General features: G+C 40.9%; 2 protein-coding genes and 1 pseudogene across 2 annotated transcripts in view; 2 read left to right on the forward strand and 1 right to left on the reverse strand.

Annotated features, from left to right (window-relative positions):
- Nucleotides 1-310, forward strand: part of LOC101712083 (uncharacterized) — a 15231-nt gene extending 14921 nt beyond the window's left edge. Inside the window, exon 4 of the mRNA XM_004875392.4 lies at nucleotides 1-310. This exon is cut by the window's left edge and continues 3426 nt beyond it. The gene's annotated coding sequence lies outside the window, so the exon portion shown is untranslated.
- A 468-nt stretch (nucleotides 311-778) lies between these two features.
- On the reverse strand, nucleotides 779-3178 carry LOC147821172 (cullin-1 pseudogene; annotated as a pseudogene).
- Nucleotides 3179-18624: 15446 nt separating this feature from the next.
- On the forward strand, nucleotides 18625-84118 carry LOC147821173 (uncharacterized). The gene is given in 5 exon segments (XM_087201552.1): nucleotides 18625-18773; nucleotides 72597-72723; nucleotides 72906-72966; nucleotides 80773-82290; nucleotides 82292-84118. Coding segments are annotated over 5 exon segments (1755 nt in total). The 5' UTR covers nucleotides 18625-18770; the 3' UTR covers nucleotides 82338-84118.
- The last annotated feature ends 51185 nt before the right edge of the window (nucleotides 84119-135303 follow it).

Here is a 135303-nt window from a genome sequence, read left to right on the forward strand (position 1 = left end):
CAACAATTACTCATATCTGTTAAAATATAAAAATTCACTTACTCTTCGGCATGCTTATATTACTTTGTCTTTTTTGTGAATTTTGGGAGAACAATATGATATGGTGCATTGTCAGTATGTGAATCTAGAAAGGGAAAAACAGTATCACTACTGCAGTCAAGTTTTTGCTTAAAAACCATTAATTATGGAAGATCTTAACCATGGCCACATTGTAGAGTACAAGCATAGAATTGAAGGACCAGGGATTTAGCTCAGTGGTTCCGGCACCTGCCTTGTAAGGGCAAGGTTCTGAGTTCGATCCCTGGTACCCCCCCCCCCCAAAATGAGCCAAGTAATCCAGGTACTCTGGGGTGAATATGGAACCATGAAAAAACTAATTCTTTTCCTTTAATTTTCTTTATTTTCACACATTAAAAAATGAAACACTATACAAATGGTTTCCATAGCAGATTACACATGGGTCCATTCAGACTTCCTCTCAAAGTGCTGGGACAGCTTCGAACAGGTGGCCAATGTATTGATTTAGATGCAGTAGCATGCAGCCCTCTCAGGAAGGGTCAGCCCCTCTGTTCTTAAATTAGGTTAAATGGCGACAGTGTCCGTATATACTGACTTGAAATGTATCAGTCCTGAGCAGTTCTGCTGGGAGGCCGAGGCCAGGGGTGGGCTCCTGGCCTCAGGGTTAAAAAGGGAGGTCTGCGTGGTGGCAGGTGCCTGCATCATAAGCTGTTCGCTCTCCTGCCAGCCAACCTGCCGAGTCACAGCCCCTCTACAGGGGTTAGGCCAAGTAGGTGTAGGTGTCTTTCTCTCTGTCCACTCACTCCAAATATTCCTTCTTGATCAGAATATTGATGCATTTCTTGATCACTGGAACCCGGGGCTTGAACCTGGAGGACAGCTGGGTGAGGACCTCACCAAGGAGCTGTTGGTGCTTCAAGACCTTGTGAATCTTCATGATGCGCACAATGGCCGCCTGGATCAGGACTTTGTGGTCCTCCTCAATGTTTTTGTGTGTGATTTCCTGCTCCTGCTTCTGCTCGGTTTTCATTGGCACATTGATGTTAACTCTTCTTATTTTTATAACCGAGATATAATTTTATTAAAGTGTCTGGCTTCAATTCCACCTCATCAACATTTGCATTTTCATCTTCCAAGACCAATAATTTTGACTTCAATAAAATCTGTAGGACTTGTGCCAAAATGTCCATTTTGATCTGGGTGCTGTCTGTCAGCTGCTGCATGGTGTAGGCATCCTCTGAATTGTACTGCAGCAGGATCGCCATCTGGAACATGGATGCCTGCAAGAAGTGTCTGTTTTTGAAGCAATTAGTTACCAGTTCTCCCTTGGACAGCTGATATAACCAGGTCAATTTCCTGCCCCTCTGACAACTGGTGTAGAAAGCTGTGAATTGCTGATAACTACGTTCCAACTCAGATGGCAAGGTGAATGTGCATGACTGCTGGAAGGGCCATGACCCGGAGCTCAGGACCTGGATACTAAAATCCAAGTCCAGGGGTTCCAAATTCGTCAGGTGCTTCTTGAACTGCTCGTTCAAGCCTTTGCTTACTCCGATGTCTTGAAACATTCACTGAAGTTTGGAGGTATATTCAAAACCACAAGCTTGCTTCAGCTTAGAGATCATGCTGGCCTCGGCATCAGCACTGGCACTATTCTGATGCACCAGCCTCTTGGCCAGCATCTTTGTGTAGAACTTCTGGAACACATCTTTGTCCTCGATGTACTTGAAGACAACCATCACTTGATTGAGTGTGTCTTCCAGCTCTGCCTCTTCTGGGTTCTTGGAACTTTTCTTCAACAAGGAATCACAGTACCGAGCCAGCAACTCAGGAGATTTACTGGACGACTGAGCCATTTTGGTAACTGCATTGTTGTTGATGAAGCGACCACAAGCTTTATCCAGTGCAGCCACAAAGCCGACATCGTTGTTGAAGGCTGACATCACCAGAGCGTTGTATTTTTTATGAACATCCAGCACTGTCTGCACATACATTTTGGGGTCGTTCAGAGCAGCTTCTCCACACTTCTCAATTGCTGCAAGACCCTGATTATGAATGTGCATCTCCAGCAGCTTTTTCAATTCTCCCAGGCCATCCTGGATTTGAGATACAAGATTATACATGCGCCCCAAATCTTCATTTTTGTCAGCATCCAGTAAGTTCTGGAACTTTGTGTGAAAGATTTCCAGGTGCTTCTCGATGAGGACCTGCTCGCACTTCCAGGCCAGCTCATCCTGTGTGCTCTCATCCAGATAGACCTGGACTTTCCTCTGCTCCTACAGCAGGCGAGCCTCTGCCTTTTTCATATATTCAGTAACTGGGTTCTGCTGCAAGAATTCAGCACTCTCTCTGGTATAAAATCTCTCTGTGTCAGCCAAAAATTGAGATTCAAAGGATTCTTTATACACTGTTAACGTAGGGCCCTTTGCAAATGCATCATCTTCATTCAGCCCCAATTCCATGTAAGACTGTACAACTCCACTAATCAGTCTTGTATTGATGGTCTCACCATTTCTTTCCTTTTCATTCAGTTTTAAAACAGCGTCTGTTACCTGTTTATTCAATGGCCTCAACAGACAATCTCTCCAAGTTACCAATGCAAGCAAAGAGATTTCATATGTTCCTTTTCGTCCTTCATCAGATTCACAGCGAACCCAATGTCTATTGAGGTAGGCACAAATTCCATTAAGCACTTTGCTTGAAAATCAGTAATCTTCCCATTGCTGAGTATAGAACTTCAGTACACTCTCATCCATCAAATCTCCATCCTTAAGAAGATTTGTCAAGTAATTCTTCAAAAATTCCTAAAGTTGTTTGTACAATTCCAAGCCAACAAATGGCTCCTCCAGGTGTCTGTCCCTTTTTTGACTTAGAAGGAGGAACTCCAGCTCCTCGGGCTTGGTTCAACTGGTGTACGCTAGTACAGTAGTTATAAACATGAGTGTAGAGTTCCATGTATTGGGACTTGGCCATATTTTGTCTGGTATAGACTTGCTGGATTCCAGCTCAGAAGTCATCCCAGATCTGGTCGAGGCCAATCTGCTTCAGTCCATGGGGATTCTGACTCCTGCTTGATGACATTGTGAGTAATGTTCTGAAATTGTCCAGTACAGCAATCCTTATTCAAGACACAGCTAATTCCCCATTAGTTGAAAATATACAGTAACATCCCAAATTTATTCACAGCAGCTCAGAAAGGTTATCCTTTAAATGTAGAGAATGAAATCTCATTTCAGGCAAACTCGCATGTCCTGGGTGCCCAGCAGGCTCGGGGGACAAGTCTGCCACTCACTGGGCCCGGGCCGTGCCAACCCCCCTCCCACCGAGGCCTGGCCACATCCCTGCGCCGCCCGGGCTGAAAAAACTAATTCTTGCAATACTGGTGATTCTATTTTTGTGAAAGAATTTACATGAGTAAGAAATAGTAAAATGCATGTGGGAGGCTGAGGCAGGAGGATTGCCAAGAGTTTGAGCCCAGCCTGGGCTACAGAGCTCAAGGGCAGTCTACTACATAATGAGACCTTGTCTCAAAAACCAAAAATAAGTTGAGCATGGAGGCTCATGTGCCACAGACCACCTGCAGTCGATGTAGAGTAGGAAGGGGAGATGTCCTGGGCCGGTGATGAGAAAAGAACCTTCACAAGCAGTGTTCAGGTTCCCTCTGAGAAGTCTCAGGGTCTGATTTATTTTTATATCTTTAAGCAATAGCTAGGAGGCATTGAGCGGAACATGTTTACATTTTAAGTTGCCTTAGCAATTTTCTATTGAAGTAAAGGTTATTTTTTTGCTAAACAAAGTACAATTCCTCTAAGCTGTTTCATCATGAATACATATTTAAAAATTACAATTGTCCCCTTATTTACCCACACCTAAACAGAACAGAAAGTAACTTAATCAAAATCTTTATATCAGCGGGGGTACAAGCAAGATTTAATCAACTAAGTGTCAAACTTGTGGTCACCAGCTGGCCCTTGAGAAACTGCACAATGGTTAATATAGTTTGCTATTAGCTCTCTATTTTACTTTACCTCTATTCATCTTAATTAAATGTCATTTGGGTTCATAGTCCATGAGCAGGAGATATTTACAGCACTTTGAGAAATATTGAATAACTTGTCTCCTTAATGCATTTACCTGTCTTAACTTTCTTTTTCCCATTTTCCACTATTTCTTTCATCCAAAGTCTGTCTTTCCAATCTTTTCATAAGACCCCTTTAGTAACTAGAATGTCAACAATAAGAGGGGGGGTTATAGTAGTGGGGAAACACAGGGGGTTTTAGGAGAGGTTTCTTTAGGAGTGGATGTGGCAATAGAACTAAGAGTAACTGGAATTTGGGACTTGTGAGCCAGATCACATTTCAATATATCATTGCCAATTTGCCTCATGGAGAGTTTGTTGTTAGTCACAAACACAATGACTCCTGTGATCAGAGTAACAATTATAAACATTATGGCAAGAAAAAATAAAACATGAGGGTCCGATGTGTTCCACCCTTTCTCTCCCCCAGCTGGGACTTTGTCAAGCAGCATTGGAGGTCGGTTGGGCTTCGCCACACATGTCTATAAATCCGACCACTCAAGACCGTGAATTGAAGGACAGCCTGAGCTACATAGATCAAGGGCAGCTTGAACTACATAGCAAGATCCTGTCTTTTAAAAAAAAAGGAAATAAATTTTTAAAAATAAGTGAGGGGCCAGGGATTTAGCTCAGTGGTTCTGCTGCCTGCTTCGCAAGCACAAGGTCCTGAGTTCGATCCCCAGTACCAAAAAAGTAAATGTTAAAATGTCTGTTTGACAGATAGATACAAATAAGGGCTGTAGTGGAAAGTAGACAATGAGTCTTGTGAAGAGTCTTGGGATGTGGTGGTAATCCAAACGGCCATTGTGTTTTCTCAGTCATTTGTTTTTACATGTAGTAACTCCCTAAACTTTCAGGAGTTGCTCATGTGTCAAGTGTGTTGACAGTGAAGATGGTCCTGCATTCTTGGGACTTGCCACCATGATTTTGTTTCATGCTAACATTGAGGTATATTTTATGACCGCAATGTTTGTAAGTCTTTTTACTTGTAATACAAGAACTTGAGGTTCGACATGAGACCAATGCTTGGAACAACTCATTACTTTTGTCCAGAGGTGTGTATTAAGCAATGTCTTTCAAGGATTTCAAACTACATTTCCTATTAGGACATTCATTTTGCTGCTATATAGAGCAAGTGATGCAAAGTGTATACTGAAAGCCTATGGATATTTCCAGTTTGAGAAAGGGTTATGATTATCATCCCAGTGCTAACCTGTCACTGGTGTTTTCTGTGGCTGCAGTGATGTGTAAGCCAGTCCCCTAGGAGTTTCCCCTTGAACTTCAAAGGAAGTGTGTTAACTTCAAAGTCGCTTACCTAGTAAATATTTGAGCAGCGGTTTTTTATTTTGAGTAATGTCCCAGTTTTGTGGTAAAGGAAATTAACATCATTGTGGGAAATGTTTATAAGTGGAAGCATTGTATTTCATTGATTCCACAAACTCCCAGTTTTGCTGTTCACAAGTATCACTTCCATTTGTTATGAAAGGGGTAACTGCTTTTTTCCTGAAGGGCACAGCATCGGCACTTTCTGTATTATTTTCACATTATGGGTACTGTATGATTTCAAAGTTCTTCACAACTCACTTGATCCTTTTTCTCCTCCCATCATATAAAGCAAGCAAGTCTAGCACAGACAGCAAAAAGCCTCTCACAAATTTACCTCTGAGTGATCGATTCCCTGAGTACAGTGGGTCAGTTTATTGCCACATGTCTTTGGGCACTCACATGTATCAAACTTAGATGCACGCAACAAGTCTTATGTTCTTATGCATATGTTATGACTTGTGTCTGCATGTCCTCCCAAAGCCTGTAGGAAACAGGAAAAGGGGATGTTACTAGAACCTCTGCAGTTAAGTCCTAGTCTCCTGCAAGCCACGAGAGGACTAGGCAAATTAATATATAGACAAGAGGGCCGGGGATTTAGTTCAGTGGTTTCACTGCTTGCCTGGCAAGCGGAAGGACCCGAGTTCGATCCCCAGTACCTATATATATATATATATATGGACAAGAATGAGACAGAAGAAGCTGAGCTTTGGGTCTGATCGATGATGCTGCTCTGGGTGGCAAAGATGAAAGATCCCAACCCTGACATGACTATGCGGTACATGGGGAGAAACAAAGGTAACAAATGGCTCAGAGGACAGTGGGTTGGGTACATCTGGAGAAACAAATGTAACAAGTGATTCAGGACAGGAGGGCTATAATCCTAGAACAATGAGGTACTATGCAAATGAAGATTTTGTTCCTCCCAGGAGGTCTTCACCTGGTGTAATCTTGCCCTGAAGCATCACAGCATCACCAGACCATTGAGTTAGTTTAGCTATCACCCGGGGCCAAAATGGAGTTATGTCGCCACATACTTTAGCTGGCCTGTAGGCGGGAGAACTGGGCCTTATAATAGTGAAATGATTTTTCCCAAGAATTATGTAGAATTGGTCCCAACAAAAGCCTCCTGTAGTCATAGGTGGGGCTTTTCAGAGGTGGCTGGATCTAGGATGTGATGCTGGGATTTAGGGTGCCCCACCTTGGGTGTGAGTGCTACCTGTCCTAATGGCTGGTAGCCTGGGGGGAATATAAGGGATAGAAAGACAGCTGCTGGTGTTGCAGTTGTTGCTCCTGTTGCTGCTGCTTTGTCTTCTGCCTCCTGTCAGCTCTGTGATGCCGCTCTGCCATGCCACCCGGCCTTGGGGCCAGCTGATTATGGACTGAAACCTATACAAAGTGCGAACCAAAATAAACCTTTTCTCTATCTTCAGGTGTTGGTTACTTTGTCTCAGCAATGAGAAATTTAAGACAGCATGTTTAGCACTTAGTATTTCCTACCTTAATATGCCTCAACATTAGTGGACATAAGTTTTGAATATTGTATTCTCATTAAATAAAAACAACTCAACTTTAGTGATATTAGTAATAGGAAAACTATGTGTGTTTTCTGTTTTACATATAAGGTCAAAAAGGAAAGGAAGATAAGTCATAATTTGTGTTGCTGAGTTCATTTTTATGAGCATCAACTTTCAGTAAAAAGTTCTAAGGCGCCGGGGATTTAGCTCAGTGGTTTCACCGCCTGCTGCACAAGTGCAAGGACCCGAGATCAATCCCCAGTACCAAAAAAAAAAAAAAAAGTTCTAAGGGATTGCAAATGCTCGTGTAGATTTTTCTACTTTTCCCTGTTTCATGATGTCTCCCTGAGTTGTATAATCCTTTTCAACCTTGCATATACTCTATGTAAGAACACAGGCAAATTAATACCGTGTTGATACAGTCAAACCTTGGATTGCAAGTAACTTATTCTGTGAGTGTTCCACAATGAGCAATTTTTCCAAGAAATTTTAACCTGATAAACAAGCACTGTCTTGCAGTACAAGTAGTATGTCATGCCGAATGTCACATGAACACAACTAGATATCTCTGCTTTGATATATAAGTGATTTGTATTACCAGCAAAAATGAATTATTCTCACAAAACGAGGTTTTACTGTATTTGGAAAATCTTTTACTATCAGCATAGAAAGTAATTTTAATTCTTCAGAACCACTGTAACAAAACAGCAGAGAAAGAACAGTGACAACACATAAGGGACTGACTGGATAGCAAAGAAGACTGGGTAATAGCTTTGCTCTGGGACACTATTGGAGAGAAACAAGCTCTCCAAACAGGTCCTTTATGAAATACTAAACTGACACAGATAATGGCCACAGCTGCTTGCTTGGTCAAGACAGTATTTCGTGAAGACAGTGGTTCATTACGCATGTTATTAAGAAGAGTTTTTAATAGCTCCCTCTTGTCTTGAAAACCTGAGCTTCTACAACAAACATGAGTATCCTTGCATATAATCTCAATTTAAATGAAATGTTACGGGCTGGGGATTTAGCTCAGTGGTTTTGCCTCTTGCCTTGCAAGTGCAAGGACCTGAGTTCAATTCCCGGTACCAAAAACAATAAAAAATAAAAATAAATGAAATGTTTCTATGAACAGTTCACTCATCAGGTTTTTATTACAAGCTTTGTCTTATTTATGTAACTACTCACTGAACATATTTCATGAGGTGTAGGAATGTAAACCAACCCAAGACAATTTCTCATGAGGGACCTAGTTTATATATTCCATCGAGATTATTTATTAAAAATCCATCTTTGGCCAGGGATTTAGCTCAGTGGTTCCACTCCCTGCCTTGCAAGCTCAAGGTCCCAAGTTCAATCCCCAGTACCAAAAAAAAAAATCTGCTTCCTCCAAAATAAGAAAAAATAACACTGATAATAAATGCTGTGACTCATTGTATTTTTTAATGAATCAAACACTATGTTCAGTGTTTCACAAGTATTCTATTTCAAGGAGAAGAAATGTGCAAGAGATAGTAAACTATTCATCCCAGAGACAATTACTATTGAAAGGGTTACTATGAGAGGGCTATTTCTCTAGGGAATCCAACACATTCAATAAAAAATATATGTGTGATTATAAAAGGGATTTATGGTGGACATGATGGTGCACCCCTGTAATCCTAGCACTTAGGAGGCTGAGGCAGGAGGATCACTCTGAGATGGAGGCTAGCCTGCATGACACAGGCCAGCCTGAACTACAGAGTGAGACTGTGGGACTGCATAACTCTGTAATCATAAAACTCCCCTAGCCCCAACTGTGATTGAATGTGAGTGAATAGACAAAGATGCTTGTTAGTTCCGGGACACTAGATAAGATCTGTATCAGCCATAAAGTCCCAAAGTAAATTACTCAACTCTTTGTTCGAAACTGATGTTCCGGACACTGCTATCTATAGAACAATCTACAAACATCTGCTGACCATCAGTACGTGTCAGCTGACTACTAATCTTTGTTCCTCTTCTGTAAATTTCGCCTGTTAACTTCCCCTGCAACCCCCTATAAAAAGAGCCTCGGACTCTGGGCTAGTCGCCTCTCTAAGCTACTTTGCTTTGGGAGTGCCGTCTGGCCAGACTAAGGTCTGTTTTACTTTCCAACTTGTCCGATGTGTTCCTTCCCAAGTGTTCTTCACTACAGTCAGCTCCTCGGAGTGTTTGGTAAGGCCCTCGACGAACAAACAACAAGAAAGAGATTTAGTTAGGCTTACAGAATCAGATGTGGAAACTCCTGTGGCTGTCTGCTGGTTCAGAGGTGGAAGAATCCAAAAGAGCTGTCTGCACACTGGAAAGCTGAAAGATTCAGTAGCAGTCAAAGACTGGGGACAAGAAGATCACTGAAAAGTCACCAGCATGAGTTGGTGTCAGAAGTCCAAGGAATCTGCACTGGAAGGCTGAAAGAAGTGGAAACCAATCTCCAAAAGCAGTGACAAAGACCACCTTTCCTCCAAAAAGGGCCATACTTCTTTCTTCTTTCCCTTTTCATTCTGTCCAAGCTACAATCCTTCTGGTTGATGTCACTCACATCTGGGGTGTATTTCCCCCTTCAGTTTGCTGGCCTACACTGTAGTCATCTATAGATACAGAGTTTACTAATCTGCAAAGTCAGATTCACACATCACAATATAATCACAGTTATGCTGTAGAAGTCATTGTATGTTGGTGGCACATGTCAGAAGGCAGCGAGGATGAGAGGCTTGTGAGTAGAAAAGGAGAGGATACAGAAGGAAAAGGGATTCTATTTGGGATGTATTCAAGGGGAAAGTGTTATCTCAAAATATGATCCAATGTGAGATCGGAGGTTATTGGTTGGTACCCTTGTTATATAGGTGGGACATTTGGGTTGAAGTCACAAAGTTTCGAATGAAGAGAGTCACATAAAACCTTGGAGGTCATGATGTGAGACCTGAGTAACTCCATTTTAAAATTTGACCCCATCTTAGAGTAAGGTGGTCTGGACATAAATTCTAGTTCCAAGAAAAACCACAAGATGTACTTTGGCCACCTGCCCGTGATAATGTTCAGCAGTCCCCTAGCAACTAGCCTAGCAACAGCTAATCAGTAGTTGCCTCAATATCCCAGATGCTCTTCTCGATGGCCTGCAACAGCTAATCAGTAGTTACCCCAATACCCCAGGATCCCAGGTGTTCTTTTCGATGGCTTGAGCAGCCGTTTGCAGTTCAGCGTGCAAGGCCCAACCAATTAGGTTTAAACTTTCAAAACTTGCTAAATGCTAGCCAATTGTGTTGTGTGATTTGCGTGTGATTTGAAACCCTGCGCCTTTTTGAAACCCCGCGCCTTGCTGTAACCTCTATAAAAACCCCTGGTGTTTTAGAGTCGGGGCTCTCAACCTTGACCCGCTGCGTCGGTGTCGGATGAGAGTCCCTGCTCGAGCTTGAATAAACGACCCTTGTGTGTTTGCATCAGAATCTGCTCCTTGGTGGTCTTTGGGGACCTCGCGATCTGGGCACAACAATGACTCTCAAATGTTGTGACTAAGCATCCATAAATAGATCATTGTGTATGTAGATTATCATCTGAAAGATAAAGACAGATTGATGAATTAGAATTAGGAGATATTTTTTATCATATACCAGAAAGTTACTATCACATATTCAATTCTAGCTGTCTTTTTTTTTTTTTTTTTTTTTTTTTTTTTACCAGAGATTGAACTCAGGTCCTTGCATTTGTGGAGTGGGCTGCAAACCCGCTGAGCTAAATCCCCGGCCCAATTCCTGTAGTCTTACTAACATTGTGATAAATATGTGGTAGCAGCTCTAGGTCACATGATATGTTACTACTTATCAATTTTTAGATAATCTCCACTACTGTCATTTTCTCCATTTTTCCTGTCAAGAAAACAAGACTCTGATCAATTCAGGTACTTGGCTCAGACCACACAGTCATGTATTGGGGAATCAGAAATCAAAGACATTTTGGCTCCACATGGAGGTGGTAATCAAAACACATTTTGCAGGTGGCTGCCAAGACTATGTTGGTCTTGACACTAAATAAAAGTGTGTTCCGCCCCCTGCCTTGCAAGTGCAAGGACCCGAGTTCGATCCCCGGTACCAAAAAAAAAAATGTGTAGTCAGAATAGACACTTTTCTGGACAAAAGCCTTGTTTTATTTAAAAAGCATTGTCCCAAAGTTGGAAAGAAACATTAATTCCATCAGGACAAATGAGACACTATGTCTGATAAAACAAGACAGCGGCTGGGGATTTAGCTCAGTGGTTTCGTTGCCTGCCGCGCAAGCGCAAAGATCCGAGTTCGATCTCCGGTACCAAAAACAACAACAAAAACCCAGACAGCAACTTTAGGTTTGATTTTACTAGTGTACTAATTTTTATCATGGACTGTATAATGTCCTATTCCCATAATGTCTGTGTTTGGAATCTGTGTATTTTCTCATCTCTAGAAAAAAGTAATTTTAGCTGGGTGTGGCAGTGCATGCGTGTAATCCCAGCACTCGGGAGGCTGAGGCAGGAGGATTGGCCACAAGTTCAAGGTCAGCCTGGACTACATAGCCAGACCTTGTCTCAAAAAAATCAAAAAACAAAAAAAGTAATTTTGCCCTTGTGCTTCACTTAAAGAACTTGAAGAATGTGATTATCCTGGATCATATCAGTAGGTCCCACGGAATTTCAAGGGTTATCATAAAACTGGTAGTGGGTTGGGGGGTAGCAACAGACAGAAGAGAGAAAGCAACAGAAGGAAGAGATTGGACTGATGCAAGGTAGGGACCGGGAACCAGAGAGAATGCAGGTGGTCACTCAAAGCTGGAGAAGACGAGAATTGTCCTCCAGATCCTCCAGAAGGAAGCAGCCTTGCTGAGGCCTCAACTCTTAACCAGTGAAACTGATTTTGGACTTCTGGTCTCTAGAAATATCAGAGATTAAATTAGTGTTCTTTTAAGCTACCAAGTTTACACCATTTTGTTATTGCAGCCATAGGAATCTGCCATATTAGTTAACATTCAAGTTGGCATCCTCTTGCTAAATATTCCAATGCCTTTGGTAACAGAAATAGTTTAAGGGATCAGGGATTTAGCTCAGTGGTTCTGCTGCCTGCCTCTCAAGCACAAGGTTCCAAGTTTGATTCCCAGTACCAAAATTAAAAAAGAAAGACATAGTTTCAGACTGCATTTTCAGTGCTTTTTTATTGAGAAATCTTAAGCAAATTGAGAGGTTTCATTTGGAACACAAAGCATCTTAGGACTCCAGCCACAATAGCAAAAGTACCCAATAGCTTGGCTGCAAGATTTACTCCTCAAAGGCAATTCTTTCTAGATTCGTTGTGATGATAAATGTATCACAGAACTGCTGAGAACTCATCATATGTCCTGGTAATAGAGGGGGAAAAGGTGTAACTTCCCAACCTGCTAGGTACCCAAAACTCAAGTTTGTGTTCTCTAAAATCGAAGAATGAATTCCAGGAACAAGGGAGGTTAAGAGCAGGAAAAATTGGGCCAGGGGATTTAGCTCAGTGGTTTCGCCGCCTACTGGGCAAGCACAAGGACCTGAGTTTGATCCCTGGTACCCCCCCCCCAAAAAAAGAGCAGGAAAAATTTATCGAGAGAAAGAAAGCTTCTGTCTAGGAGAGACAGAAACAGGACCAGAAAGTGGGTTGCCTGCCCACCCCACTTTTCTTTTTTTGTACCGGGGATCAAACTCAGGTCCTTGCGCTTGCAAGGCAGGCGGCAAAACCACTGAGCTAAATCCCCGGCCCCAACCACTTCACTTTTCAAAGATGTTTTATACAGCAAAGCCATGTGGTGAGGCGGGTACACAGTGGGACAAAACTACTAAGACCCAGTGGAAATTTACAATGTGGGCATGAGGTGGGACGAGACCAAGTACAGTCACCCAGGTAATATTGATTAAATGGGGGTCAAATAGGAAAGCAAGTCACATACAAGGAATTTTCCATTTAGGAATATCAATCATTGCTATCTATCCCCAGGGGAAATAGTGCCTCCTCTTTTTATAATGCTAACAAGTGAATGTGCCTCAATTGTTCTCCATGTTGGTTCCTTGCTGTGTTGAGTCTGGAGGGCTGGCGCCTCAAGGGAGGCCCTATCTAACTGCCTACAAGATATCTAATTAACTTACCTATCTACAATACTGGGTTGCTGTGTGCTTTCAACAAAGAGTAGCTGAGTAGTAATTGGAAAACACTCAAACATATTCTTTCCAGGGCCAGGGATTTAGCTCAGTGGTTCCGCTGCCTGCCTCTCAAGCACAAGGTCCGGAGTTTGATCCCCGGTACCAAAAATATGTATATATTTATATGTATATTCTTCCATAGTTGGGAGTGTGCAGGCTTTAAAGGGATGCTATAGATTTGTGGGACTGTAGTCTACACAATCTAACAAAGATACACAAATGTAAGCATTTGATATCATCGGAGAAAGAGATGAGTTCAAAAGGGATAACTGGTAGAAATACTCCAACAAAGCACAAGCACCTTGAATTGAGGATGTACCTCAGCAGTGGAGCACGGATGTTGTTTGCATGAGGACCTGGGCCTAATCTTCAACACTGCTTTAAAGAAAAAAGAAAGGAAAAAAATAAGAAAAATAACGAGGAAATGTTAAAAAAAAAGATGACCAGTAGAAATTCTTCAACAATGAAAACCTACTAGTACTTGTTCTCAATTTTTTTTTTTTTTGGTACTGGGGATCAAACTCAGGTCCTTATGCTTTCAAGGCAGGCAGCAGCACCACTGAGCTAAATCCCTATCCCACTAACTAGGATTTATTATTTGGGACCTCATATTTTGTTGGGTGGATCAGTAGCATTTTTGCATGGTTTCCTCTTTCAGGGTATGTGTATTAGGCAATCATATTAATTTTTGCATATACCTATAACATATAAAATTTAAGGCCGGGGATTTAGCTCAGTGGTTCCAGCACCTGCCTCACAAGTGCAAGGTCCCGAGTTCGATCCCTGGTACCAAAGAAAAAACAAACAAACCATATAAAATTTATTTGGTATATTTGTACATGTTCTTCCTAGTTTTTGTCCACATAATATATATGTGCATCAGTTTGCCTTCTCTATTTATATGTATAATGTGTATGATGTAGAATTTTCTCTATGTTGTGTCTTTATCTTTACATAAAATTCCATATTATGTGCATTTATATTGATATATGCATATATTATATGGTTACTAATGTGAATTTATATTTTATTTTAGTATATAAATTTATATATGAAGAGTTTTATACTGTTATACACTTATATAACATTCTGATTATATTGAATGTGTGTATGACTATGTGTCCACATATATATTTATATATATAATATTTATGATAAATGAAATTCCTTAGAAGGCAGTAGTTAATATTTTTATGAAGTCAGAATTTCAAATATGAATAGTCAGTGAGCTGAAGACTCAGGGAAGCCAATGGTGTTATTTCCATTGTGACAGCCAACAGATTGAAGACCAAGAAGAGCTGATTTTTTGGTTCAAGTGTGAAGGCTGGAAAAGATCCTTGTACCAGTTTAATACAGACAGACAGAAGGAGCACACAATTATCAGACATCATGTTGTGTTGTAGTTTTCAACATTTTAATGAGGCCCATCCACATTTCTATTTTTGGCTCCCTAATATTCCCCTATCCATATATCCCAGAGTTCATTTATCTATGCATCTACAATGGACATTGGGACTCCTTCCACATTTTGGATATCAGGAAGAGGGCTGCAATGAAATGTATGTGTCAAATGTACTTTTAATTTGATTATTTCTTGACACTAGGTTTTAATATATTGACAAGGAAAGTCTCAAACTTTTGTATTCCATTGATAGTCATACTTCAGCCTTCTGAGTACCTGGGATTACAAGCATCTGCTAGCACACTCCAAGGTAAATGTACAACTTCAGAGACATAGAACACCAGTCAACCTCAAACTCATTAATGAAATTGAGAGGGAAGTAGTACTTCCAAAATGATTCTTGGAGGCTAGCATTACGCTGTTTCCAGAAGCAGACAAAGATCCTATCAAAAAGAGAACTACAGGACAATCTAATAAATATAAACGCCAAAATCCCTGACAAGATACTGGCAAGCAGAATGTAACAAATCATCAGAAAGATCATACATACATCATGACCATCCCAGGCATGCAAGCATGGTTCAACATACACAAATCAATAAATGTAATTTATCACATATACAAAAACAAGGACAAAAATTACATGATCATCTCAATACTGTACAAAAACCCTTTGACAAAGTCCAACACTGATTGATGATTAAAAACCCTGAAGAATATAGGTACACAGGACCTTATTTCTTTCTTTTTTTTTTCTTTTTGTTTTTCTGTACCGGGGTTCAAACTCAGGTCCTTGTGCTTGAGAGGCAGGTGACGGAACCACTGAGCTAAATCCCCGGCCCACCAGGACCTTATTTCAATAAGATAAAATCCATTTATGACCAACCTATTGCCATCATGCAAAATAGGGAAAAACTGAAACTTTCCTCTTTAAAATCATGAACAAGTCAAGGATGTTCACTGTCACCACTCATATTCAACACAATCCTTGAAATACTAGCCAGAACAATCGGCAAGAGAAAGAAATATAAGGGATATGCATAGGAAAGGACAAAGTCAAAGTATCATAATTTGTAGATGACATTCTCCTCTACTTGCAAGACTCAAAAAAAATTCCACCCAAAGTACAAATAAACAAATTCTGCAATGTAGCAGGATACAAAATCAGTACACAAAAATCAGTAGTGTTCCTATTCACTAATAATGAACTCACTGAGAAAGAAATTAGAAAAAAAAACACCATTCACAATACCAATCAAGAAAAATTAAATACTTAGGAGTTAACCTAACCAAGGATGTGAAAGACCTCTCCAATGACAATTGCATCACTCTGTTTAAGGAAATCTAGGAGGACCTCAGAAAATGGAAAGGTATACTCTCTTTTGGAATAGGCAGAACCAATATAATGAAAACAGCTATATTTCAAAAACTAATATACAGATTTAACACACTCTCTGTCAAAATACCAACAAATTTCTCATAGATCTTAAGGAAAAAATCATAAAATTCATATGGAACCAGAAGAGACCTAAAATATCACAAGCAGCCCTGGATAACAAAAGTAAAGCAGGAGTCATCACAATCCCAGATTTGAAGTTATACTTCAAAGCTACTGTGATTAAAAGCCATGGTACTAGCACAGAAATAGGCATGTGAATCAATTGAACAGAATAGAGGATGCAGAAACAAGCCCTGGCACATTCAGTTATTTGATCTTTGACAAAGTTGCCAAAGGCATACACTGGAGGAAAGATATCTTCTTTAATAAATGGTCCTGGGAAAATTGGATATTCACATGCAAAAGACTGAGTGTAGACCCATATATCTCACCATATACATATTAAACAAAAATCAAAATGGATCAGAGAGCTAAATGTTAGCCAGGTGTGGTGGTGTGTACCTGTAATCCTAGCACTTGGAAGGCTGAAGCAGGATGATCACCACAAATTTGAAGCCAGTTTGAGCTTCATAGTGAGTTTAAGACCATCCTGAAGGACATAGCAAGGCCCTGTATATAAAAAAAAATTTAAATGGGAAAACAAACAATCTTGTAGAAGATAAAATAGGTACAACTCTTGAAGCCATAGGCATAGGCAAGTACTTCCTGAATGGAACCTCAGTTTCACATGAAATAGTATCAAGAATCAACAGATGAGGTAGTATCTTTTCTTTTTTTTGGTACTGGGGATTGAACTTGGGTCCTTGAGCTTGCACAGCAGGCGGTGAAACCACTGAGCTAAATCCCTGGCCCTAGATGAGGTAATATCTAATTAAAAAGCTTCTGCACAGCAAAGACAACAACCAACAGTTTGAAGAGACAGCCTACAGAAAGAATGGCTAACATCAAAAATCAAATAATAACAAATGTTGGGGAGGATTTGGGGGAAAAGATACTCTTCTATATTGTTGGTGGGAGTGTAACCACAATCACTATGGAAATTGGTGTGGAGATTCCTCAAAAAGCTAAAAATAAAAATTCCATTAGACCAGCTATCTGCGTTCTAGATATCATCCCAAAAGTGTGAAAGTCATCATATTACAGGCATATATGCATACTCATGTTTATAGCAGCACAGTTTCTCAGAGATAGGTCTTGGGAACAGGGTATAGGTCCATCAACAGATGAATGGATTAAAAAAATCTAGTAATTACACTCAATGGAGTTTTACTCATCTATGAGGCATGATAGATGAGGCATTTGTAGCTAAATGAATGCGACTTGAGAACATAATATTAAGTGATTTAAGTCAGACATAAGTTTAAATATCACCTGGTTTGTCTTATATGAGAAACTCAAGAAATAAACATGAAGTAGGGCAAAGTTCAAATCCCCAAATTATTCTGTTCCACAGGTATTTTAAGATATATGCTAATTTGTGTCGTTTATTTGAATAGTTTCTTTTGGTTCATTGAAAACAAAGTTTTAGCCTAGTGTGGTGGTGCACACCTGTAATCCCTCGCATTTAGGAAACTGAGGCAGGAGTTCAAGGCCAGTCTGAACAACATAGTGAGACCAAGTCTCAACCAAAAAAGAAAAAGAAAAAATGAGAAAGTTTTTTCCTTTTCTTTGCTTCTTCTTTGTAAGAGAGTCTTTTTTGTCTATGAATTTTAGACACTTATGGGGTTTTTGTTTTGTTTTGTTTTGTTTTTGGTACCGGGCATTGAACTCGGGTCCTTGCGCTTGCGCAGCAGGTGGCAAAACCACTGAGCTAAATCCCCGGCCCAACACTTTTTTTTTTTTAGACAAGGTCTCCCTATGTGGTTCAGACTGGCCTTGAATTTATGGTGTAGCCGGGGGCTGGCCTCGGACTCTCTGTGATCCTCCTGCCTCAGCCTCCCAAGTGCTGAGATTACAGGCATGTGCCACCACGCCTGGCTTGTACTGTAACACTTTTTGTCATACTTTCAAGGTCATGATACAGAGTATATTAAGTATGATTATTCTTTAATTATTTTGTTCTAAAATATAATTTTATTTTTATAGAATAGTGCTTTTTATTAATATCTAATTGTATTAAATTAACATAAAAATTTAAAAGTTAAAGAGAAAAATACTATTCAAGCTAACAATCATATTCTGTTAAGTTCATTTCCTAAAGCTAATGTGTGTTAACGATTTTAATTCCCTGCTTTTCTTCGTTTGAAATTCTAGAATTTATCAATATTTTGTCTTGTGAGGAATGCTACTGTTTTGGGGGTTTTGGGGGGGGGTACTGGGGATTGAACTGGGGATTGAACTCGGGACCTTGTGCGCGTGAGGCAGGGGACAGAACCACTGAGCTAAACCCCTGGCTTGGGATGTTATTGTTTTGAGTTGATAAAAGGCTTTAACCAATAAATAAATCAGCGAGGGTTCTGTTTACAACCCTTAAAATGAAGTTAAATTTAAAGAAAGATTACACCCCGCCATTCTGGACCAGTGGCTCTACAAGGCAGTAAACCTAGGCTGAGAAGGACTGTGAGTAGAATCCTCTTTGGTCCCCAGTGAGACAGGTTTCTCTCGTCAATCAGGACTCAGAGGCCGGCGTCGTGAATCCCTAGCCAATCAGATCGCAGTGTAGGGCGATGTAAACTGTCCAATGAAAAGCGCTATTCTTTAACTTTTCTTCTGGCGCTCTGTGTTTGAGACCAGAGACTGGGCTGAGCAGGTCACTTGGCAGCCTCGGACACATTGTGAACTCTGACTGCGGCATCCTTAGCGAGGACACCAGGACACCCCGGAACCTGGACATGGTGAGTGTGGAGCGGGGCGTTTAGCACAGGCGGGAAGCGGAGGGACGACCCCGGCCTCCCGCTCAGCTCCGGGCTCTGCCCCCTGGGTCCCCTCCGGCCGCGGGCTGGGCTGGGCCACCAGCTGGGACCCGGGTCCTGCCGGTTCTGTGCGGCTCCCTGCGCCGGGTCTGGAGCCTCCTGTGTGGTTCGCGCGGAAGAGGTCTGGCTCGTGGGGTCTCCTCGCTGCGCCTCATTTTTCCTGCGTGTTTGAGGTTCAAGAGAAGCATCGACAGATTTCCGCGATTCACAGTGCTTCTTACAGATGCAAAAAAAAAAAAAAAAAAAAATCTGAATTCCCAGGTGCTCCTCCATGTTGTCAAACTAATTTAAAAAGGGAACCCTGCGGGGCGGGGATTTAGCTCAGTGGTTTTTTTGTTTTTGTTTTTGGCACCGGGGAACGAACTCGGGTCTTTGCGCTTGCACAACAGGCGGCGAAACCACTGAGCTAGGGCCGGAGATTTAGCTCAGTGGTTCCGCCGCCTGCCTCCCAGGCGCAAGGTCCCGAGTTCAATCCCCGATACCAAAAAAAACCCAAAAAAAAGGTAACCCTGTGTACCTGTGACGGAGTGGGGGGGGGGGATATATTGCTCACTTTGACGTAATTATTTGTTTTTCATAAACTATTTTTTCTTTTTGTTGGCACCAGAGATCGAACTCGGGACCTTGCACTTACGAGATAGGCGGCGGAAACACTGAGCTAAATCCCCAGCTTCACGAACTATTTCTAAACATTACTTTAAAAACCAAATGCCAGGGCCGGGGATTTAGCTCAGTGGCACCGCGCCTGCCTCGCAAGCAGAAGGTCCTGAGTCAATTCCCGATACCGGAGAAACAAACAAACCAAAACAAAAAAACCCCCAAAACCAAATGCCTATTGTGGTAGGTAGTTCATGACTTTACAGTGATACCTCGGTTGTAAAGCTAGAACTTTCCACTACTCGAAAAGCAGAGTTTGAGAAAAGTATGCTCGGTGTTCGTGACTTTGCTCGTTAGTGGAGCCGAAAATCCTACTTTAAAAATCCCGACACTAGGGGGTGATGCTTCAGTCTCCTCCAGACAATACACAGTGCTGGGCTGGGGATTTAGCTCTGTGGTTCCATCTCCTGTCTCACAAGCTCAAGAACCCGAGTTCGATCCCCGGTACCAAAAAAACCCAATGCAAACAAACAAACAGTGCTTGTGTTTGTGCGTTAAAACATTCGTCACTGTGCTTTATTTTTTTGCCCTTTATTTTCGTAAAATATTGTAACCACGGCTCCAAAGAAAGTTAGTGATCCTAGCAGTAAAGCTAAGAGGAAAACAGAACCACGATAGAGTGAAAGAAAGAAATCGTTGCAAAATTTGTTAAAGTTTTGGAAAATGAATTTACAAGTGTAGTTTTTGGGCCTTAGAACCAATTATTTGGTTTTCCATTATTTCTTTTTCTTTTTTTTTTTGGTCCCGGCGATGGAACTCGGGTCTTTGGGCTTGCGCAGCAGGCGGCGAAACCACTGAGCTAAATCCCCGGCCCCCCATTGCTTCTTATGGGAAATATATGTTCAGTTCTCAAACTTTTCAGTTTTCGAACATGCTTTTGGAATGAATTTAGTTCGACAAGCGAGGTATCACTATATTTGAAAGGAGTATTGCAGCAAGGCATAAGCACAGTTTAAAGTCTTCGAGCGTCTGCGGCGTTATAGAGAAGGAGACTTTATTTTCCATAGGAGGAGCAAACAGAAGGAAATGGGGAGAAAGGGTTTAGGAGGGAGGCAGGTCAGATCCTAGTCCACAGAATGTTTTCCCCTGAGGTCATGGATTTAGCCTGTACTTAGTGTGACTACAACAGAAGGTTTCTGTGCTACCTCACAGGCCTGCTGAAAGAACAGCTTAACAAGTTTTTGCTTTTGTTTTCCCTTTTCTTTTTCCTCCCTCCTGATTAATTTGGCTGATCCTTTTTAGGCAAAAAATGAGAAAGTGCAGCAGGTGTGTCTGGCCCTGTCAGTGGATAAAAATGAAGGGCATGATCTACCTGTCATGGGAAGGGTGTGTTTGCAGTAGGCTGTTTCTCAAGAGCAGACAGAAATAGAGATTGGGAATTCTTTAATCACCTAGTTACCAGGATTATAGTATTTGGGTAAGAGCAACATCTTTATTTGGTTGCTTTTGTAGCCACCCAGTTGGTCAAGTCAGAGTATGTGTAATTTGTGCCACCTGAAGAAATTTGGAAGTGGCAGTCTCAGGAAGCCACCTTTGTGTTGTGTCTGGAGAAAGGTTTGTATTTCAGAGTTGATATGGGTGTGTAGTATCTTAAGAAACTGAACTTCGTTTGTGACACTGATATCCTAAAACTCTTGGAAAATTCTTAGCAATAGGAATGGCTTTGATTGTCATAGTCCCTTTCAGACAATATCTGATTTAGGGTAATGGGGTAACAACTCTAAGGTGCTGCTCCTCCAAAGTTCAGGAAGAAGGCTGATGACCAGACAGAGCAAACACAGACTTTGAAGTGGCATCTGTGGGACTGTGGTGAGACAGCCCTGAAGTTGTTGAGATTTTGGTAAGTCTAGATGGTATCAGAATTGAATTATGAGACAACCAGTTGGTGTTGAATTGGTTGGCTCTGTACATTTTGTGTCACTCATGACGTGAAAAAAACAGCAGTAGTAGAAATCTTAAACTGACTCTAGGTGTGTTTGGTAACTCTCTGAATTAAACTTGCAGAGGAGGGGTCTTTTCATAATAGAAGCAGAAGGAAGGAAATTTCCTGGCTGCTCAGCTCCCTCTCCTGCTGGGAAGGAGCCACTTTGGGCTGCCTCTGCCATTGAGAGTGGTCTCTAAGCATAGGCATGTGTTTGACCTTCTGAGTGTGGGGCCATTGTGAAATATGGGGGAAACAGACTACTTTCCAGAGCTGCTTCCTTTCTGTTTTTCCTGCTGACATCTTGTTTCTGTAAAATACCATTTTACTTTAACATTTCAGGATTTTTATTTGATGGTGTGAGTTACAGATTGTGATTTTCTTGATATCTGGGTAGATAGAGTGATGAGGTCCAAAGAAGCAACGATAATTCTTTTTTTTTTGGTACTGGAGATTGAACTCGGAACCTTGTGCTTGCGAGGCAGGCGCCAGAACCACTGAGCTAAATCCCCAGCCCCAGCAAAGATAATTCTTGAAATCATTAATTTTTTCATGCTATGTTTAAATAAGAATATAAAAAAGCATAGAATCACCATGTGGGTGAATAAAGACATTCCTTGTTTAATGACCAAGTTCTGTTCCCACAACTAGGTCGTTAAATGAGTTGATGGAACATGTATAGTATATACATTAAAATATTCAGAACAAAAAAATGGTGAAAAACTCCAGCTTAATGACTTTGCTTTTTTTTTTTTGGTACCAGGACCTTGCGGCAGGTGGCAGAACCACAGAGCTAAATCCCTGGCCCTGACTTTGCTTTTATTTGCAAAGTTCTTACATGAGTATTGTAATGTATAACAGAACAGAAAACTACTATACTGTACTGTATATAATCAGCAGAAATCACAGTACTGTACTGTATTCTGGAAGAAGCTACCATAAGGCCTCACTGCTGCTCACAGTTCCTACATCCTAAGTCCAAATGTGGGTTGTATGTCTGAGCAGCGTGTTGCAAGTCCAAACAGTGCATCCCTGTCTTAAGTCAGAAATATCATTAACTAGGTAGGTCATTCAAGTAGGGATGCCTATATATTATCCCATGGTCCCTTCTGGTGTGTTTCACCACTTAGTCTTATCCAGTTCTGTACCCAGAGGTGAACACAAGCTGAAGTATTATGTGTCACTCATTCCACTTCCTGTGGTGCTTGGGCTGTTTCATATTTAAGTTTTTCTGTTTTTGACAATGGTGTTTTTGGAAAACGGACTGCCTTATCATTATTAAATCTCTTTGTTCCCTTTATTGAGCTTTAGGTACAGATTGATTTCAATATAGATTCAACCATTTTTAAAAATTATTGCTAGAATAGTATATCTATATGTTTATGTTAAATCTATCTGTGTAGTCTTTTCTTTTTTTGGTACTGGGATCAAACTTGGACCTTGGACTTGGGAGGCAGGCAGGGGTCCAATTCCTCTTTTCTATCCCCTGTTCAATTGCTGTCATTCATTTTACCTGTCCTGTTTATAAGCACCTTGAACATTACCTACTGATACTGTCATTAGTTTGAGCAAACATTTAACTGTTTATACTGATAGGAATAGAGAAAGAGAAGATTTTGTTGTACTTGTATTTAATTCTTTTTTTTGGTACCGGGGATCAAACTCGGGTCCTTGCGGTTGCACAGCAGGCAGCGAAACCACTGAGCTAAATCCTCGGCCCTTGTATTTAATTCTTTCCTACCATTCTTGTCTTCTTCTTTTTTTTTTTTAAGTTACTTTATTTGCAAATTATTCTTGTGCTTTGGAGATTTTACCTCAAAAATAAACTCAGGCTTGTAGGTCTTCTAATATGTATTTTTTTTCCTAAACTTTTCTAACTTACATCTATTTCTATAGAAGTTCTTTTAGTTCATACAGTGCAGGTATACTTGTGACACATTCTCTCAATTTTCCCTCTTTCAGGGTGTATAGTTTCCACGAATTTATTTTCATCTCAGGTGGGACTTTGTTTTGCTTCCTCCTCTAGTCCTCCACTGAACACCTGCAGTGATGGTCTCATTAAGCTGCTGTACTTTGCACCTGCATAATCCCTATGGTCCTTGTGATAAGGTCTGATTCTTTTTGCTAGCATGCAATTTGTATATTTCCCTTATGTCCTTTAGTGTATTAATTATGGTCATCTCTTCCTCAAACATTTGTTTGCATGGATGAGCCACCTCTTGCTTTTTCTCCATACACTGTTTTGTTTGTTTGTTTTCCATTGGTGTTGGAAAGTTAACATTTGAATTTGAGAATGATGTAACATTGGAATTTTATTCTCCATTTGTAATGTCAAGGTAGGAAGATGACATGAGGTTGAAATGGGATTTTTTTTTTTTTTTTTTTGAAATGGGATATTTTACTTCATCTTGATGCTGTGGCTCTAGAAATCTTATTGTTTATTGAGCTTTGGGGAAATAATTTTTCTTTTTTTTCCTTTTAATGAAATACAACTAGATATTAATAAAGAAAATAAAAAGCACTTATATGAAGGGCTGGGGATTTAGCTCAGTGGCACTGTGCACCTGCCTTGTAAGCACAAGGTCCTGAATTCGATCCCTGGTACTGGAAAATAAAAACACTTATATGAAAAAATAAAATTCTGCTGGGGATTTAGCTCAGTGGTTCAGCTGCCTGCCTCACAAGCACAAGGTGTTGAGTTCAATCCCCAGTACCCCCCCCCAAATTCTGTCACAAAATAATTAGAGAATAACAATGATAAATACACTGTTAATCATGATCTTAAAAGAATATATTTTCAGTTGCTAATTTATCTTTCAACTCATCTAAGAAAACTACCCATTTTTGCATAAAACATTTAAATTAATAAAATATCTGACACTTCATATTATTTTGAACAATTTCTTCCAATTTCACAATATCTATTATACATTTTGAACCTTATTCACACTTTCAGTTTCTCACACCAGAGAGACAATGTGATATTTATATGCATTTGATTTATTTCACTTAAGAGTATGATCTAGGGCCAGGAATTTAGCTCAGTGGTTCACCGCCTGCTAGGCAGGCGCAAGGACCTGAGTTTGATCCTCAGTACCAAAAAAAAAGAGTATAGTCTCAAGATGCATCCATTTACCTAGAAATATCTCAAGTTTATCCTTCTTTGTGACTGAGTAGCACTCCATTGTATAAAAAAATCACATCTTTTTTATCCATTCATCGATTGATAGGCATTTGGGTTGTTTCCAAGATTTAGCTATTATAAACTGTGCTGCTATAAACATGGGTGTGCATATATATCACTGTGGTATGATGCTTTTCATTCTTTTGGGAAAGATACCCAGGAGGAGAATACCTGGGTCAAATGGGACCTCTCTAATCCTAGTTTTTTAGGAATTGACACTGATTTCTGTAGTGGTTGCACCAGTCTACACTCTCACCATTAATAGAGAAGCGCTGCTTTCCCCCCACAGCTCTGCCAGAATTTGTTGTTGGTTGTATTTTTTCTTTTTTTTCTTTTTTCTTTTTGGTACCAGTGATTGAACTCGGGTCCTTGTGCTTGTGCAGCAGGCAGCGAAAGCACTGAGCTAAATCCCCGGCCCTGATTTTTTTCATAATAGCTATTCTTTCTGGAGTGAGAATCTCAGTATTTGCATCTCTCAGATGATCAGTGATGTTGAATATTTTTTCATATTTATTTGCTGTTTGTACTTCTGAATCTTAGAAGTGTGTATCAATCTCAGATGCCCATTTTTGGATTGGGTCTTTAAGTTTGGGGTCTTTATATGTTTTAGATATTAGTCCTTTGTCTGAGGAACAACTGGCTAAAATTTTTTCCCACTCTGTAGGTTGTCTCTTCACTCTGTGATGATTTCTTTGGCTGTACAAAAGCTTTTTAATAAAATGAAATCCCAGTGGTTGATTCTTTGTAGTATTTCCTGTGTGATCAGGGTTCTGTTCATGAAGTCTTTGCATACATCTATGTCCTCAACAGTTCTATCTATTCTCTCTTCCAACAGATTTAGTGTTTCTGTTTTAATATTTAGATGCTTGATCTATTTTGATTTGAGTTTAGTACATGGTGAGAGTCATGGGCCTAGTTTTAGTCTTTGACATGTAGAAAAAGCCACTTTTTCCAGTACCACTTATTAAATGGGCTATCTTTCTTCCAGTGAACGATTGGCCCCTTTGTCAAAGGTAAGGTGGGTGAGTGTGTTTGGGGTTATTTTCTATATCTTCTAATCTGTTGCATTGATTCTGGGTTGTTTTTTGCCAGTACCATTGCTGTTTTTATCACTGTAACTCTAGTATAATTTCAAATCGGATTGTGATGACCCCTGCCATGCTTTTGTTGCCCAGAATTTTTTTTTTTTGTGGTACCCAGAATCGAACGGGTCCTTGTGCTTGCGTAGCAGGTGGCGAAACCACTGAGCTAAATCCCTGGCCCTTTTTTTTTTTTTGGTACTGGGGATTGAACTTGGGTCCTTGAGCTTGTGCAGCAGGCAGCAAAACCACTGAGCTAAATCCCCAGCCCTGAATACTGTATTTTTCAAAGTAAAGATCTTTTACTTTTGTTGAATAGATTCCTAAGTACATCAATTTTTTTTTGGATGCTACTTTGAAAGGTGTTTCCCTAATTTCTTGCTTAGTCAGTTTGTTATTTATGTACAGAAATACTGTTGATTTTTGAGCATTCACTTTGTATCCAGCTATGCTACTGAATTTGGTTATTAAACCTACAAGTCTTTTGGTGGAGTTTTTGGGGTCTTCTAAGTAGAGTATCATGTCATCTGCAAATAGTGATATTTTAACTTCTTCCTTTTCCATCTTTATTTCTTCAATTCTTTGTATTGTCTAATAGCTCTGGTTAATGTTTCTAGAGCTATATTGAATAGGAGTCATTATAGTAGACATCCTTGTCTTGTTCCTGATTTTTTTTGTGTGTGTGTGTGTGGTAGCGGAGATTGAACTCGGGTCCTTGCGCTTGCGAGGCAGGAGGCAGAACCACTGAGCTAAATCCTCAGCCTTGTTCCTGATTTTAGAATGAAAGCTTTCAGTTTTTGATATTTGTAGACAATGTGAACTTCAAGCCAAGACTGTTCAAAAGAGACAGAGAAGGTCACTACATACTTAATAAGGGAAAATTCCAAGAAGAAGAGATAACAATCATAAATATATATGCACCAGATACTCATACACCCAACTATATAAAAGTGATATTAACAGACATGAAAAATGTAATAAGCACTAATACAATTGTAGTCAGAGACCCTAATACTCCACTGTAACAAATAGACGGATTAACTAGACAAAAAAAATCAACAAAGAAATACCAGAACTGAAGCAAACCTGTGAACAAATGGACTTAGTGGATGTCTACAGAGTGTTCACCCCACAATATCAAAATATACATTCTTCTCAGCTGCGCACGGGATGTCCTTCAAAATAGATCACATACTAGCCCATAGAACTGCTTAAGTAAATGCAAAGGAACTGAAATTATAGCATGCATATTTGACCATAGTGCAATGAAATTGGAAATCAACGGCAAAAATAACAAAAACTCCATAAACACATGGAAATTAAATAATACTCTCCTGATCTACCAGTGGGTCACAGATGACATTAAGGAAGAAATTAAACAGTATCTACAATTAAATGATAATGCTAATACAACATACTGGAACTTATGGGACATAATGAAAGCATTCCTAAGAGGGAAGTTTATGGTGGTGAATTCTCACATCAGGAAAATAGAGTGAGCTCAAATAAACAACGTAATTTTGAACCTCAAACTTCTAGAAAAAGAACAAATCAAGGCTCATACAAGGGAGGAAATTATAAAGATCAGAGCAGAAATTAATGCAATAGAGACTAAGAAAACAATATAAAAAAATCAATGAATTGAAGTTAGTTCTTTGAAAGATTAAAATTGATAAATCCTTTGCAAACTGGTTCAAAAAATAGGAAAGAAAACACTCAGATTTATGCAGTTAGTGAAAAGAGTGAAATCACAATGGATCCTGTGGAAATCCAGAAGATCATCAATACCTACTTTGAGAACCTGTACTCTGGGCCGGGGATTTAGCTCAGTGGTTTAAGCATCTGCCTCACAAGCACAAGGTCCCAAGTTTGATCTCTGGTATCAAAGAAAAAAAAAGAGAACCTGTACTCTGATAAGATAAGATGGAAAACAGAAGAAATGGACAGATTTCTAGATACATTGGAATTGCCAAAGTTGAATCAAGAAGATATAAAAATTCTACATAATCCAATATCAGTTAAGGAAATTGATGATGTAATTAAAAACCTACCAAGAAATAAAATTTCAGGCCCTGATAGTTTCACTGCTGAATTCTACAAGAAATTTAGAAAAGATATAATGCTACTACTCTTCAAACTCTTTAATGAAATTGAAAGGGAAGCAGTACTCCCAAAATCATTCCTGGAAGCAAGTATTACCCTAATAACAAAACCAGTAAAGGACTCAATCAAAAAAAAGAGAATGACAGTCCAATCTTCCTAATGAATGTAGATGCAAAAATCCTCAGTAAGATACTGGCAAACAGAATGCAGCAAATCATCAAGATTATACAGCATGACCAAGTAGGATTCATCCCAGGGATGAAGGGATAGGTCAATATATGCAAATCAATAAATGTAATACACTGAATCAACAGAGCCAAAGACAAAAGTCATGTGATTATCTCAATAGACACAAAAAAAGCATTTGACAAAGCCTAATACCCATTCATGATTTTTAAGACCCTACAGAAGAAGGGCCGGGGATTTAGTTCAGTGGTTCCAGCACCTGCCTCGAAAGTGGAAGGACCTGAGTTCAATCCCCAGTACCAAAGAAAAGATAAAAAATCCTTCCAAAAAATTGAAATACTTGGTCTTAATCTCCTAAAAGCCATCTGTGACAAACAGCCAACATCATACTAAATGGGAAATAATTTTTCTTTCTTGTTTTCGAGAGAGAACTTATGAAAGAACAGATTTTTCATAATGACTATTTTGTCTTCCCACTATGAAAAACACGCAAAATTTTCCTCAGATTGTTGCTAAGTGAATTTGGTAAGGATTTTATTGGTAAAACTCAAAAACTTATAGGATCTGTAGAATTGTGTCCATTGGAGGGTTTATGAGGTGGGATGAAAATATATGGTGAATTTTCACACTTAGAAAGACATTGCCATCAGTCCTCCTCAAAATACTCTTGTTGGCCCCAAACACACTCATTCCACTGCTCTTGCCACTTCTGAAGTAATTCAGGCAGTCTTCTTTTTGTATCTTTACAAGAAAAGTATGGTGATGCTGCTGCTGAGTGCCATCCAGTGGAAAGGCAGGCCCATGAAAGCATTATACTGTCCTTATTCACCTGTTCACCAGAACTGGTGCCTGTGACTTCTGGCTCTTCCCCAAAGTCACAGTAACTATGAAAGGTAAATATTTAAAATTGGATTCAGAACATCAAAGGGGCCACAACTCGTCAACTAAGGACACTTGTGAAGGAGGACTAGAAAGTGTCAGTAACAATAAGTGTTCAAACTGAGGGGTGGGTAGATTGATTGATTGATTGATTGATTGATTGAGATAGGGTCTCACTGTGCAGTTCAGGGTGGCTTTGAACTCACTGTGTAGCCCAGGCTGGCCTTGAAGTCACAGCAGTCCTGCTTCCGCCCCTAGGTGATGAGATTACAGGTGTTCACCGACATGGCTGGCTGAGGGTTACTATTTTGATAGGGATTAACAAAAATGTTCCTAAAAGGAACAGTATTTCAGCAAAACTGAAATAAAATTTTTAAGTGTAAACATTCACCATATTTTGAGATCACAGCTCATACCTCTCAAAGTTGGCATCTCACAGGCTATAGCACTTCAGGAACACGTTTTTAGTTTTCACACGTTTGTTTTACTGGGTTAGTTTTGCAGTAAGTTAATGCTTGTCTCTGTGAGCTTCTTTGTTCCTTGAGTTTAGAGCCAATGGAATGTATTTTGATGTTCTTTAAGTCTAGAAGAGTGGATTTTAAATTTCTTTGATTTTTTTTTTTGTGTGTGTGTGTGGACAGAAATGGTTCCTTCTCTATTGTTTCATGCTGAACTGTGCAGTGGGAAGTATATGAGTGCATTTTTTTGATGTTTGGTGATGGTATTTAGTTCTCAACAGACCTTCTTCCCTTTGTGCCCCCACAGGAACATGAGATGAACCAAACCAATGATCTTCCTTCTTTGAATTAGGAGACTGAAACCAACCCAAGCATGTGCCTGTGGCAGTGACTTCCTTTTTTTTTTTGGTGCCAAGGATTGAACTCGGGTCCTTGCGCTTGCGCAGCAGGAGGCGAAACCACTGAGCTAAATCCCCAGCCCTACAGTGACTTCTTACCATACTTTCTCTATTAACCTCAATAGATCTCCCAGGCCAGGCTTCTTTCCCTGCGCTTTCTCTTTATTATGTATTTCATGGGATGGATGTATTACCCTTGTCTTTTTTGTGTGTGTGTGTGGTATTGGGGATCGAACTTGGGTCCTTGTGCCTGCAAGGCAGGCAGCAGAACCACTGAGCTAATTCCCCAGCCCCTCCCTGCTCTTTTTCAATACTTGCTACCTACTTGAGTAGCTTTCCTCACTTTTTCTGAACCCTTAATTATATAATTAATACACCTTTCCGTGGCTCCTAGGTTTGTTTTTGGGTTCCGGGCATCGAACTCAGCACCTTGTGCTTTCGAGGCAGGCGCCAGAACCACTGAGCTAAATCCCCAGCCCTTCTTAGTTGGATTTGTAAACCTGCTGTGTGCACTGATGGCTGGCATGCCCTCTGACTTCTGCTTCCTTTTTGGTACTTTGTTTTTTGCTGATAAGCTGTGAACTATGATTCAGATTGCCAACTTTCAAGGCAGAGAAACATGGAAATCAGTATGTCCTTTCCTGAACAGAATTCTTTATTGAAATCATTCATCATGAAATATATTCACAAAAGAATAATTTAAGTTTTAAGACTTCAGTAATTATCCTAGGCACCCTAATAAACGTTCTAACATGGGTTACTCTCCAGGTGTTTTTTTGTTACATGTATTCCTCTTTTGTTCCCATACATGTCTGCTATCTGCTTCTTTGCCTACTTTTCCTATCTTGTTAATATGTGGTGTTTTGTTACTATGTGGTATTCTTTTAGTTTTGGCCTTTTGGAAATTTCAGCATAATATGAAAAAGAAATAGGTGGTTTCTTTGCCTCAGTATATTTTACATGTCCATATATGAGGCACAAACAACCTTTTTTTCTCTTCTATTTCAGTGGTCATAGTCTAGAATTTTTTTGCAACCTTGTATTACAGTACTATGAAAAATAGCTCATGTTTCCAGGTTTGAATGCATATGTCATTCTCAAGACATTAGAGGAGAATGGTCTGTACATTCTATTGAAATTCAACTTACAGGACATGGCAGTGAACAGTATCAACTGATTCCCCATCCATATAAATTTTGATTATTTGCTATGGTTTTTCTTACATATAACTTATTTGTTTTTTTCAACCAAGGCTATAGGTTGTTTCCATGTACAAATGCATACATCATTCTCAGGACCTTGGAGGAGTATGACTGGTCTGTAGATTGCATTAAAATTCAAATGAAAGGACATGGCCATGGATGGTATCAGCTGATCCCCTATTCATATAAAACATTTTGCTTGTTTTCTGTGGTCTTTCTTATAACTTATTTGATGGTTTTTCAACCAAGGATATAGCTTGTTTTGTCTATAATGTTTTATCATCTTGAGTTGGGTATGTGTTTGTCACTTTTCAATCATGTGTTCAATTCATTTTTAGTCTGCAAACGAATCCTTTTCTATCACATGTATTCCAAATAGTTATACTCTTACTTTTTTGGGGTGGGGGGGCTACTGGGGATCGAACTCAGGTCCTTGCGCTTGCAAGGCAGGTGGCAGAACCACTGAGCTAAATCTCCGGCCCTGCCTAAGAATGTTTTGACAGCAGTTTCACTGGATGTCATACCTTTTCGAAAACAAAACAATGCCAGTGGCCTCCCTGCTGGGGCCTATGTGTTCCCCAGGCGCAGGGTTTTGTCTGTGGCTTACAGTACCAAATGTGGATTTCTTCCCTTCGAACAGTCTTAGGGTCCAATTTGAAAGTTGCATCCAGACAAGTAATGCCACCACTGCACCAATAGGCACATCCTGTCTGACATGTTGGAAATGCAACATGTGAGGTCCACAGCTGAGAGGAACTGTTTTTGACAATTTTCCCCTGCCAGGCAGCACAGCATCCTCCAAACCTGCTAGGAATCTGGAAGGCGAGTTTATGTTCTCTAAAATCGAAGAATGAATTCTAGGAACAGTGGAGGTTAAGAGTGGGAAAAATTTATTGAGAGAAAGAAAGCTTCTAAGAGAGACAGAAGGGGGACTGGAAAGTGAGTTGCCCACTCACCCAACTTCTCAAAGGTGTTTAATGGGACAAAGCCGTGAGGTGAGGCAGGTTCAAGATGGGACAAAACTATAGTCAACTAGTGAGATTGTAAGTACAGTTGCTTAGGTAATATTGATCCAATGAGAAATCACAAGGCGGACAAAACTATAAACAGCCAATAAGATTACGACAAGTATTGTGGCTTAGGTGATGATTAAATGGGGATTCAATGGGGAAACAAGTCATGAAGCAAGTGTAGAAGGAATGAGCAAGGATTTTCTGTAAAGGGTGGGTCAGGGATCTTTCTTGGAATATCTTGGTTTCCCACCCAGGGGATTGATACCTATTTAGCATATCAATCACTGCCTTTTATCCTGCTTGGATGTGGTAGTTTCTCTTCTTTTAGAATTCTGGCTTTCAGTGAATGTGTCTTCATTGTCCTCGATGTTGGCTTCTCGCCCACTGGCCCTAACTGCCTACAAGATATCTAATTAACTTACCTATCAACAATATTATAAGTGCCATCCAATAGAGAGGAAGCTTCCAGGTAAGTCCCAAATTGATTTTTCCCTGTCCTGCAGCAAAGCATGTGGTATCTTCAGTAATATGGACTTAATGGTCCTGTTCTAGTGTGGAACCACTGCAGTGACAACAGCCTGTTTGGCACTGAAACAGCAGTTGGTGGCCATACATAAAGCCCTGCAGCAGGTGGAATCTATCTCTGGCTCTGCCTCAGTGATAGCATAAACAGAATACCCAGTAAAGGGCTGCACTGAAGATCTTTTGGCCAAGTCCTTTTCTGTTGTTGCACAAAATCAGACTTTGCACAAATGGTACACAGAGTTGCAGCAGCATGGAGTCCTGTCTCCTATCCCTGTGACAAAGACCATCTCGGCCACACTAGGGTCGGTTTCTTTCCAAGCTAACTGACTCTTCCCTTCCAGTGATTGAACCACCATCTAAGCCAGACAAGGTATTGTAAGGGACACTACCTATTAATATGATTGGTAGGTGTACCAGTGGCACTAGCCGAGGCCCAAAGAAGGAATGGGCAGCAGAAGCAATACAGATGAGTACAGATAGCATTTGGCTAGATGGTTGGGAAGGGAAAAGCAGACAGGAACAAGCTAAGAGCAGTATGGCTCTGCTACTGCTTACTTGAAAGCTTTCTCTACCTCTAGTAGTTCAGATGAAGGTATTCCCTGATGACCATAGTCTGCTGAGTAGACCCATTAATAATGTCTTCATCTCCATGCTGAAGCATGGACTTTCCCTTTCTTTGTAATAGTGGTAGGGTATGAGGATGGCATCCAAAACCTTCACCCCATCTTTCCTCTCCTTCCTGTCACACTTTTCCCATGGATTGCAGGTGTGTAGGTTTCAGGCAAGATTTGGAGGTACAAAATAGACCTATACTATACTTTCTTTCCTTTTTTTCCCCTAGTCATAAGAAATGAAAATGTAGAACTTACATTTCATCCTTCCTTGTATCTAATTTCCATGTCAAGTTAGAGGGTAAAGTGAAGGATACTTCTCACATCACATTGGAGTTCCTTTTTCTTGTGAGCAGATTCCCACTGGGTAGACAATGCAGCCTCAGAAGCGTATTTTATCACTGAGAATAAGGCCATACCACCACCACCACCACAGGTCTCCTCTGATCCCATCCTGTTGTCACAGGGATTGAAGTATATTCTCCAGTCTCTTAGGTGTTTTCAGGGCATCCACATACTCACAAAATAGACCACACTCATTGTACCACATGAAGCAGGACAACCACCCCAGCCTTTCCCCCTTGGATGCTCTTCTCTGATACATGTTCAGACACCAGATATTGTGTAAATTTCCAGGACAGATGTAAGGAAACATCTTCCTCTGGATTCTGAGGAGTTGACAAATGAAGGAGCAACTTGGTCACTTTAGTTTGTTGAGTAACTGGTTATTAGGCATCGCTTACGAAGCACTGAACAACTTGTAGGCTGCATTGCTACTAAAATGACCAACTCTCCTGTGCTGAACTGCTGTACTATTTTTATAAAGCACTAATTGAAATAGGAAAAGCAGGATCAAAATCAAGAAGGGTCCATGGGATAAGTTGTGCGTACTCTGCTCCTACCCACCCTGAACAGGGAAACTCCACCACTCTTGGCCAGAAATGTCTAGCTGCAATGTCAGATGATCTTGTTATTTGCAGTGTGGCAGCACCTGGTGGGGGCTGAAGGACCCATTGAACAGTTACGCTGAGAGGGTTGTGTACACCACAAGATGGAGTTACTGTGTTTAGGGTTTGGAAGACAATTCTTACTGCAGCTCTGTATTATGTTTTCTACAGTTTTATTAAGATTTCCTTCACGTATCATATAATTTTCTCATTTTAAGATGTGTGTAATCACCATAGTTATTAGTATTTTCCTTACTTCCAAAAACTATTTGTATTCATTGAGCTTTATAGATTTTTTTTTTCCCTGTTCTGGACATTTCTTGTACTTGGAAACATTTGGTACCTGTCCATATCTCAACTCCTTGACTAAGCTTAGTGTTTCCAAGGTTCATCCACGCTGCAGCATGTGTTAGTGCATCATTCATTTTCATGACTGAATAATGTTCTATTTCATCGCAATCTTCATTCATCAATCCATTGGTGAACATTTGAATTGCTTCTACATTTTGGCTTTTATGAATGCTATTGCCATAAATACTTAGTGAAGAACCTGTGGTGTAAAGTTTTTGACTTTTTTTTTCTGTATATACCAAGGAGTGGGGAATTGATAGTGTAATACAGTAACTCTTGGTTTGTCCCTTCCAAAAAATTATGTTGCAGTCTAGTGCCCATGGTGGGATATGAAAATTATCTAATGGCGATATCTACAGGTGGGGCCTTCACAGGGAATTAGGATTAGAAAAAGTTGTGTGCGTGGGGTCAACATGATGGAATACTGGTAGCATTACAGGAAAGGGGATAGAGACAGCACACACACTCACTGTATTTTATCTCTTGCCATATGATCCCCTGTATGAACTGTGTCTCTGCCAGGAAAGAGGCCATCATCAGATGCTGCTCTTCAGTGCTACTCTAAAAGTAGGAGGCAAAATAAACTTCTATTTGGGCTGGAGATTTAGCTCTGGTTCCGGCGCCTGCCTTGCAAGTGCAAGGACCCGAGTTCGATCCCTGGTACCAAAAAAAAACACAACAAACTTCTGTTCTTTATTCATTAGAGCTAAGGCAGTCTGCAGTATTGTGTAATTGGCAATAGAAAATGGACTCAAGACAGTTAACTGCATGTATAATTATTTCAGTAGTTACAAGAACATTTCACAAAGTGACTGCCCCATTTAATATTCCCACCAGCAATGTGTGACTTCCAATTTGTGAGGAAGATGTGGATTAGAAACAAAAGATAAAATTGGACTAAGCATCAATACAATGTACCTAGAACTACAAACATCCTGTTCTCAGAGTGTTAGAAGGTAACATCAAGAGTGAGAGAATTGGGGAGGCTGTTCATGAATTTTACCAAACAGGCTGTGTAGACTCTGGATGATTCAACGTTAGTAGATGCACTAAGATGAAAGAGTCATATTTTAATATGTTTGTGTGACCTAATATTCATTGAATTTAACTGGACTCAACCAAAATCAGGCAGCATTAGTCCTGATAGGCAACATATGAATAAACTAAGTTGCATCCAGTGGAGAAATATAGAAATGTTGGTATTTTTCTGTTTTTATATATATATTTGGGGGGGCGGTAACCGGGGATTGAACTCAGGACCTTGCACTTGTGAGGCAGCTGCGGTGCCACTGAGCTAAATCCCCAGCCCTGTTTATATTTTTTTAATTGGTACATGTTTACATTACATAATGAGTATATTCCTTGTGGATAGTTCGCTTGTGTTTGTATCACATCATTTATTTTGCTCTTTTTTTATATTTTGGGTTTCTCAAATAAGAGAAACCATGTGATGCTTAAGCTTGTGTGTCTGGTTTGTTTAACTTTACATTATTGTCTTAAGGTGCATTCATTTTCCTACAAATAACTGGTTTAGTTTTAAGCTAGAGTACTACTCCATTGTGTATAAATACCATATTTGCTTTATCAGCTCATTTGTTGATGTACATATAGGCCACTTTGAAGATTTAGTTATTATGAATTGTGCTGCTATAAAAATGGGTATGCATATGGCAATGTAACATGAAGTCTTTAACTCTTTAGGAAAGATATGTAATCACATGGAATTTAATTTTAGCTTTTTGAGGAATATCCATACTTATATCCCTAGTAGTTATACTAGTTTACATTTGCGCCAACAATGTAAAAAGGGTTGTTTTTCACAGAAGCCTCTCCTGCATTTCTTATTTGATTACTTGGAGATTGTTATTTTCATTTGGATTTATCTAGTGGCTAGTGATGTTGAACATTTCTTCAAGTATCAATTTGCTATTGTACTATTTTTTCTTCTGAGAATCATCTGTTTATTTCAGTAGCCCATGTTTTTTGTTTTGTTTTGTTACCAGGGTTCGAACTCAGGACTTTGTGCTTGTGAGGCAGGCGTGGCACCAGTGAGCTAAATCCCTGGCCCAGTAGCCCATGTTTTTTATTGGGTCTTATATTTCAGGGAAGGTCTAATTTTTTTTTTTTATGTTAGTCCTCTGTAAATTCTTGGTATCACTTCTTTGTTGTTTTTGTTTTTGTTTTTGTTTTTGGTACCAGGGATCAAACACTGGACCTTGTACTTGCGAGGCAGGCGGTGGAACTACTAAGCTAAATCCCTGGCCCCTCTTGGTACCAGTTCTTGTGCCATTGTAGTTGTGTTCAAAATGTCCTTCCCTACTTGTATGTCCTCAAGAGGTTTACTTATTTTACTGTTGAGCAGATTAAGTGTTTCTGTTTTAACATTTAGATTTCTGATCCATTACTTTCAGTTTAGTACATGGTGAAACATATGGGTGTAGACTCAGTCTTATGCATGTGGATATCCAGTTTTCTCAGAACCACTTATTTAAGAGGCTATCTTTCCTCCAGTGTGTGTTTTTGGTCTGTTTGTCAAAAATCATATAGCTGGCTGGGGATTTAGCTCAGTGGTGCTGCTGCCTGCCTTGCAAGTGCAAGGTCCTGAGTTTGATCCCCAGTATCCCCCCAAAAAATCAAATAGCTGAATGTGCCTGAGATTGTTTCTGGATCCTCTGCTCTGTTGCAGTGATCCATGTGTCTGTTTTATGCCAGTACAATACTATTTTTATTGTAGCTTTATAACATAACTTGAATTCTAGGATTGTGATGCCTCCTGCTTGCTCTTGTTGCCCAGGATTACTTTTGATTTTTCTGGGTCTCTTCTGAATTCATATAAATTTTAGAATTGTGTTCTCTTGTTCTGTATGGAATATTGTTGGTATTTTATTGGGATTGTGTGGTAAATATAACTTTAAAAAAATGGTCATTTTGACAATATTTGTTATACCTATCCAGGAACATGGGATGGCTTTCCTTTTTTTTTGTTTATTTGGTTTTGTTTTTGTTACCAGGGATTGAATTTAGGACCTTGAGCTTGCTAGGCAGGCGGCAACACCACTGAGTTAAATCCCTGGGCAGCTTTCCATTTTTGGGTGGGGGGAGGCACCAGGGATCGATCTTAGGTCCTTGTGCTTGGGAGGAAGGCCTCGGAACCACTGATATAAATCCCTGGCCTGGCTTTCCTTTTTTTACTGTCCTCTTTGATCTCCTTTTTCAGAGTACTCCAATTTTTTGTTTGTTTGGTTGGTTTTTGGTGCTGGGGATCAAACTCTGGACCTGTGCTTTCGAGGCAAGCGCGGTGCCACTGAGCTAAATCCCTGGCAGAGTACAATAGTTTTTATGGCAGAAGTCTTTTTCTTCCTTGGTAAGTTTATTCCTATGTATTTAATTTTTCTTGATGGTATTGTACATGGCATTTTCCTAATTTCTTTCTCAGGGAGTTCATTATTAGTGCACAGGAAAGCAATTGATTTTTATGTGTTGATTTTGTGTCCTACTGTGTACATTGCTGAATTACGTTATTAATTCTAGGAGTCTTCTGGAGGAATTTTTTGGATCTTCTGTGTAGAATATCATGTCATCTGCAAATAATAAAAGAATGCTCTGGCTAATATTTCAAGTACAGTATTATGGTGATCCAGAGTGGTGATAGTGGACATCCATATTTTGTTCCTGACTTCAGGGGGAAAGCTTTCAGTTTCTCCTCATTTAGTATGATTTTTTCTATTGATTTATTTAAATGGTTTTTTATCAGATTGAGATAAGGTCCTCCTATACCTATTTTCTTCAGGGATTTTTATCATGAGTAGATGCTGGATTATATTAGAGACCTTTTCTGCAGTACTGAGCTGATCATGTGATTTGTGTCCTTGCTTCTGTTTGTGATGTGTTATGTTTATTGATTTGCATGTGTTGAACCATCCTTTATCCTAGGGATGAAGCTTACTTAGTCATGATTGTTATCTTTTTGTTTTGTTTTGTTTTGTTTTTGGTACCTGGGATTGAACTCAGGACCTTGCACTTCTGAGGGAGGTGGCGGCACCACTGAGCTAAATCACTGGTCCAAACGATGCTAAGAACTCGACTTACACCAGAAACAATGGCAGTCTTTTTTTTGGTTGTTACCGGGGATCGAACTCTGAGCTTGTGCAGCAGGCAGCAAAACCACTGAGCTAAACTCCCAGCCCACGATTATGATCATTTTGATGATTTGTTTTTGTTTTTGGTACTAGGAATTGAACTCAGGACCTTGTGCTTGCAAGACAGGCGGTGGCACCACTGAGCTAAACCCCTAGCCCTCATTTTGATGATTTGTTGCTTTTTCTTCGACATATCACATTGAGGACTTTTGCATTTATGTTCTTTAAAAAGGATGGCATGTAGTTGTCTTTTGGTTGGATCCTTGTCTGGTTTTAGAATCAGGGTACTGGTAGCTTTCAGGAGTGACTTTGGGAGTACTGCTTTCTTTCAGTTTCACTGAAGAGCTTGAGGCATATTGACATTATATATTCACTGATGATCTTCTAGAATTTGGTATAGAGACCATCAAGACCTGGGCTTTTCTTACTTAGGTTTATTTTTTTTTTCCTTCCCCCCACTACTGCTTCAATTTTATTGGCTGTTATTGGAATATTCTGGGTTTTTACATTATCTTGCCTCAGTTTTGGTAAAGAGATGGGCCTTTGTATTTACTTGATATAGCACCATGTATCTATTTTGTTAGATAATTTCAAGAAGATAATTTAAATCAAGTGAGGTCAGAGACCATCCAGAAGATTTACCTTGGGGCCAGTGAGGCTTCTTGAAAGAGAGGTTTACCATGTTTAGAATTTATTATTGAGATAATTGGTTGGGTCAATGGTGGGAGGGGCTTGAGAACAGCTTGAAAAGAGTAAAGAATGTGTAAATTACAAGACATAAAGCACCTGATGACATCTATCAATTGGGAGGCCAAGGGAACTGCCAAAGCAGTGAAGAAAGGTCAGAGTACCCATTGATTATTCAGTTCCCATACCAGTTTTTCTCATGAGAATGATAGTTTGTTGGCATCTTTTCATTTTCAGAGTAATAAATATGTCTTTTAAAATCCATAGAGATTATTTTAGATTTTTAACCTACATTATATGTAAGCACAGAAGTACAGCTGGACCTACCTTGTTTTTTCTTCAAACATTCTAACTCAGGGACCACTGTTTGTTTCATTTGCCTTATCAGAGCTGTGTTGAAGCAGTTTAATGAGCTGCAGTGGTTGGCAGAGGCATGAGGCCAGTGAGTCCAAGCTGGGGCCTATTTTGAACCTGCAAAGGGAAGGCATGAGGTTTTCCTTGGTGGTTCCTGGGCAGCTTCTCTCCTCTGCATGTTGCCTCCACCTTCTTAGAACATTACAGAAGGAGTGATGACAGTGAGGTGCTGCAGAGCCTGGACAGCAGGAAATCCACTTGGAGATACAATTGGGATTGTGTGTCTTATGAGTTGGAATTCTTTTTGCCACAGGGTTATTTTATTGATAGTGTTTTGTTTTGACATGCATAGAGATGGGGGCCAATCTGTAACTTATAAATATGAAGAATATTTGTATATGTCGGGCTTAGATAAGATTCATTTAGGTATTCTCCTGGAGAAAGGGTTCATGTGCCCACCCAGTATTTACATGAGAGATTCATTGTGGTTCTAGGTGAGAATTTCCATCTGGTGAATATTAATGATTTGAAGGACAGTGTTTGAACGCTTAGCATTGATGACTTCAGGGAATAATGGGTTCCTAGAATTAGATTTCCATGTGTCCCTACCTCTGTATCTTGGAGTTATCTTTATTGGGCCTTGCTTTTCATATTCAGTCTGGATCTCAAGATTGGGAATATGTCTTAACCTTGTGATCTTGAGGGATGCATGGTTCTTTTCTGAGCATGTACAAAGCTTTGTGTTTTCCTTTTCTTGATTCTTTTGTAGAATATAATTGCATTACCTCTGTGCATTGAATAACATTGCCTTGTTGGTGTGTTTTAGTTTTCTTGGCTGAAGTAGATCTATTGAGAGATAAAGTCTGAGAAAACCTTGGCCCTTCTGCCTCATTCCAAATTCCTGAGGGGTAACATTAGAACCACCATCCCTTTTAACTAGGTTGGGCTAGGGTTATCTCCAAGACACACCGAGTCTAGAACCCCCTGCACACACCTCTGACTCCTTTTCCAGGAAGAACAGCCCACTGCCCATAACAAGAAGCAGGTGCAGGCTCTTTTAAGGCAGGACAAGTTCCGCTGAAATGAAATCAGATACTCAAGCTTAAATATCACATGTTTTTTCTTATATGAGAAACCCAAAATATAAAAAAGTTAAAGATCAAACCCTAACAGGAAATAGGGGGACAGACCTTCCACAAATGGGAAGAGCCCAGGAGGTGGAGCGAAAGTAGAGAGGTGAGGAGAAAGTGAAAAGAATTAAGATGTGTTATGTACTTGTACTGACTTTCCATGGTGAATTGAATCATTATGTGTTGCAAACACTTACTAATTAAAAAATTAAGGGCCAGGGATTTAACTCAGTGGTTCCACTGCCTGCCTCGAAAGCACGAGGTCCTGAGTTTCATCCCCTGTACCAAAAATAAATAAAATAAAATAAATACTAGTATTGCCCTTCAGAGTACGCCAGTTGTGCTACAGTTCAGGAAATCTGGGCTGGGAAGAGCTGTGGCTGGAATCATCATTTTGAACCCAGAGAGACAGGTAGTGTTGGCCACGAGTTCTCTGGTGTTGCAAACAAAACAGGAAAAGACAAACTCCTGAAAGTATCTCGGCAGGGCAAACTTTACTTCTGCAGAAGGGTGTGTAGCTAGAGGAAGCAACCAAGCACACTCAGTTTTTGTCCCTGATGCTCAGTAGCCATTGTGTCTTTAAGGAGTGTGGCTTCACAATCTAACTGGATTGGCTAGTTTAATGAGCTTGTGGTTGCTAGGCAGAGCAATTTCTGTGATCTGGAAAGCCCTTTGTTACAAAACTTTATGGCAGGTGGACAGGCAAGTAGCACTTTGTCTCAAGTTTTCAAGAAACAAGCGTGTATATTTTACATAAGGTCATACAAAAATAGGAATTATTAATGGAGTTATTTTAGTTATCTCCTTTGACAGAAAAGATTACTTTTCTTCACAGTAGGAAATTCCTTCTGTCACCCAGGCTTAGGAGTGTGTCCTGTATCAGTACCCCATCAGGTCAGGCAATGTAAACTGTCCAGTGAAGAGTGCTGTTCTGCAGAGAGTTGCTGGGAACTACATTGAATTTACTTGATGATGCCACTGTGTTTGGGACCAGTGACTGGGGCTGAGAGGCCCACATGGCTCAGTTTTGGTCCCTTAGTGAACTCTGAGGGCTTCAGTCACCCCAGAACCTAGGAATGCTAAGTGTGTAGCCAGGGTATCCACATTCAGGGATGTGGGATATTTAGCATAGGCCAGAAGCCGCTGGGACAGGACCTCAGCCTTCTGTTCAGCTCCCGGGTCTGCACCCTGGGTCCCCGCTGGCCGCAGGTGTGCTTCCATCTCCAGCTGGGACCCAGGGTCCTGCAGGTTCCTGTGTCGGTCCTTGAGCCCAGTCTGGAGGTTTTTGTGTGGTTTTGTGTGAGAAGGAGCCCTGGCATGTGGGGTCCCTGGTGTTAGACAAAAGGAAAAGAAGAAACAGAAGTATGAGTTCAACAGAACAGGTTTATTTTAGAACAAACTGGAGACAGACCACTCTGGCACCAGAGACCAGACCAGCAGCTCTCATGCAGGGTATGGGGTTTTGTAGTCTTGGGGGGCAGTAGTGAAAGAGGGTTGTGGTTTCCTACCCAGATCAAGGTTTGAGAGAGCACAAGTGATAATGGTTACCCAATGAGGAGGCTTAGAAAAGTGGAGGATGTAGTAGTTACTGTCAATAGCAGGGCTGATAATGTCGTGAGTCCCCAGGTGAAGCTGAGCTAGGAGTCTACAGTTTAAGGTGTCTCTGAGCAGAATGGCAACAGTCAGATTCCTTCTGGTTCCTGCTTTCTTCTCACAGTGACCTGTTTTTCCTGTGTATGTGAGGTTAAAGAAAGTCTTACTGTTGAGTGGGCCAAAAGTAGTCCGCGCTCTTGTGTATGACCAGGAAACAATTGCCAAGTGTACACCCCATACCATACAGTAAGTAGCTACGTTTACTAAAGATCACCATGATGTAGGGAAAAATATGGCTCCCAACCTGCTACATATGCTGAGTTTGTGGCCCCTGAAATCAAAGAATGAATTCCAAAAGTCGTTGGAAATTAAGAGTAGGAAAGGTTTATTGGGGAATAAGAGTAGCTCCTGAGACAGGAGACGGTCCCAGAATTGGTTGCCACTGAGGCCCTTTGTCGGGGTAATTTATTCAGCAAAGTCACAATGTGGGTACAATGTGGGTCAAACTGCCAACATCCTATAGGATTACAAGTATAGCTGCTTAGCTAATAATGATCCAATCCAGAAGGTTCTGGTTACTCACACTTGGGTTACTGATATCTATCTGGACTTTACGGGACCCGGTGATGATATAGGATCTCCAAATGATATAGGGGAACTAATATAACTCCCAACCTGCTAGATGTCCACTATGTTCATGTTCCCCAAAATCGAAGAATGAATTCTGAGGAACAACAGAGATTAAGAATAGGAAATTTATTGAGGGAAGAGACAGATCCTGAGAAGCAGGAGAGGACCTGAAAAGTAGATTGCCATGGGCTCCACTTTACAGAGGAAGTTCTATAGAGCAAAATCATGAAGTAGGTACAGAATTATGACCAACCAATAAGATTACAAGTATAGTTTGTTAGGTAATATTGATCCAATGGGAAGCAAATTGCATAGGAAGTGTACATGGATGATAATCTATTGTCATAGTCTTAGTGGGTGAGAGAGGGTGGCCCACCCGTAATGAGATAATGGTTTACTTATACAGGAAGTCTCAAAAGGGTGGTACCAGTAATCACAAGGTTTCATTTATTCGCTTGAGAGGCATGCATATCTGGCCACTGTGACTTTAATCTTCTTCAGATGCACCTCCAGCCACAACTCTGATGTCTTTGTTTTTCTGCTGACTTCGGGAGACCAGTCCCTTTCTGACCTTGATTGGGCCCGATTTGCAATTCTGTGGACACATCTAAGAAAGGCCAGATGGGAAACTCTTGCGACGAGCAAAATTCCTAAATGCCTGGACAGTCCTTAAAGTACAAGTCACACAGAGTGGATTGCTTTTGAGTGGCCACCCCTTCTTTGTCCATCCTGCATCACTGTTCAAGGGTACCATATACACCATAATTTGAATTGTTCCATACAGTTGTTAATCATGGGTTCAGGAACATCTCGACCTACTGTTTTATAATGTATGCTTAAGAATTTTAAGATGGGATTTTCTGGAGATTATGCTCTTAAAATGAAACCCCAGAAACTTCGTACACTTTGTGAACTTGAGTGGCCACACGTAAGTCCCTAGTAGCCCTCAGAGGGAACTTTAGATGAGGAAAAGGTTAGAGAGGCATGGCTGGCTCTTACAGCCCAGAAAGGGGACCTGCAGATCAGTTTCCGTGCATTGATTCATGGCTCTCCACTTGTGTGCCTGTCCCTCCTGGGATCCAGGTTTGTGCATTGCAAGCTGAAACGGCAGTTCTGATGTTACGGCCAAAGGAGAAGAAGGGAGGTCCTTCAGTTATTCCATGTTCAACCAGGGAAAACTTTCTCCCACTTTATTTTCTACCTCCTCAACTTCAGCCAGCACCTGTCCAGTCAGCACCCAGATCAGAGCGGGTTGCAGGGATAGCCCCACCAACAGCAGACTTGTCACCATCAGCTCCTGGTCCTGCGCGGACAGAACCCCGAGATTTTGGAGGTGAGGGGAATGAAACAGAGGCGACCCCCATGACTCACCGACTTAGATCAACTAATCTACAAATGCCCTTGAGAGAGTGCCCAGCTGCAGAGGGATCTATGTTTGTCCATCATCCCTTCAGCTTTTCTGACCTACTTAATTGAAAGTATCACAATTCTGCATATTCTGAGAAGCCTGAGTAGTTGACCAGCCTGACATGCTCCATCTTTGGAAGCCACATCCCTAACTGGTATGACTGCCAGGAGCTCTTAAGAACCCTCTTTGAGACGGAGGAGCAAGGCCAAATATTAGATGGGGCTAGAGAGTAGCTTAGGTCACAGGCTCCCATGGGGAGTGATCCAGAAACTTATGCCACAGCCAGACTGCCCCTAGAGAGCCCTAACTGGGATTACAGTACTGGAGAAAGTAGAGACAACCTAGCAAATTACCATGAAGTGCTTCTCAAAGGGATGGAACTAGGAGCCAAGTGCCCACATAATATGAGCAAAGTGACAGAGGTGCTTCAAGGATCTGATGAGAGCCCAGATAAATTTTATGAGAGGCTCTGTGAGGCCTATAGGACCTTCTCCCCTTTTGACCCAGAGGCTGCGACCAACCAGCAAATGGTTAACACCTCATTCGTTACTCAAGTGGTGGCAGACATTAGGAAAAAAAATTCAGAAACAGGAAGGTTGGTCTGGCGTGAGTATCACCCAACTCATGGCCATAGCTCGCAAGGTTTACATCAGTCGAGATAAGGTTGAAGAAAAGAAGAGGAGAGATGAGCCAAATAGACAAGGAAAACAGAAGACTGTGTATCTGGCAGCTGTGATGGGGAGACCAGTGCCTGGGGTCCTTGATATTGGCACCAGAAAACCAAACCTAAACAAACTGAGAATCCCACTTGATCCAGACCAGTGTGCCTATTGCAAGGAACATGGGGATCATAAAAATAAGTGTCCAAAACTACAGAAGAAAAGGGAACAACATGGGGAGAAAGCCTCCCTGTTCTCAGTGAAAGAAGAAAGTGACTAGGACAGACGGGGCTCCATAAATCTTGGCCCCCTTGAGCCCCTTGTCAAAATTTGAGTGGGGGCCATCTAGTGACTTTTATCTAGACAGTGGCGCTGAACATTCAGTTTTGACCAAGCCCATAGCCCCTCTTGGAAAGAAAGAGATAAAAATTACTGGGGCTACCAGAGACCAATTAAAAAAGAAATTCTGCCAAAAGAGACTGTGAAGTTGGAGGACATAGTGTCACTCATGAATTTTTGTATGTGCCAGAATGTCCCATTCCCCTGATGGGAAGGGACCTTCTATCCAATAATCTCCTACAGTGAGACTGGTAGTGTTCACTTAGAATTTGATCCAAAAAGGACAGGAGGCTCTACCCAAATCCTAGTGATAACTGTCCCAAGAGAGGATGAATGGATGCTCTATCAAGAACAAGATAAAATGACAGGAGGTACTGAGAAACTAAAAGCCCTATTCTCCGGGGTCTGGACAGAAGAGAACCCACCAGGATTAGCAATAGCCCACACCCCATTCATGATTGAACTGAAGCCAGGCACCTGACCAATAGCTCAGAGACAGTATTGGATTCCTCGAGGAGCCAGGATAGGCATCCAACCATACATTAACAGACTGATCCAAGAAGGACTCCTGAGAGATTGCACCTCCCCTTGGAACACCCCACTATTGCCAGTGAAAAAGCCCAACGGTGAATACTGACCAGTGCAAGACTTAAGAGCAGTCAACCAAGCAGTGGTGAACCTCCATCCAGCAGTTCCCAATCCTTACACCCTGGTGGGACTAATTCCCAATGGACATAAATGGTTCACATGTTTGGACTTAAAGGATGCCATTTTCTGTCTGAGGATAGCACCTCAGAGCCAACCAATCTTTGCCTTTGAATGGGAAGAACCCACAATGGGGAATAAAAGACAATTGACATGGACTTGCCTGCCACAAGGATTTAAAAATGCATCCACTCTCTTTGGAAAAGGCTTGGCCCCTGATCTCCGCAGATTCCCCCATGAACAATATAATTGCTGCCTAATACAATGTGTAGACAACCTGCTGCTTTCCAGTAGGTGAAAGCAGACTGCTGGAAGGGGACTGAAGAGCTCTTAGGATTCCTAGAAGAAGCTGGCTACAAGGTGTCACGGAAAAAAGCCCAAATCTGCCAAACAAAGGTTCAATACTTGGGATTTGACCTCCGAGAGGATCAGTGGATGTTGGGTCCAGAGAGAAAGCAGGTGATTTGCTCCATACCACAACTAGAGACTGTAAAACGATTGAGAGTTTCTGGGAACGGCCAGGTTCTGCCAAAACTGGATCCCAGGATTTGCCAATATCACCAGGCCATGGTATGGCATGCTGAAAAACAGCCGACAAACAATGCTGAACTTGAATGGGACCAAGAACAAATACACGCATTCCAAGAATTAAAGAGCAAACTGAGTCAAGCCCCAACTGCATTGGGAATTCCAGACACATCCCATCCATTTGACCTTTACATGGAAGAAAATAATCACACAGCACTAGGGGTACTCACCCAGAAGATGGGACCCTGGAATCGCCCCGTGGCTTACTTATCTCAAACTTTAGACCCAGTGTCCAGAGGTTGGCCCCCATGCCTACGGGCTTTGGCAGCAACTTCCACCTTTGATTAAAGAAGCAAACAAACTGACTTTCGGCCAGGATCTGACAGTGCATTTACCTCATGCAGTTGTTGAACTCTTAAACACCAGTAGTCAAAAATGGCTTGCAAGTAGCAGAGTGATACAGTACCAAGCCCTGCTATGTAAGAATCCCCACCTCAATGTTGTAATGGTAAAGGCATTAAATCCAGCTACCTTCCTGACCATGGAATTGGGAGGCCCTGACCATGACTGCATCAGCCTGACAGAAGAATTATCCTCCACTCAACCAGATCTCCAGATGACCCCACTTCCAAATGCTGAGTACATCCTGTGTAGGGACAGAAGTAGCTTCATAGAAAAAGGAAGCCACCGAGCTGGATTTGCAGTCACCAAAGAGGAAGAGGTGATCCTAGCCCGAACCCTTCCTCAGGATGGTCAGCACAAAGAGCAGAACTTTGGCACTAACTCAGGCACTTTGTTGGGCAGAAGGAAAAAGGGTCAGTATTTTTACAGACTTAAGATATTCCTTTGCTACAGTTCATGTGCATGGCACCTTCTACCGTCAACAGGGATTTCTCACAGCAGAGGGAAAAGGCATCAAGAATAAGGATGAAATTTTAAAACTCCTGGAAGCTCTATGGAAACCTAAAAAAGTCTCAGTCATGCACTGCAAAGGACACCAGAAAGAAAACACTGTGATAGCAAGAGGAAATGCCAAAGCACACACTGAAGCAAAAGCTGCTGCTGCCAGAGAAAACCCTGCTACACTGCTCTTCATCCTGCAGGAGGAAACAAAAAAGGCGCCCAATCAACTCAATACAGGATTCAGATATGACCCAAAAGAAACGCAATGGGGCCCAGGAACAAGGAGCTTATCTAAAAGATGAAGTGTGGATCCTTCCAGATGGGAGAGCAGTAGTGCCCAAGGAATCAGGTTATCAGCAGGTAGCCCACTACCGTCGAGGGACACATGCTGGAAAAACTGCCCTGTATAACCTACTTAAAAGATATTTTTACATTTCAAAGCTGTCAAGCATCTGTGCCTCCATTTGTTCAAGGTGTATGACCTGTGCAAGAACGGAACTATCCCAGAAACCAAAATTACCTCCAGGCATTCAGCCTCATGGATCCCAGCCATGGAGAAAATACAAACTGATTTCACAGAGGTGAGACCATTGAAGGACTTAAAAGTATCTCTTGGTCCTGATTTGTACGTACTCTGGTTGGGTGGAAGGATTTGCAACAAAGTCTCAGAAAGCCTCTGAAGTGTGAAGGACTTTGTTGAGAGAAATAATTGCACACTGTGGACTCCCTCTGAGTTTTGAAAGGGATAACGAACCTGCCTTTGTAGCCAAAGTGATCCAAAAACTCGTTGAACTCCTTCAGAGAAAGGGGAAACTGCAGACCGCTCAGAGACCCCAGAATTCAGGGAAAGTAGAGAGAATTAACAGAACTCTGAAATCAACCTTGACTAAATTCACTTTAGAAGCCCAGTTACCTTGGACTGAACTCTTACCATTAAGCCTAATGAAGATGATAAATACCCCAAACCAAAAGAACTTCACTCCATATGAGATCCTGTTTGGAAGGACTACCCCTTTAGACAAGACCCTAAAGGGAGATCCTAGGGAAATATATAGTGTTAAGATAGAATGCCAAGGCTGCCATACCACTGCTCCCAACACAGAGGAAGGGCTTTCAGGGTACCATTCCACCACTCCAAGCACAGAGGTGAGCTGCATGGGCACCAACAGCACACCCCCCTACCCCGTTGAAATGAGAAGACACATAAACAAGTCTCAAAACCAGACTTCCAGATCACCTATAGCAACCCCAAAGGGAAACAAGATGGGATACTCTGATACTCAATCACCTGGACTCCCTGATCTGGCAACAATAAAAGGATCTGGAAAAATGAAATCAGGAATAATTTCTCAGATAACACCAGAGATTGTGCTCATAGTGCAAGATATGATTAATAAATCTAGAGAGGAACTGAGAAATATGATGGAATCCCAACATAGGAAACTAATGGAATCCATAAAACAGATGCAAACAGATTTCCAGCAGATTAAAAACTCCACAGAAAGTCTACACAGCAGAATGATCCAATGTGAGGACAGAATTTCAGATATAGAAAATAAGATTGCAATTAGTGACCAGGAAAAGAAACACTGCTTCAAAATTGTATGGGACCACAAGAAATCAATCCAGCAGCTGCTAGACGATGCAAAGAAGAATAACAAGATGATTGGAGTCAAATAAGAAACAGGAGAGAGTGCAGATGACATAAAAACACTTAACAGAAGTAATGGCAGAACACTTCCCAAGCAATGGAAAAGAACTTGACATACAGATAAGTGAGGCATATAGGACTCCAAATAGCCTTGATCAAAAAAAATCTATACATAGGGATATAATTGTTAAGATTCCAGAAACACAACAGAAGAACAGTTGTACAAGTAGTTAGAGAAAAGAAACAAATCACATATAAAGGAAAACCCATCAGAATCACAGCAGACTTCTCAACGCAAACCCTCAAGAGAAGAAGAGCTTGGAGTGACGTGTTCCAAGCCCTAAAGGAAAACAGCCTCCAACCCAGACTGATGTACCCTGCAAAACTATCTTTCAAAATTAATGGAGAGATAAGATAACTTTTATGACAAACATCACCTTAGGAACTTCATGAATACCAAACCAGCCCTCCAAAAAATTTTAGACAATATCGTAGGAAAAGACAACGAGGATCACAACCCCAGGAAGCCCAGTGTGACAAGAAATTAAACGCAAAGGGGGAAAATCCAACAAACAGAAAAAGTCATGACAATGATAAGTGTTATAACCATCAATGTTAATGGTCTCAATTCACCAATCAAAAGAAATAGTCTGGAAGATTGGGTCAAGAACCAAAATCCAACAATATGCTCGATACAAGAAACACAAAAAAGAAACTCATAGGGCCGGGGATTTAGCTCAGTGGTTCCGCCACCTGCCTCACAAGCACAAGGACCTGAGTTCGATCCCCGGTACCAAAAAAACAACAACAACAAAAATAAAAAATAAAAAAGAAACTCATAAACTGAAAGTTAAAGGGTGGGAAACACTACTCCATGTGACAGGAACCTAAAAAAAAAAAGCAGGAATAGCTATCTTCTTTGGAGATCAAGTGGATTTCAAACGAACGCTGATTAAGAGAGACAAAGAAGAACATTACATCTTTGTAAAGGGAACAAATCAACAGGAAGAGATGATAACCATAAATATATATCCACCAAACACGAATGCACCCAACTATATAAAACAAATACTAACAGACATGAAAACTGATACATGCACTAATACAATAGTACTGGGGGACCTCAATACCCCACTGTCACAAATAGGTCAACTAGACAAAAAATAAGTAATGAAATACTAGAACTCAATTGAACTCTTGAACAAATGAAATTAACACATGTTTAACCCACCAAATCAGAATACACATTCTTTTCAGCTGCACATGGGTCATTCTCCAAAATAGACCACAAACTCGCTCATAGACCATTTTTAAGTGCAAAGGAACTGAAGTTATCCCCTGTATATTATCAGACCATAGTGCAATGAAATTGGAGATCAATAGCAAAAGAAACCACAAACATTTCATAAACACATAGAAATTGAACAACACACTTCTGAATAAACAGTTGGTCACAGGAAATTAAAGAAGAAATCAGACAGTTCCTTCAATTAAATGACAATGACAATACAACATATTGGAATCTATGGGACATAGTGAAAGCAGTCTTACGAGGGAAATTTGTAGGAGTGAATACTCATATTAGGAAAACAGGGAGCCCAGTTAAACAACCTGATGCTGAACCTCATGCTTCTAGAAAAAGAAGAGCAGGACAAACCCAAAGTGCATACAAGGGAGGAAATTATAAAGATCAGAGCAGAAATCAATTCAATGGAGACTAAGAGAATGGTACCAAAAAAATCAATGAAGTCAAGAGTTGGTTCTTTGAAAGAATAAACAAAATTGACGAACTCTTAGCCAACCTTATCAGAAAAAGGATAGAAAAGGCCCAAATCCATGCAATTAGGAATGAAAAGGGTGAAATTACAATGGACCCAGCAGAAATCCAGAGGATTATCAATACCTACTTCAAGATCCTACATGCCAGTAAGATGGAAAACAGAAGAAATGGATAGATTCCTTGTATGAATTACCAAAGTTGAACGAAAAAGATCTAAAAATTCTAAACAACACAGTATCAGTCAGTGAAATTGAAAATAATTAAAAACTTACCAACTAAGAAAACCCCAGGTCCTGATGGCTTCACTGCTGAATTCTACAAGACATTTAGAGAGGAACTACTGTCACTACTGTTTAAACTTTTCAGTGAAACTTTTCAGTGAAATTGAAAGGGAAGTAATACTCCCGAATTCATTCCTGGAAGCAAGCATCACCTTGATCCCCAAAGCAGAGAAAGACCCAACCAAAAGAGAACTATAGGCCAATCTCACTAATGAACATAGATGCAAAAATCCTTAGTAAGGTACTGGCAAATAGAATGCAGAAGATCATCAAGAAGATCATACACCCTGACCAAGTGGGATTCATCCCAGGGATGCAGGGATGGTTTGACATACGCAAATCAATCAGTGTAATACACTATATCAATAGAGCCAAGGACAAAAACCAGATGATCATCTGAATAGATGAAGAAAAAGCATTTGACAAAATCCAATACACATTTATGATAAAAATCCTACAAAAAATTGGAATAGACAGTCTCTACCTCAATCTGATAAAAGCCTTCTATGAAAAACCAACAACCAATACCATACTAAATGGTCAAAAACTGAAATCCTTCACACTAAAATGAGGATCAAGACAAGGATGTTCAGTATCAACACTTGTTCAATATAGTTTTGGAAACATTAGCCACAGCAATTAGGCAAGAGAAAGAAATAAAAGGAATAAAGATAGGAAATGAAGAAGTCAAATTGCCATTATTTGCAGATGACATGGTACTCTATGTAGAAGACCCCAAGAACTCCAGACTTAACCAAATTCAATAGAGTAGCTGGATACAAGGTCAACACACAAAAATCAATAGCTTTCCTCTACACGAACAACAGACTCACTGAGACACAAATAGCCCAAACAATTCCTTTCATAATAGCATTCAAAAAACTGAAATACCTAGGAGTCAACCTAATAAAAGAAATCAATGACCTCTTCTGTGAATACAATAGCACTCTGAAAATAGAGATTGAAGATGATATCATAAAATGGAAAGACATCCCCTGCTCTTGGGTAGGTAGGCTCAACATAGTGAAAATGGCCATACTTCCAAAACTGCTATATAGACTCAATGCAATCCCAATTGAAATCCCAGCAGCATACTTCACGGACCTTGAGAAAACAATCCAAAAATTCTTTTGGAACAAGAAAAGACCCATAATAGCAAAGACAATTCTAGGTAACAGAGACATGGCAGGAGTATCACAATCCCCAACTTGAAACTATACTACAAAGCTAGTGTGATAAAACAGCATGGTACTGGCAAACAGAACTGAGAAACCATGGAACAGATTAGAAGATGCAGAAACAAGTCCAGACATAATCATCTCATCTTCGGTACAGGAGCCAAACACCCTCACTGGAGGAAAGATAGCCCCTTTAATAAATGGTGCTGGAAAAATTGGGTTTCAACTTGCCAAAGATTAAAACTAGACCTATATCCCTTGCCATCCACTAAACTAAAATCAAAATGGATTAAGGGTCTAAATATTAAAATAGAAACACTGAACCAGCTGGAACAGAGGTTAGGTAGAACTCTTGAAGCCATTGGTGTAGGAAAAGATTTTATGAACAAAACCTCAGTTGCCCGTGAACTAGCACAAAAAATCAACAAGTGGCATCTCATCTTATTAAAAAGCTTCTGCACAGCAAGAGAAACCACTAGCAGTGTGAAGAGACAACCCACAAAGTGGGAAAAAAATCTTCACCTGCTCTTGCTCAGACAAAGGTCTAAAGGTCTATTATCCCGAATTTATAAAGAACTGAAAAAAAATCAGACCTCCCAAATTTAAAGACCCAGTTTGAAAATGGGCATCTGAAATGAACAGACATTTCTCAGACAAAGAAGTATAAATAACAAAGAAACATATGAAAAAATGTTCAGCATCACTGGTCATTCAAGAGATGCAAATGAAAACAAGGCTGAGATTCCACCTCACTCCAGAGAGAATGGCTGCTATTATGAAATCAACCAATAACAAATGCTAGTGGGGCTGTGGGGAAAGAGGAACCCTGCTCTACTGCTGGTGGGAGTGTAGACTGGTGCAACCAATGTGGAAGTCAGTATGGAGATACCTCAAAGAACTAGGACTGGAAGTCCCATTTGACCCAGCTATTCCCCTGCTGGGTATCTTCCCCAAAGAATTGAAAGAATCATACCACAGTGATATATGTGCACCCATGTTCATAGCAGTACAATTTGTAATAGCTAAAAGTTGGAAGCAGCCCAAATGCCCATCAACTGGAGACTGGATAAAGAAAATGTGTGGTTTTAAAAAGTAAAATGGAGTATTACTCAGCCATAGAAATGAGAAATTAGAGACATTTATAGGTAAATGGATGCACATTGAGGCGATACTCTTAAGTGAAATAAACAGGACACGCATGTGTAAATACTGAATAGTTTCTCTAGTGTGAGAAACTGAAAGGTTAAATAAGGACTAAAAGATATCATAGATAATATGAAATAGGAAGGAAAGGGGAAGTGGGAGTGGTGGTGAAAGGAAAGAAGGGAATGGAATTAATATGAGAAAATGAAAAGTGGAAACAAAGTCTTTGTAAATAGGGAGGAATGGAGGGGTTGAAGGGAGGGCAGGGGAAGAGGGAAAAATAACCAAAAGATTATATAAAGGTGCAAATTTCCAATGAAGAATGTCATTATATTGTATACCTAAAGTGTACCCGTAAAATGAAATTTAAATAATGATTCAAACTGAAAAAAAAAAAAGCCAAACGATGGCTCTAAGTAAAACCCTTTTCCACATCAGGGATTATATAGGTGAAAGGGAAACCACACCTACAGTAACACCTGCTCACCAGTATGAGCCTGGAGACCTAGTGTTAGTAAAAGATTGGGACAAAAAGCCTCTCTGCCGTATGTGTAAAGGGCCCTATATGACAATTATGGTTACTCCCACAGCCCTAAAGGCCACAGGTATTCAGCTATGGATGCATCATTCTCGGGTAAAGAGAGCGCCCCTTAAAGAGGATTGGAAATGGATGCTAGACCCTGACAACTCTCTGAAGACTACCATCAAGAGACAGCGCACTCAAAGCTCTGCCACTGTCACTCCAGAGGCTGACAGGTGATGCACAGCTGAAGACTGAGGACCATATTACATGAAGCTGAGTGACTTTGCCTCTTTATGGACTATATCTTTTCCTGCCTTATTCATTTTGATATTAATACTGTGTATCATCTTGATATTTGATATTGATTGGCCTGGTAGCTGTTGCACCTAGCTATTGGAACAAAAAGGAAAAATGCTGTCTTTTGTTATGTTACCTGGGTCCACAGGTCATCTTTTTATCCTGCTTGAGGTAAGCCTCTTTATGGGCACTGAAGTCTTGGCAGGACACTGGGAGTTTGAGCTGTTTATAAACCAAGGGACAGGAAGTTTGATGCACAAACTAAGCTCATCAAGATTGTCAAGTGGGAGCCTGAGGGACACCCCCTGGATTTGTTTTTCGACACTTGTCCCAGGGAACACTATGGTATGCCTGAGACGAAAGCTTGCGGAGGCTATGAACAAGAAAAGAGCCTCTGCCTGGCTAGAGGGCCTATTTACTTCCTAGCAGAAGGTGAACCAATAAGACCCCCAAACCAAAATGCTATATCACTTATAAATCCAAGCTGTGATGACTGCCAGCAAGGCAATTGTGTTCCAGTAAAATATCACCTGAGAGACCCATGGGACCCTAAGTGGCTAAAAGGGCGCTGGTTGCAGGTTAGGATTGTCCCGAGCGGGACCTTGTACTGGAGAGGGCCATATTGGACTATGCTCATAAAGAAGGTCTGGGCTACAATAAGGCCCCTGTCAATTGTTGCGGATGGCCTATCTCTAAAATTACTAAAAAATTTAAAAACAAACCATACCAATTACACAGGTATTGATATGGTCCAAACAATCAGTAGCACCCACCGGCTTCTATTAGCAGCAGACCCGGAGTTAGCCTCTCATTGCTGGATCTGTGCCCCCTTAAGCCAAATGTCATACCAGGCCCTCGGTATTACAGTAAATAACATGATGGTCAGAAACCTGACCTCAGAGACCTCAGCCCTGCTAATTGAAGAACCTACAGAGGCCATAGGTAACAGTACCTGTCTTCTTGGAAACAAACTACAGCTGAATGCTACCTGTGAGTGTGCAAGTATCATTGTGTACAAGGATAATATTTCTGCTCCTGAAGGGACTTTGTTTGTGGAGATGGAGTTTATAGAGTGTTCTCCCCAAAAATCCATGGACTCTGTTTCTTAGGAATTTTAATTCCCTGGTTGTCAGTCTACACCCCGACTGACATGGCACAAGTACCTCTAAAGATTGGCACAATCAGAGGTCTCAACAGGAGGAGAAGAGACCCTATTGTGCCTATCATGGCAGGAACAGCCATTGCTAGAAGCCTTGCCCTAGGGGGAACAGCTGTTGGTCTAGGACAACAACAATACCTGTGTTTAGGAAAGAAAGTAAAAGAAAATCTGGAGGAGGTAAGAGCCTCTACCCTCACACTCTCAGGGCAAATGAACTCCTTGACAGATGTGGCATTACAGAACAGAAGGTCACTGGATTTACTAACTACAAAGCATGGGGGAACTTGCTTATATCTAGGAGAGGAATGCTGTTATTATACTAATAAGTCTGGAGTAGTAAAAGAATCTATAGATAAGCTTAAAAAGAGGTTGAACAAAATGCGAGAACAATTTGACACTGAAAATTCAAATTCATGGGGCAACTGGGCCTTATGGTTAGGAGTCCTCACTGGACCACTACTCACTTTGCTAGCCTTAGCCACAATAGGCCCCTGCATTATTAATCAGATGACCAAGTTCATCCCACAAAGAATAAACTCTATGCAGAGCTAACACATGTTAGTCTCCACAAGATATGTAGAGTGCAGGGACATCAGTGATGTCAATGATGAAGAATCATCATGAACCAAAACAAATGGGGGAATGTTAAGGAAAATGTAAAATAACTGCTTGCTTCGTTCTGCTTCTGTAACTTGCTTCCCTTCGCTTCTCAGAATAGCAATACCAGATGTTTCACCATCAACCATAAGTTTGTAGGCACATAGCACTAGCTTAAGGTGTTTTAGATGAGCAAATGTCTGCAACATTGCCTAACCACAACCCCCAACCAAATGAGGCAAGATGTCCAAATTAAGATAACAATTGCCATGCCTCTCGAGCAAAAGTACACATAGACTTTAAGCTTTCTGTAAATCACATGATCAGAATTTCCCAGTTTAGAGTATAAATGTAAGCCGCCAGTGTAACCTGGCGTCAGTCCCTGAAGGCGTGTTCCTGTGGGGCTGGCCTGCTAGCAAATAAATTTTGTGGTTTTACCCTTGCTCCTCTGTCTCCTGTGAGTCTTTCGATTATTCCCAGAGAAATCCACAACAATAGGTTTGGGCATCCCTTATGGCATACCAGTTGAAATGGCCTTGATGTATAACTTTCCTTTGGCTTCTTCACTCCCAGTGTTATAATCCCACTTGAGCCCCTCTTGGATAAAAATCAGCAGTTGGCTGATTAGTAAAGGGTAAAGCTGCAAAGGCTTTTTCATTAGCTTGCTTTGCTGCCCTGATAATCCTTTTCCTTTCTACAGCTATACAATAAGACGAAGATGAACTGGACATCTCACTGGGTCAGATCAAAAGCCAATGTTAAGGGTTTGGAAATCATCAACAAACTTGTCAGGGTCCTCAGAAAACCCACCTTGCATTGCTGAATACCTGTAACTGGAAAAGGAACTAGTACATGGACTGTAATATCAGTGCTTGCCATTTCTTCAAGGGGAAGACCAATAGTGGCCTTAGACAATGTGCTTCCTGAATCTGGGGCCCTATGATAAGTAGACCCAGACTCAGTATGAGGCAGACTGAGGAGATGCCCTTCATCTTCACAGGGTACTGAGCAGGTTGCTGAGGAACTAGTGTGTGGGGAGAAGGAGCTGACAGGAAGGAGTCCTTTGCAGCATTAGCTGCTGAGAGATGAGTACTTCTTTGCTATAGACCAGGTCTCTGGTAGAGGGCAATAAAGGCTTGAATATAAGACATCTCTGGGGCCTGGGACATAGCTCACCAGTGCCTCACCTGCCTGGCAACTGCAAGGTCCTGAGTTTGATTCCCCATACGGGGGGGGGGGGAGCACCTCTGACCATTTGTTTCATTCCTTACAGTAAAGATATAGGTGGAATATGGCATTATATTTCAGGCTGCCAAGGGATGGCCACATCTCATTTTCCCCAAGTGGATACATAGGCCATTTTTATTCCACAGGAATATGATGATCTCTTTGAAGGATCTTAGTGTGGAGCTCATTCCAATGCTTAAGCCATTTGAGCAGGGACTCAGAAGGAATAGATGAGGTTTCCATCTGTAGATAGGAGAGGTGAAAATTGGGATCTAGGATTCTGGCAGGCCTGTCTCTGGGTCAGGCCCCTAGGGATTTAACCTGGAAAGGCTGAATTCTTTGAGGCTGGAGATCTCCAGTCTTAAGTGACCACCAATGATACTTCTTTTGGACCCATTAGATTTTCCCTTTTACGATTCATCTTCCAGTTGAAGAAACCCAAACTGGGATGCCTTACTGTCTGTATGCCCCTTAGCCAGTTAAAAAGAATAAGACCTATCCCTAGAGAAAACTCATCTAGCTAGATCAAGCCACAAAGCATACACATCTGGTGACAAAATCTCAAAATAAAAGCCAGGCATTATGTAAATTCAATCTGCAAATACAGGTTACACATTCTTTCAGACAACAGCATAAACTTAAACCCACAGTTACCACAATGAAAGCAAGCTAGCCCAAGAAGCAATAGCTGTAGGTGAGTGGGCTTTGGGACCCAGTCTGTTTGGTGGTTGCCTGTCTCTCCTGCTGCCAGCCAGTGCACCCAGAAATGGTGACAGGAGGTTTTAACAGACCAATTTTTCTCTTCCTGTGCAGTAAGACATTGCCCCTCTTAAAACTATTTTTTTTTAAGTTATCCAGAAGTAACAACTAAACAAATGGAACATTCTGATAGCTGAAAGTCTGAAAAGAGGGGGAGTCAGAAAAGGAGAAGTAAAATTATGAAAGGAAGCACTCCACCTGAGTTCATCACCCACAGAGAAGCACAAACATCCTTGGCACTAATCAAAGAGCTGCCCAAGTTCAGAGTGAGTTACTAAGTACTCCACAGAAAAACAACAGTTCAAGCAGGCCAGGTCCATGTCTCCTGACCCTGTGCTGCAGGCAGCTATGTCAAAGCCTTTGTCTAAGTGATATGGGGGGAATATATCTGACTTCCAAAATATGAGTTTGTGTTTTCTAAAATCCAGCAATGAATTCTGGGAACAATGGAGGTTTGAAATGGCCCTTGGAGGGCAGGCAGAACAAGGAAGAGAGTAGCACTCAGAAAATTGAAGGGAAAGGAAGATTTAGGAAGATTTATTCTCTAGCAGTTGGGCCCATCAGAAGTCACCTTCCAGAGTTTGAGGCCCATTTCTAAGTTTGTTCTCACATTTCTCTGTTCTTTAACCAGGGCTGGGGAGCAAGGAGAATTTTACAGAAGTAGAACTTAGCAAAGACTAGGGAGGTGACATAGGGAGGTAGGCAGCTGTGTTTCAGCAGTTCATCTTCCAGGCACAGTGACCTTCATGGGTTTAGCAGGAGGGGCAAGCTTTGAGAATGTCAGTCTCTGCTCTGTCTTCAGCTTTTCCGACCTTGTCTGTTCCGTTTTCAAAATTTCTTACAGGAACTCATGCAGGCCTTCACCAACCAGGTGGTTGTCAAACTTGTCATGGCCCGGCCCCTCGCTACTGATGCTGACTCCACATATCGAGACCACAACTCCACTGCATAGACCCCCCCCCATCACCCCACTGGCACCTGGAAGCAGCTACAAAAAAGGAGACCTTTACCCCTATTTTATAATAACAAGAGTCTGGAATGATAGAGTTCTCTGCTAGACCAAATGGCCCTGAACGACAGTCCTACATCCTAAAATGGCTCCCGCCTATGGAAAATGAGTCATTTTTGGAAGCTGAAACCTGTCCTCACTAGGAAAGTGAAACACCCCACCCCACCTTTCTTGCCAATAAGCTTTACCACTAACAATCTTTCCTGCCAATAAGTTCAAACCTGCCAATCAGTTTAAACCTCACTACCAGTTGCAACCAATCTGCAGACCCCACGATGCTCTTCCAACCCTTATAAACCTTTCCCGACCAGCTCCCAGCTACTGCTCTTGCCATTATTGGAGACAGCCTGGCAGCTTCTGCCTTTCAATAAAAGCTCTGCCTTGGGTGTCCTTGTTTCTGCTCAATTTTCTTTCAAATATAAGTACTTGTCTGCTGGTGGCCTTGTCTCCTATTCTGCTGGCCTTACACTTAATCTGCATTGAGACATGGAGCACAGCCTCCAAGATAGACTTTACACATTGTGTTGATCAATAAAAGAACATAAGCCACCCAGGATGTAGCTCAGTGGTGCTGTGCCTGCCTGGCAAATGCAAGGTCCCAAATTTGATCCCTTGTACCAAAACAACACACGAGCCCAACTGAACAGCAGGGCCCCTCCTGTCCCAAGGACAGAAGCCTTTTGTCCCACAGTGTAGTCTTTCACACAGTGATTGGTCCCAGTAATCCATTTTTCATCCAGAAAGGGTAAGACAGAGGGCCTCCGACAGAGTGGGGAGTTACCTTCCTTGTTGGATGGGTTGTCTGGCTGCCTACTTCTGCTGAGGTCTCTGAAGGTGTCTGGGCTGCTGTACAATAAGATCCCTTGGCTCATTGTCTGATAAAGTCTCCAGAGATTTGGTAAAGTCCTCCTCACTCCGATCGTCAGATTTTACAGTTGAATGGGCCACTAATAGTCCAGGTTCTCATGTACCACGAGGAAAGAATTGCTAAGCTAAGAATATACCCCAGAGTAAGTAGTAAGTAGCTACATTTATTGATGATCACGAGGAAGGCAGCAGCAGGAACAGGGAAAAGTGGAGGAGAGGCCCAATAACTCAGGCTTTCGGAATTTACAGTAAAGGCCAGACAGCTTTGGCTTTAGGTACCTGCCATTGAATCCCACTGGTGCCATTGCTCTGCTGCTTAGGGATGACAATCTCTTAGGCTATTTTATTTTGTACTTCTTTTAGGACAGTGGAAGCATGGATAACTGTTAGTATTGTAGATAGGTAAGTTAATTAGATATCTTGTAGACAGGGCTGCCCTTCAGCCAACATGGATGATGATTCACTGAAGGCCAACATTATAAAAGAAAAGAAAGTACCACACCCTCATGGTTCCCCTAAGGATGTATAGCAGTGATTGATATTCTAAATAGGTATCAATCACGTGGGTGGGGGCGAAGGTCTTACTTAATCCACCCTTTCCAGGAAAGATCCCTGACCCACCCCTACTGAAAATCCTTGTACACTTGCTATGTGAGTTGCTTCCCCATTGGATCCCCATTTAATATCACCAAAGTGACTATACTTGTCATAATCTTATGGGTTGTCCATAGTTTTGTCTACTTTGTGATTTCTCATTGGATCAATATTACCTAAGCGACTGTACTTGTAATCTTACTAGTTGACTAGTTTTGTCCCACCTTGACCCCTCCTCACCTTGTGGCTTTGTCTCATAAAACACCTTTGAGAAGTAGGGTGAGCAGGTAACCCACTTTCTGTTCCCCTTTCTGTGTCTCTTAGACATAAGGTATCGTTCTTCAATAAATTTTTCCTACTCAACCTCTTCCTAGAATTCATTCTTCGATTTTATAGAACACGAACCCACATTTTGGATATGTAGCAGGTTTGGGAGTTACATCTCTTCCCCCTATATCATTAGGGTACTGTTTACAATTGAATGGAGGGAAGGGAGTGACTCATTTAGCTCTTTTTTTTCTAATTGTATTAGTTGGTCTAGTCAGTAATTTGTGCCATCTGAGGAAATTTTAGAGGGACAGTCTCAGAGAAAGCCATCTGTGTCTTCTGTCTGTTGAGAAAAGTTTATTATATGAGAGTTGATCCGGATATGTAGTGTCTTTTTTTAAAAAATTGAACTTTTGTCCTGAAGTGTGACCATTGCATGAGTCTCTGCACAGACCATTGACCACACTGAGTGGGAGCAAAATAAGCTTTATTGCCCACAGCCTCAGGGGATTCAAATTGCTTCAAAGGCGTCAAACAGAAGTTTACTCACATTCTTATACCTTTATGATTCTATGGGGGGTGGGCAGCAGCCATAGTCTAGGGAAACAGCCATCAATCTAAGCATAGTTACCTAGGCAAAGGGTCAATAAAGCGGGGAGCAGGAGGTTTGGATGGGCTTTCCTAGATCGCTTTGCTCTAATTAGTTTGCATTATAATAGTGACTATAGTGTTAAAATTGTTATAGCTGTCCCAGCGAAAAAGACCATGCCATGAAAATATCCAAATTAAATGTCCTTTTAATAGCCAGCAACTAAAGGGTGAGCTCATGCTCCTGCCTCCATTTGGTACCGATGAAGCAGGGAAGCCCAGTTTTTAAAGGGAAAAACCACCCATGGTATTATCATGATCTCATTGTTGAGCAAGCACAGGTGTACAGAAGCAGATTGCAAGTTAGATTAAAATCCAATTTTGGGGATCCCACAGGAAGTTGCTATCTTTTTTTTTTTTTTTTTTTTTTTGGTACCAGGGATTGAACTCAGGTCCTTGCGCTTGTGCAGCAGGCTGTGAAACCACTGAGCTAAATCCCCTGCGGAAGTTGCTATCTTTATTGGTAGGGCTGCAGTATAATGTGTCCTGTCCTTTGCTCTTAACCACAAGGTAAGCTATGTGCTGGTTAACACTTTGAAAAAGCAATTTGGGGAGGAAAAGGGGTAAAATTCAGACGCAGGCTATTGGGGGGTTTCTGATTAACTTGCTAACTTCACAATATATCCTTCTCAGCAAGCAGTTACACAGTTAATCTATAGTTGTCCATTTTTACAATGGGAGACAGTTTTTGCCCTCAGTCCGTTAGTGACACAGGTGTCCTAAAACTCTTGAGTCTTCTAGTAATAGGAATGTCTTTATCATAAACCTCTTTCATGAAATATCTGCATATGCTAACTGGGTACCTCAGGATATCACTTCTATGTAACTTTGGCAAGGGAACTAGTGGCCAAAGTACATAGACACTTTGAAGTAGCATCTGTAGTTAGTGATAGGTCTAACCCCTATCTGCCCCACTACACCCACTGGAGTTCCTGTAATGGCTGATTTCCAGCGCCTGAGCCCAGGAACCTGCTGGTATTGTAGACAGCTGATCTAGTTAGAAAGTACAATAAGACAGTTAGGGCAAGCTGGGGCCTTTAGCACAGAAGACAATTGGGGTACATTTACTAAAAGCTCAGGATTCAAAAAGGAAGAACTACATTCATAAACATCCCCTAGGGATGAACAGTAGTGATTGATATTCTTAATACATATGGGGGCTGGGGATTTAGCTCAGTGGTTTCAGCTGCCTGCTGCACAAGCGCAAGGACCCGAGTTCAATCCCCTGTACAAAAAAACAAAACTAAATACATATGGATCACCTGAGTGGGGAACCAAAACCTCCCTAACCCATTCCTTCCAGGAAATCCTTATTCAATCCTTGTATGCTTGCCACATGACTTGCTTCCCCATTTGATTCCCATTTAATCAATATTACCTGAGCGATTATGTTTCTAACCTTATTGGTTGACCATAGTTTTGTCCCATCTCATACCCACCATGTGATTTTCCACTGGATCTTATTAGTTGACTGTAGTTTGTCCCACTTTGTACCTGCCTCTCACCTCTTGGCTTTGTTCAATAAAATGCTTGTTGAGAAGCAGGATGGGTGGGCAACCTACTTTCCAGTTCCCCTCTGTCTCTCTTAGACAGAAGCTTTCTCTCAAATTCTTCCTACTCTTAACCATCATTGTTCCTAGAATTCATTCTTCCCTTTTAGAGAACACAAACTTGGTGTTAAGGATATCTAGCTGATTTGGAGTTATAATACTTCCCTTACATTATTTGGATTATTTAGAGGTTCTGTATCATATATCCATTATCACTGGGATATGATAGTTGCCCCACCTGCTAGGTCACAGTGCTCTTGCCATAGTTACATACTCGGCCATTCTCCCAGTCTCAGGCCTCCCCTTTGGCTTACTGTACCTAAACCCATCCCACTAACCTTCTACCCTATCCATAAAAGATCCAGCTTAATAAACTGGTGAGGGACTTTCCTTTGGAGTTACTCTAGGAGGTCGAGCCTGGAACTCCCAAATTCAGGCTGGCTGTGTTCTTTACTGGGACATCATACCTGGGGACCTTGTGGTGGATCTGAGTGCTGAAATTGTTGAGATTTTGCTAAGTCTGGATGGTGTCAGAATTGAATCATTGGATACCCAGTTAGTTTTAGGTAATTGGTGGTCAGCCACTCCCATAAGAAGTGATATATATTTTTTTAAAAAAACCAATAAATCCAGAGGATCAACTACTACTTTGAGAAACTGTACTCTAATAAAATGGAAATTACAGAAGAAATCAGCAGATTTCTAGATACATATGAATTACCAAAGTCAAACGAAGAAGATATAAAAATTCTGAACACCCCAATTACAATCAGTGAAATTGAAAACATAATTAAAAATTTACCAACAAAGAAAAGCCCAGGTCCTGATGGCTTCACTGCTGAATTCTACAAAACATTTAGAGAAAAACTACAGCCATTACTCTTTAAACTCATCAATGAAACTGAAAGGGAAGCAATGCTTCCAAATTCATTCCTGGAAGCAAGTGTTACTTTGATTCAAAAACCAGGGAAAGACCCAACATAAAAAGAGAACTACAGGCCAATCTCCCTAATGAACACAGATGCAATAATACTCAATAAGATACTGGCAAACAATGCAAAAGGTCACCAAGAAGATCATACACCATGACCAAGCAGGATTTATCCCAGGGATGCAAGGATGGTTCAACATCTGTAAATCAATAAATGTAATACACTATATTAACAGTCAAGGACAAAAACCATATGATCATCTCAATAGATCCAGAAAAAGCATTCAATAAAATTCAACACCCATTCATGGTAAAAGCCCTCCAGAAAATTGGAATACATGGTCTTTATCTCAACTTGGTAAAGGCTGTCTTTGAAAAGCCATCATACTAAATGGCCAAAAACTGAAATCCTTCACGCTAAAATCAGGAACAAGACAAGGATGTCCTCTATCACCACTCATGTTCAATATAGTTTTGGAAACATTAGCCATAGCAATTAGAGAAGAGAAAAAAATAAAAGGAATAAAGATAGAAAAGGAAGAAATTAAAATGTCATTATTTGCTGATGATATGATACTCTACATAGAAGACCCAAAAAACTCTGCCAAAAGACTTCTAGACTTAATTGACAGATTCAGTAGAGTAGCTGGATACAAGGTCAACACTCAAAAATCAATAGCCTTCTTGTACATGAATAACAGATTCACTGAAAGAGAAATTAGGGAAACAATCCCTTTCACAATAGCACCCAAAAAATGTAATATCTAGGAATCAATCTAATGAAGGAATCAAAAGACCTCTACATTGAGAACTACAGCACTCTGAAAAAAGGGATCAAAGAGGATATAAGAAAATGGAGGTTGGGGATTTAGCTCAGTGGTTCTGCCACCTGCCTTGCAAGCACAAGGACCCAAGTTTGATCCTTGGTACCAAAAAAAAATTTTTTTTAATTAAAATTAAAATTAAAAAAAAAAGAAAATGGAAAGACATCTCCTGTTCCTGGTTAGGAAAACCAATATAGTGAAAATGGCCATACTTCCAAAACTGCTTTCAAACTGATTTCAGTGCAATCTTGATTGAAATCCCAACAGCATATTTCACAGAACTAGAGAAAACAAGCCAAAAGTTCATCTGGAACCAGAAAAGATCTAGAATAGCAAAAGCAATTCTAGGCAACAGAGACATGGCAGGGGGTATCACATTTCCCAATTCGAAATTGTAATAGAAAGCCACTGTGATAAAATCATCATGGTACTGGCAAAGAAACAGACCCGAGGATCAGTGGAATAGATTACAAGATCCAGAAACAACTCCAGACATACTCAGCCATCTCACCTTTGACAAAGGAGCCAACCACCATCATTGGAGGAAAGGGAGCCTATTTAATAAATGGTGTTGGAAAAACTGGATTTCAACCTGTAAGAAATTAAAACTAGACCCATACCTATCACCGCACACTAAACTAAGATTGAAGTGGACTAAAGATCTAAATATTAGGTCAGAAACACTAAACTTGCTGGAAGATAAGTTAGGTAGAACTCTTGATGACATCGGCATAGGAAAAGACTTTATGAACAAATCTTCAGTAGCACGGGAGCTAGCACAAAGAATCAACAACTGGGATCTCATCATATTAAAAATCTTCTGCACTGCAAGAGAAACTACCAACAGAGCTAAGAGACAACCTACAATGTGGGAAAAAAAATTTTACCAGCTATTCCCCAGACAAAGAATATATAAAGAACTAAAGAAAAATCAGATCTCCCAAATATAAAGACCCAATTTAAAAATAGGCATCTGAAATGAACAGACATTTCTCAGACAAAGAATTAAAAGCAGCAAATAAACATATGAAAAAATGTTCAACATCACTGGTCATTCGAGAGATGCTGATGAAAACAACACTGAGATTCCACTTCACTGCAGAAAGAATGGCTGCTATCATGAAATCAACCAATAACAAATGCTGACAGGGTTGTAGGGAGAAAGGAACCCTTCTCCATTGTTGATGGGAGTGAAGACTCATGCAACCACTGTGAAAATATGGAGATACCTCAAACAAATAGGATTTAAAGTCCCATTGGACCCAGCTATTCCTTTACTGGGTATCTTCCCAGAAGAATTAAAATAATCATATCACAGTGATATATGCACACCCATGTTTATAGTGACACAGTTTGTAATAGCTAAAACTTGGCAACAGCCCAAGTGCCCATCAACTGGAGAGTGGATAAAGACGTGGTTTTTTAATAAAATGGAGTACTTCTCAGCCATAATGAATTGAGAAACTAGAGACATTTATAGCTAAATGGATACATATTGAGGCCATACTCTTAAGTGAAATAAATAGGACACACATGTAAATAACCGAATAGTTTCTCAGGTGTGAAAAACTAAAAGTGTAAATAAAAATCAGTGTATAATAGATTTTGTGAAATAGGCAGAAAATGTCTAAAGGAATAGGGGAAACGGGAGGGGAAGGGGAAAGGAAAGAAGGGAGAAGAAAAAATATGAGAAAAGGAAAAGCATGGAAACGAAGTCTTTGTAAATAGGGAAGGGTGGAGGGGTTGAAGGGAGGGCAGGGGAATGGGGAAAAAATAAGAAACAAGATACATCATGTAAAGGTACAAGATCACAATGATGAATTAAGTGTATTGTATACCTAAAATGTACCAATAAACTAAATGGGGGGGCACCCAATAACAGAGACATAGCAGTGGTGAGAATCTTGTACTAACTCTGGGTGAGTGTTTGGTAACTGATCTCAATTAATCTTGCAGAATAGGGGCCTTTTTATGATAGGAGGGCAGAAGGAAGGAAATTTCCTGGCTGCTCAGCTCCCTCTCCTACTGAGAAGGAGCCACTTTGGGCTGCCTCTGCCCATTGAGAGTGGTCTTTAAATATAAGCATTTGTTTCACCTTCTGAGTGTGGGGTCCTTGTGAAATAATGGGGAAACAGGTGAAATTTGAGAGAAATAGGCTGCTTTTCAGAGGTGCTTCCCTTCTGTTTTCACTGCCGACAAATTGTTACTATAAAATGCCAGTTTAACACTTCAGGATTTTTTATTTGATGGTGTGAGTTTCAGATTGTAATTTTCTTGATAGAAACCTGAGTGGATACATTGATGAGGTCTAAAGAAGCAGAAAGAATTCATAAAATAAATCATAATTTGGGCTGGGGATTTAGCTCAGTGGTGCCGCCACCTGCCTCGCAAGTGCAAGCTCCTGAGTTCGATCCTCGGTACCAAAAAAAAAAAAAAATCATCATTTTTTTCATACTATGTTTAAATAAGAATATAAACATCAGTAGAATCACTGTGCAGGTGAATATATTACTCCATGGTCACTTCTGGTGTGTGTCTTTGAGTCTGATTCAATTCTGTATCCAGAGGTGACCACAGGCTGAAGTATTATTTGTTATTCATTGAACTTCTTGGGGGGCTTGATTTGTCTTGTTTGAGTTTTTCTGATTTTTTGTTTTGTTTTGTTTTTTGGTCCCGGGGATTGAACTCAGACTTGTGAAGTAAGCAGGGGAACCACTGAGCTAAATCCCTGGCCCAAGTTTTTCTGTTTTAGACAATGTTAGTTTTTCTTTTGTGCTCCAGTGCTAATGCACCATTAAATTTTTGTTAAAAGAAGAGGAATAGAACGAATGCAAAAGTTTTTCAAGGTTATGGATGAATTCAAATTTAATAGGAATTTTTGACTGTTTATGTGTTTATCGTCTAAAGAAGAATTTTCATGCATGTGTGTTTATTAATTGTTACCTTGACTACAGTTGAAATGATCTAAGTTGTTTATATTTTTGATCTAGGATTAAACAACTTCTCTACCAGAATTTCTTGTATTGATTTCCAGTCTACGAGCATATTTTATTTTATTTTTTTCTTTTTTGGTACCAGGGATCGAACTCGGGTCCTTCTGCTTATGAGGCAGGTGGTGGAACCACTGAGCTAGATCCCCGGCCCCTATGAGCATATTGTAAATGTGCTGTTTCACCTAAAGTGAAATTGTTTCTTTATCCCTGTCCTTTTCTGTCTTCCTCTCCCTCTTTCATTGGTGGTGCTTTGTTTTTTATTTCAAATCCAGATTTTCACTGTAAATACATAGCAAAATGGTGAATTTTTGTACATTAAGCTGGTATTTTACAATCTTGCTAGAGTCCTTTATTAATTCTAGTAGGGTTTTGTTGGATCATTGGGGTTTTCTCAGTAGACAATGGTATCATCTGTGAACGAAGACAGTTTTATTTGCTCATTCTCAACTTTTATGCTCACTGTTGTGTATTTTCAGTTTTTTTCACCCCAGTGTTAGGATTGAACCTACAGCCTCACATTTGGTAGGAAGCACTCTACAACTAAGTTACATCCCAACTTTTGTGTGTGTGTGTACATATATGTATGCATATATACACATGTATTACAATATGTATATATGTTTTGGAGTGTTCTTTTTTAGGGCGTGGGGATACCAGCCATCAAACTTGGGTTCTTGTCCTTGCGAGGCAGGCAGCGGAACCACTGAGCTAAATCCCTGGCCCCTGCTTTGAGTATTCTTAACATATGTGTCATTTACATTTTTTTGATTTAGCCTCTCACTTTGGTATCGGTGATTGAACTCAGGTCCTTACTTTTGTGAGGCAGGTGGCAGAACCATTGAGCTAAATCCCTGGCCTCAACCTCTAACTTTGTGCTCTGCATCTCCTGTTACTTTTCATTGTGGCCTAAGAGCATACTTTATATGATTTGGTTTTTTTCTTTGTTTTTGTTTGTTTGTGTGTGTGTGTTTTGTAGCTCCAACTATATTTTATGTTGGTGTATAGACCATATGTTCTTGAAAAGATTGTGTTCTTCAGTTTTTAAGTGTTCTGTAATGTCAAATGACTGTGGTTCCTAGATGATGCCATTAACTTCAGCTCCTATCATGACTGATTTTCTGTCCTTTGGATCAGTCAGTTACTCTTAGAGTCATGTTGAAGCCTCCACATATATTTGTGGATGTGTGATTTTCCTTCAGTTCCATGTTTTTGCCTCTTGTGATTTGATGATCTTATTAGAAGAATCTTATTAAGTACTCTTACGTCCTCTCAGAGAACTGACTGCCTTTTCATTATTTAATCATTTTACTCCATCTTATTGTGTTTCAGGTACAGATCAGTTTCAGTATAGGTTCAAGTCATTTTTTTTCAATTCGTGCTAGAATCGTGTTTCTCCATACCTTACATTAAAACTATATCAGTGCATTATCTTATTTTTAAAATACATATTCACACATTTTGGCAAATTTCATTTCAGTGTATCCATCATGTAATTTTTTATAATATATATCCATCAAGGGCTGGGAATTTAGCTTAATGGTGGTACACCTGCCATGCAAGCACAAAGTCCTGATTTCAATACCCGGTAGCCCCCAAATATATATAATACACACATACACACATACATATTATGAAATGACTGAAGTGGGGGTAATTAACTTACATATTACTTCATAGAAATGTTTTTTCATGGTAATCACTTGAAATGTAATTTATGTGATATTCCCAAGTATAAGAGATTGTTAACTCTGATGAATATATTATATGATAGATCTATAAAACCTATTTGTCCTATGTAACTGACAGTTTGAGTCCTTTGAAAAATATCTCCCCAGCACCTCCAATTCTATTTAAAATGGTTTTTCTTGTAGAGGACACAAAAATGGGTATTTTCTAATATACTCTGTCATTCTATTGTTTATTTAGTACAGATAATTCACATTTCAAGTGATGATTGATAGATTTGGTTAATATGTACCATATCTGTGATTGCTTATTTTTTTAGTTGCTCTTGATTTACACTTAAGGTTCTTTTTTTTTTTTTTTGCTTTCTTACTTAAATTGGATTTATTATAGGATTCAATTTTTCTCCTTTAATAGCATATCAAGTGTATCTGTTTTCTCAGTAATGTATGTTTAGTGATTTTCCAAAATTATGAAAATTCACGGACAACCTTCCTAAAGGCACTTTCAAGTAACTGTACTGTTTCATGGTCAGTATAGACACCTTAGTATGTTGCCAACTCCTCTTTTCTATCCTGTGTACAATTGATGTTATTCATTTTATGTATCCTACCAAATTTATCTGGTTTTGCTGATAGGTTGAAGTAGATACATTCAGTTTATACAATGGGATAGAAAGATACACTAGGATTCACCTTATTTACATGTGGCAGGAAGCATGGGTCACAGAAACTACTGAGAACAACAGACAGTGGAAGAGAACATGTCCAGGCAAGTTTGAGTGAGACCAGGACATGTCTTAGGTCCAGTATTAGAATGGTGTAACACTGGAGATTTATTCTCTTTCCTTTGCAGTATCAAGGTAGGAAAATGCCATGATGTTGAAATGGGGTACTTTACTTCCCCCTGATTCTTTGTTTCTAGAAATCTTAACAGTTGGACTTTGGGGGAATTTTCATAATATCCACCCATTGTCACTGTGTGAATTTGGTAGGGTTTTTCTAGGTAAAATTCACAAATTTGTAGGGTCTGTTAAAACTGAGTCCTCTGGAATGTTTATAAAGTGTAATCAAAATATATGGTAAATTTTTAAATTTAAAAGATATCCTTCTCAAAATACTCTCGATGCTTCAAACACACTTATCCCATTGTTGTTATCATTTTTTTGAAGCAGTTCAAGGAGTCCTCTTTCTTGTCTTTATGAAGTGTGATCAAAAATACGGTGAATGATATTGCTGTGTGACATAGAACGGAAAGGCAGGCCGATAAAAACATTATAGTGTGCTTCATCCAGCTATTCACCAGAACTGGCACCATGTACTTCTGGCTTTTCCCCAAAGTAGAAATGACCCTGTGAAAAGGAAACATTTTGTATTGGATTGAGACCATCGAAGGGTCCACAACAGGTTAACTAAAGATACTCATGAAAGAGGATTTTCAGCAATGATTCAGAAAGTGTCAAGGACATTGTTTGAAGAGAAGCCTAGTGTAAGACTGAGGCCCTTACCAAACGCTCTGAGGAGCTGACTGCAGTGAAGAACACCCAGGAAGGAACACACCGGACAAGTTGGAAAGTAAAACAGACCTTTATTAGTCTGGCCAGACGGCACTTCCAAAGCAAAGTAGCTTAGAGAGGTAACTGGCTCAGAGTCCGAGGCTGTTCTTATAGGGGGTTGCAGGGGAAGTTAACAGGCGAAATTTACAGAAGAGGAACAAAGGTTAGTGGTCAGCTGACACGTCCTGATGGTCAGCAGGTGTTTGGATTGTTCTATAGATAGCGGTGTCCCAAACATCAGTTTCGAACAAAGAGTTGAGTAATTTACTTTGGGACTTTATGGCTGTTACAGATCTTATCTAGTGTCCCAGAACTAACAAGCATCTTTATCTGTTAACTCACATTCAATAACAGTTGGGGCTAGGGGAGTTTTATGATTACAGAGTTATGCAGTCCCATACTAGTATTTTGATAGGAATTAATGACAATATGTCTTTTACTGTAACACATTTTTCAAAAGAGTAAATGTTCATGTTAAGGTACAAATTCCCAATGATGAATGTAAATGTATTGTATAACTAAAATGTACCAATAAAAGAATCTAATAAAAAAAAAGACAATGTTCACCATATTTTTAGATCACAGCTCATAGCTCTCAAAGTTGACTTCTCTCAGGCATCAGCACTTCAGGCACATTTTAGTTTCCTGTGTTTGTTTTAATGGGTTATCTTGCAACGAGTTAGTATTGGTATCTATGAGATTTGTTGTTCCTAGAGTTTAGAGTCAGTGGATTGCTTTTGGATGTCAGTTCTTTGAGTATAGAAGAGCTGTTGATTTTAATTTCTTTGATTTATTGTGGTTTTTTTCCTCTTTTTTTTTTTACACTACTTGGACAGAAATGGTCCTTTCTCTGTCATTCCATGCTGGACTGCAGAGTGGAAATATGTGAGTCCATTTCTTTTGATGTTGGCTGAGAGTATTTAACCTTCAGCAGTCCTTCCCTTTGTGACCCACAGGAACATGAAATGAACAAAAGCCAGAGGGCCAGGGATTTAGCTCAGTGTTGCCGCCGCCTGCCTCGCAAGTGCAAGGTCCTGAGTTCGATGCCCGGTACCAAAAAAAAAAACAAGCCAGAGGTCTCCATCTTTAATACAGGAAGAAGTCTGAAACCAACCCAAACCTGTGCCTGTGGCAGTGAGTTCTCCCTACAGATTCCCTGCTAACCTCAATAGCTTTCCCAGGCCAGGCTTCTCTCTCTCTAGATAATCTCTCTAGGCAGGCTCCCCTTTAGAGGGATGAGAGGTGTTAAACAAATAGAATATTCTTTGTAGTTACATTGATGTAGTCCATCCTAGTGGGCAGCTCAAGGTACCAAGAAAGTTGCGTTCTGAGACATTTCTAAGAATATGTTGTTTCAGGACAGTTGGTATTAACTCTGTTCTGAGGACTCAGTAGTAGGTATTTGTTATTGGAGGTGATACAGATCTGTTGTAAAAAGAGAAATTGGTATGACCCACGTAGTTCAAATCTAGTCAGAATTGCTGTATGAGAGGATAGACAGAGAATAAGAATATGATGTCCAAAATGTTCAGTAAACATATGAAGAAAACAGTGATGTGAAGTTTTTATGAAGTGAATATAGATCCTCATTACAATCAATGTCACTCTTTCTCATCGAAATGTATGTGTGATTGTTTTAGGAGTCAGTGACCTTTAAGGATGTGGCCGTGAACTTCACTCTGGAGGAGTGGGCTCTGCTGGGTCCTTCCCAAAAGAAGCTCTACAGAGATGTGATGCAGGAAACACTGAGGAACCTGGTTGCCATAGGTAAAGGTGATTTGAACAAGTGTGTCTTGAGCATTAGTGCCTTTTCCTTATGTGGAAAATGGAACTGGAATATTTAGAGGAATATTTCAGGCAAAATCCTCTAATACAATGAATCTAGCTAGAATCTAAAAATTTTTCTATAAATTGTTATTCTTAATAATTTTTCTGGCTCCACGTTTTAGAACAAAAATGTGAAGACCCAAACATTGAAGATGAATGCAAAAAGCCCAGGAAAACTCTAAGGTAATTGGGGTTTTTCCCCCATAAAAGTTATATTAGTAAAAATTTCAACAAAACTAGAATAAGGTTCACAATTACTTAAATGGGTTTATTCACTTATAGCTAAGATTAGGATTAAGAAATAACTACACATGTGGAAATATTTTTGAAACATTTGGAGTATGTAATTTGGAGAACTTTCAATTTCTCCCTTTTTCCTGCTTATCTCCTAATTTCCTCCCTTTCTTTTCTTTCTTTCTTCCTTTCTTTCTTTCTTTCTTTCTTCATTCATTCATTCCTTCCTTTCTTTCTTCCTTCCTTCCTTTCTTCCTTTCTTCTTTTCTTCCTTTCTTTCCTGTGTGTGTGTCTGTCTGACTATATTGGGGGAGTTCTCATTTGAGAAACCATGTGATATTTGAACTTGTTTCTGTGGCTTATTTCACTTATATTCTCATGTTGCATCCATTTACCTACACGTGCCTCTCATTTATCTTTATGGTAGCATAGTGCTCCATTGTGTATGCACACCCCATTTTCCTTATTTTAACTCTTTTATGGAGATACCTACAGGGGAATAGCTAGGTCAAAAGTTTTTATGTTTTGTTTTGTCTTTCTATTTCTCTATTTTTTCTATTTTGTGTGTGTGTGTGTGTGTGTGTAATTCCCACATTGATTTCCATAGTGGCTGTACTACTTTACATTCCCACCAACAGTATAAAACAGTTCTTTTTCTCCACATTCTTGCCAGCATTTGTTATTATTCGATATATTGATGATAGCCATTCTTTCTAGGGTAAGATGGAGTCTCAGTGTAGTATTAATTTGCATTTTTCTGATCACCAGCAATGATGAGCATTTTTAAATGTATTTGCTGACCATTTCTACTTCTTTTGAGAAGTATAATCATTTCAGTTGCCCATTTTTTGATCAAGTCTTTTATTTTTTAAAGTTCTTTATATATTCTGGGTGTTAGTCCTCTATCCCTGGAACAGCTGGCAGGGTTTTTTTCCCCATTCTGTGGATTGTTTCTTTACTCTGCTGGTTGTTTCCTTTGCTGTGCAGAAGCTCTTTAATTTGATATGGTCCCATCTGTTGATTGTCAGTGTTATATCTTGTGCCATTGGGATTCCTCTGAGAAAGTCCTTGCCTACACCTATGTCTTCAAGACTTGTACCTATTTTGTCTTCCAAAAGATTATTTCTATTTTAACATTTATATCTTTGATCCACTTTTATTTTAATTAAGTACATGATGAGATACATGGATCTAGATTCAGTTTGGTACATGTGGATATCCGATTTTCCAAGCACCACTTTTGGGCTCCTCTGTCAAGTATCAAATAGCTGTGTGTGCCTGGGGTTGTTTCTGCTTCTTTTCTGTTCCATGGATCCACATGCTTAGTTTTATGCCAGTATCATGCTGTTTTCATCACTGTAGCTTTATAGTATAACTTCAAGTCTGGGATTGTTATGCTTCCTGCTTTGTTTTTGTTACTCAGAATTGCTTTTGTTATTCTGTTCTGATTGCATATAAATATTAGGATTGCTTGCTCAAGCTCTGTGAGAAATTATGTTGATATTTTGATTGGAATTATATTAAATCTGTATATTGGGCCAGGGATTTAGCTCAGTGGTTCCACCACCTTCCTACCAAGTACCCTGAGTTGGATCCCCAGTACCAAAAAAAAAAATGTGTGTATCAGTTTGAAGTATAGCCATTTAAATGATATTGGTTCTGCCTGTTCAGGAAGAGAATATCTTTCCATTTTTTGATGTTCTCCACAATTTTCTATTTCAAAATGATGTCATTTTCAATGTAGAGATCTTTTACTTTCTTAGTTAATTCCTTAAGTATTTAATGTTCTTGATAAAATTGTGAGTAGTATTGTTTTTTTGATTACTTTTTTTTTTTTTTTTTGTACCAGGAATCAAACTCGGGACCTTGCGCTTGCATGGCAGGCGTCTTTTGATTACTTTTTTAGTGAGTTCATTATTAGTGTATAGGAATGCTATTGATTTATATGTGTTTATTTTGTGTCCTGCTGCATTGCTGGATTTGGTTACAATTCTAGGAGTCTTGGTGAAGTTTTTTGGGTCTTATAATGGATCATGTCATGTGCATTTAATGATATTTTAACTTTATCCTTTCCTATACATATCCCTTTTATTTATTTCTCTTGGCTGATTGCTCTGGCTGCTGTTTAGAGGATTATGTTGGACAAGAGTGTCAATAAAGGACATCTTTGCCTTATTCCTGATTTTAGAAGGAAGGCTTTGAGTTTTTCTCCATTTATTATGATCTTGGCAGTAGGTTGATCATACATGGCTTTTATCATTTTGAGATGAAGACCTACATCTATTTTCATCAGGGTTTATCATGAATGGATGTTGAATTTTATCAAAGGCCTGTGCATTGATTGAGGTGATCATGTGACTTTTGTCCTTGCTTCTGTTTATGTGATAAATTACATTTATTGACTTGTATATGTTGAACCATTCTTGCATCCCTGGGATGAAGCCTACTTGGTCATTCTGTATAATCTTTTTGAGGATTTGTTGCATTCTGTTTCTCATGTCTTGTTGAGGATTTTTGCATCTATGTTCATTAGAATATTGGTCTATAGTTTGTTTGGTTGGACCCTTGTCTTGTTTTGAGATCAGCATAATACTAGCTTTTAAGAATGACTTTGGAAGTATTCCATCCCTCTCAATTTCATTAAAGAGTTTGAGGAGTATTGGTGATAAGTCTTGCCTGAAGTTCTTGTTGACTTTAGCTGTGAATCCATCAGGTCTTGGGCTTTTCTTAGTTGATAGTGTTTTTATTACTGCTTCAATTGCATTACCAAGCTATTGGATCATTCAAGATTTTTAAGTCTTCTTGGTTCAGTTTTGGCAATTCATATATGTCTAGGAATCTCTAGTTCTTTTCAGTTCTCTAATTGTTTGGCACATATGTTCGTGAAATACTTGCTAATAATTTTCTGGATTTGCCCAGTTTCTGTTGTGATCTTACCTTTTACTCCTCTTTTTTGTTTAAGTGGTGACAGAGTTTACTTGAAAAGCTGAAAGTGAAGAGTGAGGGAGAAACTGGCCCTTGGGCTGAGTAAGAGAGGAAAAAGCAAGATACACTTTACCAAGTTTTGGTATGCTCATGTCTCCTTCTGGAGTTGGTATCCAGGCTCTCATTTGAAAGAAAGAATTGAACAAAACAAGCAAAAAAAAAGGGTGAAAAATGAAGCATGAGGGGGAATCTCGCTCTGCAGATCAATCTTGGGCCGAGTAAGACAGGAAAAAGCAAGATAAAAATATACCCTGGAAGATACAGGGTAGCCTACTGTGAGGAAAAGTTATTTTATATTTCTAATTGCATTAATATGTGTCCTCTATTCCCTTTTTAAGATTGGCTAAGGGTTTTTCTGGTTTTTTCTTTCAAAGAATCAGGTCTTCTATTCATTGATTCTTTACTTTTTTTTTTTTACTCCATTTCATTAATTTCTGCTCTGACCTTTATAATTTCTTTCCTTCTACAGGCTTTGTGTTTGGATTGTTCTCGTTTTTCTAAGATCTTGAGGTGCATATTAGGTTATTTATTTGGTCTTGTTTTACTTTTCAGATATGGGCATTCCCCACTATAAACTTACCTTGTAGTACTTCTTTCATTGTGTTCCAATATACGAAGTTCTGGTATATTGTTTTGTTTTTGTACCGGGGATCAAACTCTTAGCTTTGGGTTTGCGAGGCAGGCGCTGGAACCACTGAGCTAAATCCCCAGCAAGCTCTGGTATATTGTACTGGCATTATCATTTAATTCTTGGAACTGTTATTTCTGTTTTGATTTCCGCTGTGGTCCATGGATTATTCAGGAGTGTGTTTATTTATTATTTTTTTGGAGACAGAGTCTCATTACATAGTTCAGGTTGGCCTTGAACTCAGTATGTAGCATAGGCTAGTCTTGAACTCACAGTGATCATCCTGCCTCAGCCTCCTGAGTGCTGGGATTACAGGTGTGTGCCACCACGCCTGGCCAAGTGTGTTCCTTAGTTTCTGTGGTTACTTTTACAGTGGGTTTCTAGTTTCAGTACACTGTGATCTGATAATATGCACAGGAAAATTTCAGTTCTTTTGCATTTACTTAGGCATGCTTAATTAGCTAGTATATGGTCTATTTTTTAGAAAGTACATATGTGGCTGAAAAGAATGTGTACTCTGTTGTTGTTGGGTGGAACAGTGTCTATATCTGTTAAGTCCATGTGCTTGAACATTTGGTTCAACTCTGATATTTCTTTGTTGTTGTTTAGTTGATTTATCCATTTGTGATAGTGGGGTATTGAGATCCTTCCCATAATTGTATTGATATTATCTGATCTTTTATGTCCATTAGTGTTTGGTTTTTGAACTTGGGTGCACTGTGGATTGCTGCATATATGTTTATAATTGTTATCTCTTTCTGTTGAATGGTTATGTTAATTAATGTGCAATGTGGTTCATTGCCTCCTTTGATCAGCTGTGGGTTGAAATCCACTTTATCTGAAAATAGGAGCACTACTCCTGCTTGTTGATTCTTGGTTTGTGATTTTCTTTTTGTGTTAAATGTGGGAGTTTTTTGTTTTTTGTTTTTTTAGTTCTTTTATTGGTACATTTTAGGTATACAATTCGTTTACATTTATCATTGGGTGTTTGTGCCTGTACATGATATATCTTGGTTCTTTTTTTCCCCATTACCTGTGCACCCCCTCTGCCCTTTCCTATTTACGTGGATTTCATTAAATGTGTTTCTTGAATATAGCATTCCATTGAATTTTGTTTCTTGATCCATTCTGCTAAGCTGTGTCTTTTTATTGGTGAGTTGAGTCCATTTACATTGGTAGTTATAATTGATAGGTATTGACTTATTCCTGTTATTGTATTAATTTCCTGTTGCTGTTTTGCTTTCTTTCCTATCTACTTAATTGCTAGCCCTGCCTGATGTATTCATTTTATTGGACCTTTTGGCATTGTTAGATTCATTGTCTCCTAGGGTGTCCTTGAGAATTTTTTGGAGTGTTGGTTTGATAGTCATGAATTTTGTTTTCGTTTTCACAGAAGTATATTAGTTTTTTAAATCAATTTTGAAAGATAATTTTTCAGGATTATCAATCTGTGTTGGAAGTTGTTTAAAGAGCTTGAAGCACTTTATTCTCTGCTGTCCTTGCTGTTAAGTTTTGTATTGAGAAATCTGTTGTAATTCTGACTGATTTTTCCTTTATAGTGATTTGTTGCTTTCTTCTAGCAGCCTTTAAGATTCTGTTCTCATGTTGTATTTCTGATACTCTAATTATGGGGCATGGAATGGTGGAGTTTTCTTTTTCTCATCATAGCTATTTGGTGTTCTATATGTTTCACTTCTGTTAATTTTTTTTCCACATCTGATAAGTCTTCTGCTATTACCGGTGTCAACAGCTTTTTTGCTTTTTTCTGATGTACCTGGCCTTCTGATGTACTTTGAGGCATCTAGGAGCTGTTGGATCCATTTTTCCTGTTCCCTTATTGTTTTTAAGTTATCTCTTATTAGTTGATTGTTAACCACAGCACTGTCCTCTAAGCCTGACAGTCCATCTTAACATTCGTCACTTCTGCTACCCATACTTTCAATCGTGTTTTTTATTTCCTGGGTTTCTTCTTTTTTTTTTTTTTTGGTGCTGGGGATCAAACTTGGGACCTTGCTCTTGAGAGGCAGGTGGCGGAACCACTGAGCTAAATCGCCAGCTATTTCCTGGGTTTCTGTTGGAAACTTTCTTATAGATTCCCATTCCATTCTATGCTGGGCATTCATAGTTTGTATGTCTTTCTTTAGCTCTACTAGCTGTTTATTAGTATCTTGTCTCAACTCACTGATCATTTATTTCTTTTTGGTCATTATGTGATTAGTTATATCTTCTTTATTTTTATTTTTATTTTTTTATTTTTTGGTACTGGGGATCGAACTCGGGACCTTGCACTTGCGAGGCAGGCACCAAAACCACTGAGTTAAATCCCCGGCCCATAGTTATATCTTCTTTAAATTCACCAAGCATCTATTGAACTGTTTAATAGTTCAATTGCTGCATTGCTACCCTTTCTGATCTATCTGCTGTGTAACATATGATCTCCTCCTCAATGCCCCTGAACCAGTTTTGGGTAAGTTGGGCATTATTGGAATCATTTTATGTTCTTGTCTCTTCATGTATCTCTGTGTTGCCCTGGCCATAGTACTGTAGTAAATTCAGCAACAACAGTGGTATCAAATTTCAACTGGATATTGACAAACCCTAGGAACTACGCTTGAATAACCCTTAACCAAAACAAAGAAGACTATGATTTTAGTAAAGAAAATTAGTCCACTGTTATATTGACCTATAGCAATTCAGACTATTAATTTCTGCTGGATTTAGGCACCAGTGCCAGAGCCCAAACTTACTACTAGATTTAATTCTTTCTTCTTTAAAACTGCCTGCTCTGACAATTGCTCCACCAAACCTTGTATCCCACAACATAATACAGGCCCTATGATCTTCCTGGTCTGAGCCTGTGCCTCCCAGGTGATCCCAGGAAATCTCTATTTTGCTTTCACCCTCTCTAAGCCTGGCTCCAGGGCTGTCTCTCATCCAGTCTCCGTGATAGAATATCACTTCAGTCCTATAACAAAACTGTTCTCCTGAGGATTGGTTTTTTTTTTTTTTTTTGGTACCAGGGATCAAACTCAGTCCTTCTGCTTGTGAGGCAGGCAGCAGAACCACTGAGCTAAATCTCTGGCCCATGTTTTCTTCTTGAATCAGGTCGGTCTGCTGCTTGTTTCTGTTTTCCTGACTCATGGAGATCCCAGGTCCTGGGTTCAGGCTGTGAAGTTCCCAGATCCTCCTGGCTCCAGTGTGGTGCCTTGGCATGGGCTGGGGTCAGAGTACACAGTTTGTGGTCCTCCCAGCTCCAGTGTGGGGCCTAGGCATGAAGTAATTTGTACTTAAAAGAGGAATGTCCATCACAAGTCCTGGAATTTCAGAAAATTTTACAAACAAGTAAATGATAGAAATAAAGCCAGCTTCAATTTAATTTAATCCCTGAGTACTTTGTCAGAAATGAAATGTAAGGTGAATGTCTATATGTGGAAACTCTGAAATATACCAGTCTTGGAAACCTCTGGGACACTGACACAGAGCTCTAAGTGTCAATTTCTGATGATTCAATATTTGCAAATTTTGCTTCATGTACAGTTATTAAAATATTATGTGAAATTACAGTCACAGTTTTGATATAAGATATATATAAAATAAAAATGAATTTTGTATTTACACTTAAACCAATATTCATGATAACATTGTGGATATGCAAGTACAGTGGACTCCCAAGTTACAGCCAGCCTGACATGAACAACTTGGGTTAATGAGTTTAATGAAAGATTCATCTGCCTCTTATTATCTATAGCATGTACCCAGGTAAACATTCAGATCTCAGCTGTATTGACTTAAAACCAACTTGAGTTACAGCTAGCTCTCAGGAACTGATTGAATTTATAAGTTGAGGGTTCACTGTATTTCAAAATCAACATAATTTTGGTTTTTAGAATTTTGTATCAGCAATACTCCAATGTCTACAAAGGTGACTATGAAATTCATTGTTTCCCAAATGCCTAACATGGATATCGTATTTTAGAAACTCATGAATACCACTGTTTTGATAATACCTGTGCTTGAATCAACCTGCAGAGCAGTCAGTCCACACATATTCAAAAATTGTTACAGAGAAAAAGCCAACACTTCTAGTAAATTATGAATATCTAAAATCTAATTAATGTTCTTGTCTTTTTTTTTTTTTATAGAAGTCAAGTGATAGGCAAACGCTGTGAATATAACAAAGGCAGTCAATATGGTAAAAACTTCAACCAAACACCAGAGTCTGAAAGCTGTTTTTTGGGAAAGGTCCACATTTGTCTTTTATCCCACAAGATGCCTCTCAGAGACCACACAGTATTCAAATTTCATGAGACTCAGGAATATGGAGTGAGGCATTATCATCATAAGGAAAGTGGGAAAGATTTCAGTTGTCCCCAAGGCTTTCAGAAGGTTGAAAGGACTCAAACTGGAAAGGAACCTTATGAATGTAAGCAAGATGGGAATGACTTGACTTGTTCCAGTTTACTTCAAAGACATAAAAGAATTCACAGTGGAAAGAAATGCCATGTTTGTAAGCATTGTGGGAAAATCTGTAGAAGTGCCAGTTCCCTTCAAATACATGAAAGAATTCACACTGGAGAGAAACCCTACATCTGTAAGCATTGTGGGAAAGCTTTCAGTCGTTTAAGTGGCCTTCAAACACATGAAAGAATTCACACTGGAGTGAAACCCTATGTGTGCAAGCAATGTGAGAAAGCTTTCTCTCATCACAGTTCCCTTAAATACCATGAAAGAGTTCACCGTGGTGAGAAACCCTATGTATGTAACCACTGTGGAAAAGCTTTTGTTTGTTCTGGCCCCTTTCGAATACATGAAAGGATTCACACTGGAGAGAAGCCTTACACGTGTGTAGAATGTGAAAAAGTTTTCCTTTCTTACAGTGCCCTTCAACAACATAAGAAAGTTCATACTGGGGAAAAACCATGTGTATGTAAGCAATGTGGGAAAGCCTTTCTTTGGGAAAATAATCTTCAAAGACATATAAAACTTCACTCTGGAGAGAAATTATATGAGTGTAAGCAATGTGGTAAAGCCTTTCGTTGGGAAAATAGTCTTCAAAGACATACAAAACTTCACTCTGGAGAGAAATTATATGAGTGTAAACAATGTGGTAAAGCCTTCCGTTGGCAACATGATATTCAAAGACATGAAAAAGTTCACATGGGAGAGAAATTACCTGAGTGTGAGCAGTGTGGGAAATCCTTCCTCCGGGAAAGTGATTTTCTTAGACATAAAAGAGTTCACAGTGAAGAGAAACCATATAAGTGTAACCAATGTGGGAAATCCTTCCTTTGGGAAAGTGCTTTTCATAGACATAAAAGAGTGCACAGTGAAGAGAAACCATATGAATGTAAACAATGTGGGAAATCCTTCCTTTGGGAACGAGGTTTTGATAGACATAAAAGAGTGCACAGTGAAGAGAGACCATATGAGTGTAAGCAATGTGGGAAGGCTTTCCGTTGGGAAAGTAATTTTCAAAGACATAAAAAAGTTCACAGTGGAGAGAAACCATATGAATGTAAGCAATGTGGGAAAGCCTTTCTTTGGGAAAGTAGTTTGCAACAACATAAAAATGTTCACAATGGAGAGAAACCATATCAATGTAAGGAATGTGGGAAAGCCTTCCTTTGGGAAAAGAGTTTTCAAAGACATAAAAAGATCCATGGGGGAGAAACCATATGAAGTAAGCAATGTGGTAAAGCTTTCCTAGGCACTTGAGAAACCATGAAAAAAGTCACAATGGAGACTAAGTCAGTGGAAGCAGTTTGGAAAATGGTATAGATGGCCCATTTCTCTAACACATGTTAAAACTCACTAGAAAGAAACCATTTATGTGTTTACCATGTGGGAAAGTTTGCAATTGTCACACTTGCTTTCACAGACACAGAAGAACTCATAGCTGAGAGCAACCCTAAATATAGAATGTGGGAAGGCTTCATGAGGCTGCACAGGAGAGGATTTCTACTAGTCCAAAGCATATGGAAATGCCTTTAGTCATCATGCTTGAGTCAAAGTTATAACCTTGTATGGAGAAAAACTGAGTAGAAGAAATGTGCCAGAGTCTTTATTTGGCATATGTGTGAATGCACACTGGATTAAAACCTTGTGATTGTGAAAAAAAACAAGGTTGTCAGTTGTAAAAAATTATGTTAGTCATGAAAATTCCTGATGCAGTAGAGTCCTATAAAAGTAATGCGAAGAATTGTATGCAAAGTAATTAGTGTACCATGCTATAGAAAGCCCACCATCTGAATGAAATTTGCTGAAAATTTCATGTATATACAAAATCATGTCCCTTTTTTTTTTTGGTACCGAGGATTGAACTCAGGTCCTTGCACTTGTAAGGCAGGCGGCGGAACCACTGAGCTAAATCCCTGACCCCCAAGTTTTTTTGTCACTTTAGTTTAAGAAACCGACTTTGTTTTGTTTGGATTTTTTTGTACCAGGGATCAAATTCGGGTCTTTGTGCTCGGGCAGCAGGCGGTGAAACCACTGAGCTAAATTGCCGGCCCAGTGTTTTAAATTTGTATGCTTCTAGATAGTCATTTACCTGAGCAGTGTGGTGCCTGCCTGTAGTCCTGCTGCTAGGCGAGGTGAGACAGGAGATCACTTGAGCTCACTAGTTGGATACACAATTCAAACTTGATAAAAATAGCAAAATAAACTAAGTACATTAAGGTGAAAATATTCTGTAAGTTTTGTTGAAGAAAAAGCAAATGATTTGGGTAAGTCTTATAAAATCAAGTCAGCTCATAAGTGTCAGGAGCCATTCTACATATTTTGGGGGAAAAAATCATTTCACAATTATGCTTAGGGTTGTCTGAGACCTCAGAATAGTCCTGTGATGCTGTGATGCTCAAGGCAAGATTACATCAGCTGAAGACATCCTGATTCTTTGAGACCCCAGTAGTAATACAAGAAGAGAATGATTTTCACCTGGGAGGGACAAATTCCTTATCAGCTGAACTCATCCCAACATAAGTTCTTCACTGAATGCAGTATTCTCTTTGGTAACCATTATAGTTCTTTTTTTTTTTTTTTTTTTTTTTTGGTATCCAGGATCATTTTAGTTCTTCTCCAGAAGTTTCTATTTAATACACTATCCTGGTAAACACGAAATCTTTGTGTAGCTTACATTAAATGTTTTCAAGTCATTAGCATAAGATTTGGCAAAATCATATACTCTTTTATAAAGTATTAACTATGTCATATAAATTATTGCACATAATCAACTATAGGGTTTCAGTTTTTATACATGTATGCATATGCCGAAGTGAATACATAGGGATTCTATCCAGTATAATCAGAAATTATAATGCCTACATATTGCTACCTGACAGGAGATCAAACCTTAAAAAAACTGGAGGCATTTTGTCATGTGCACATTCAGTTTTTTATCATCTTAACATCAAAAAGTCATAATTTTCACACCCTTAGTCTATGATCTTCCTAATATCAGTTAAGAAATAAAAATTCAGTTACTCTTTAGAATGCTTATGTTACTTTCAGGCTCTTTTGTGAGTCAAAAGAGAGCAGTGTGGTGTGGTATCTTGTCATGATTGAGCCTAGAAAGAGAATGAAAGAGTATCACTATTGCAGTAAAGCTTTTATTTCAGAAAATACACTTTTCTCATTAATTGTGGCAGATCTTACCCATGCCAGTGTTGCAAACTACAGCTGTACAGAAGTAAACACAAGTAATCCAGTCAGTTTGTGGTGAATATAGAAGCATGATAAAACAAATTCTTGCAATGCTGGTGCCTGTATTTTTGTAAGAGGTTCCACATAGTTAAAGAAATGGTAATAAGCTACAGAGCTCTGGACAGCAGGAAATTCAAAATATGCAGATCCATTGGGGATGTGTATGTCTTTCTGAGATGGTGATTCTTGTTCCCATTGGGTTGTTTTTCAGAGAGTGTCTTTGTTTAGGCATGCACAAAGTTGCTGGAATTAATCTCTGATGTGTATGTAGGAAGCAGATCTGTATATGCCAGGGTTAGAGAAAGATTCATGTAGGTAGTCTTCTGTAGAAATAGTTTATACATTGGAGACTATTTACCTGAGAGCGTTAATGTGATTTCAGGTGGGTATACCCTTCTGGTAAAAATTTGTTTAAGAATAGCTTCGAACAGGATGTGGTGGTGCACGCCTGTGATCTCAGCACTTGGAAGCCTGAGGCAGGAGGATCACCATGAATGACTTCAAGGCCAGCCAGGGCTCCACAGTGAGTTCAAGACCAGCCTGAGCTACATAGCGAGACCTTGTCTCAAGAAAAAACTAGCTTCAAGCTAAGCGTAACACGGAATGATGAACTCCCAGAGCTAAATCCTTAGATATCCTTGCCTCAGTACCAGCGAGTCATCCACCATGGGCTTCTTCTGAGCTTTCAGTTTGGACTTCAAGGTTTGGATTTACACAAAGCTATCTCCAAGGAGATGGAGGGGCCCATTTGTGTCAAATCACCATCTCACCCTCTAAAGGTTTGTTAGGGTTGTTATCAGTTTCTTTTAGAAATGGCTTGCCAATTAAATGTATTCCAGGTTCCTCTCTTCTAGCCTTGAACAAAGCATTGAAGGAGACAAGCCAAAAATGGTGCCAATATTTATTTGAAAAGTAAAGAGTGAGGAAGAAACTGGCTCTATATAACATATTTGGGCTGAACAAGAGAAGAGAAAAGGAAAAATAAAAGTACATCCTGGGTCTGGGAGACGCAGGGTGAGCTACCATGAAAGACACAATAACAATCTCATGGTAGCCTGTCGCTTTATGGCATCCACATCTCTTGGGAACCCACAAGAAATTGTACTATGGGGTCCTGAGAGGTGGAGCTGTGTATGCCGCAGACCAGCTGCAGTCAATGCAGGGTAGGAAGGGGAGAGGTCTCGGGCCGGTGAGTGAGAAAAGAACCGTCGCAAGCAATGTGCAGGTTCCCTCTGAGAAGTCTCAAGGTCTGATTTATTTTTATATCTCTAAGCACTAGCTAGGGAGCATTGGGCAGAACATGTTTACATTTTAGGTTGCCTTAGCAACATCTAGTGAGGTAAAGGTTATCTTTACTAAACAGTATGTTTCTCTAAGCTGATTCATTTCATTGAACATCATGAATACATTTCTTAAAAATCACAATTGTCCCCTTATTTTCCCATACCTAAGTAGAACAGAATGTAACTTAAAATCTCCAGAGGGTAACTTAACTTAATTAAAATCTCTATAGCAGCGGGGGTACAAGCAAGATTTAATTAATTAAATGTCAAACTTGTGGTCACCACCTAGCCCTTGAGAAACTGCACAACAGTTAATATAGTTTGCTATTAGCTCTCTACCTCTCTATACCTCTATTTATCTTAACTAACTCATTTGGGTTCATAGTTCATGAGCAGGAGATATTTACAGCACTGTGAGAAATATTGAATAACTCGCCTCCTTAATGCATTTACCTGTCTCAACTTTCTATTTCTTATTTCCCACTATTTCTTACATCTAAAGTCTGTCCTTTCAACCTCTTCATAAGACCCCTTTAGTAATAAGAAGGTCAGCAATAAGAGGGGGGAGTTATAGTAGTGGGAAAACAGAGAGAGTTTCAGGAGAGGTTTCTTTAGAAGTGGATGTGGCAATAGAACTAAGAGAAACTGGAATTTGGGACTTTTGAGCCAGATCAGATTTCAATACATCATTGCCAATTTGCCTTATGGAGAATTTGTTGTTAGTCACAAACACAATGACTCCTGTGACCAGAGTAACAATTTTAAACATTATGGCATGAAAAAAATAAAACATGAGGTTACAATGTGTTCCACCCTTCTTTTCCCCAAGCTTTAACTTTGTCAAGCAGCCTTGGAGGTCGGTTGGGCTTCGCCATGTGTAGATCCTGGAATCCTGCCATGCCTCTCTTCCCAGCCAATCTAAGCCATACCCTATCTCCTATCTCATTTCCCCTCAAGAAACATAAATCCCTGTAATTTTTTTATGGTGTGTTGAAGTAGTGAAGATCTCTGTCTTCTATAACTTCTTCCAGCTGGAAGGGGCTGTAGACTCTACGTACTGGGAATTACATGCTTTCCAACTACCTTGGGCTGCTGTGGTTCACTGGCTGGGTTGAAGAAAAAAATCTGTCAACAAACAATGAGAATAAGTTAGTAATCATTGAGCTACCTGTTTCACAGAAGAAAGAAACTTTAACCAAAATGTGAGAAGTGGGTCAGATTTCCATGCTTCCTGTAGAGAAGAATGTATGTTAAAGAAGTGTGGGGGCCAGGGATCTAGCTCAGTGGTTCTGCTGCCTGCCTCACAAGCAGAAGGACCCGAGTTCCATCCCTGGTACAGAAAGAAAGAGAAAGAAAGAAGGAAGGAAGGAGAGAGTGTCCATGGCCTTAGTAAGATTCTGTTTATTTGTAACAGCACTGAAGTCTTGCTTTTTGAAGAGGAATCTTCTCTTCCCGAGGCTCACAGGAAATAGCTTTCTTCTCTTTGGTGATCTTGTTCTTCAGGCAGTTCAGATGGGACTGGCTTTATTCTAGAAAGATGAACCCAGTTATCTATGTCACCTTTACTGCAGTGGGTGTGGCAAGAACCACTGAAAGGGGACCCTTCCATTTTGTCCTTAACTGGTCTGTGGGCATTCTCTTTCTCCAAGCTTTTACAAGCACTTGGTTTCGAAGGCAGACACTAGGTGGTCCCCCTGGGTCAGGAGCTGGTGGGACTCTATTCCCATACATTTGGAGAGTCTGTTGTGCTTGGTTCAGATTAATGAGATATTGTAAAAGTGTCATGGTCTCTGGATCTATCATATCAGAGGATAGAAATGACCTCCCATATAACATCTCAAATGGGCTCAAACTTAGCCCAGTTTTTGGCCTGTTATGAACCCTCATAAGCACTACTGACAGCAATTGGAGCCAGAACTCAGATATCTATTGGCAGTGTTTTTCCATGGCTCACTTTAGGGTCTGGTTGGCTCTCTACCTTTCTAGAAGATTGAGGCTGCTGAAAGAAATGAAGGTGGTACTTTATTCCTAAAACATTTGCCACTCCCTGAGTTATTCAGGAGGGAAAAGAAGGTCCATTGTTACTCTGGAGAGACTGGGGTAGTCCAAATCTGGGGGTTGATTTATTTAAGAAGCACCTTGACTACCTTGGTAGGAAAGGCTTCAATCCAGTCTGTAAAGATGTCAATTAGGACTAATATCTGTTTAAATCCTTGATATGGTGGCATGTGGGTAAAGTATAATTGCCAGTCCTCTCCAGGATATGTCCCTCTTCCGTACATGTTCCAATAAAGGAGGTGGTTTGGGTTTGCCCTTGTTGTAGCCACAAAGTGGGCAAGCTTTGTGACCAGTTGGGTGGTTGCCCCTTGTCCTAGTCCTGTGAAAACTCAAATGACTATCTCCCTTGTTAGATTTTAATAGCTTGGCACTATGTTCCTTTTTGTTTTTTTGGTTGGTTGGTTGTTTTTTTTATTTAGTACTGGGGATTGAACTCAGGTCCTTGCGCTTACGCAGCAGGTGGCGAAACCACTGAGCTAAATCCTTGGCAACACTATGTTCCTGGATGGACCAGAATGGCTCCTAGGGAACTAAGAATAAGGCTACGGAATTAAGGTCTGTAGGGCTGCCCTTTTTTGCCTTTCAGCCTTTGATTTCCCACTTCAGATGTGTCCCTTTGGTGCCTTTTATAGGGCATGACTGACCTGTTTGGGAAAATGGACTGTCTCTAGGAGTTGTAAAAGTTCCTGCTTGTGCTTTATAAATGATGCTTGTTAGTAACCCTCTTTCTTTCCAGATTGCTGCATGGGCATGTAGCACCAGGAAGGCATACTCAGAGACTGTATAAATGTTTAACCTGCCTTTTCCTAATATCAATGCTCAAGTAAGCACTATCAGCTCTACATTTTGAGCAGAGGTTCCTAGAGGAAGAGGTTTACCTTCACTGACTTGATGTGAGCTGACAACTGCATAAATTGCCTTGTGATGTTCTTATGGGACAAAGCTACTTCCATCAATGAATTGAACCGCCTCGGGGTCTTATAGGGGCAGATCACTGATGTCCTGCCTGATTGCATAAGTCTGAGAGGTTACTTGTTCACAAGAGTGGCTAACTTCTGCCTGTGGGCATCAAAGAAGCAGGGTTTATAGTTGCACTAGTTTTTATAAATAACCTCGGGTCCATGAGTATGGCCAGGTACTTGGTAAGCTATTCCCGTTAACCACAAATAACCTTTTCTCTGTAGAATAGCTCTGACCTGTTGAGGAGTCAGGACTTCTAGACTCTCTCCAACAGTTAATTTTGTAGCTTCTTCTGTTAGCACAGCTGTAGCTGCTGCTGCTATCAGGCAGGGTGGTCATCCATGGGTAATCACTTCCACAACTCTGGAATGATGAATCCAGGTGCTGGTGTGGGATGAGTATTTCCCCTCTCATTTTGTGAGAAATGAGAAATGAGGTTGTCTGTTTTGTTTTGACTAGCAGCTTTAGTGAGAAACTTATGGTGAGGCCAAGATGCTTACCCATGGGTAATTGGGTCAGACAGTGAACATGCAGGCTACAAAATGACTCACATTCAAAGAATCCTTAAACAAAGATAAGATACTCGGGTAAGAAAAAATTGCTAGACAAACAAGTTTGCATGAATTTCAGTCATGAGACCTAAAAAGTCATAACCACAAAGAAAAAATGCACAGAAGGAAATAACAGGGTGCCATTCAAGAGACACATTGGGACTCCATTCTCAGCTAATGAGAGTTGGAGGAAGGGAATATTGCAAGCTAGGAGGATAAAGGTTCACTGCTTTCCAAATCAATTGTGTCTGTCCTGTATACAAACATCCAGCTTGCAAGATGATTATAAGTCTCATTCCACTGAACTTTGACCTCTGAATTCATTCTTTTGGGGTTTGAACAATGACCTTTTTCACGGTTTGTGGATCTTTATAAACCTGAGCTTTGCCATTTTAAATGCTCACAACAGGTAAAATTGGTTTTATAGTCTCCCGAGTGCATTAACTTATGGGCATCCTTATTCTCTAGGACAGCTCTTTCTTGGTGACATGGGAATTTGGTTAGAGAGTAAGTCATTGGGGGTGTAAAAGAAAACACTTCAATGATTTGATTTTATTTTATTCCCCATTAACTTTATTGGTACATTTTAGGTATAAAATACAATTACATTCATCATTGGGATCTTGTACCATTACATGAGTCTCTTGGTTCTTATTTTTCCCCCCTTCCTTTGCCCTCCCTTCACCTTCTCCACCCTTTCCTATTTGCAAAGACCTTGTTTCCATTTTTTTCCTCTTCTCATAATTTTTCCTTTCCTTTTTTCCCTTCCCCTACCCCTCCCAATTCCCCTGCTCTTTTAGACCTTTTCTTTCTGTTACACAATATCAGTTATACATTTTTAAAATTACAATATTGAGATCTAGGAGACGTTACCACAGATTTTACAGAATTTAAAAGGATATAGAAAGCATATTACAAAAATTTTTTTGAAATAAATTGGACAACTTCTAAGAAGTAACTTGGAAGACAAATTAATGAAACTAACTCTGGAGGAAATATAAAATTTGAATAGCACCTATTAAAGAAAGTATATTCCTAGCTTGAAAACCTACCTATATGACAACAGCAGGCTCATATACATTTTAACTGATAAATTATATCAAACAATTAAAGCAGAAAAAAGAAGGAACACTTCTCCCCTCATTTTAGGAACTCAACATTGTGCTAATCCTAAAATTGGATAAAGATAATAGAAGAAAAATGTATGAGCATAGATAGAAATTTGTTTAACAAAACAAACTATTAGAAGTCAGATCTGGCAGGATATAGAAAATGATTTTGTTATAGGGTTGGCAGTGTTGCTTCAGCATTGGAAGATTCATCCCCAAAAGTCACCGTTTTAACAGAGGAAAGGAAAAAGCCATATGATCCTGTCAGTAGTTGGAGAAAAAGTATTGGACTAAATTCTACAGCTGTTCATGGTAAAAGCTATCAGGAGACTAGAAGTAGAACAGAACCTTCTCAACAGATTAAAGACATGTACTCCATACTTTCAGCGAGAATGTTTTATATGAATGCAGAAGATACAATGTTTTCTCCTTAAGGTGGGGAACAAGGGCAGATATGCTTACTCTTTATCTGTCCATTAAACTTTGAAACCTAGGCCCCACCAAAATAGTCTTGCAATAAAATGACAAAACTAGGGTAGGATTGGCACTGCAGAAGCAAAAACTTTGTATGTAGATGAAATGATCATCTACAGAGAAAATACTAAGAAATCTCTAGGAGCCCTTGGAACTTGTACTTGAATTTAGCAGGATTAGAAAACACAAGGTATATATATAAATTCAGGTCTGTGTATACTTGCTATAAATGAAGAACTGGATATTGAAATTTAAAAGTTATGTAGGAGTACAAAGGACCTAGAAAAGTTAAAAACAAAAACAGTGTTGGAAGACGTTTAGCACCTAATTTTAATACTTCTTCTAAAACTACAGTAATCAAGGCAGTGTTGGTGTAAGGAAAGACATATAGATCATTGGAATAAAACAGAGAATCTTCTAGATTCTTCTATTTCTAATAGAACCACACATATATGGTCCACTGAGTTTTGAAAGATTATTTAGCATTAGTATTTTATAGAATATAAACTCAAGAGCTGAGGAAGAGATAGTGTTTTCAGCAAATGGCATTAGAACACCTGGTGTCTGTATATAAAAAATTAACCTCAACCCTTTTTTTCCATACATGAAAATATCTTGAAGGGATCTATGAATCTAAATAAGAAAGCCTAAAAGTATAAAACTTTAAGAAGAAATTATAAGGGAAAATATTTATGAATTCAGGGTAGGCAAGAACTACCTAGGATACAAAAAACATGATGTATAAAAGAAAAAAATTGATAAATGAGGTTCCATCAAAATTTAGAACTTTAAATGACATCATTAAAATGAAAAGTAGTCCTTAAACAGACCATATTTACCATGCATATAACCTAAGACCAGAATATATAAAGAATTCTTAGAGCTCATTAATAGACAACCCAATTAAAATGTAGACATAAGAAGATGATAAATAGCCAGTATAGCACAAGGAATGGTGTCCAACTCTAGAATCAGAAAAATACTAATCAATACAATAATAAGATTGAATTATATACTCATTAGGGAGATGAAGTTAAAAGTTTTAAAAGCCTTGTCATGACTTTTTCTTTTTGTTGGATTCTCCCCCTTTGCATTTAATTTGTCACCCCCAATGGATTCATTCTGCTAGGTTTCCTGGGGTTGTGATCCTCATTGTCTTTTCCTAGGGTGTTGTGTAAAAGTTTTTGGAGTGCCAGTTTGGTATTCATGAAGTTCCTGAGGTGGTCTTTATCATGAAAGTATCTTATTTCTCCATCAATTTTGAAAGATAGTTTTGTAGGGTACATCACTCTGGGTTGGAGGTTGTTTTCCTTTAGGGCTTGAAATACATCACTCCAAGCTCTTCTTGCCTTGAGGGTTTGCCTTGAGAAGTCTGCTGTGATTCTGATGGGCTTTCCTTTGTATGTGATTTGTTTCTTTTCTCTCACTGCTTGTAGAATTGTGTTCTTCTGTTGGATTTCTGGAATCCTAACTATTATATGCCTATGTGTAGATTTTTTTGGATTAAGGCTAGCTGGAGTCCTATATGCCTCACTTATCTATATGTCAAGTTCTTTTCCCCTGCTTGGGAAGTTTTCTGCCATCACTTCTATGAACAGTTTTTTTATGTCATCTGAACTCTCCTATTTCTTCATTGACTCCAATCAGTCTTCCGTTATTCTTCTTTGCATCATCTAGCAGCTGCTGGGTTGATTTCTTGTGTTCCCTTACAATTTTAAAGCAATTTTTCTTTTCCTGGTCACTAATTGCAATCTTATCTTCTATATGTGAAATTCTATCCTCACATTGGTTCATTCTGCTGTGCAGACTTTTGATGGAGTTTTTAATGTCTTGGAAATCTGTATCTGTTTTCTGGATTCCATTTGTTTCCTATGTTGGGATTCCATCATGTTCCTCAGATTCTCTATATTTTTATCTGTGTCCTCTCTAGATTTATTAATGATGTCTTGCACTATGAGCAGAATCTTTGCTGTTATCTGAGAAATTATTTCTGATTTCATTTTTCCCAGATCCTCTTTTGTTGCCAGTTCAGAGTCCAGGTGGTTTAGTATTAGATTGTTCCATCTTGTTTCCCTTTGGGGTTGCTGTAGGTGATCTGGAAGTCTGTTTTTGAGGCTTGTTTATGTGTCTTCTCATTTCCACGGCCGGGGGGGCGGTGTGCTTCTGGCACCCACGCGATTCACCTTCTCTGCCCTAGGAGCTTGGAATGGCAGTGGGGGAGCTTCCTTCCGAGTTCTGGGACCAGCTCAGCTTCTCTGCCCTAGGAGCCTGGGATGGAGGTGGGGAGCTTCCTTCTGGGTTCTGGGACTGGCTCACCCTCTCTGCCCTAGGAGCCTGGGATGGCAGTGGGGCAGCTTCCTTCTGGGTGCTGGAACTGACTCAGCTTCTCTGCCCTAGGATCCTGGGATAGAGGCGGGGAGCTTCCTTCTGGGTGCTGGGACCAGCTGAGCTTCTCTGCCCTAGGAACCTGGGATGGTGCCGGGGGAGCTTCCTTCCGGGTGCTGGGACTGGCTGAGCTTCACTTCAATGATTTTTAAATAGCATTCTATTGTATTGCACATAGATGTAATTTCTGGGTCTTGACTACAAGTTTTGAGGGTTTTTCTTTTTTGGAAAAAAATAGTTTGGGATACTGGCCTGTGCTTGACACGTGTCTTATATTTTCTGGCAGTATAGGGATAATTTAAAAATTAAATGAAAGAGCAATCCAAAATGGCCAGTGGTGTTATGAAGGACTTGGCTATTCTTACCATGTGTACAGTGGAAAATGAAATCTCCACACAATACCTTACATCTAGGATGGGACCCAACCACCACTATGGCACATAGGCTTTTTATAAAACTGGGGATTCATAATATTGTAACCCAGGTCTGTATGGCCTATCTCTTCTATGCCTTCCACAGCCCACAGAACTACCCACACCTGCTGCTTGAATTGATACAATAGTGAGGAATCTCCCCCAGAGAAGATTGGCTAATAGATTTCACCCATGTGCCTCCTTGCAAAGGAGATACACATCTCTTAGTATGCATAGATACCTTTATGGGGTGGATAGAGACCTTCCCTACCAGGTCAGAACAAGCACTTGAGATGGTAAACTTTCTTCTCAAGGAAATAATCTCTCAGTTTAGACTACTTAGATTCATCTAGAGTAATAATGCTTCTTCTTGCACACCACAAATTAAATAAGGAGTCACCAAGGCTTTCAGAAACACCATCTCCATTCTGCAAAGAGGCCCCAATCCTCCAGAAATGTATAATGGACTGACCAAACCTTGTAACAGATCTTAGCCAAACCTTCCCAGGAAACCCACACTAAATGTATTGACCCAGCTCCCAGTTGTCCTGATGGAGCTTCCCACAGCCTCTAAATTGGGCTTGGTCCATTCAAGATGGTTTACAGAAGGCCTTCCTGACCTTAGACTTGCTCACTGACCCTGAAACTTCCCAATTCCTTCCAACATGACATCCACCTGAGGTCCTTCCAACAGGCCTTCAAGGAATATGGAAACAAGATTTTTGTATTCTTGCTGGGGATTTAGCTCAGTGGTTCCACTGCCTGCCTCACAAGCACAAGGTCCCAAGTTCAATTCCTGGTACCAAAAAGAAAAGATTTTTATATTCCTATGGGATAACAATGGTCAGCCCAAGGTTCACATTAGTGACTAGGTTCTACTCAAGGCATGGGAAGAAGGTGGACTCCAGGACCCAACTCACCCGCAAATGGAAAGGCCCTTACACAACCCTCTTAACCACAGTTGGCTTCACCTCTCCAGGGTAAAACCCAGACTCCCTGAAGCACCAGAGAATGAAGAAGAGAGGGCAAAAATCCCCATACATTTGTAAACCAGCAGATGGCCTCTAGTTTCTTTATAGAAAAGAAAACATCCGCCAAACTGCTAAACCAGATAAGTATACTGGTTGTTCCCTCTAGGTGAAGAAGGGAAAATTATCACTTATCCTGGGATATAGTTTCTTCCTGCACATCTTCTGTGGCTAGTTTTGCTACTGTCTTCCATGCCACAACTAATACTATAGTGTCACTTTGGAGACCCCCATTCCAAGTTGCAGAATGACTTCTTTTGCCCTGTTCTTGTGTTTTGACCTGGCAGCTTCTTTAGTATTTCAAGGGTTGCCTCTGAAATGGCTGATGAACCGTGATTACCTACACAAAACCTTAAATCTAACCCATCTTTTATTAAATTCTACTAATCCTAACCTGGCCAAGGACTGTTGGCTGTGTCATTCTGTGTCTTCCAGCCAATACACCATTGTGCCCACCCTGTTTGACTCTGGGCTACTAGTATCCATCCCAGATACTAAAGGGGCCATCCCTTTCACTTAATTTCTTTAGATGGACTGTATGATTTTCAAGTCAACAAAATGACCAGGCTAACCTTTGCTAGGGAGGGTTGTTACTCTCCTCAGATCCTACCAGAACAACTTTACTCAGGTTTCTTCCACAAAATGACCCACTTGGGGCCCAATATCTGTTCAGACTTTCCTGAAGTTCCAGATGCCACTCTGCATAGTGAGAACTTAAGACTGGGGCCGGGGCAGGATTTAGGCCCATTAGAAGACTCTCTCTCTCTGCAAATAGATCTTTAAAACAAAGCCTTCACAAGGCCATGCCAATTTCTAGGTAACCCAAGCAGCACCTTTTAAAAACCTGGTGCAGTTTCCTCCAGCTTGCTCCACCAGCTTGCCACCCAGACAGGGTGAGGAAGAATGCCCCCCAGGCACGCCCACCAGCTGAGGGCTCAGCAGAGTGGAGCTGGGCAGGGCCAAGTGGGGCCAAGCAGTTGCAGGCTGACCGGGACCTACTTCCTCCAGCTTGCTCCACTAGCTTCCCACCAGGACAGGCTTGCCACCAGGACAGGGTGAGGAAGATCCCCCAGGCATGCCCACCAGCCGATGGCTTGGCCACACAGGTGCCTCCAACAACAGCCCCACCACCACCCCGGCCTCTGGCCTTTTGGCTGTGCAGCTACTTGGTTACACACTGCAGGGGCACAGGGGGACATAAAAGCCATTGTTGTGAGAGGCAGAAGTGAAAGAGAGAGGGCCTGCCCCAGGCTCCCTGATGAAAACAAGCCAACTAGAAAAGTGAAGGGAATCTCTGCAATAAAGGCACACCAGACCACGGTGATTGGTAAGTTGGAGGGACAGGGAGCTCAACCTATCATCAGCTCCCGTCGCAAAATGGAATCTGCCTGAATCTCACAGGTCTGGAACTAGTTTACTGAGACACATTGACTTATAACTGCACACTGCTGCCCACATTGTCTATTGTGGCAGCAGAGACATACCTTGAAGGAGGCCCTTCAAGGAGGCCCTTCATTTTTAAAGGTGATAGATTAATAACTACCACAAATTGTCATTCTCTAAGATGTATTTGATGCTATGGTGTTGCTGATTGTATCACTTGGGCTAAGGTGTTGTGATTGATCTAAACAGTTGTCCTTCCTGGTATTCTAATTTTGTGGGGTGAAACACTCAAAACAAATATTAATGGACATGAAAAACCAAATAAGCTCTAATACAATTGTAGTGGGGGACCTCAATACCCCACTATCACAAATAGACAGATCATCTAGACAAAAAATTAACAAGGAAATTCTAGAACTGAACCAAGCTATTGAACAAATGGACTTAATAGATATTTATAGAGTGATCCACCCCAAAAAATCAGAATACACATTCTTTTCAGCTGCACATGGGTCATTCTCCAAAACAGACTACATGCTAGCTCATGGGACATGTGTAAGTCAATGTTAAAGAATTGAAATTACCCCCTGTATATTATCAGACCATAGTGCAATAAAATTGGAGATCAATAACATGAAAAACTGCAAAACTCCCGCAAACACCTGGAAATTGAATAACACCCTCCTGAACAACCAATGGGTCACAGAGGAAATTAAAGAAGAAATTTGACTGTTTCTAGAAGTAAATGATAATGCCAGTACAGCATACAGGAATCTATGGGACAAAATGAAAGCAGTTCTACGTGGGAAATTCATAGCAGTGAATGACCATATTAGGGAAACAGAGAACTCAGATAAATAACCTAATCCAGAACCTCAAACTCCTAGAGAAAGAAGAGAATAACAAACCCAAAGCTTGCACAAGAGAGGAAATTATAAAGATAAGAGCAGAAATCAATGCAATGGAGACTAAGAGAATGATACAAAAAATTAATGAATCAAAGAGTTGATTTTTTGAAAGAATAAATAAAATCAATAATCCTTTAGCCAACCTTATCAAAAAAAGAAAGAAAAGACTCAAATCCATACAATTAATAATGAAAAAGGGGAAGTCACAACAGAACCAGCAGAAATCCAGAGGATCATTAATACCTACTTCCAGAAGCTGTACTCTAATAAAATAGAAAACACAGAAGAAATTGACAGATTCCTAGATACATATGAATTGCCAAAGTTAAATGAAGAAGATATAGAAATTCTAAACACTCCAATTATAATGAGTGAAATTGAAACTCTAATAAAATATTTACCAACAAAGAAAAGCCCAGGTCCTGATGGCTTCACTGCTGAATTCTACAAGACATTTAAAGAAGAACTATCGCCATTACTCTTTAAACTCATCAAGGAAATTGAAAAGAAAGCAAGGCTTCCAAACTCATTCCTGGAAGTGTTACTTTAATTCCAAAACCAGGGAAAGACCCAACCCAAAAAGAGAACTACAGGCCAATCTCCCTAATGAATATAGATGCAAAAATCCTCAACAAGATACTGGTAAACAGAATACAGAGGGTCATCAAGAAGATCATATACCCTGACCAAGTCGGATTTATCCCAGGGATGCAAGGATGGTTCAACATTCAAAAATCAATAAATGTAATACACTATATTAATAGAGTCAAGGACAAAAACCATATGATCATCTCAATAGATGCAGAAAAGGCATGCAACAAAATCCAACACCCATTCATGATAAAAAAAAAAAAAACCCTACAGAAAATTGGAATAGAAGGTCTTTATCTCAACCTGATTAAGGATATCTATGAAAAACCAACAGCCAACATCATACTAAATGGTCAAAAACTGAAAACTTTCATGCTAAAATCAGGAACAAAACAAGGATGCCCACTATCACCACTCCTGTTCAACATCATTCTGGAAACATTAGCCATAGCAATTAGAAAAGAGAAAGAAATAAAAGGAATAAAGATAGGAAAGGAAGAAGTGTAACTGTCATTATTTGCTGATGATATGATACTTTACATAGAAGACCCAAAAAACTCTACCAAAAGACTTCTGGACTTAATTGACAGATTCAGTAGAGTACCTGGATATAAGGTCAACACTCAAAAAACAATAGCCTTCTTAGAGACAAATAGAAGGCTCACTGAGAGAGAAATTAGGGAAACAATTCCTTTTACAATAACATCCAAAAAAATGAAATATCTAGGAATCAACCTAACAAAGGCAGCCAAAGACCTCTACACTGAAAACTACAGCACCCTGAAAAAGGAGATCATGGAGGATATAAGAAAATGAAAAGACATCCCTTGTTCCTGGGTAGGAAGAATCAATATAGTGAAAATGGCCATGCTTCCAAAACTGCTATATAGATTTAATGCAATGTCAATTGAAATTCCAGTATACTTCACAGAACTAGAGAAAACAATCCAAAACTTCATTTGGAAGCAGAAGAGACCTAGAATAGCAAAAGCAATTCTGGGCAACAGAGACATGGCTGGGGGTATCACAATACCCAAATTGAAGCTATACTACAAAGCTACTGTGATAAAAACAGCATGGTACTGTCAAAGAAACAGACCCAAGGATCAGTGGAATAGACTAGAAGATCCAGAAACAACTTCAGACATACTCAGCCACCTCATCTTTGACAAAGGAGCCAACCACCCTCATTGGAGGAAAGATAGCCTGTTTAATAAATGGTGTTGGAAAAACTGGATTTCAACCTGCCAAAGATTGAAACTAGACCCATACATATCACCATGCACTAAACTAAGATCGAAGTGGATTAAAGATCTAAATATTAAGACAGAAACACTGAACTTGCTGGAAGATAAGTTAGGTAGAACTCTTGAAGATATTGGCATAGGGAAAGATGTTATGAACAAAACCTCAATAGCATGGGAACTAGCAGAAAGAATCAATAACTGGGATGTCATCTTATTAAAAAGCTTCTGCACTGCCAAAGAAACCACCAACAGAGCTAACAGACAACCTACAATGTGGGAAAAAAATTTTAGCAGCTGTAACTCAGACAAAGGGCTACTATAAAGAACTGAAAATAATCAGACCCCCCAAATTTAAAGACCCAATTCAAAAATGGGCCTCTGAAATGAACAGACATTTCTCAGACAAAGAAGTAAAAGCAGGGCCGGGGATTTAGTTCTGTTATTTTGCCACCTGCTGCATGAGTGCAAGGACCCAAGTTCAATCCCTGGTACCAAAAAAAAAAAGTAAAAGTAAAAGCAGCAAATAAACATATGAAAAAATTTTCAACATCACTGGTCATTCGACAGATGCAGATGAAAACAACACTGAGATTCCACTTCACCCCAGAAAGAGTGGCTGCTGTCAAGAAGTCAACCAATAACAAATGCTGGCAGGGGTGTGGTGAGAAAGGAACCCTTCTCCATTGTTGGTGGGAGAGTAGACTGGTGCAACCACTATGGAAATCAGTGTGGAGATACCTCAAAGAACTAGTGCCAGAGGTCCCATTTGACCCAGCTATTCCTCTGCTGGGTATTTTCCCAAAAGAATTAAAAGAATCATACCACAGAGATATATGTGTAATAGCTAAAGCTTGGCAACAGCCCAAGTGCCCATCAACTGGAAACTGGATAAAGAAGTTGTGGTTTTTTTATAAAATGGAGTACTACTCAGCCATAAAGAACGAGAAACTAGAGTCATTTATAGCTAAATGGATGCATACTAAGGCCATACTTTTAAGTGAAATAAATAAGACACACATGTAAATATTGAATAGTTTCTCTAGTGTGAGAAACTGCGAGAATAAATAAGGATTAAAAAGATTAATAACTAATAATTGAGACTTTGAAATAGACGGTCCAAAGGGGTAGGGGTGGTGGGAGGAGATGGGAAAAGGGAAGAACAGAAAGGAAAAATTATGAGAAAAGAAAAAAATGGAAGTGAAGTATGTAAATAGGGAAGGGTAGAGGGGTGAAGGCCACACAGGTAATGGGGAAAAAATAAGAACCAAGATAATCATGTACAGGTACAAGCACCCAATGATAAATGTAAACATATACCTAAAATGTACCAATAAAAGAATTTAAGCAAAAAAACCAAAAAAAAAAAACAGGTGTAGTTTTAGTGGAAGCCATCTCTGAACACACAAGGCTTAAAAAACAAGCAGTCAGGATATTGCCAGAGACCTTCCAAATGTACTTCTATTTTCTCATGGAAGGATTGCTGTCAGCCCACAATGAGTGATTGTTTGCAGCTGTTTTTGAAAACTCAACTGAACAGGTGTTAGTAGATACCAAAAGAAGTTTTATACATTGGGAGAACAGAATTGCAGGAGCTACTTTAGACATTTCTTGTGGGCCCTTTCTGACAGGAGCTTTATTGGCAGGGAGTTCTGTCTGGGAAAATGAAAACCCTAAGCTTACCCATATGTTTACTATTGAAAATAACTTCAAGGGCTGGGGATTTAGCTCAGTGGTTTCGCCACCTGCTGTGGAAGCACAAGGACCCAAGTTCAATCCCCAGTACCAAAAAGAAAGTAACTTCTGCACTGGTATCAAGGTATTTTCTTTGTGTGGCACTAATTCCTACTTGTGTCTTCCAGCAAACTGGACAGGAACATATACTCTTGTTTTTCTGGCTCCTGTTTCTCTGAAATGATGTGGCCTATCTGCCTGGAAGGGGGGTGCTGCACTTCCTTCTCACAGTGTCACTGAAAATCTAGTATGCCTTTTATAAAAAACTCACAAATTTCCGAGGTCTACTGAAATTAGCCCCCCTAGAGGGCTTACCTCTTAAACTTGGTTTTTCTCAAAATTTGGCCATTCATCAGGAGCAATAGGTTTTCCTACCTTTCTTCTTGTAGGTTTCTACTAATGATTCTCTGGGTCAGCACCTTCATTCCTCCATTTTGGTGACAAGAGATTACCTTTTTACCTTAGTTCTCCCCATCTAGAAAGTTGATTTAAAATTTTTTTCTTGTGTGGCCAGGTATATCCCCTTCTTTGTTCTTCAACCCTAAACTTTGAGTGTAAAAATGTGACTTCATTTTTTTTTGATGTTAAGTAATAGTGATGTAGGGTTTTGATCTATGGACCTCCAAATCATAAAAGGGAAATATGACTCTCAGCCTGCTAGATGTCTGGAGCACTGAGTTTGTGTTGAACAATGGGGGTTAAGAGTAGGAAGAATTGGGGGCAGGGGATTTAGCTCAGTGGTTCTGGTGCCTTGCAAGCTCAAGGACCCAAGTTCAATCTCTGGTACCAAAAAAAAAAAGAGTAGGAAGAATTTATTAACAGAAAGATAGCTTCTGTCTAAGAGAGACAGAGGGGGGTCTGGAAAATGGGTAGCCTCCCAACCCCACTTCTTAAAGGTGTTTTATTGAGCAAACCCAAAAGGTGAGGCAGGGTGGGATGAAACTATAGTCAACTAATAAGTTTACAAGTGCAGTTGATTAGGTAATTTTCATCCAATGGGAAATCACAAGGTGAGTATGAGGTGGGACAAAACTATGATCAACCAATAATATTACAACAAGTATAGTTATTAGATGGGGATTAGATGAGGAAGCATGTCACGTAGCAAGCGTACAAGGAATGAACCGGAGAACAAGGATTTTCAGTAAGGGATAGGTCAGGGACCTTTCTTGGAAGGAATGGGTTAAGGCCTTGGTCCCCCACCCAGGTGATTGATACCTATTTAGAATATCAATTACTGTTCATCCCTAGGGGGAGTATTTGGGTATAGTAGTTCCTCTTTTTCTTGAATCCTTCCATTTAGTAAATGTGTCTTCTGTGCTGAGGGTCCAGCCCTGCCTGTCTTATATTTTCTAACTTAGCTGTCTACAATATTCCTTCCTCTGAAGAAGTATCCCTAACTGCAGTTAGGAAAGAAGGGGTGCAGTTTCCTTCTAATTGCTTTGAGCTGAGAAGGGTTGATGTAGGGAAGAGCACAGTCAAGGGCCTTCTCCAGGAAGCTAATCTAATGGGCCTCAGACAGAAGTCATGTTATAGTTCAGCAGTTATCGACTTTCTTTACAAGGTCAATCTTGTAATATCCTTAAGGTATATAGGTCAATTCTAGTAAAAGGTGTCTATCACATCTCTTGTTGGTTCCATCTGCATGATCACTTGGAGTTTGCAGCCATTTATTCCATTTGGGAATAAAATATCCCAAGAAATTAGGCCATGTATAATTAAAGCATGAGCACTAGAATGGAAAAGCGGGTTGGGGAAAGAGCCATATTTAGAAACGGTTTTTGGGTTTGGCTTTTTTATTTTGGTACTGGGGATCGAACTTGGGTCCTTGTGCTTGCAGGGCAGTAGGTGGAACCACTGAACTAAATCCCCAGCCCTAGAAACTGTTTTTAAGGGACTGGAATAGAGGTTGTAACCCACTGGCTCTTAGACCCTTCTAATGATGGAGGTTATCTCTCAGTCTGATATTTTGTCATAAGTCTCTCTGGTTTTAGCTGTAAGAAGATGGAAAAGTTTGGTGGTTTTGAAGGACAATTTTTGCTAAGGAATTTAAAGACTCTTGTTGACCTCTGACAGATTCTGTTATAGTTTTTTCCCTTAATAAACCATAACAGTTACATAACAGTGTAGCTGGAAACTGTCAGAAGAGGTCAGCAGTTGGAGCCCCTTTTTCATAGTACTTAACCCTCAGCAGTCCTTCTTCCCTTTGTGCCCACGGCACTCAAAAGCCCAAGGTCTCCTCTCCTTTGGATCTAGCAGGAGACTGAAACCACTCTACCCTCTATCTATAGGAGTGAGTTCTCACTGTAGGTTTCCTATTTACTTGGCTAAAGCTTCCAGGCCATGTTTCTTTCCTTACCAGACATAGACACATACTACCTGCTTGAGAGCCTCCCTGTTGACCTTCAGCAAGTCTTTCTAGTTTTTAATCCCCTATTGTCTTCTCTCAGCCTTCAGAAACACACTTCTGCAGATGCCCAGAGCAGCTTCCACTGTAAGCAGCATGCCTAGACTTTAACCACCTCCTCTATCTTTCCTTACTTTGATTTCCAATCTGCTTTCCTGCCTGATGGGCAGCATTCACTCTGACTTCTGCTTTCTGAATGTCTGGGGATCAGTCTTCTGTTGTGACCTGTGCCCCTATGTTTATTACTACCAAACCTGTAAAATATAACTGATATTCTCACATTACCAGGGACACCTCTACCTGACTTACCCTTAAAGGAAACATATTGTAATAATTTTTCTGTCTTGCACATGTGTGATTTTTTTTTTCACTCAGCAGTGTCCCTTGACTTTTGTGACCTTGGAACTTTCATTTTGTGAATATGAAAAGTAAAAAATCATTCTAGGCACTTTCCTTTCTTTTACATGTACATATCATGAGGTGGGGGCCTTCTTATTTCCTCATTCACTTCAGTGGTCAGAGTCTTAAGGATATTACAAGCTTGCTTTACCCTGCTCTGAAAAGTAGCACATCTGTGTCCAGGTACAAATGCACACTCCTTTCACTGGACAATGCGGAAAAATGATCTTTGTCTTGCATCAGAATTTAAATATAGGAGGGGCTGGGGATTTAGCTCAGTGGTTCTGCTGCCTGCCTCATAAGCACAAGGACCCGAGTTCAATCCCTGGTATAAAATATATATATATATATATATATATATATAATATCAGTATGGTCTTCCACATTGTGCTTAACTATTTCCTCAACCAAGGCCTTAGACCTTGTTGCATATATCATGTTTTATCTTGAGTTAGATATATTTTGGTCATTTTTCTTTTTTTTTTTTCACTTTTCTTTTTTGGTACCGGGAATCGAACCCAGGGCCTCACTCTTGCCAGGCAGGTGCTGTGCCACTGAGCTAAATCCCCGGCCCTCATTTTTCATTCATATGGTTGATTCATTTTTACTGTGCAAATAATCTTTTGGTATTGTGTGCATTACACATTTGTATGTATTTTATTATTTGGTCATCTTCCTTTTCATTTTTAAATTTCTGTATCTATTTCTTTTGAGGCAATTATTCTTTCACCCAAAGATTCGTTATTGTGACTCTCAACTGCTGAAATTTTAACTTTCCCATTTCTAGATGTATTTGATTATTGCCCATTTAAAAGATGGGAATACAACATATAGTTATGCTTCTAAGTATGTACTTCTTTGCCCTTGCCTCAAGTATTGAGATTATGATAGCTACACAATACCTCCGCTAGAATGATTTTTACCTCTGTACCCATTCATGACTGATTCCATTCCTGTAATCTATTTGTTGATCTGTCAATAGTGCAGTATTCTTTTTTTTTTTTTTTTTTTTGGTATTGAGGATCAAACTCAGGACCTTGCACTTGTGAGGCAGGTGGCGGAACCACTGAGCTAAATCCCCAGCCCAATGTAGTATTCTTAATAGTGTAGTTTCAAAGTCTATTAACCAAGCTGTTACTTTCTTATTCCAAAAGTTTTGAATGTTGTTAGGTATTTATTATGTGCATTAATGTGGTACAGTTAGCTTCTGTTGACTAGTTAAAGGTGTATTTTGGGAATCTATAAGCATAGTAAATTATCCACCATAAATCTTGTTTAAAATTTAATTAAGATTAGTCTACAGGAAACCAACTAAAACCTTTCAGAAATTGTGCAGTCACAGATGATATGCTCAGTTCCCTAAGGAACAAGTTTGATAAGGTGTTAAATAGTATATGACAAACCAGTTCATTAGAGATTCACCAGAGTGGGTTGTTTTCGTTGTTGGTTTTTAGGGATTTTTTTGTGTGACTGATCAGGAAGACTTCCATTCAGTGACAATTGGTTTTAAACAAATAGCATGTTATTGGCATTAACTGGGATTGCCTACTTTTTTCCACACAAAAGTATGGTTTTTTGTTTTTGTTAACTGTTCTTCATTTAAGTTTGTGCATCCAGTTGACCACCAATGGCCTTTGACCTTTTCGGGGCATTCAGCAAAGTAGACTGAGACTTGGGAGTGGGAATGGTCCCAGCAAGACTGGTTGATGATAGGGGGATCAGTTTCACATAGCTGTACGTGGAATGTCCAGTGTCCTGTCAGGTCATCTGGCTCAGCTGTATCTCCCTCAGTTAGAGTAAGCAATATAAAGCACCAAATCAGAAAATGATAATCCAGTAAATAATTATGAAAAGACAGTTTTGGAAAAGACTGTAGGGTTTTTGGAAAAATTATGGTATGGATCCCAGAGCACATGGTGGGACATTGATAAGTTCTGCTAAAAGAAAGAATAGAAGGATAAGGAGCCCCTTTTGTGTTTGGGTCCAGTCTTGGGGTGAGATGGAAACAAGCCCAATAGCCCAAACAACAGACAAGATTATGTAGAAGGCTAGAAAGGCTGGATGACAGGTCAATTTGTGGGTATCTCTCGAGAATGGAGTAAAGGTAGCATTAGCCAACATAGAAGGAGGAATGTTAACAAGCAAACTTCCTCAGAGGAAAAGTCTGAGAGAGTGTCTTGGAAGCAGAGGTCTTTGATCCAAAGAAGGATCTCTTCAATCATGTTACCTCGAGGGGCAAGCCAATGAAGCTCTTGTTGTAATGTAGAGATTGAGTCAGAGAAGTGGGATGTCAGCCAGGAAAGGAACATAAGATCATTTACTCTTCAGGGATGCGAGTGAACTTGATCTTGGTGGGTCCTGTTAGAAAAGAAGAGTATCTGGAAGTTTTAGGTTGTTGTTTAAACTGGTCCATCTGGAGAGCTGGAAGGGCTCTCTTTATCCTGGAGAAGTGAAACCAGGGGACCCTTTCCTGAAGCTTCACCACTGTAGGAGTGGTTAAGGAAACAGTGAAAGGTCCTTCCCAGAGCAGTTAGAGGGGTTTTGGGGAAAGGGTCTTGAGATATACCTGGTCACCTGGGGAAAGAAAAGGTTGTAGAGTGCCTGATGAGTTGCGAGAGGGGAGAGTTTGATCCACTAGGGTCTGAAGGAGGTGACGAGCATAATTAAGTGTTGGGATGTAGTCAGTGAGAGGTGGCAAGGGATTAGGTAAGTTAGAGACCAGGAGAGGTCATACATACATTAACTCAAAGGAAGTTAAATTTAATGGTTTTCGAGGAGCTGAATGAAGCCGCATGAGAGCCAAAGGAAAGAAGGTAATCCAATTTTGTTTTAGTTCCATGGAGAGCTTGGTTAGGTGAGTTTTAATTAGTCCATTAGCTCGTTCAACCGTGCCTGATGATTGGGTCGATAGGGGATGTGGATTTTCCATTGTATGTTGAATGCCTCTGTCACCTGTTGGGTAATCTGAGAGACAAAGGCAGGACTATTATCAGACTGGATGGAGCATGGGAGGCCAAATTGAGGAACGATTTCTGTTAGAAGCACATGAACTATAGTGGCCACTCCCTCTGATATACATGGAAATGCTTCTATCCATCCTGTGAAAGTATCTACTAGGGTTAGAAAATATTTGACCTTCTTTTTTTTTGGTACCGAAGATCAAACTCAGGACCTTCCACTTGCAAGGCAGACGCCGGAACCACTGAGCTAAATCCCTGGCCCTATTTGATGTTTTTTATGGGGGGGGGGAGGTGTATGAGTAAAATTAATTTGCCAATCCTCTCCTGGTAGCTGTCCCTGGGACTGGTGAGTTTAGGTGTGTGGCAACTGGTAGCTGAACAGATGGAGCAAGCCTGCATTAGTGTGTGTGTGTGTGTGTGTGTGTGTGTGTGTGTGTGTGTGTTGTTAGGGATGGGTGATATAGAAAAGGCCTGAGATGGTGTACGGTGGGTTGAGTCCCTATGTGCAGTGAGCTATGTATGTCAGTGAGAAGAGGTATTATTTCGTTGTTGGGTATGACATAGCATCCCCAATATAGGACTCAGTCATCCCTTAGTGTAGCAACTTACTCTATGTATTTGGCCTTTTCTTGAGGGATACAGTTAGGTTTGAGGGGTGGAATGATTAGCATTTGATTTTGACTTTGGGGAGTAAGCTTTTGTGCCATATTGTGGGCAGTCTGGTCAGCTCTATTGTTTCCCTGAGCTATAGGAGAAGAGGAGGATTGATGTCCCTTACAGTGAATGATCCCCACTTGTGTTGGAAGGGTGGCTGCTTGGAGAAGGGCATGTATCAGATGCCCATTGACAATGGGGGGTCCCTTTGTGGTCATAAAGCCTCTTTCTCTCCATGTGGAATTATGAGAGTATAGGATGTGGTATGCATATTTGGAATCAGTATAAATGTTGCCTCATCTGTTGTGAGCTAAGGTAAGATCTCTGGTGAGAGCAATTAATTCTGCTTATTGGGAGGTAGTATTGTGTGGAAGTGTGTTAGCCTCAATTGTCTGTGTAAAAGAAACTATGGCATATCCTACCCTCTTCTGGCCAGGCACATGGGTAGGAATCAAGCTGCCATAAATAAACCATGTGAATTCTGGATCTGAGATGGCCTCTGAGGAGACATTAGGAAGAGAGGGAAGAAGGTTTTCAATTGTTTCTGTACATGAATGGGAGAGTGTCATTTGTTTTTGTTGTTGTTGTTGTTGTTGGTACCGGGAATCGAACTTGGGTCTTTGCGCTTTCCTAGCAGGCACTGAGCTAAATCCCCAGCCCAGGAGAGTGTTTTAATGGCCTTGGGGAGGAGAGTGGCTGGGTTAAGAGAGAGGCAGGACTGAAAAGAGAAGGACGGGTTTTCTATGAAAGTAGTATGGAAGAGTTGTAGCCTAGAGGGGGACAGATGTAAGAGGCTATAGTGAGTGAGTAAGTCCTGTAAGCAATGAGGTCACTTTACTGTTGTTGGTTGACCAAGGGTTAGTTTAGAGCTCTCTTGGGCTAGGAGAGAGGTGGCTGCCAGGGTGCATAAACATGTGGGCCATCCCTGGACAGTGTGGTCGAGCTGTTTAGATAGGTAAGCAACAGGAACAAAATGTGACCCAGTGTTTTGTCCCAGGACCCCCCAATGCCAATCCTGCTCATTCAGTGACATAGAGAATGAATAGTTTTTGGAGATCTGGAAGAGCTAGTGCCAGAGCAGAGAGGATAGCAGCCTGAAGTTTGAGAAATGGTCCCCTGATGGATGTGTCATCTATAGGTTCATTTGGGTCTCCCTTGGAAGCCTCATACAGAGGTTTAGAAAGTAGACTGAAATTGGCTATCCATAAGCAAAGAAAGCCTGCAAGCCCAAAGAAAGACAGGATCTCAGCTTTGGAGGAAGGGATTGGGAGGTCCCCAATAAGCTGTTTATGGTCTAAGGTGATCTCTTGTTGTTGATATGAGATCTTAACCCTGAGATATTGTACTGTGGGTTGGGAGAGTTGGGCCTTGTCCCTTGAGACCCAGTATCCCTTTTTACACAAGAAGTTGAGGGCCGAGAATTTAGCTCAGTGGTTCTGCCACCTGCCTTGCAAGTGCAAGGTCCTGAGTTTGATTCCCGGTACCAAAAAAAAAAAAAGTTGAGCAATGAGGCCGTGTGTTGTTGGGAGAGTTCAAGGGTGGGGCTGCACAAGAGCAAGTCATCTACATATTGGAGTAGCTTAGAGGGAGACAGGTCTAATTTTAAGAGGTCAGCAGCCAAGGCCTGTCCAAAGAGATGTGGACTATCCCGAAAACCCTGTGGGAAGACCGTCCAAGTAAGTTGTTGAGAGTGTCCCGTATCAGGGTCAGTCCATGTAAATGTAAAGAGGTCTTGTGAGTTGGGTTGTAAGAGGATGGTGAAAAAGGCATCTTTGAAGTCTAGAACCATGAAATGATGTGAAGAGGAGGGGATATGGGACAGTAGAGTGTAGGGGTTGGGAACAACAGGGTATATAGGAAGTACAGTGGAATTGATGGCCCTCAGGTCTTGTACTAATCAGTAGGAACCATTTGTTTTTAGGACTGGAAGGATAGGGGTGTTGTAAGGGGAGTGAGCTGGTCTAAGAAGTGCCTTATCAATTAGACCAGTGATTATAGACTTTAGTCCTTTTAGGTGTCTTAAGGCCATAGGGTATTGTGGGACATTTTGGAATTGAGTGACATCTTTGAGAGAGATCTGAATGGGAGGGTGATGTTTAACAACAGAAGGGGTGGAGGTGTCCCAGACCAAGGGGTTGATATAAGGCACCTTGGAAGAAGATGAAGTCAGATTGGGGATTGAGTCAGTCAGGGTGGCAGCCAGGAGAAGCGGGATGCTGGTAGGGTCTGAATTGGTTGGGTGGAGAATGAGTGAGGCCCTGAATTTAGTGAGAATATCTCTCCCTAAAATGGGGGTAGGACAGCTAGGGATAACCAAGAAATTATGTGAAAATGAACTACCTAACAGGGAACAAGCTAGGAGTGGGGTAATTAGTGGGTTTGAAGGTATCCCCTGAACCCCCACGATGGTTACTGTGGAGGGACGAGTGGGGCCTGAGTATTGTGGTAAGGCCGAGTATGTAGCCCCCATATCAAACAAGAATAAGATAGGCCTACCCGAGATGCTGACTGTTATGGTGGGCTCATTGGAAGTGATGGCCGTGGGGGCTGTACATGACCCTGGGCACCATCAATCCTCCATCACCAGGCCGATGAGCTCAGACAGAGACATCTCTGTACCTGTTGGCTGGGTTTGAGGAGGGGATGGTCTCTTACCTTTTTGGCAAAGGGGAGAGTCAACCCTCCAGTGACCCATCTGTCTGCAGTCAGGACAGGGGTCAGGTGGTGGCTTGGAACTGGGGCATTCTTTAGCCCAGTGTCCAGTTTGATTACATTTATTTATTTATTTAAATTTTTTGGTACCAGGGATCAAACTCAGATCATTCTGCTTGTGAGGCAGGTGGTGGAATCACTGAGCTAAATCCCCAGCCCAGGTTTGATTACATTTAAAGCAGGCACTGGGAGCCCCATCATGAGTGAATGTCTTTTTGTAGGACAGTGGTTTATCCTGTAGGGCTGCTGCCAGCATCTGGTAATTAGCCACCTTTTGTTGTTTTGCCTGTTCTTCATGGTTGTTGAACACCTTAAAAGTGAGGAGTTTGGTTTGAGTGGCCTGGGGGTCCTCCTTGACCTTTTTAAGTTTTTTTCTGATGTCAGGGGCAGACTGTGAAATAAAATGAGTGATAATGACAATTGTGCCTGCCTGAGATGTAGGACCAATCTTGGTATATTTTTGGAGAGCGTCAGCCAATCTAAAAAGAAACTGTGCTGGATTTCCTTGCAGTCCCTGAGTTATCTCTCTCATCTTATCAAAATTAACTGTCTTTTGAGAAATCCTCTTTTTTTAATATTTAATGTTTCTTTTCTTTTCTTTTTTTTGGCACTGGGGATCAAACTTGGGTCCTTGCACTTGCACAGCAGGTGATGAAACCACTGAGCCAAATCTCCGGCCCTGAGAAATCCTCTTTATGCCTTCTCTGAGACAAACAATCATATAGTCCTGGAGGTCTCTGCCTGGGTCACCATCCTGGTAAGTCCAATCAGGTTGGGTATCTGGTACTGCCTGTGTGCCTACTATCTTAGTTGGGTCTGTGGCATGGAAATCATCTGCTGCTGACTGGGCTGCCCTCCAGACCCTCTGGCATTCCTCTGGGGAGAGAGTGGTTGAGAAAAATCATGTAAATATCCTGCCAGGTCATATCATAAGACTGAGTAAGGTAGCAGAATTTTTAAATATAGACATCAGGATCAGAGAAGAAGGAGCCTAAGCATTTTTCAGTTTGAGAAAGATCAGAGAAAGAGAAGGGGACATGTATTCTAACAATGCCCTCAGTCTCAGCAACCTCTCAGAAAGGAATCTATGTGGCTTGGGCTGATGTTGGAAGGGTGGGGTAGCAAGAACAGGTGTGGGGTGGGGAAATGCAAGATGATGGAGATGAGGGAGGAGACAAGAGAGGGTCACAAGATGGCGGGGACAAAGAAGGGTCATAAGATGGTGGAGACAAAGAAGGGTCACAAGATGGTGGAGGTGAAAAAGCACGCAAAGAGACAGAAGAAGAGCTTACAGGGTTATGAGATGGGGAGGTGTGAGCAGTGAGTGATTGACTGGATCAAATGTGTCGGAGTCAGGAAGGGTGGAGTCAGGAAGGGTGGGAGATGGAATTTGGGCAACAAGTACCTGAGAAGGTGAACAGGTTTGACATAGAGAGGGTCAAGAGCATAAGTGGAAGAAGGCTTGTAGGTAGGGGATTTCTGACCATTTGCCATTGCATTGACAGAAATTGTGTAAATCACTCAATATGTGAAAATCGAAAGTGCCATTTTTGGGCCATTGAGACCCATTGTCTAATTTGTACTGAGGCCAAACCTGATTACAATAGAAAACAAGTCTTTTTGGCTTGAAGTCTGGTCCTAACAATCCAAGGGGCCTGAGTTGTGCCAGGAGGTAGCCTAGAGGTGTTGAGGAGGGGGTTGGATTGTTGGGCTCCCATGCTAGAACAGGTGAGGAGGAGGCAGCTCCCTGGGAGAAGGACAAAAGAGAGGAGTGTCCTCATCTCCTTTGACAATCTCCAAGTGAGTGTCCAGGAGGGGGAGAACAAGAGGAGCTGGGCCAAGGGGGTGTCCTCCAGGTGCAAGGTCCTGAGCCCAGCAGCCGAGGGGTCTCTCTGACTTGGATTTCTGAGAAGTCTCCAGAGGGAGAGAATGAGAAACAAGACAGAGGACCCAATGAGAGGAAGGCTGAACTGCATACTCACCCAGAGACTGGTGACTGGTGTGGACGTGCAGTGACAGCAATGGCAAAGGCAGAAAGCCCCGAGAAGGTCCTGGCTTGACAGATGTGGTCGGGAGGAGGTGACCAAATGGCCAATTGACCCCAACCCATGGGGGATCATCACTTAATCAACCACCTACTTCTTGGGTTTTGGCACCAGATAGGTCAGGTAAAAAAGCCGAAAACCAAGACCAGACCAGGTCACAATAAGCCTTTATTGCAGGGACAAACTGCCAAGCTGTCTCTGAACAAAGGAGAGACAAAAGCAATATGGCTGGGATGGTGAATGTTTCTTATAGGAGCTAGGGTGGGCCTCATAGGAGCTGGGGTGGGGTTGAGTGAGGTAGTGGCTAGGGGCTGGAGGAGCCTGTGATGTCACTAGCTGGTAGGAGGAGAGCAAGTATTAGGTTACTCTTTTGGTGGGAGTAGGGGCATGTTGGGAAGAAGAAGGTAGCTATTATATACAGCAGCCACCCTAAATTGGAGGGAAATCTATCAAAGGGCCACCCCTCTATGAAAACAAATGGTTTTTATTGTAAGAGTGAAAGCTTCTTGCCTGTTTTGACTCACTTCTGGTTGGGAGAACAGAAACTCCTCAGCTGGGGGTTTTTTTTTTGGTACCAGGGATCAAACTGGACCTTGCACTTGCAAGGCACGTGGCAGCACCACTGAGCTAAATCCCTAGCCCTGCTTCTCATCTGTTTTGATTTTGTCTTAGTCCCAGTTTGCCAGTTTGAGGAACTCCCAAGGGAAGGGGGCTGGAATGTTTTAACCTGTGAATGATTGGTGAATGTGTGCATGAAGGTAATGGACAGTGTAAGCCATAGACCATTCAGTCTGCACTCCACGGAAAATGAGTGGTTCCCTCTCCAGTCTATGGAGTGTGAGTGGGATCACTCTGTGATACTGTAGACTGTCTAGAAAAGGCAAAACAGGGATGTTACATTGACACTTTCCCATAGCCTGGACTGTCTTTAAAGTGGCTGAGAGGCCCAAAGCCAGACAAGTGCCTGAGTGGAGTCTCCTTGGGGAGTTTCCCACCCTTTGTCTGTCTTGCCATCACTCATGGGTTCACCACATACATGTAGCAAATCCGAATAGGTGCAAGTAGGGCCAGGGATTTATCTCATTGGTTCTGCCGCCTGCCTCGCAAGCACCAAGGTCCCAAGTTCGATCCCCGGTGCAAAAAAAAAAAAAAAAACCAGAATAGGTGCAAGTTAGTCAAAACATATGGTCCTTGATTGTATGCTGCAGAATTTTTAGAAGGGCTACTCTGATGATTTTGGAGTGAAAATGAAACCCCAGAAGATCCAAGCCTTTTGCAAGATTGACTTGCTGAAACTTTGTCACAAATGGCCACCAGAGGGAACCTTAGAAGTCAACATTGTTCGCCAAGTTTAGAACAAAGTCTGACAAAGAAGGATATCCTGACCAGTTCCCATATATATAGACTCCTGGCTCAATCTTTGCCTCAATCCACCAACCTGGCTTTGTGTCTGTGCTATGGGAAGTACAGACACCATTCTCATGATAAGAAAGAGTCCTGTAAACCCTAAGGAAAAAAATCAATTAGAGGCCACCAAATATACAAATAAACCAAAAAGGCTCTATCTGATCCTCTTGGAGGACCCAGCCCAGGGAGAGCTATGCCTGACTCCACCCTATGTGCCACAGCCCCAAGCCACTACTCCACCACCACCTATGCCCACTGCTAGTCCTATACTGCCATTGCCAGACTCCATGTACTCATCACCATTGCAGCTGGCCACATTTGTCCCCAGCCTGATGATGTCATCTAATCCCATCTCCTCATCACCGCTCCCTCTGACAGTTCCTGTTCCTGCCCAGGGTCTTCCAGTGCCAGGGTCTGCCCTTCTGATGTCTCCAGTTCCAATTCCTGTTCCTCCTCAAATACTTCCAGAACAGAAGCCAAGTTTCACTCCTATCCCAGCATTTCCAGCACTTGACACCACGCCAACATCTGAGAGGTTACCTGGACTCACTCCAACCTTTTCGCTACAGATGATGCCTGACGCTATCTCTCTGCAAACCCTGCCACTAAAACACCACCTCCAATCAGCCACCCAATCTGAAATACCCCCGAGTTTTCAGATGCCATTATGAGAATACCCAGGACCACCAGATCAACCTGCCTTGAGATATTACTAGCCATTCAGTACTAGTGATTTATTAAATTGGAAAAAATCATTATCCCTCATATACTGACCAGCCACAAGGAATGATAGAGCTCATAACCTCCATTTTCCAGACTCACCAGCCCACTTGGGGTGATTTCCAACAACTCCTCACAAACCTCTTCAGTACAGAAGAGCAACATCACATCACAAATGGAGCCCGAGAATGGATGGAAATGCAAACAGGCACAGAACCCAACCCAAATCGATGGATAGCCCTAGCCTTCCCCAAAGATTGACCAGAATGGGACTATAATACTGAAGATGGATGGAGAGCCCTAAATTGATACTGAAATTCTCCTGTCCACTATCAAAAAGGGCAGGAAGAAGCCTGTAAATATGCCAAAGATAACAGTTGTCCAAAAATCAACTGAAAGCCCTGCTGAATTCTATAAATGGCTCTGTGAGGCCTACCAAATTTATACTCCATATGATCCTGAACTAGAGGGAAACCAACAGATGATTAATGCAGCTTTCATCTCCCAGTCAGCTGATGACATTCAAAAAAGATTCATAAGGACTGGGGATTTAGCTCAGTGGTTCCACCGCCTGCCTCGCAAGTGCAAGGACCCGAGTTCGACCCTGGTACCAAAAAAAAAGATTCAAAAGACTGAGGGGTTCCCAGGCATGAATACTACCCAGCTGCTACACATTGCCCAGGAGGTCTTCATGAATAGAGAGAAGGAAGAAAAGAGAGAATGACAATGTGACTGAGCTGCTCTCCTTGTGGCAGTCATGCGAAAGGCACCTCCTAATGCAGGCCAACCTTACTGACAACAAAAGGAAGATCCCAAGGCCTCACAGATTAAAAATACTAAAAGGGAAATTCCCTTAGCCAAAGACCAAGTGTGCATATTGTAAAAAACTTGGATTTTGGAAAGATAAATGCCTGCTCCACCAAGGGAAAAAGGACCCCAATGAGACTGACCCTCCAACACAGCCTGAAGCTCACAGTCCTGACCTGCTCTTTGCTTTACCAAGCCTAACTGAATAGGACAGACCAGGCTCTATTAAACTGGGCCCCCAACAGCCCATAGTCATTGCAAAAGTAGGGGGCAAGTCTGTGACTTTTATGGTAGACAGTGGGGCTGAACATTCAGTAATAACTCAGCTCATTGCACCATTAGGACCTTGATGCTTTTGAGTAGTTGGAGCCTCTGGAGTGCCAGCTGAATGAAAGTTTTCCCAAAGCCGATCCTGCAACATCGGGGGCCACCTAGTCAAACATGAATTCCTATATAAGCCTGAATGTCCCACCCCACTCTTGGAGTGTGGCCTCCTCTCTAAATTGGGAACCACTCTTTCCTTCACATGAAACCAGCCACCCTCGCTCAGTTTCAACCCCACAGCATCAAATATGATCTTGACCCTGAATGTACCCCAGGAAAATGAATGGTGCCTCCATCAGACAGATCTGCCAGATGGCCAAAACCCTGAAATTTTTTTTTTTTTTTGGTACCGGGGATCGAACTCAGGTCCTTGTGCTTGCGCAGCAGGCGGCTAAAACACTGAGCTAAATCCCCGACCTGAAACCCTGAAATTTTAAAAACACTTTTTCCAGAAGTCTGGGTTGAAGACAACCCTCTGGGACTTGCCGAAAACCATGCTCCATTGGTAATTGAACTCCACTCAACAGCCACCCCAGTCACTATCAAACAGTATCTGATGTCATGAGAGGCCCAAATCAGCATCCAACCTCATATTTTCTGCCTGAAACAATCTGGAATTTTGATAGACTATTAATCACCTTGGAAAACCCCTCTCCTTCCAGTGAAAAAACCCAGTGGTGACTATAGGCCTATATAAGACCTCTGCACCATCAACAATGCCACCATCACTACATTCTTCTGTTCCAAATCCATATAACCTACTAGGACTGCTTCACCCAGATGCTGCCTAATTCACCTGCCTGGATTTAAAAGATGCTTTCTTCTGCTTCAAATTGCACCAGCTAGTCAGCCCCTTTTGCCTTTGAATGGGAAGATCCTGAAACAAGGCAAAAGGGCCAACTCACCTGGACTCGCCTACTGCAAGGGTTTAAAAATTCTCCTACTCCTTTTAGGGAAGAACTGGCTGCCAATTTGGCCAGGTTCTCTCAGACTGACTACAACTGTTTCTTTCCACAATATGTAGATGATTTGTTGCTTTGTAGCCCTGAACAATCAGACTGCTAGAGAGGAACCAAAGGTCTCCTCTGCCATCTACTGGCCACAGATTATAAAGTCTCCTGGGAAAAGGCCCAAATATGTAAATCCAAAGTGTGATATCTGGGCTTTGACCTAGAAAAGGGAATCCGATGGGTAAGGCCTGAGAGAAAAGAGGTCATCTGCTCTATTCTGAGACCGGAAAAGAAGAAACAGCTGCAGGAATTTTGGGGAGTTGCAGGATCTGGTGCATCTGGATCCCAGGGTTTGCTGAAAAGGCAAAACCCCTCTATGAGATGCTGCCAGGAGACACAAATAAACAAGCAACATTTGAATGGGATACAGAACAAGCTAACTCTTTCCAGGCCCTAAAGCAGGCACTTTCTACTGTTCCTGCTCTTGGCATACCTGATGTAACCAGACCCTTCAGGTTATTCATAGATGCAAGGAGACATGTGGCTTCAGGTGTCTTGACCCAACAAATGGGACCCTGGGAGAGACCCACTCCATACCAGTCAAAGAATTTGGATCCTGTAGCAAAAGTTTGGCCTCCCTGTTTAAGAGTGCTGGCAGCAACTGTTCTACTGATTAAAGAAGCTGATAAACTGACTCTGGGGCAAAATTTAACTGCTCAAGTGTCATATGCTGTTTTGGAGCTTCTCAATAGCCAGGGACACCATTGGCTTTCAAACAGCTGAGTCACTCAGTACCAAGGGTTTGCTCTGTGAAAATCCCTGACTTACCTTCCAATTGACAAAACCTCTAAACTCAGCCACCTACTTGCCCACTGAGTTTGGCCCTCCAGACCATGATTGCCTAGCATTGATTGGTGAACTTTTCACTAGCAGGCCAGACCTACAGATGGAACCCTTGCCTGATGCTGAGTACACCCTGTTCATGGATGGAAGTAGTTCTGTCAAGAATGGTATCTGTCAAGCTGGGTATGCCATTGTTATCACGGAAGAGGTGCTCCTAGCCAGACCTCTCCCACTGGGCTGGCCTTCCCAGAGAGTGGAACTATATCCCTTGATCCAAGCATTTAGGTGGTCAAAAGGAAAAAAGGTAAACATCTATACTGACTCCAGGTATGCCTTTGCTATTGTGTTCACGTACATGGAATAATCTACAAGGAGCAGGGGCTCCTGACAGCAGAGGGAAAACAAATTAAAAAACAGATGAAATCTCTCAACTTCTGATTGAGATCTGGAAGCTGAAAAAGGTTGCAATCATTCAGTGCAAGGGACACCAAAAAATAAAGGATGCTGTTACCCTTGGAAACCATAGGGCAGATGAGACTGCTAAGATAGCCTCCTGGAAAATAGATGACCAAATAAAAAGCCCAAAGGCCCTGCCAGAGGGTCCCTGTGACAAAATCCTTACCCTACAAGGTGGGCCCCTCTATTACACAGAAAAGGAAAACCTATGGCAAGACAAGAAGGACACCAAGGATCAGAAGGATTATGGATCCTGCCAGGTAATTGAGTTTTCATCCCAGAATAGCTTGCCTATTCATGGGTGAAACAACACCACATCACCCATGAAGGAAAGACTGCCATGAGTCAACTCCTGAGTCAATATTATATACCCAAAGTAGCCTCAATTTGTGCATCTGTCAGCCAGTGATGCCAGATGTGTGCCAAGGTTGAATCAACCCAGGGGCCTTGACACCCACCAGGCATCCAACATAGTGAACCTTCTCCTTTTGAAGATATACAAATAGAGTTCACTGAAATAAAGCCCTGCAGGAGCTACAAGTATCTCATGATGCTTGTCTGCACATACTTGGGATGGCCAGAGGCATTTCCCACTAGAACAGAAAAGGCAGTTGAGGTCTGAAAGCACCTGTTAAGAGAAATCATTCTGAGACAGGGACTGCCTCTGTCTATAGGCAGCAACAATGGGCCTTCATCCATGGCAAGAGTAAGCCAAAAATTGGCAGGGATGTTAAGAGTCAAATGGAACCTACACACAGCTTATAGACTTCAGAGATCTGGAAAAGTTGAAAGGATGAATAGGACCCTAAAGTCAATTTTATCTAAGTATTATCAAGAAACTTTGGTATCATAGGTAGATTCACTCCCCATGGCCTTACTGAAGATCCAAAGCTCACCAGGACCCACCAGATACACACCCTTTGAGATCTTATATGGGAGACCACTGCTCATAATAAAAGGCCTCCAAAAAACTTGTGTCAATTGGGTAACATGTCTGTAAGGGAATAGCTCATACAATTAGGAAAAACATTTTCTCAGCTACATAAAAATTAACTATGATCAAAAAGATGAGGGAATGAAAGGAAAATTAAATTCTCTATAGCTAATGCTGGACTTGCTAACAGGGAGAGATGACTTTCCTCCAATTCTTTTAACATACCTGGGCCTGCCTGGGCCAGGCTCCCTCAAACATCTCAGGAATTTTCTTTGGTCTGCTTTCCCATCATATGCAAAAAGATAAAACTCAGTGCACTGTGTTAACCAATGAACCTGCTGTACATGAAATTCTGTAACCAATAAGGTTGCTGGGCCCATATGTAAATGAAAGATTGAACTTGTAAACCCACCCCTTTGCTAAGTGTATAACAATCCAGCTCTGGCTGAGGTGCAGGGTCAGTCTCTTTGTGGAGAAGTCTCAAAATGACCCACCAGTATTAAGAATAAAGCTGTACAGTTTGCCTCTGAAACTTCTGGGTCCATCTTCCATTCTCCTGGACTTATCTGCATTGAGCTGTAAACACTAGAGCTGCATATACTGGCTGGCACTTTGCTGCTACAATTCTGGGATACATTCTTCCTTAAAATATATCTTTCAGGTCTTCGGTTGGTGGCAACTTCTTCAATTTTTGTTTTCCTACAACTGTTTCATTTTGCCTTTATTTTTAACTACAATTGACTTGGGAAGTTACTTTGTAACAGTGAATTTTAGCTATTATAATAATTTAGCTATTTTGGTCTATTCCCTGTCCTTCTTGAGCTTTGGCTTCCTCGTTAATTTACCATGGTACTCAAACATTTCAAATAAACTAATTTTGGCAAATTGTCAAAGACACAAATTAATATAACAATGAAAAACCTTTTCAACCGTGAAACTTTTCATAAAATTGATCATCTCCTTTTCAGGTTCAATCTGGCCATGGCCTGTTTAGGAAAATATGCTGTTTACCTCCAAAATACAGTTCTAAGCAGACACAAAGTTTTTTACAGATACAAAATCCCACAGCCCTCAGCAGAACATGCCATTCCCCCAGGTGGCTGAGAAGCCAGATACAAGTTGTGCGGTCTCTGGGTGGATAGAGCACAGAATGGGATGTTACAAGAAGAGATAAGACCACAAAGTACAGCACAGCACAGCACCTCCCTGGCGCCAAGTTACCTGATAACATCCCTGCATCTGCCTCAACCACTGTGTGAATTCTGACTACAAATATTTACTCTGGTCCCAGTATGTGACAGACCCCTTCCCAGTCCCCTATAAAGCTCCCTGCCTTTTCTTTGTTTGGTACTGAAGGCTTTGACACCTTTCATTGGTCTGCACCTAGGTGAATAAAATCTGTGCCTCTTGCCTTCACTAGTTTGGGTGGTCTCATTCCTCTGCCATTGGTCACACTCCTGTCCTGGCATAATTGCATTAAAATTAATATTCACACACACTGTGAGAAAAAATTAGTTATGGTGTAGAAAAATTGATAGATTTACAAAGCTTTGAATATGGAGGCCTAAGCTGTCTAAAAATATTTCTTTTACCTGATACCTAAATATACCTAGAGAAACTGAGTACAATGTAATGAAAGACCTCTGAAACACAAGAAAAGGGAGGATTTGTGTCTATCTGCCCAGAAACAACAACAGAAGTTGCTTTATCTGGGAACCAGACATCTTTACCTCTCCAGACTCCTTTAAGAAATGCAAGTTAAAACAACACTGAGATATCATTTTGTAACAAATAGTGGAGAAATGAGACCACCTGAGCTGGCTGGTGAAAGCAGAGAGGTATAGACTTTATTCACCTGGGCAGAGGTGGACTGATGGCAAGCAAGAGGCCATCAGTACCAAACAAAGAAAAGTCAGGAAGCTTTATAGAGCATTGGAAAAGAAACCTGGCATGTCTATCATATTAGGAGTCAGAGCAAATATTTGTGGTTGGGGCCCATGCAGCAATCAAGGCAGATGTATGGATATTGTCAGGTGACTTGGCATTGAAAAGATCCTGTACTTGTAGTTGTTATCTCTGTTTTGGAAACATCCCATCTTGTATTATGGGTTCTATCTACTAGCACAACTTTTGCTGCCTGTTTTGTTGTGACTTTTGTATCTTGTCAAACTATAGCTTGGAATTAAAGAGCATACTCTTTAACCATTTCATGACCAGGTCAAGCCTGAAATCCCCATTTTTTTGTTATAATAGAAAAAGAAAAAGAGAGCTGAGTGGGATGAGGGCAGTGCTTCTCAAGGGCAACTTTACACATGACATGGGAGCTGTGTGGACAACCTATTGGGGAGAAAAATTGGGGAGAATCTTACAGTAGAGAAGAGCAAAGAACAACATCTGCTGAGCAGTAATTGCCTGTATGCAGTTCTGTAAGAATTGGGACAGGAGCCTAAGGAGCCAAGGGCCAAAGAGGAGAAAGAAGAGGATAATACAGATAAGAGGTTCTGTCAAAGGAAGGAGCAGTGAGGCCCATCTCCAGACATTAGTCCATGAGTTGGACGCACACTGCCTGATTTCTGAAGCCCTTTCAATTAGTTTCTTTTTGCTGCATCTCTTGCTATCCCTGATTGGTTGGTGTAGAAACAGCATTCTTCTCCTAAGAAAATACATAAGCCATCTTTTTCTGTGGTCAGGAGGTCAAGCCCTCTTTGATTCTGCAGAGTCACAGCAGCTAGAGAGTCTATCTGGGTCTGCAAAGTGATAATGGACTGGCCTATTTCTTGTAGACTCTGTGACAAGTCCTGAGACAGAGTATGGTAGTTAGAGAGAAGGTTGTAAGACTTGCTCTCCCCATTCCTGCTGTAGCAGAGATGCCCAAGCCAACAAGCAGAGGAATCACCTGGACAGACCTGGGCCTTGGCTATAACAGGCAGGCTCTAATTTCCCAGGCCTATACCTATCTTTGGGATGAGATATAGCAGTGTACAGGTCCTGGTCCAATTGGCAGGGAGGCATAGGTAAGTGGAGCTATCACAGATGAAGAAAACCCCTTGATTAGGTAGGCAAAATTGATTGTGGATGTTGAAAATATGTTTAAGATTTTGTCTTCATTTTCCCATACTCCTAATGTCCCTGATAAAGCAGCTCCCACCAGGAGGTGGAAAGGGCCTCTGACCTCGGGAAACTACCTGGCCCCTGCAGTTTGATTTTCCCAGCATAGGAAAAAAATCTCTTGGTGTCTACCAGAAGCCATTCTGGAGAATGGTCTTGAGTGGGTATAAAGCAAGCAGTCTGATGGGGGTGGGAGGCAGCATACAGGCATTGCTCCATGGGTACATGGGCATGCAGGGGAGATTGCAGCCTTTACAAAACCCCCAAATTTTGGTACCGGGGATCGAACTCAGGACCTTGTGCTTCCTAGACAGGTGGTGGCACTACTGAGCTAAATCCCTGATCCCCCAAATGTTTATTGAGTAAATAGGAGATAATGAGAAGAGAGTCAGAAAAATGGACAACCTGTTGGAATAGGGGTTCTGTTTTACTTGGTAATTAGCATGATCTGTAAAAGCTAACAGGACTAGTGTAAAATTATACTGGTGTGAAGGCAAGTATTTGAGCATCACTCCTGAGGAGAGATTTCACTGAATGTAGAGTGAGGTTCAGAAATCAAGATGGGTATTAAGTTATTGGGCCAATTATAGGTTTGTCTTTGCTAGCATAAGGAGAAAAGCCAATCAGATGGTTTTGCAGTAACTGGTGTACTTGGGCTGGAGTTTTTTCCTTTTTGATGTGGTCTACAATAGGAAGACTCCATGTCCCAGGAGGAGACCCATGGCCTTCTAGTGTATGTAAACAGAGGTCCCCATTTTATGAGGGGATGATAAGTGAGATTGGATAAGGCCCAAACTTATAATGGGATAGGAGTGGTCTCTTAGATGGTGGCTGACATGGAGACACAGAACCAGCAATCATTATTCAGAGTGGGATTAGACCTATTGAGTAAAGAGTGGGTAAATTGCACTGTTTTGTATAGGTAATTTGGAATAGACAGGGGAGCTGGGGAAAGGGTAGTCACTGGAGGAGTACAAGAGCCAACGAACTAAAAGGTGTACAGAAAAGAGAGTGATGGATTTTTTTGGTTGAGATTACCATGAGCACAAGAAATGGTTCCATCCCTGAGGCAGGAGGCAGCTGTGCTGCAATATCAAAAAAATATCAAGCAACACCTACAGGAAAATACATAGTAGAAACACAATCACCTCTACTTATCATGAACACTGTCTAGTCCTTCCAGAATCTGAGAGGGTTTGAGAGTGGTGGGAGAGCTTATTTATGACTTTCACAAGGAGGGTCCAGGAGCTATGTCAGTTGGACACAATTTTATTCAAGAGCAATGTACCCCTGAGGAGGGTTCTGTAGGCAGAAAAAAGTTGGATTGCTATAGATGGCCAGGAAGGGTCCTTTTCACCTAGGCTGCAAGGACTGAGGAGTCGATGATTTAAATAAAACTCATTTATTTGCCAGATCATCTTCATAGGGCTGAGTAGTAGGAGTGGATAACAGAAGATTACCAACATGTTATATGTCCTTCTGGACCAGTAGTATGGCCAGGAGATAGTCTCCAGTAGGGATAGGGTCTGAGTGGAGATGTGGACCAAGAAGGAATAACAACCACACATAAATTCAAATGGACTGTATTCCATGGGCTCTCAGGACATGGCCCAAGCATGGAAGAGGGCACTCAGAAACAGGGAAACCCAATCCTTATGGTGTTGGAGAATAAGCTTAGTGAGGTGGGCCTTAAGGATACCTTCCCAGAAGACTGAGGGCAGTAAGGGCTGTGGAGATTCCATTGTATAGCAAATGACTTAGACACTTCCTGGGTAATCTGGCTCATGAAAGCAGGACCATTGTCTGACTGTATGGAAGTGGGAAGACTGAACCAAGGGATAACATCCATTAAAAGGCAAGTAACTTCTGTAGAAGCCTTTTCTGAGCTGGTGGGGAATGCCTCTACTCATCCTGTGAAGATGTCAACCCAAACTAAAAGATATCTTAGCTTCTGGACCTATGACATGTGAGTAAAATCAAATTGTCAGTCCTGGGCAAGAGAAAAACCTCATGCCTGATGAGCTGGGAAGGGAGGGGATCTCAGGGAGCCCTGAGATGTAGTTGCATGACAGACAGAACACTGAGCAGTGATGTTTTTTGTTGTTGTTGTTGTTTTGTTTTGTTTTGGTACCAGGGATCGAACTCTGGACCTTGCACTTGCGAGGCAGGTGGAAGAACCACTGAGCTAAATCCCCAGCCCTGAGCAGTGATGTTTTTGAGGAGAGTTTTCCAAGATGGAAAGCAAATGCGGGTTCTAGTAGGTGAACTAGGGGTTTATATCCAGCATGAGACGTATTGTGAGGAGTGGACAGAATAGTGTAACCCTGTGAGGCAGGAAGAAGGAATTTATCCTTACCTAAGAACCAGTTGCCTTGGAAAGGAAAGTCCTGGTATTGTTGATGTTCTGTGGGTGAGTAAGCCAGAGTAAAGCCAGAAAGAACAAAATATTGAATTTTATGGGAAAGATTGGCAACCTCTTTAGCTGTCTTATCTGTGTGTTTCTAGCTGCTATTGGAGCTGAGGCTTTTTGATGTTCCTTGTAGTGGAGTACTCCTGCTTCTGCTGGCAGGAGAGTGGCTTGAAGCTTTAATAAATGGATCATTAATGATAGAGGCCCACTGAGAATTAAGGAATCCTCTCTACACCCTGATGGTGGCATGATGATTTAATATGTGGAATGTATATTAAGAATCAGTGTATATGTTAAAATGCTGATCTTTTGTTAGTGTAATGGCTTGGGTTAACACAATTAGTTCATCCTGCTGTGAGGTGGTGGATGGAGGGAGAGCTGCTGCCTCTATTATGACATCATGGGAAATAATCACATATCCTGCCCTCGAGGGTGAGGTACAGGAAGCCTTAGAGGAGCTCCTATCAATGAACCAAGTGTGATCAGGGGCTGGAAGGAGGAAATTGTAATGTGGGAGAAAGGAGAAAGAGTTAAGTGAATGAGAGATATACAGTTGTGTGGATCTGGTTCAGGGAGAGGCAAAGTAGTACACAAGAGTTGATGCAGGGTTGAAGTCAGAGCCCAGGGCAATGGTTACTGTACCGGTCTCTATGAAGAATTCCTATAATTGTAAGAGGCAAGGTGCAGACAGGAGATGGGAAAGATGGAAAGAAGACACAAGGCTCTGTAGGTTGTGGGAGGAATAAAGCCTGATACTGCATGCCTGGTGATTTTAAAAGCTTCTATGAGCATGAGAGCTGCTGTACCAGCTGCCTGTAAAAAGGTTGGCCAGACCAGAAGAGTGGAATCCAGCTGTTTGGGTAGGAAAGCAACAAGTCTGGGGCTGGGCCTCTGAGTCAGGACTGCAGCTGTGCATCCCCTACACTCAACAGTATCCAAACAGAAAGGCTGGGACTATTCATCAGACAAAGGAATACTATCTAGAATATATAAAGAACTAAAAAATCAGATCCCCCCAAATTTAAAGACCCAATCCAAAAATGGGCATCTGAAATGAAAATGAAGAAGTACAAACAGCAAATAAATATATATAAAAAAGTTTAACATCAGTGGTCATTCAAGAAATGCAAATTAAAACAGCACTGAGAGGGCCAGGGATTTAGCTCAGTGGTTCTGCCGCCTGCTGTGGAAGCACAAGGACCCGAGTTCGATCCCCAGTACCAAAAATAACCAAAAAAAAAAACAGCACTGAGATTCCATCTCATTCCAGAAAGAATGGCTGTTATCAAATCAATCAGGGCAGGGGATTTAACTCAGTGGTTCTGCCACCTGCCTCGCAACCGCAAGGTCCCGAGTTCGATCCCTAGTACCAAAAAAAAAAAGAGAAATCAACCAGTAACAAATGCTAGAGGGGCTGTGGGGAAAGAGGAACCCTTCTCTACTCTTGGTGAGAGTGTATACTGGTGCAACTTCTGTGGAAATCAGTGTGGAGATTCCTCAGGAGACTAAAACTAGAGGTTCCATTTGACCCAGGTAGTCCCCTTCTTTTCTTTTTTATTTTTTGGTATTCCCCTTCTTGGTATCTCCCCAAAAGAATTAAAAGCATCATACCACTGTGATATATGCACACTCATGTTTATAGCAGCACAGTTTGTAATAGCTAAATCTTGGAAACAGCCCAAATGCCCATCAACTGATGAATGGATAAAGATGTGTTTTTTAAAAATATGGAGTACTACTCTGCCATAAAGAAGGATGAGCTTGAGACATTTCTAGCTAAATGGATGGACCTTGAGACCACACTCTTAAGTGAAATAAATCGGACACACATGTTTAAATACTGCACTGTTTCTCTGGTGGGAGAAACCAAAAGTGGAAATAAGGACTAATGTATAATAGATACTGGGAAATGGGAAGAAAATGTTCAAATGGGAATGGGAACAAGGGAAAGGGAGGGAAAAAGGAAGGAAAGGACAAGAAAAATCTGAAAATAGAAGGGAAAGATGGAAACAAAGATTTTGTACATTGGGAGAGGAGGGGGCTTGAAGGAAAGGGGGAATGGGACAAATAATATGATTTTAGTTAGGTAAAAAATAAAGTTCAGGGCTGGGGATTTCGGTCAGTGGTTTTGCCACCTGCTGTGCAAGTGCAAGGACCTGAGTTTGATCCCCGGTACCAATAAATAAATAAATAAATAAAGTTCATGTACAAGTTTGCATTTTAAAAAAACAGAAAGACTGGGAAAGGTCTGGCAGGGTTAGGGCAGGGGCCATTTTGAGAGCTTTTTTAGTATTTTAAAGTAGGAGTGGGGAAAATCTTTATGATCTCTAGGTTAGTCAGGTCTCCCTTTGTAAGTTTATATAAGGGTTTTGTAAGGAGGGCAAAGCCAAGTACTCAGAGATGAAAATATCCCACTACTCTGGGAAAGGAAAGGAGTTGCTTCTTTGTAGTGGGGACTGGAATCTGAGAAATCAACTGGACTCAATCAGGAAGCAAGGCCCAAGTGTGTCCATTGAGGATTATGCCTAAGTGACAGAGGGGGAAGAGATTTGGGCTTTAAAAGGTGATACCTGATATCCCTTGAAGTCTAGGTGTTGTAAGAGTAACAGAGTGTCCTGTTGTGAAGACTCATGGTCTACAGAGAAGGAGGTCACTCACATAATGCAAAAGGTAAGAGGAGGAAGGATGGAAAGAGGGCAAGTCATGAACTAAGGCCTGTTCGAAGTAATGCAGACTGTCTCTAAAACCCTGAGGTAAAACGGTCCAAGTCAGTTGTTGAGAATGGTGAGTGTCACGGTCTGTTCAGGTGAAGGCAAAGAGGGGTTGTGAGAAGGGATATAAAAGAATAGTGAAAAAGGCATCTTTTAAATCCAGAACAGATCACTTCTCAGCCTTTTGGCTAAGATCAAGTGTAAATCCAGAACAGAATAATGAGTAGTGGATAGTGGAAAAGAAAACAGAAGTATATATGGGTTTGGTACCACCACAGGATGTATGGGAAGGACAATCTGGTTAATGGAACGAAGGTCCTGTACTAGTCGATAGTAGCCATCTGCCTTGTGAATGGGGAGGATTTGGGGTATTGTAAGAAGTTAATAGGAATCAGGAGGCCATGTTGTAGTAGACAGGAGATAATTGGTTTTAACCCTCTCAGAGCCTGATCAGGAATAGGATACTGATGCTGCACAAGCTAAAATGATCAAGTTTTAGAGGAATGATGAGAGGTGTCTGAGTGCCAGAGAGGGAGAAGAGGTTTCCCATATCCTAAGACTGAGGAGATCAGGGGAAATAATGAGGACTGGGGTACCAGCTGAGGAAGCAGAAATGAGAGCAGCAAGAAAGGTAGTCAGTACATTGATCAAAGATAATTTTATTAGAATATCTTATCCAAGAAGAAGGACAAAGCAGATGGGAATAACCAGGAAGGAATGGGAAAAAGACTGTTGACCTAATTGACACCAAATTGGAGGGATTTTTAAGGGTCTGGAAGATTTGCAGCCAATCCCCAAAACAGTAGTTGGAGCCGGAGAGACTGGCCTTTGGAAAGAGAGTAGGGTGGAATAAGTGGCCCCAGTGGTGGTTATATATGAAATGAACTTACCGTCCACCACAAGAGTTACCCAAAGCTCGGCATCTGAAATGGTCCATGGGGCATCGAGAGCTGTTGGGCATTGTCAATCTTCCACCACCAATCTGAGAAGGTCTGGGAGGGTGCTGGCTGGGGGTCCCTGGGAGAGAACTCCAGGGTTGGATGCCAGCAGAGGGCAATCCGAATTCCAATGTGGGCCTCTGCATGAGGGGCATGGCTTGAAAGGAATCCTTGGCTGGGGGCATTTCTTGGCCCAGTAACCAAGATGGCAGCACTTGAAGCATGGCCCCAGAGGAGCCCCCTTGGGCAAGGAAACCTTTAGAGTTCCCTTGTACATCTTCTGATCTTTTAAACTGCCCTGGGGGTCTCTTATGGCAGAAGCAACAGGCTAGTATTCAGAAATATCCTATTTACTAACTGCCTCATCATGATTATTGAATATTTTGAAAGTTTGATTTATTAACTCCTGTTGGGGAGTTTGAGGACCTGCTTTTAATTTTTGTAACTTTCTATGAATATCTGTAACTGACTGAGTAATAAAATGAGTCTTTAAAATGACTTGGCCCTTTAGGCCCTCTGTGGAGAGCGAAGGGTTGAAACAACCCTGAGCCTTTTGAGATTCTTGAGTCAGATAAGAACATAATGAGCCAGGATATGAACCTGGTGCGAAAACAAGGATGTTGACTTTTAAAGAGAACAACAAATATAGAAAGGATTTGAATGTCTGCTGGACAAGAAAGTAACATTCCCGGAATTGTAAAGATATAATTGACCTTTTCTCTATAAAAATAATTAGTCACCTGGTCACGAGGGGAGGAAGGGAGGGAGGCTGTGGGTGATGAAGGAGGATATATAAAAGGCTTAATAAAGTGGGAAGGAGAAGGCTCTCCCTCTCTTCTCCTTTTCTTTTCTCCCAAATTTGTGTTGTTTTTCTTAATCCTCACCCCTCTCCTCAGGTACTGTTCATCTAGTGATGGCTGGCTCCGTCAGCCCTCCAGAACCAAAGCTATAAATCACAGGAGGACAGTAGCCAGATTGCTCATGAACTGAGCCAGATTTTCGTCTTTCCCTTGAATGATCTCCTTCAGTTTATCATAATTGCTCTATGTGCTGCCTTTCATAGTCCCTCAACTAAGCAAGTAATCATATAGTTGTGGCTATTCCTAGCTGGAGATTGTCCCTGTACATCTATCTGGTTAAAATTCTAATTTGGGCTAGTGCAGGGAACAGCCACAGTGCCCTCCTGGAGATTAGGATTGAGACATCTACATTCATCTGCATAAGCCTAAGCCAGGGACTAAACTTGTTCCTGCTCCTCAGGTGAGAGGGCTGAAGAAAGGATGACACTTACATCCTCCCAGGTTAAGTCATAAGATTGAGTGAGATATTGAAATTCTTGAACATATTTATTGGGCTCTGTGATGAAGGAACCCAGGCACTGATTAATCTGAGAATGATCAGATAGAGAAAAACAGGCATGAACTCAGACTAGTCCCTCTGCCCCAACTACCTCCTTAAGCAGAAACTGAGTAGCAGAGAGTAGGGAAGAAACACCAAAATGCAGTTCAGACCTAGTGTGAGAGAGTTGGAATGGTCTTGTTAGGGTAAAGAGGAGGGTTGGGCTCTGAAGGAAGTGTTCGATATATAGAGGGAATAGGAGCCAGAGCAGAGGAAGTTACAGTAAGAGGTCCTGAAAGGAGCTGAGCAGCTGTGATGGCCTCAGCCAGAAGACGGAGGAGGAGGAGAGAAGTCAAATCTTCCAGGTCTGTTGTCAGAAAGAAATTAGTTTGGTGCAGGGGGAAGAGGTAATGGGGTATAAGAAGAGAAGAATGTGTTGAGACAGATCACAGAAAGAGCATAAAGAAGGAAAGCTGCATAATGTGCAGAATACCTGGATATAAGGCAACTCAGACCATTTCCCTAACTGCTGGCAATAATTATCCAGGTCTCATATAACAGACAAATCGAATGTACCATTTTCTGGCCATTTTGAGCCATTGTCCAATTTATACTGTGGCCAAACTGTATTGCAGAAGAAGATTAGACACTTGGGCTTCAGATTGGAGTTGAGGTGGAGAGGCTTGAGATTTTGGAGGAGACAGGCCAGGGCATCAAGGAAGGGGTGGAAGATGGAATGCTTCCCATGAGGCACGTGGAGAGGTACAAGAGAGCAGTCCTGGCAGATGTCTCAGGGTTTGGAAGTGAAAAGCTGGGGAAGCTGGACAGGGAGAAGAACCTGGTGAGACCTTGCATGGCAAAAGCTGTAGGCTCTGGGGATTGAGGGGGTCAGATATCACCAGGTGGTCTCAGTGGAATGGAGGTTCAGGAAAGGGTCAAGGGGCTTTGCCTTTCTCTCCTCCCAGGTTTTCGCACAAATATAACAAATGGTGGAGGAATGAGACCACCCTACCAAGCTAGTGAAAGCAAGGAGATACAGACTTTATTCACCTGGGCAGAGGCGAACTGATGGCAAGCAAGGGGCCATCAGCACCAAACAAAGAAAAGCAGGAAGCTTTATAGGGAATTGGAAGAGAGGTCTGGAATGTCTATCATGTATAGAGGTCAGAGCAAATATTTGTGGTTGGGGTCCATGCAGCAATCAAAGCAGATGTATGGATATTTTCAGGTGACTTTGGCATTGAAAAGATACTGTACTTTGTAGCTGTTATCTCTGTTTTGGGAACATCCTATCCTGTGTTCTGTGTTCTGCCTTCTTCAAGATAGCACAGCTTTGGTTGAGTGGAGACAGCACCTGCATCAGCTTCCTGTTTTGTTGTTTTTGTTGTTGTTGTTGTTGTTGTTGTTGTTTATCTTGCCAAACTGTAGCTTATAATTAAAGAGCATATTCATTTGCCATTTAATGACCAGGCCAAGCCTGACACATCTCATCTCAGAAAGAATGCCCATCATAAAGAGATCAAATAATAATGAATGCTGGCAAGGCTGCAAGTACCTGTTGAGAGAGCCAGCCATCCTGGAAAACATCATCCTGGCATTTAGTTTGATTTATTACAAATGTTTTGACTTTGAGCAGCCCAGCCTAGCAGACCAGTGAGATGGCAGGGGAGGCTGATGATGAGATTTCCTGGGAGAAGGGACATTTAACCAGAGACCTAAAGGAAGAATGGAAATGGGGCATTTGAGAGAGTGTAGCTGGAGGAAAATGGTCCTAGGCAAAGAAGGAAGGAAAGAGGGAAAGGAAGGTGGAAAGGGGGAAGAGGAAAGGAGAGACAGGGTTAGACAGTATGGAAGGGGAAGAGAGAGAGAAAGAGAAGATAGATGATAGATAGATAGATAGATACGTAGATAGATATAGGAGGGAGGGTGGCACATTGCCAAGTCCTCAGAATATTCCTTGGACTTCCAGGACTTCATCCTTCATCCCCAGACAGGCTCAGTGGGAACCTGCCACTGGGGAGAACACCTGCAGACATAAAACTCCTCCTCCTCCCATCGTGACCCTAGTCCTCTGCACACAAAGCCTCCCCCAGCTGGGCTCCACAGTATTCCCAAAAGTCTCCAAGAAAATAAGTGGAGTCCTATTTCTAGGGCCATTTTCTAGGATGCTTCAGGGACTGGAAGGCAGAGGTATGAGGATCAGAGAAAATTGGAGCAGAGGGAGGTCCTGGTGTGGACACAGGAGAAGGGAGTGGAGTCCATGGCCTCAATCACCTGGCTCCTGGTCACTCACTAAGCCCATGTGCTTCTCATAGCTCTCCCCTTTCCACATTGGTCATGGTCTCTAGAGTTCATTCTGGGGCAGAGAGTGCTCCCCATGCTGGGCTGGGGAAAGGTATTTCTGGGGCAGAAGGGCAAGACTGTGTCATCATTCATGTGTGTGTGCTCACGCATCCCTTGTATGTGCTTCTTCCTATACTGTGTGTGACTGTATTAAAACAAGAGAAATTTACTCTCGCTGCTCTGGAGGCTGGAACTCAGAAATCAAGCTCTCAGCAGCTATGCAATCCTGATTAAATCTGCTAAGAGCCTACTTCCTATTTCCATTCACTGTCTTTTTTTGTTTGTTTGTTTGTTTGGTTTGGTTTGTTTTGGTACCGGGGATAAAACTCGGGACCTTGTGCTTTCGAGGCAGGCAGCAGCACCACTGAGCTAAATCTCCGGCCCCCCTACTTCCTATTTCCAAATAAGTTCAGATTCTAGGTAGACATGAATTATGCCAGAACATTGTTGAGCCAACACAAAGCCCTTGGACACATAGCTCCCGTGTGGCCCTAGTTTATCTCCTTCTCGGAAGAGGGCTAGACACTTGGCAAATGCTTGGTAGGTACCTACCAAATGGGGAACAGTGTCTCCAGTGTTGGCTGAGTGTTTACTGAGTGTGGCTGCCATGCATTTTTCAGAGCCAGGGTAAATGTTGCTGCTGAGCTCTGTCTGCTTTTTCATCTGTGTGCCCTGTCCAGGTATATGACACAGGTGCATAAGCAGAGAGATCTGTGTAATGTGAATAGCACCACCCCTCCTTGAGAAGGGCAAGCACTGGGACTGGATCTGGGAGTAGTCTGCTTAGATGCTTGGGGCTTTGGCTGGGAGCCTGCAGCTGTGAGAGGACCCTGGCCTTGCTCCTTTCTAGACCGGGCTCCTGCAAGGACTAGGAAAACTCCTTGGAGATTCTCACCAAAAGTTGTTCTGGGAGAGGATGCAATGGAGCCTGCTCCAGGAGAAAGGAAGCTGAGAAAACCTTTGCTTATAATTTTTAGTACTTTGTGTGCCCTTAGGAGTCTGAGTGCTAGGTACTGGGGAGGCATTCATGTTGCCACAGATGGGATTAGCCTGGAATGAAGTTGAACACTTGGGCTGATGTGATGCCAATATGAATTGCCTGGAAGGGAAGGCTGAGTGGAAACCATGTCACCAGGTGGTAATCATCAGTGATGATGGACAACAGCAATGAGAACAGTGCTGGTGGGCAAGTCCTGAGCCTTTGTGCTGAGCATTTGGCATGATATCCCCATGGGGAGCTGTGAGGACTGGTCTTTAGATGATCCGGACACACAGTGAAAACCTGTGATTTGACCCATGGCTCTGCGGCACCCTGCACGCTGTGACTACCTCAGAGATCAGAGGAGGGATGGAGCCGAAGCAAGGAGATGGTCAGGCACAACAACCTAAGAGGACACAAAGCCAGAGCTGGAGCTGTGTCCATGCGGCAGGCAGGCAGGAAGTAGGATCCAGAGATGGTGGCTGAGGGATAGCAGGGATGAGAAAGAGGGAGGGTGAGAGTTGTAGCCAGTGCTCCAGTTATTGGTCAGCCCAGTGGGTCCCCTCCAGCCCATGATGCTTTCTTCATGTGTGGCATGATCTTCCCTGAGGTAAACCAAATAGCTCATTTTCCTTGTGGGATTCTGACTCCTAAAAGCATTGACCTGACCTTGGCTCTGGAAGAACACCTACCAACAACCCTCAAGACACGGTTAGGGGCAAGTTTGTGGTATTGGAGTAAATTTTGTCCCAAGGTAAGCATTTGAAAACCTGTTACCAATATCGTAACTTAAGTAAGTCAATAATTTATATTTGTATTAAAATGTGTGTGTAATCACAAATTTTTGTTGAATTTAAACTGCAGAATTTTTAGTTCACTGTACTCAGTGGATGACATTTTATCCTTCTTGACCAGCAAGGCTTTGACAATCCTCTTTCAGTCCTATTTATTTATTTATTTATTTATTTATTTATTTATTTTTATTTTTTATTTTTTGGTACCGGGGATCGAACTCAGGTCCTTGTGCTTGCGCAGCAGGCAATGAAACCACTGAACTAAATCCCCGGCCCCCTATTTATTTATTTATCATGCATCATACTTATCTATCCCTTGCCCACTGGCATATGTTTTAATTTCCTTAAAACCTATCTTTCCATTTGTATGAATTATCATAGAATGTGTGCAGTTGCATGCACATGGTTTACTGTCTTTCATTGTCCAGTGCTGGAAAGCGCCTCTTCTTTTCTATCCAGCATTGTGTTTTCTGTTTCATCCATGTTGTTTCATTGACGTCAAGATTGTGGTTCTGAATGCTGTCTCATGGCGTGCATGTACCTTTTTTTTTATTAGTCCATGTTTTCAGTACATAATCTTTACATTCCTGTGTGGAGTCGGTATGTGTACGTAACGCATCTTAATCCCTTTTTGCATCCCCTTTCCCTTCCCTCCCTCCAATGTCCCTCCATCTTTTGATTTCCTTCCCATTTGGGAAAGACTTATTTCCCTATTTCCTATTACCTGTCTTTTATTTTGCTCTTTATTTATAATTTGAAAGAGAAGCCATGCAATATTTAAGTTTGCGTGTCTTCTTTAACATTATGGTCAAAGTGCAAAAGGTCAGGGTGCAACCATTTTCCTACAAATGGCGCAAGTTTGCCCTACTTTATGGCAGTAGTACTCTACACTTTTTCAGTTATGAGGGGGTCACTCAGACTAATTCATCTCTCTGCTCTCCTGGAAAATGCTGCGATGAATGTCTGCAAGTGTATCCCCTCACCAAGTTGTGTGAGAGGTTCCTTTAGATGGAGATCTGGGAGTTGTCGTTTTGGGATTTAGGGAAAGTGTTCTCTTAGGCCATGAACTGCCAGGCGCCAGCTGAAATGGCTGTGGCACATCTGCCTTTGTTATTATTATTATTATTATTATTATTATTATTATTATTGGTACCAGGGATCGAACTCAGAATCTTGCACTTTCGAGGCAGGCAGCAGCACCACTGAGCTAAATCCCCATCCCTGCCTTTGTTTTTTAATTGACAGAAATTTTGTAAATATCTAGAGGGTATAGGCCAGTTATTCAATTCATGTATATAATGTGCAATGAACAGATTAGCATTTTCTTCTTTTTTTTGGCACCGGGGATCAAACTCAGGACCTTGCACTTGCGAGGCAGGTGGCGGAACCACTGAGCTAAATCCCCAGCCCCAGCATGTCTTAGTTTGTCATTAACCTACTGGGTCTCTTCTGCAAGTAAACTGTGTTTACCTTTTGTGCATTTTCTGCCTTGATACTGGTCTTTTTATATTTTTTTTTAAAAAAATTTGTCTTTCAGAGGGGTTGTATTTTTTGTTTTGGGGAGTGTTTGTTTGTTTGTTTTGAGACAAGGTCTCACTGTGTAGTTCAGGCTGGCCTTGAACTCACTATGTAGCCTTGGCTGGCCTCAAACTCTCAGCCATCCTCCTGCCTCAGCCTTCCATGTGCCACCATGCCAGGCTGATTCTAGTCTTTTTCTTGTTGATTTGCAGGTGTTCTTTGTAGATTCCAGGTATTTGTCTCCTGTCCATTTTGGGTATTGCAGATGTCTTTGTCACCTATGACTTTATCCATAATGTTGACTTAATGGAATTCATTGTTTTAATTATTTTATGGTTTGTGCTTTTATTTTTTAATGTTTTGTTTTGCTTTTAAAGAATTAACTTCCTATTCATCAATCACAAGATCATCCTATATTTCTTTTAGTAACTGTTTTTTATCTTCCAAAGTTAGTTCCATAGTCCATCTTGATTCCCTCTTTGAATGTGGTATCAAGGGCACTCCAGTTGTTTTTATCTCCATAGAAATATGCTTTTCCCAACAGCATCCCCTACACAGTTCCTCCTTTGCCTACTGATTTACTCCGTGACCTTAATTAACTACACATGTCTCTGTGTCGGAGGTCTCCATTCTGAACCTCTGGTCTGTTTCTCCTTGCACTCGGCCCCCACTGCTTTCTTTCCCAGGCTTTATAGACAGACATAAGAACTGAGAAGACAAGTCTCCCACACCTGCTCCTCTCGCTCATCATTTTCAAGGTTAACTTTGTTGTGCGTGGCTCTTTGTTCTGTCATGGACATTTTCTAATAAGTATGTCATCTTTCTCCCAGAAAAAAAATAATCCACTGGATTCTTTGGAGAGGTCTTCAGTGAATTTACAGATTAACTTTAGGAAAAAATTAACATCTTCCTTCTGTTGCGTTTCAGTTGCATCCATTTCTTTGAACCACTTGCAGTGTTTTTTCTTCTTGAGGGGTTTAATCAAGATCTGTGGAAGTCTTTGGGTTAAATTAACTCCTAGATGCCTGATCGATTTTGCTGCTACTTTGAATAGAACCTGAATTTTTTTTTACTTTTTACTTTTTTATTTTTAGGTA

The sequence above is a fragment of the Heterocephalus glaber genome, unplaced genomic scaffold, assembly GCF_053883595.1.
Source record: "Heterocephalus glaber isolate CG9 unplaced genomic scaffold, H.glaber_assembly_v1.0 deba00001760, whole genome shotgun sequence".
NCBI lineage: Eukaryota > Metazoa > Chordata > Mammalia > Rodentia > Bathyergidae > Heterocephalus > Heterocephalus glaber.